Raw genomic sequence first — 143,247 nt, 5'->3', positions numbered from 1 at the left:
TTTTCTTAGAATTAATATGTTTTTTATGTTTTTTAAATCATTTTGATGTGTTGATCTCAAAAATAATTTTTAAAAAATAAAATAATATTATTAACATATTTTTTTAAATAAAAAATATTTTAAAAATAACTATAATCAACTTTCTAACACCTCTAAAAACAGTCCATATTTGCTGGTGAATTGATTGGAAAAGGTGCGGTGGGCTCAAAGACCTATCGTACCGTACCTCACTGTATCTGCTACCCAACAGCCAACCCTAACCCCACGAGGCATGCTACACTTAATATTGTTTTTGTTCTTTTCTGCGTGGTGGTTATCTCCAGATGCATCTGGGTGCTAATTAAGTAGATCATGCATTATACGGTATGATCTTGAGCCTTAGATTTGTCTTCCATGGCTAGCTAGCTGTAAATAATAATATTGTAGGGTTTTGTTTTGTTGCTCGAGGTTAAACTCTATACACGAGTCTTGTGGCTTTAATTGCTTCTGATTCAGTGCATCTACCCCATTGTTCTATAGAATCTGTAGCAAGTTCATCTTCTCATCAATTTTGCTGTTGGATCATGGGAGATTTATGTGGGAATTGTAGATTACAATGAAGACAAATTATGATATTTGAGTTGAGATTAATTTGATTCAATGATAAATTAAAGTATTTACTGCTCAAGAAATTGAGAAAAAGATATCGGTGATTATGACTAGTTACTTACTTCTCACGCTGCTATCATCTTAATTAGTTGCTTCGTCTTCTTTGTGATTGTCAAAATTCATGCATGAGAACGTTCATGAGAATGATGGTGCTTTTTTCAATAAATAATAATTAATAACTAATAATTAAGATAGTATTTATTTACTGTTTCAAGAAAAAAAAAACAATAGAGACATAAATTTTATTTTTTTCATTTAACTAACTGCACTTCCATCTTCTTCTTTTTATCATGCAGGAATTGAGATTTCATTGAAAGCAAAAGATCTCAAATACTTAAAGTTTTTATTTTTATATTATATGGATAATGCGATCCGCAAGAATCATGATTGAAAATTGTTTAATTGTTTTTCTCTGATAAAAAAAAAAAAAAAGGAAGTAAAAATTTCCACCTTTCACATTATGTGGATGTGGTTTAGAATTCTTGAATTCGACTTTTGGCACTGAATTAGGATATGATATATGATGATTATGAATGGAAATTCTCTCATTGTTATAAAGGAACTAATTTCACCCAATTTAATTTCACCCAATTTAAAATGCCTGCAGGTAGCAGTTTTGATTGATCAATTAAAGAAAATTTATGTGAAATCTTTATGATCACACCGACAATGGTCGAGTATTTTGAGGAAACTTTCCATAAATCTCAAGTCATTTAGACAAAAGATTTGCCTCTAGGTAGATTGCTTCATTGATAAAAATACATGTTCTCCCCTGAGGTGGTATGTAATTAGTATCCGAAAAAAAGTTAATAATTAATGACATCATCTCAAAAAATACTTAATGACGATCAATTTGAGTAATTAGTTGTGGGCTTGGCTATGCTGGCTATTTAATGATGCCTAATTTTGCTTTCCCTTTCACCTAAAAATACCTACAATCCATTATAATAATGCATTCCACTTCCATGCCTTAACCATTAAATTTAAAGTAATCATTTGGATTTACATGATATGATACTTTTAATTTGCACTGATATTGAATCCAGCTCAAATTATTTGGAACTAATATGGTGTGACCTGATCAAAAACTTGTTGATCTTTTTATTAAAAAATTCATAATATCATCATCATTTTAATTTTTTAAAATATTTTATTGACATTAATTAATTTAAGTTAACCAATCCAATTCATAATTCGATCTTTCCATCGAGTTTATTTCTAAATAGTTTTACTATCTATGCTAATTTAAGATTTGAAAGGATCCCAATCCTTTCTTTCTGCCTCACATTTTACCTTCAAACTAATATGACTCATTAAGACCCATCCATGCCTAAATTTATTGTCTATATAGGTAGTTCACTAGATCATTGTTCTCACTACATTGTGGGTTGGATAAAAAAAATTTTAATATAAAAAAATATTTAGGTGTTTTCATGTGTTTTTTAGCAAAAAAAAAAAAAAAAAAAATTTTATGGAGAATTGTTCTTATATGACCTGATCAACTTGATAGATTCAAAGACAACTAGCAACCGATAAAAATGCAATTTAACTTAAAAAAATCAGGGCAATTTCTTTAGATTGTGAATAACCTCATAGAATGCAAACCAAAAAAAAATTATAAAGTCTAATTTTCAATCAACTCAATATTGAAGAATAAAATTAAAAAAAAAATCAACTAGAAAAGACAAAAAACAAACTGAGTCAACTGTCCTAACCTATAACCTAAATCATAAGACAGTGATAACTATATAGAAAGTAAATAAAAAAATCATAAATTCTAATTTCCAATCAACCTAATGAAGAAAAACAACTTGATACAACTCGAGTTAACTTACAAAACTCGAATTTAATTCATAATCAATCCAATGTTTAGGGATGAAAATTAAAAAAAAAAACTAATTTAAAAATAGATAAAGAAATGATTAAGATTACTCCATAGAAAGTAAATCAAAATAAATTATAAGTTTCAATACCCGATAAATTTAATATTAAAAAATAAATCTAAAAAAAAATAGAAAAACTAGAAAAAAAACCGTCAAAATTTTGAGTAGCAAAATGTAAAAATCCTTATCATTTCACTATTCATTACTTAAATGAAATGACAGGAACTTTAAGTATATGTTAAATATGTTTATTAATGGTTTTGTTTTCTAGTTCTTGTGAAGCAGTACAAGTCACCCTTCACTTAGTTCGATTCCTCTGATAGTGGAAGGCCACTGAAGCTTTTGTCCATGGATCCCGACAAAATTTGGTGAAACGTCAATCTATAACATGTGATCAAGCATTATTTTCTCCACAATGACACATTCTATATATAGATAGGTGGCATAATTAATTGAATATCATCATGGTTTTGGCTTGCTAGGATCCTAATTGTTCTTCATTAATAAAGCTCCCGTGAAGCTAGGATTTTTTCCGGTGTAGCAAGAAAAACTTGGCGTGCCAGCTTCATCAAAAATTCACAAGTTGATTAAACATATATAGCTTGTTCGGCCTTGTTTATCATGTTCTTTATGGCAACAACAAGGCTGAAGCCTGTTTCTCTAGTGCCTGGCTAGACTGCGAGGGGCGATATTGTTTGGAAACGTGATATAAATCGTGTTCTTAAAAATTTATTTTTTTATTTAAAATTTAATATGGTTTGTATGTTTTGGATCGTTTTGATGTACTGATATTAAAAATAATTTTTTAAAAATAAAAAAATATCATTGACATATATTTTAACACGAAAAATTATTTAAAAAATAACCGCTATCACACTACCAAACATATTGATGAAAGAAATAGCTGAAGCCCCGATTGATTTCTAGTGTTAATTTTCTTGGTGTAAAGAATCAAGAGGGGGTCAATTAGGTGAGTGGAGACCATAAAACCAAGCCCACATAAGTCTAATCAGAAGAACAACTTAAACAATAATACAGTGATGTAAAGACATGAAAAAAGGCCAACACAATTCATAGCCATGCATGACCAGCAAATTTGAAGTGGTTATTAGAGCTCCACGGAGTCGTCCTTGCAGATACTTTTCAGATATCTGTTTATTTGGGCCATGGAATTGCAATTATGCATTGGAGATCATGAGAGAAATTAATTTTAATATAAAGTATCAAACTTGAGCTAGGATTTCATGTCAGCATCTATGTTTCAAGAACAGAACTCATGACACTTCTTGTTCAGATATATAGTTCTCAGGATCTGCCACGACTAATCTATATGAATTGTCTAACAAGATGATCGATGGGATAGGGTGGGTAAACCCTAGAAGACGCTTGGGTTGCGTACAATGACCAAGTTATAAAAATATTTATAATTTTTTATTTAATTTTTGGATAGAAGAGTTAAATTGAATATATATAATAACCATTTAAGGCTTGAAATGCCTCTAAATTTGATTTAGAAAGTGTTGTTAGTGCTAGTTTGTTAAGAACAGTTTTTTAAATTTATTTAAGTAATTGTAAATTTTTTTAAGAGATAAATTACTTGAATAGAAAATAAATATTGAATAATAAATATTTAAATTGAAGTTTATGTGATGTGATTCTATTATTAGGAAGAACTTTACGCTTATTATTTTTATTGTGTTGTTGTGGTTTTTAACTTTGTATTTATTTAAAACAAAATTAGCCCAATTCATTGACCATGACATTTTTTTAATGGTTAAGGAATTTTCAAAGTAATTTTGTTCCTCATTATTTTTATGTTTTAAAAATAGTTTTGAAAAAAATTTAAAAAATTTTATTTTTTGGGTTATTTTAAATTAATATATTTTTAGTGTTTTCAGATCATTTTAATGTGCTAATATCAAAAATAATTTTTAAAAAATTAAAAAAATATATTATTTTGATATATTTCCAAGTAAAAAATACTTTAAAAAAACAACACACACTCTCAAACACATATACCTTTGATTAGGAGTTAAAAGCAAGTCATCCACGTCTAAACTATAGTTATTAAACCCGGACCGAACCAGTGGGTCGACCTGGAAACCGGTCGACCTGGTGGCTGGAACCGGTAAAAACAAACTGGTAAGACCCGGTCGACCCGGTGGCTAGACCGAACCGGAGGGTTTTTATAAGTCATTAAATGATTATTTTAGTTTTTTTATTCAAAAAAATTATAAATGCATAAAGTTTATTTTATAGTTTATAATAATAAGAAATAAACTAAAACAGAAGAGTTTTTTCACACTTTCAATGTAAAAAAATTATGTTTTTTAAATAAGAAATAAAAAAAATTTGATTTAAATATTTCAACTTAAAAATATAACATAGTATTTTTTCAATGTGTGATATGAAGTTCTTGAATAAATATATTTTATGTTCACAAAAAAAAAAGTTATGTTTTTTAATATGGGATAAAATATTTTTTAATTTAAATACTTCAACTTAAAAGCATAACATAGTATTTTTTCAATGTACGATAAAAAAAAATTTTTAAAATATTTTTTTAAACTTCCTTATTTACATGTATAGCATATATTCACAATTTCACATTGATTTTTTTTTTTTAATTTTTTCATATGAAATATAAAATTTTTAATTTTTTTTAATTTTTTAGGTTGACTGGGTTAACCCATAAAACCCGGAATCCGGTCTCTTAGCCGGGTCAACCCCGGGCCGGGTTTGATAACTATAGTCTAAACTACTACATTTATAACAAATTTGATTGCACAGCCTCATCTTGAATTCAGGCATGAAAGGATAACATATAAAATAAATCCACTTACAACCTGAACCAACACTATTTGACCGTATATAGAATATTGGGATATGCATTCATATATATAAATGTCATGAACCATTTTTCTTAAAGACCATTGAATTGATGAACTACCACGACGCTTTTTTTTTTTTTTTTTTAATTTTCCCCTTATTGCATGATCGTAGGAGATGCAATCCTCCGATGGTATGATTTCCACCGAGCTTCCCGGGCCAGCACACATTTGATATTATTTTGAATGTTATGGAATTAATCCCTTGAAATTCTTATTTAAATCATCACTCTGTTAATTATTTTTATTTTTTAAAAAAAATAATCTCAACAAGAAAATATTTGATCATTTATCAAACAAACCTTAAATGATTTTTGTCACAGACAAAAGGATCAGTCTCCAGATCCTTGCTTTCAATAACAAAGACAATGTTGTTTTCGCTGTGTGTTGGAGAGGAAGGCTTTCTGGTCAGATCAAAGAGAAACAATAGCTGAATTTATTAGACTAATTTTTGGCTTTTTGCCTAAAAAGGCAAAATTCACGTCAGCGCATTGATATAAAGTAATTATTTTTTAAAATATTTTTTATTTAAAAATATATTTAAATAAATTTATTTTATTTTTAAAATTTATTTTTATATCAGCTCATTAAATTAATTTGAAAACATTAAAAAAAAATTAATTTTTTACAAAAATACTTTTCAACTGCAAAAATAATCGGTACCTTCCCTCTATTTATTAGATTTCTTTCTTTGTAGGCTGATGCATGACATTCTTTACAAGCAAAAATAACATTAATTTAGCTTCTTATATTTCATAGAGTATTTCTGATAAATAAGTGTTATTGTTTGTTCCGTAGAATGGAAGTGTTTTCCATTTCTCAATACTTTTATAAACTTAGTTCGGATTGTAACTAGGTTTTTTTTACACATTATCATTCTAATTTTGAACCTTAAGAGAAGTTGTAAGAGAGAGATTTCTCATGAATAATAGTATGAAAATAGTCGTGGTGTCTGCGCCTCATTGTGGGGTTGGATTATTTTTCTTTTTATGCAAAAAATGATGTTTAGGTACCACAAACATGTCTTAAAAATAAATATGTAACTCGGGTTATATATCTAATTGGATCGAATAAACTAACTTTATTTTAATTAGATGAAAAAAAAATAGAAATGATATTAGATGGATCAAATTTAAAAAGAAAAATTATTATGATAACTTGTTAAAAAAATATTTTTTTTCAAAAAAGAATAGATGATCTATCTCATTTTACAACCCATAAAATATGGAAGAATGAAATGGGGTAAAAAAAATTACATGATCAACCTGAATTACTATGATAAACATATAACCTCAATAATCAGGGTCGGGCCAACTCAGGATATCATGCTAAACTCAAAACCTGGATTATGAGATTGGAATAACTTGATAAAAAAATAAAGAGAATTATAAAATCATTTTAAAAAAAACTTGTGTTAACTTTTCTGAAGCACCCTATTCAAAAAAATTATAAAATTCAATTTTCAATTAATCAAATATTAAAGGATGAAATTGAAAAAAGAATTTCAATAATACTAAAGGATTAAGAAAATAGCAATTAAAAGAATGAGAATCAAAATTGAAAAAACAAAATAAATTTTTTATATGATTGAAGGGTAAAATTGAAAAGAAAAATTAATTTAGCAAAATGATTAAAAAATCAAAAGAATGAAGATAAAAAATGACATAAAGAAACAAATTTTTGATTGAATAGTAAAATAAAAAAAAATAATAACTTTTACAAGAAAAACCCGAGATAAAAAAAATTAGAAATAAAAAGAATGAAGATCAAATTAGAAAAAAAAAATATAGCAAACTAGGATGGAATGATGAAATTGAAAAAAAAAATCCTTCTATAAAATGATCAAAAACAAAAATTATAAGTCAAAAGAATAAAGTCTGAAGTTGAAATATCAACAATAAAAAGAGTCAAGTTATAATTTTCTGGGGAGAAAAGAGAAAAGAAGGGATGTAAAAAGTTTCACTAGAGATAAACCATACTATCAACACTGACTCGTGCCTCTCCAAAAAAAAAAAAAAAAGAGCACGACAATGTTTTCAATTACACAATAAAATGGTGTTTTTGGATATTGGGAGGTGTCGCACACGTCGTTCAAAGAGTGTAAGTGCCTCCCACTCACTAGGGAGCGCGGGTCTCTCCAAAAAACAAAAACACGGCAATGCTTCCAATTACACGATAAAATAGTGTTTTTAGATATTGAAAGGTGTCACACGAGTGATTCAAAAAGTGTAAGTGCCTCCCACTCACCAGGGAGTATGGTCAAGCACCCCATATTTTTATTTTTTTTAATTTTTTTTATAATTAGTCAAACACCAAATGGCCTTTGAGCTAACTTAATAATAATGAAAAAATCGTTGTGAAAAGACAAAAACACACCTTGACTCCAGTTTAATTTTTTTGCTTTTAAAGGTATTTTGATCATTTTGTTGTGCTTTTAATTATTTATTATTTTTTATATTTGTTTAAATATCAAATTGCTCCTCAATTGACATTATAATAATAAAAAGATCATTGTGAAAATAAAAACGTGCCACTCTGATGTCAGTTTTTATTTTTTTGCTTCCAATGTCATTTTGGTCGTTTCATTATGTGATTAAAATAAAAAAAGAATTATATATCCATGTTTATTTTAGCAATGACTAATTAATCATGTAAAAAGATTTTAATACCTTTAGAAACTAGTATTAATTTTTTTATATATATAAAATAGCAAAACCATCATTACATTCTTCTAATAGATGTATTTGGCGTGGAGCTACATTGCTTTTCCAAGTCCAAATAGATTCTTTTAATATGAATTGCTTGCTTAAAACTTGATTTGAAAAGGACAAAAAAAAAAGGACTTAAATTTCAGTAAATATAATAAACAAGCCAACTCGAGGATACATTGATCGCTAAAGCAAGTGTAATTGTACCTGGATATAACCCAACAGTTTCACACAGAAATAGATCTACAAGTCAAATTAATTGACCGAAAAAGGATGCTGGCTTTATCTCTTCTTTAATTCTCTTTAATATTACATGGCAAGGTAGCTGGGGAGAGTTTAATTTCAGCCATTTTCTTCACAAGTAAAAAGGGCATGCAAGCTGGAGGCTTACATGATCGTTAATTTCAGGGCCCGTGAGATTAGTCGAGGTACGCGCAAGCTGGGTCGGACACCCACATTAAACTAAAAAAAAAATAAGGCATGCAACTACTAAAGACAACAGTACTCTTATTCTCTATAAGTACAAAGCAATCTCACCATGTTAATCAATCAACAATGGCACCAGCCCTCCTCTTCCTCACTTTAGCGACCATATGCAACCTCAGCGGGGCTGCAACCTTGCCCAAATTCTCCAGCATTCTTATCTTCGGCGATTCGACGGTTGATACTGGTAACAACAACTACGTGAAGACAGTATTCAGAAGTGACCATCCACCATATGGCCGAGACTTTCCAGGCCACGTTCCTACAGGGAGGTTTTCTAACGGAAAACTCATTCCTGACTTTGCAGCCACCATCCTAGGGATGGAAGAAACTGTTCCGCCTGTCCTCAGTCCAAGCCTAACCAATGACGATATTCGCACCGGCGTGTGTTTTGCTTCGGCAGGATCAGGATACGACGACATGACGACAGAAGCAACCGGAGTCATCCCAATGTACGAGCAACTTGAGTTATTCAAGAACTATATTACAAGGCTCAAGGGAATTGTTGGAGAAGAAGAGGCCAAGAAGATACTTGGCAGAGCTTTCATCATTGTTAGTTCAGGCACTAATGACTTGATTTACAACTATTATGATATACCCACAAGACGGTATCAGTTCAACAGTATCAGTGGTTATCATGATTTTCTGCTGAGTTCCTTACAAAATTTTGTGCAGGTATGCATGAATGCAGGCATCTATCTAGCTTTGCACAATCAATTTCTAGTATTTTCAAGCATAAAACTGCCGGCATTTTCTCAGGTAACTTCTGATGGTAATGTTCACAGGAACTGTACAATCTTGGAGGCCGTTTAATGGTGGTTGCTGGCCTTCCTCCAATTGGGTGTTTGCCTCTTCAGATGGTCACAAGATATGGGAGTTCAGGGAATCTAGCATGTCTAGAAGATCAAAATTCAGATTGTCAAGCCTATAATAAAAAACTTAAAAGGTTACTACCTCCATTGCAGTCATCACTTCCAGGAAGCAGAATTATCTATGCAGACATTTACGACCCATTATCTGACATGGTTTCCCAGCCACAAAAATACGGTAAGCTGTCTTCTCAAAAAAAGGGCGGGGGGGAGAAAGGGGATTAGCTGTTTTGACAAAATATAACATGTATTATGGAAAAAACTAAATTACTAGGCTGGACTAATTAATGCTTTGGTTGCACCAAACAACAAACGCGGTTGGTCCACTTCATTTAAACACTGAGCAATGCCAATGCTGATGTATGTTCAGAAAATTTTAGCCATCAGGACACTAGAAATTAAAGATCAGACTCAAGGACTCGACTGACTTACAAAGAGACCGTACAAGTCGTATATAGAGCTAGTAGAACTGTGTCCAGTCTGCTATACATTGATGTAATTAAGCATGGTCTAGCCAATGAAAATGAGCCTGTAGCTCAAACGGCATCTACATAAGGGGTCCTAGGTTCGAGCCTCTCTCTTGCATTAAGCCTAGTTTACTAATATTTGAAGTTACACAACAGGTTTTGTCGAGACACATAAAGGGTGCTGCGGAACAGGGGTTGTTGAAACAGGATCAACCTGTAACAAAGCGACACCAACATGTGGAAATGCTTCTCAGTTCATGTTTTGGGATGCTATCCATCCAAGTGAATCAGCCTACAAGTTCCTAACCGAATATCTAGTGAAAGATCTCATTTCCCGATTCAATCCCATATGATCACAGCTTCTCTCAGCTTGTACTGTAACTTTTTAAACACTTCATAGTCCACAAAGAAGGGGGCAATTTTAAAAAGAGAAACAAGTGATGATATTCTATGTTTCTTTGCACTATCAATCAGATCTCATTGTAATGCTTTGCTATCGCTGATAAAGTATTAGACTTGCAACAGCTTAAAGAGTCAAATGGGTAATCCAACGATAGGTGAGCTAATAATTCGGTTTTAATGGTAAGAGTACGACTAAGGGCTGTGCCTATTTAAAAACTCTGAACCTATTTCCTTTGACTTGGGGGGAACCTACAGATTAAGACCATTTTCCATCATGGAAAGGTTTATGACCACTTCTAGATCTCGGCCACTAGGTTAAAGAAAATTGCCTATCACTCGATTCTGGAAGGAGCCGAATTGCATAGTGAGTTTTTGCAAAATTCAGTAAAAAATTTATCAAAAGATATGCATCAATTCCGTAATAAGCATTACAATTGGTAAAAGGAGAGATCACATTCAGTGCTGGTGGTAGGCTATGGCAAAGGAATACACTCATTTAATCACTCTGAACATAGAAACTTTTGGCATGGAGACCAACAGATTAAAGGGAATTGACTGTCAAAGAGAGGTTTCTGACCACTTTTACTGCTAGGTTGCAGGAGAGATAATCAAATGCTATTATATGATCATTGTTTTCTGTTGTTAACACCTCCATTAATTTAACTTCTCACCCAGAAGGGGCATAAAACAAGAAATTTCTATTTGAATCATTGGCAAAGATTATCCTTCATTCACGAATTAATAATCAATTTCAAATATTTGCTATCATGAATCAAAAGTCGAACCTCACTACTACTCTGGAAAGGAATGGGCTTGCATAAATAGCGTCAGCTCTCAGCAAGCTCTCGATTCATCATCCCCAGAAGTGGGAACAAACTAATAACACTGCCTCTCTAAAATGCCAGTTTTCAACTCATCACAAGGATGCTACTTCAAGCTTGGAAGAAGAGTAAAATATGAACTTGCAGCCATCATATTGTGGTAATAATTGTAATGCTTAACCCTGACAAGTGACAAGTGTATTTTGACAATTTATACGAGATCATATACCTAAACTTAACCCATATTTATTTAAAAAGTAGTTTACTTTTCAATTGGATATTCCACTATTTACAAGTTACCAGTGTGTACAAGTGAGGTTATGCAAGGCCGGAATAGATAGCTGACAGCATACAACGATTGGGTTTAGGTATAAGATTAACAGCAAAAAGCTGGTTTCCATGTAATAGCTATAATCAAATGTATAATAGCCTTGATCATAGAAAGAGAAAAACAAAAATACAATTCATATGGGAATCAGAACACCATCTTGATTGATCATAGCATGCATCCATAATTTTCATTGACAAAGGTAAAGGCAAAATAAAATGTGATGAACACATTCAAATATCTAGTTAAGGGCTACAATCATTAATTACATCCATACAACACCAAAATTCACAAACTTTCCTCTAGTTCATACAGAATAGTACAACAAGCAGTGGCTTACCTTCATTTCCTGCCACCTGCAGATCCATTCACTCCCTCAAACAACTCGTTAATCTGGGTACCAATATCCTCCAGAGTGTACTTAATATACCTATCGGCATGCCTCCCAACATCCGGAGCATTTTGAAACCTTGCAATGAAGTTTCTATAAGCTGGCATCACTAGATTGTATAAAGAGTTCCTCAGCTCATTTCTTAGCTGCTCATCAAATATGATCCACTGGGAGTGAGATTTATAAATTTCCTCAAACTGAGAATTAAATGCCTTAATCCTGTCTTTCATAGACATGGACTTTCCTCCAACATTAGCAGCCACAGGGCTACTATCTGCCCTCAATACCCCCAAAAGTTTATTCCAGGAACTTCTCTGATAACTCGAAAGGTATTGCTTGATTTTTGCAGTGTGTTTCCTTATCCAATCATCCCCAAGCAGCAAACCCAATTCACTATCCTTCACTTTTTGCACGATGTACCTCTCATTATTCATCAAGAAAACAGAACACAAGGCAGTATCCCCATAAATCTTTGCCTTCACTTCCAAATTACTCTCCAACAACTCCATAATCCATGTCATTTGAACCGACAATGAAGACAAAGTAGAATCCTTTGATGGAACAACATTCACACTCTCCTCGAAGACCAGCTCTAACGACTCTCTTGACCTACACGCAGCACGTAAATAATTCATCACATATCGTGTGATTGGATGAAGCCCTCCACGAGGCACGGGAGCTTTAGCTGGATCCCGCCTAATCAAATTCTCCAACTCCATAAAAATCCCCCTTATCGCCTCCCCTAACCTCTTCCATATCCCCAACGCATCATTCCTGAGAACCAAACAATACTGATCACTAAAATTAAACTCAAACTCCGGCATCAAATCCCTCATCGTTTCAAACAAATCCAAAACCTTAAACAACCTCTCAGGCGACCTACTCCCTATCGCAATCGCATCCGCAAAATTCAAAATCTGAACCACAGCCCCCCTACAAACCTCCATAAATGATAAGTCACTCCCCGAACCCAACCCATAAAACACCCGATCACACAACCTCCTCTCACTTGGAAACAAAATCCGAAGGGAAACATTTGCCGCTTTTATCCACTTATCAATTTCATCCTCCAATTCTTGCCATTGCATCTTTTGCACTTCTTCATTGCTCAATTTCCCTAAACCTAACCTCGACAGGCTTTCTTCCAAGAACTCCCTACGGAAACTACTATACACGTGTGAACACTCTTTACCAGACCCCGAAACCACCATCCTCTTCGCTATCTCATGCAAATCGTTAATAATCCCCGACGGCAATGCATCAATTATGACGTCATAATTACTTAACCGTTGCGCTACCGGAATTTCACTATCACTATAGTCATGATCATCTTCGTCAGAATCATCAAACAATAAATTACTATTATCCTCCGTTAACTCTCCGTTACCGTTATTATAAGATCTAGTAGTTTCAAAAGACTCACCACCACGTTCAATTAAGAGACGGAACTCTTCTTCCAGCCGAAACATAGTCTGCTGAAGAAGATCCTCAGCTCGTGCCAAATACGTTCCGGCGGAACTGGAGGCGGAGAGTCCACGCACAGTTGAAATTAACTCGTCGACGCAGTCAAGGAAGGCGGAGGAGTCAGCAGAGTCAGACCAGATCGGGTGGTCGGCGGCGACGTACTGCGAGATCTGACGCTCTAAGGACTTGATAGTATGATCAAGAGCTCTAGGGTCTTCTTCTTGTCCTGCTGTTGTCAGTTTATCGGCCAATTTCTCTCTAGAAAAACGACCGTCGAACTTTGAGAAGATTTGCAAAATATCGTCAGCCATTGACTCGTTGTTGCCTAGCGTTTTCGCTATGTGACGTGCTACAGCGATCAGCTTCTCCTCTCCGTTCTCTGCCGCCATTTTTTAAGGTTGTGTTTGACTGTTTAGGGTTCGCAAGCGCATTAAACGGCTGCGTTCTGGAGGTTTGAAGGGAGCGGTGGTTGCAGTTTTGAAGAAGAACAACAAGAAGAAGGGAATAAAGGAGGGAGGGTGGGTGGTGCAATGACGGGAATGTCCTTGGAAAACGCGGTTTGTACTTTCAAGTTTTAAAGGGAGGAGAGAGAGTAGAGAATGAGAGTGACGGGACGGCAGACGTGGATAAAAAGAAAAGAAAAGAGATTCTTGAGTGGCAATTTTGGTAATTAAATAATTTGTTTTTTTTATTATTTTTTGCCCTTTTATTCTTTCGGCAAAACTCAATTAAGATCCTTTAATTATAATATGGGTTTCAATTTGGACTCTCATCTTTGGAAGTTTTAATTTCAGCTCACGGTGATAAATCCTTGAATCTTTGGTTTAGAAGGGAATCAAGTTTTGTATTTATAAATATACGCCTTTGGCCGTGTGTAGTCTATATAGAATCAAAATGAGAAAAGACTTTGATTTCAGCATATAAAAGTTGGTTTAAATTTTTTTCAATATTAAAAGAAAAAAAACCTTTAACACATGATGTATTAAAAATAATTTATTATTTCCATAAAAATGAGCTAAATATTTTAGTAATTATTTTATAAAAATATATCACTTTAAGTTATTAGCATAGAGTTACTAGAGTTTATGATTTTCGAGATACCTAATTTAAAATTTTCTTTATATATATATATTCTTTGGTTATTTGAGTGAATATTTGAGAATTTTTAAAAAATCTCAAATTACTATATTTTTTAGGAAAATATGATGCACATGATATGAACATTTATAAGGTAATGGAATGTTGGCATTGCATCAATTATGATATATGGGTGATGTAATTGAAATTTCCAGTAGAAAAAGTACTTAATAAAAACGTATACCAAAATTGGAAGGTTTGAGTGTAATTTTCCCTGGTCAGAACTTCTTTTTAGAGTTTTTTTTCTTTTATTTATCTGAAAGCAAGTGGGTCTCGTGACTTGTGGAGATGGGTCAAGAGGAAGTACCGAAAGGAAGGTTCGATGGACCCGACAGCGAGGAGGCCAGGGGTGGGGAAGTGGAGGGAGAGTCGTTTGAAAATGAGGAAGCTGTCTCTCTCTATGGACTGGTCAATTGCGTCTAGGAAAACCACTTGATGCTCCAAAAAAAATATTTCGAACAGCTCGCTTGTTTATTTTTCATATTGTCAAACCAACGCATTTATTCATGGTGGTTGTCAATGATCATGGTGGTATATGGCAGTCATGCTTGAGCACATCATCTTATAAATAATAATAACTGGTAAGGTGAGTAAATTAAACGGTGTGGGATCCTCTTTTGGAGGTCCAACTTCATTTGAGTTATGCCTCCATCCACTCCAGAGGAGGAGTGTTTAATGTTATGATAAAAATTATTTTTTAAATTATTTTTATTTAAGTATATATTGTTATATTTTATTTTAGAGTTATTTTTTAAATTTAATTTTTTTCCCAACCTCCAAAAAAAATTGAAACAGTATCGTTTTAAACAACACTATTCTCCTCCTTCCCCTGCACACCCAGAGGCAAGGGAAGAAGATATTTTGTTCCCCTGCAACGCCTATTTCATTGTCTTCCCCTCCAACTTGCACAAATCCTGACAAGCAACATCAAATATACTGCCACCATTAATGCAACTCATGTCTCCTTACCCTATCACCACATCAAAAGAAAAGGAAAACCATGCTCTGTAAAGGCAGGAGCCGCCCCATGCCACCCTACCCTGCACCATGACAGGATAGGGCAGGGTGATCCTCTCTCCCACTACCTATAAATGCCAAGAGGCAAAGAAGAAAAAAAGGGAGGAAAGTATAGAGAGAAGAGACAAATATGGACAATTTAGAGAAAAAAAAAAAAAACAAAGCACAACAAAAAACAAAGAGGGAACGAACAGACGAAGAAAAAAAATAAAGGGAACTGGGGAATTGTTTATGGGAAACAAAGAGGAACAAAGGAGAGGTTTTGGGGAGAAAAATAGAGAAGAAACCGAAACAAAACAAAGAAAATGAGAGGGGGCATAAATAGAGGTCATTGAAAACATAGAAAAAAGAACTACCAGCCACCCTCAGCTTCCCAGTCCGCCACTACTAGCACTAGCAGCACCGCCATCAACAGCAACACCGCCATCAATAGAGACCGAAGAAGAAACGTAGAAGCAAGAGAACAAAAACAAGGAGAAGAAGAAAACATAGGAAAATAGAGTGAGAAACGAAGAAGAACCACGGTCTGGAATTCCTCGTCCGCCACGTGATTCTTCCTCTACACCTCCACCGCCTGCCGCTGCAACACCAACACCGCCATTATTGTTAGGTCAACTTCTTCTCTTTCGTCGTCCCTGGCTCTTCCACTGTTCATGTTGCATGTGAACAGGGGAGAGTGCTCCACTGTTCACTGAGCAGGACAAGTCCGCCCCAGCCCAAAATGAGCAGGCCAAGTCCAGCCAATTCAAAAAAAATTCAAAAGTTTTTTAAAAAAATGTATGATTTTCCCGCGTATTTTTCCACTAAATTTTGCTTAATATTGGTTTGTATTTTTATATCGTAAAGATACAAATTCGATATTAAAATGTTAGCTTTCTCTAAAATGTTGCGAAAAAGAAAATTATAAAAACAAAAAAAAAAAAATCTTTCTTTTTTGCATACGACCAAGTCTCTAAAAAAAAATCATATCATATTTTCATACAACAAAAATTCAAAATATGTTCTAACATGCATTTTGACTTTAATAACCAGTTTATTAAAGCCATGAGAACTAGACCAATATTTCAAAAAAAACTAAAAAAATATTTTGTTTTGTTTAGTACCAGGGATAACGAATTTATACATAAAACATATTTCTGGTATTAAAAAGGTAGTTCTTTTATAGATATTACAACAATTAGAATTTTTGCCCAATAATATAAGGATCTTTTTACTGATGATGATTTTTCTTAATTAGCATATATTAGATAATTAAACAATGTAGCTTACCTTAGGTAAGGCGCATTTGGAGTATTAATACTTTTCATTTACGTAACCAGTGCTCGATCTCTAAGATCAGTTAAGATTTCTAGTGATCAAAATACTAAGTGGCGTCTCTTATTCCCGCTTTCAACTAATAAAAGACAAGAATTTTTTATCTTCCATATTTGCCAGACTAGTACAATATCGAGAGTAGAAGATTCGTCACGACGCCGCACACGTGCCACATAATTAAAATAGTAATTTAAAAAAAAAATTTGTTTTTGATATTAGTACAATGACACAATTTAAAAATATTAAAAAAATTAATTGAAAATAAAAAAATTAAATTTTAACAAAAAAACATGTTCAACCTCAACAACAAGAGGACACTAAATCTCCATTATCAATCTTTATCAATTAAACACTCTTTAAAATATCTATTTCCTCTTAAAATAATACAAGCATGTAAGTGTAAGGATGTCATATAATGATGACTAGTTTATTGGTCCGCATTCCGTTGCGAGTTAGACAAATTGTCTAAATTTTAAAATGTAAGAAAATAATAAGATTGTGAATAATTTTTTTATTATGTTATTAAACCTGGCTTTATGGGTTAATCTTGAAATCTTATAACTTAATTCTTTACATAACTCGAGTTTTAAACTAAATTATGCTGGAGTTGACCCAAATTAAATTGATTGATTTCATAATTAAAATACAATTTTAATAGCTGGTAAAAACATGGCTTAGTTTTTAACAAAACTTCAAGATGAAATTTTTTTTTCACAAAAACTATCGAGACAATGACAAATTAGATTAATATCGTTCTCCAAGCAAAATTGTGTCGTGGACTCCATTGAATTTAATAATTTATTTTTTTATAATATATATATATATATATTTAATTATATGATAAAAATATATGATTATAAAATTGAGAACCAACCTAAAAATAAAAACTTATTTGAGACAATAATAACCCTAAAGAAAGCAAAGAATAAATAAACCATGTAATTTATTTCTTAACCAATCAAATATTGAAGGATAAAATCAAGAAAAAAAAACTATTAAAAACAATTAATGAACTAAAAACCAAAAATACGTATTTGGCCAGTGGGTGAACTCGTCAAGCCTATGCATTAGGGTAACCTGGGCTAGTACGCTAAATTTGTGAACCAGGGTATGGACTCTAGTGGGGTTATAAATTTTTTTCCCTAAAACTAGATTTTATTTAACTTAATGATAAAAAAATAGACATGATTGCAAAACAAAACATCAACCTAATACTAAGATGCTGTAAAAAAATTAAATGACAAATGAAGATTACAATATTTAACATCGCAACACAGATAATTTACCTTGCTGTGTTTAATGATTTCTCTATCAAAATAAATTTTTAATAGAAAAATACATAAAATTTGTAATAGAAACCAATATAATAGAAAAATACATGAAATTTGCAATAAAAACCAACACGCATATAAAAAAAAATCATAGATAAATTATACACTACTCTTAAAAAACTAAACATATTCAATATCATTACAAAAAAAAAAAAAACATTACAAACAAATTAAAATATAAAAATTATCACAAAAATATCAACTAATACATTATTTTTTAAATAAAAAAATAAATAATAAAATAATAAGACCAAACATTGTAGCCTCAGCCTAATCAAGCAACGACATGCATTAAGAAAAAAAATGACATGGTGTATTCGAATGACTTGTTTGTTTTTGTATTTTAAAAGTGTTTTTGAAAAAAATTAAATTTTTTTTATTAATTTTAAATTAATATATTTTTAGTATTTTCAAATCATTTTGATGTGTTGCTGTTAAAAATAATTTTTTAAAAATAAAAAAATATTATTAAAATATATTTTAATATAAAAAATTATTTAAAAAGCAATTATAATCATAACCACACTGTAAAGTAATTCCAAAGCATATTCTGAGCCTTTGATTTAAAATACTATGGTCCATAAAATTTGTTAGTTGATCAACGAAAGCCCAGCCAAACCAGGCGTAAGACCATCACATACCAGTCCAGTCCCCTTCCAGTCCCGTATCCAAACACCCCCATTCATTGGCTAGGTTTCCTTCCATTTGAAAAACAACCATATCCTCCAAACAGAAACCAAAAAAGTCAGTCAGCTGATCTCTTACACACAGAGAAATAAATTTTTGAAACCCTAGCTAATAAACCCTATTTTTTTTCGAGAAAAGAGAAAAAGCTTCAATGGCATCGAAGTTTGGGTTAGCCGGAGGGATACCGGAACGGCGAGTGAGACCGATTTGGGATGCAATCGATTCTCGTCAGTTCAAGAATGCGCTTAAACACTCCACTTCACTCCTCGCTAAATGCCCTAATTCACCTTACGCACTCGTAAGACTTCAAATATTTCTTAGACTGACTCAGCTCTTGATTGCTAATTACTGTAAAGTGAAGTGATTTTGCGTGTTTACTTTTGCTAATTGGATTCTGCTTGGGGTGTTAGCTTTGAGTTTTTTTTTCTCTTGTAACTGACATAATTAGCTGTAGTTTTTTCAGTTATTTGTTGTCTGAGCAAATTTGCAAGGTGTACTTGTGCCTGCGCGTGTATGTATGTGCAGACATTTGGTCATTTTTTTATCCGGGGATTAAGTGGCGAATGCTTGTCGTGCTGCCATCCCAGTTGTTTATAATGTTTATAAATCTTGCTTCTTTAGTGTTTGGTTTTGAGCATGTGGTTTTTATGATAGAGGGATTAGTTGGGGAATAGTTAGAGTTAATTACTTTTAGAGTTATGGTGTATGTTGTTTATTGTATTAGAATTGAAATGGTGGGTTATTTGGAGTAATTGATGTGTTCTGGTGATGCAGGCGCTAAAATCACTCATCTTGGAAAGGATGGGTAAATCTGATGAGGCATTATCAGTTTGCTTAAATGCAAAGGAGCTTTTATACAAGAATGATTCCTTGTTAATGGATGATCTAACTCTCAGTACATTGCAGATTGTTTTTCAACGGCTTGATCGCTGTTAGTATATCTTTACTGCTCCGAGATTCTCTGTTTTTATACATTATATCGGAAGACTCTAATTTTTTTTTACCCTTGAAATATAATCAGTGGATTTGGCTACTGGATGCTATGAGTATGCTTGCAGTAAATTTCCAAGCAATTTGGAACTAATGATGGGACTTTTCAATTGTTATGTTCGTGAGTATTTATTTGTGAAGCAGCAGCAGGTTAGTGTTCTTTTTCTTGTATGATATATGTGAACTTCATTGCTATGTCTTGACATCTGCTTGATGCAGATTGTGGGACAATTAGGCTAATGCTTTCTAACTATGATGTCATCATCTGGCAGACAGCCATCAAAATGTATAAGCTTGTTGGTGAAGAGAGGTTTTTGCTCTGGGCAGTTTGTAGCATCCAATTACAGGTCATAGCAGCCTTCCCTTCTTGTATATTGTTAAGCATGTGCTTGTTATTTTATAGTATTTATTTTTGAAGCTACTATCATTTCTTGTCACATTGTGTGTGCATAGTGCATATATTATTATAAGCTATTGGTTTTATATATGGAAATTGGCTTTTATCGGTGTTATGGTGAAAGGCTCATTGATTTAACTGATGAATATCACCCTCGCTTCATGTCTTGCAACCTTAGAATTTGGAAAATTTGTATGCTCAAAATCTTGATATTGAGGTGGATTGGCATCAAAGGATCCTTATAGCTGGCTCCGTACAATTTGTGATTAATGCTTTGTTGCTGTTGTTGGCATGCTCTTAGTTAAGTTTTGAACGTCTGCAATCATGCCTGATTAGATTACTGCTAACACAGAACATTCAAAATTGAGAAAAGGAATGAACAGATGAGGTTACTTGCTGGACGAATGTAACCATAAATCTTTTAACAATGCAATATAATTGAAGACACGTGTGTTGAACAAGATATTTTTTAAGCAAAACAAATTCTTAAGAAAATCCTTGCATGCAGTTTAGATTGCTCCAAAAACCTGCAGTATGCAAAGCCAAGATCGAATCTGTTAAAGGTTGCAGTGGTTCAACAGTCTGATCTGGTTTCAGATTCGAAGCACTGCAATCCCTTTTTTTTAAAAAAAAGGATATAAAATTGGGAGCTCATGCATGCATCTCACATTTTCACTTAAAGACTTTGAGAACTGTAAATGGTACAAAATGTGACTGTTGGCTAACTTGGCTTTGCCATTTACAAATAACATATTGGTGTGCATGGGGTAGTTTGTAGGGAGATTGTAGGGAGATTATGATCTATGCTGTGAGCAACTTGTCCTTCATTGCCTCTTGCAAGTTATTTATGGACACCCAACTGCTTCACTGGGAACATGAACACCTAAGCAATCTTGATGTTGACAAATTAAGGGCTTGGAGTATTAGATTTTCCTTCTTTTTATTTTTTTAGCGAGTTAATATCTGAAACTAAGGCCATTATGATCTGATCTCTGTCCTCCGATTTAACACTTGTCAAAGCCAAATTACATTCTCATTCTTTTGGTCATCCATCTCACAATGTACTTATTGTGGATGTCAGCTTTACAGTGGAGTTACCTGAACTTTTGCTGGATGTACATGAAAAAACTTTTTCGGTTAAATCATCATCATGGTACTCTGTTTCTTTACCTAGTGGATCAATTTTAGATGTCAAGATGCCAGTTCCTGGTACTTTATCCATGGACTCAATGTAATCTAAGTTTGTAATTGAACACTTAGTTATCTGAAGCAATAATTAAGGTGATATCTCCATTCTTGTCCCTCATTCCTTTGCTCTCTTTTCTTCTTGTTTTTTTTTCCATCCCAACAGAAAAAGGTTGATGCTGCCCAGGTGGGGTTGCACTTGTAACCTTTTTTCTCTTGGTGTTCTGGATTGTGTTGCCTAGTAACCTAATTCATTGTTTATCTAGCATTTGTTTTATCTGTTCTACTTCTGTGAATTGATCTCCATAGAATGGGTCCTGGCATAGTGTATAATTTATGTATTTGGTTATTGTCCATTTCTGTCATGAAAGGGTAAAAAACTAAACAGCATTTCTCTTAAGAAGCTTCTTGCTGTCTTTCCACATGCAACCCATGTGCAGCCCTTAGAATGCTTGTTTATTGAAAACACTTCTTGCCTGGGTGGAATGTCTTGTTTTGCTGCTTATTTTGTTTGCTATGATCTTCTTGCAGGTATTTTGTGGCAATGGAGGAGAGAAACTAGCAATGCTAGCTGAAGGTTTACTTAAGAAGCATGTAGCTTCCCACAGCTTGCATGAGCCTGAAGGTGAGTTCCATATCTGTTGCCAAAATTTGAACAACTAGCATTCATTAATGATCTCCTCTCTGATTGTGTAAAAACTCTGTTGCAGCTCTTATGGTCTATATTTCCATATTAGAACAACAAGAAAAGTATGGTGATGCATTGGAAATTCTCTCGGGGCAATTGGGATCACTATTAATGATTGAAGTTGATAAGCTACGTATACAGGTATTTTCTGAAACATTATGTCTTGGTTTTTTTATCTTAAAAGTACTTCTGTTGACAATAGAGTACTATTTTACATTTTTGAATTTATACTTAAGATAATGCACATCTTATGGATTTTCTGTGTAGCTATTATATTTCTTCATTGTTTTTGGGATGAGAAACTGAACTTGGCTAGTAAATTAAAGGTGAGTTATTATGGGCAAGACTAAAGAGGTATTATAAAAGAAAGTTAGAATGGAAAATGAGATTTGTTAAAATGGAACTAGGTGCAAACAAACTAGATGACCTGTGACTTACATTCCACTACAGAGTTGAAGTGGAACTTCCACACAACTTTATGAGGATTATTATGCCATGTAAACTTGAATTCTTAGCATAATGACTATCAAGTTTTGGATACTGAAAGGGGCATGCCTGTATAATACTATAGGCCACATATGCTTTTCTGCTGATAAATAACACCTGCTCATTCAAATGAATCCTAATGAAGGCTTAATCATTTATGCTCATGGTTTTGGTTGCACTTTCACCTTGTCCTACTTTTCTATATATATATAAACAGTTTCCTTTGATCATTTTGTTTCCAACATTTAAGTTTTCATGCAACTTCGTTGCTATAGAAATTTAGAACACATTATCTCTTGCTGTCTTGCATGCATTTTCTTGGAACTTCTTTCTTTTTACTTGTTGGTTTCCTTATCAACCTGGTACTCTTTGACTTTAAGTTGACAGGGGAGGCTTCTTGCTCGGTCAGGTGACTATGCTACAAGTGCCAACATATATCAGAAGATTTTAGAACTATGGTATGCGCGTGACAGTTTTCTTTCAAGAATTCAGTTTTGAGATCTTTATCACCAACTGAGGCAGCTAAGATCACACAACTTAGATAATATAGTGTTACGTCATGTGTTGTAAATTGTAATAAAAGAACCAGGAAAATTCTCTCTCTCTCTCTTCTTTTCATTTTCAGCTGTTTATTTCTTCTCTAGCTGCATTATTAGCCTCTGTTAATTTTCTTTCTTTATTTTTAGGTGTTATGGTTAGATTTGGGTTTGATTGATTTGTTTAGGATGTTCTGAATAGGACAGCTGTGACGTATAAGTCGTGGATTAGTGAACCATGATATCAAACAGGCTGCAGTTGCATTATGCAGGAAAAATGAATAGCCTCTTGTAATCGTAGAGGGAAAACAAGCTGTTTGCTTTAGCAGATGGGATAGTTTGTGAAAACAGCCAGTTATTGGAAACCCACATTTCGAAGCTCATAGCAAGTTTTTAGAAGTCATGGAATTATTATTCTGATACTCCTATTGTGGAGATTTTACATTTTTTCAATGAAAATAGCCTTTTCATAGCTTCAGATAACTAATTTCTAGGTCCTTTAGGAATAGAATTTGCAACTAGGAGCCTGACACCTTATTTTGAATTCTGCCCTAGTGTCGATGAGGCTGAAAGTTTGCTGTTGCCCTTATATGGATCACCTGACTGTTTTTAAAGCATTCCCATATGATAGATAATCCATACTCCCCCCCTTGCTGCTTGTTAGCCACCTTTTATTTTCTTTCGGGATTACTATGAATTTGCTTGCTCACCTGCATGTTCAAATTACACACACCAGCATGGCATTTGCTAAAGTTTGACTGCTGTAGAACATTGAGTAGTTGAAACTCGTTGCTAGAGATTGTGATGCATCTAATTGTTTCCTGTTTCCAATCCAGAAATTTTCTATTTTGGTCATTTCATTTGAGGACGTATATTTTTTTAGCTGTTAATCTTGTTTGATTTGTCTGGCAGCCCTGATGATTGGGAGTGTTTCCTACATTATCTAGGCTGTTTGCTGGAGGATGGCAGCAGCTGGAGCAAGGGAACCAACAATGATCCAATTAATCCCCCAAAACCCGAGGATTGCAAAGTCTCTCAATTGGCAGATGAAGTGGTGCATATTTACTACCCTTCAATTTTATATGTAGTTTGTATTTTCTGTCGTATCTGCGTACTTGCAGATCTTTTTATAACTTTTTATGCAGATTTTGATTTTTGCAAATTGGATTTGCAGTTTCATTCTCGAATATCGACTTCATTAGCTTTTGTGAAAAAATTACAAGTAGACACCAGTAATGATTTTATTAGGTGTCCATACTTGGCAACTCTTGAAATTGAGAGGAGGAAGCGATTACATGGAAAGGGCAATGATGATGATATTGTGGAGGCTCTAATGCTATATTTCCTCAAGTATGTAACTCTTTCTTTTCTTCCCAACTTGTGTGGAACTAGCTGCTGAGTGTAATTGTGCACGAAGCCTGTAATCATCCAAAATATTTTTGTTTCTGTGTTTGGCAAATAATGGATATGAAGTCAAGACTAGATGAACAATTTATCTCATCCTCACAACCATTTGTCAGTCATTTGTATGCTTCAAAGAAATTCTCAGTTCTTACAAAAAGTTTCTGGTATTCCTTTATGTTGGTGGTCTTTTTTGTAAGAATTATAGGCAAAATCATTGAAAGTTTTGGACCATCTAAGCTGAAGTCCTTTTTTTTAATGCAGGTTTGGTCACTTAGCAAGCTTCAGTTCTGATGTTGAGGCATTTCTGCAAGTCTTAACTCCAGATAAAAAGACGGAGTTTCTTGCAAAGTTGATAAAAACTTTGGACTCCTCTGCGACTGCACCAACTAAAGTGCTTGGAAAGTCAATCACGATTTTCAAAATTCAGGAGTTGGCTGGGAACATGTATAAGCTCCCTGTGCTTGGTGCGCGTTTCTTTTGTTTCTTTTGCACACATACACTTGCTCACCCTACACACAATGTTTTGCACATCCAAACTGCACAACCCCTGGGTGTAGCTCTATACACTTGTATTTTGTATTTTGTAGCCATGCATCGGATTTAAATGCCTCATAATGGCATAAGAGTGATCAGAAACATAAATCTCCATCATGTTTTTCTCTTTTAAATTGTGGTGTTCAGCAATGCATCCTCTTTATTTTCTGAGTCTCCTGCAAACTCTTTTTTGGTAGAAGGTTCCCAGTTATGTAGTCTACTTCATTTTCTTTGTTCCTTGTAATGTGTTTCATTCTAATTAAATTGGCTTTTTATTCAATGCTATTATTTTTTTTTTATTCAATGATATTAACTTCATCCATGCTTCTTCAGAACTTGAAGGCTGTGCTGTACAAATGGTGGAGATGTATTGTAAAAGTCTTCCACTTTCAAAGGATTTGGATCCACAAGAGAGCATGCATGGTGAAGAGCTGCTATCTATGGTGTGCAATGTGTTGGTTCAGGTATCTCAATTCATACTTTCATTTTTTGGGATCAGATGTGTGGACACATATGTACTGGTAGATGCCTGGATATGAGGATCGGTTTTATGATTTCTTAAGAAGGACTTTACCCTAGATGGTGCAACAAGTCTCCTTTAGTCCATGAAATATTGGTTATTTGACTTAAGAAAATTTTTGTTGTGGGATATTTTGACATGATCCTATCTTGTTCTTAAGAAGTGTATACTCTGATGCTCATTACCTCGTTGTTGCCTAATTATGGAGGTGACACTGCTAAAAGTTGATGTCTAGGTTAGTGTGTGTGCGGGCGTGCTCTTGCATTATTCCAGAACTTGTTTCATGAATTGGTTTGCTAGTTACAAGATTTTCTTTATTTAACTGACTACTGTATTGTTCTCTTTGAGGTTATGCTCATATATATATTCATTGCATTTTTTTTTTTGTTTTTTCTTTCCCTTTCTTTTTAAATAGCTATTCTGGCGTACAAGACATCTTGGCTACTTCATAGAGGCAATTATGGTTTTGGAGTTTGGCCTGACTATTCGAAGGTAAGATATTTTTTCACTGCTGATATTGTATTGTAATTTCAAACATGGCATTTTAAGAGTTCCAAATCTTTATAATGATTTAGGCTTTGGTGGGGGTGGGTTATATTACATCTGTGCCACCTTGAACACATTTAATTGGCACTAGAAATTCTGCTTGATGAATGAGAAGAAAGCATGTATTGAGTGTTTTGGAGGAAAACAAATAAAGGATTAGTGGATACAAGTGCTATGCATGCGAAACCATTTGTTTTCTTCTGGAAACTGTTTGCTGTGTTGGGAACTTCACATTCTTGAAACTAATTTTTGTGTTTGGTCGTATTTGGCAGATATATATGGCAGTACAAGATCTTGTTGCTACACTTGTATTCACACCTGGGTGCAATTTCATTAGCTTATGAGTGGTAACATACGTTAATATATATTTCACATTGTTAGTTGATGAAATTAAGTTACCTTTTGGTTTGTATTTCAAATTCTGTCTAGCCACTTGGTTATTCTTCCCCCCTTTTATACTCATCAAATCACTTTGGTTTTCCTAAGGTCTAAAGCAGCTCTCTAAATCTCTGTGTAGGTATAAATCTTTGGACGTGAAGAATATTCTGATGGAAACTGTTTCTCATCACATCTTGCCGCAGATGTTGGTATCTCCTCTTTGGGGGGATTTAAATAATCTGCTGAAAGATTATCTCAGGTTTATGGATGACCACTTCAGGGAATCTGCAGATCTGACATTCCTTGCTTATCGCCACAGAAACTATTCTAAAGTATGCCACATTATCAATATAATTATTTTTGTTCTGTGTTAAAAATTTAAGGCGAGTTTCTTTTTTAAAATGAATCTTAGATGTTCCTGGAATTGTTAGCCAGTTCATTGCGTGTGGCTATCTTTCCAATTACTTGATTCTATTGTCTACCTGTGGATGACTGCTTTCTGCACTTTTTGGTCATTGCCTTTATCCTTCTAAAACATTTGTTCTGTACCTTTCTTTCTCCCAATAAATCTGGTAACATGCCCTTATATTGAAGGGGATATGGTATTGAAATAGATTTGTGTAATCAAGATTCAAGACAATCCTGTTTCTTTGTATTTCAGGTAATAGAGTTTGTTCAATTCAAGGAGCGATTGCAACGATCTAATCAGTATTTAGTAGCAAGGGTTGAGACACCCATTCTACAGCTAAAACAAAAGGCAGATAACATTGAAGAAGAAGAGGTATGTACCACTTTTATCTGTTTCAATACCATACCTTTGTGTCTGATGAATATGCTGTCTTTCAGGTTGTTCTTGAAAACTTGAATGGCGGGGTTCACTTTGTTGAGCTCTCCAATGAGATTGGATCCAAAACCTTGACATTCAATGAAGATTTCCAATCACGGCCTTGGTGGACACCAACTACAGAGAAAAATTATCTCTTAGGTTAGTCATGTGGTCTTTGTTTCTTAATAACTACATCTCTAAAACCACATTATGTTCAGTGGCATTGAAGAAGCTATGATGGTTTGGGTAACAGTGGTGTTTTCTTATTTCCTGTCTCTCTATGAATTCTCTTGTATGTTGAAACAATTGATTTCCCAGGTCCATTTGAAGGAGTATCATATTGTCCCAAGGAAAACTTGGTAAGGAACTTCATTCATTGATTTGCTTTTGTATGTAATATTTGGCAATAGCAATCCATATACTTAATGGACTTTCTGTGTGTTCCTAATGCCCTTTATGTTTTTTTTTTTTTTTACTTGAATATAGACAAAGGAAAGGGAAGAAAATGTGCGTGGAGTTATTGAAAAGAAATCCCTTCTCCCTCGGATGATTTATCTGTCTATTCACAGTGCTTCAGCATCACTTAAGGAGAGTGTTGAAGAAAATGGGTCCATATCTGGGTCAAAAATCTCCTCAGAGTTTAAGTTTTTGCTTGAGCGCCATGCAAAGATGTTAGGCTTTTCTTTAAGTGATGCAGTTGAAGTGGTTATGGGTGTTTCCAGTGGTGTAAAATCCTTTGAGGTATACTTGTGCTGTCAATCTTATTCCTTGCCTTTTCTTACTGCTCTCTATTATTTTTCATGATATTCTTGTTGATGTGGTTGGTATAATTCTGATTCACATTCAGATGAGGTGCTATAGGTATGAGACACATTGTTGTAAGTGTGAAAGCATTTCTGTGTTAGGCAGGTTGTCTTTATCGTTTTTCCATTCCTTTAGATGCACACCAAGTTAATATATCTTATAAAGCATGTGCTTTTTGTTAAAATTGTCATCTTTAAAAAAGATTAGTTACTGGTGATCACTAGCTTGCTTTTATTCAAGTCGCCCAATATGGATCACTTAAATACCACAAGAACTTGGATGCATTTTAATTTTTGGATTTGACACAGGCTTTTGGTTCAGACGAGATTGACTGGATAAACTTTGCTGTCTTTTTGAATGCTTGGAATTTGAATTCCCACGAGCCCTTACAGCCTAACGGTGATCAGCATGGTCGTGGTATTTGGTATGTAGTGGATACTTTGCTGGTGAAATATATTTCAGAGAAGATCAAATCCATGGAGTCTCTTATTTGCTCGCCAAGGGTTGATCTTCCAATTTTAGTGCAATTGGTTACAGAGCCATTGGCCTGGCATGGTCTTGTGATTCAATCTTGTGTTCGATCATCTCTTCCATCTGGAAAGAAAAAGAAGAAAGGTGGGCCTGTGGACCAGCATTCATCTCTGGTGTTTAATGACATTAGGGATTCAATCCAGTCTTTATGTGATATAGTTAAGGAGGTTGCAAAATGGATCAGAGGTCAGATTGACAGACCAGAGAATGAGAGTGTGGAAATTATACTTTCCTCTCTTAGGAAAAAGGAACAAGATGAAGGGCCTGGGCGTGTTTTCCATGTTCTGGAAAGTTTAATTCCATCAATAAATGAGGCTGAACTTGGTGATCGGATCTCCCAAGAATTGAAGACATGGAGTCCCCTTGATGTTGCAAGGAAGATTGTGACCGGGGACTCTGCATTATTGTCCCAGTTTCTTAATATTTGCGAGTCAAAAATCAAGTCATTTCAGGCGTTGAATCAGCAGATAGCTCAAATATAAAGTGTGTTTTGCTTTATGTGTTTCCCCTGATCAGCAGGTATTTTGCTTCAGCTTTGGGAGCTGCATCTGATCTGGAATTTCTGCGCTACTTGTCAACAACGAAAGAGTTGAATGGATTGTTCAAGCTCTGCACTGATGCTCTCTTTGGACTCGTAGTTTACCATGAGATTTCCCTGCCAGATTGTTGTCAGCCTCCATCGTGGCCAGCCAGTTCTGTTTGAGCGGTTTTGGAAATTTTGTGCCAGATTTTCACAATTTATTTGGATATTCTTTCAATTTTTACACAGAACAGGTTTGTGTCTTTGTTCTCTTTATGTATTCTTTTTTGCAATGTATCTTTTGTTACTTTTTACTTAATGTTGCGTGCACATCGGTGAACCTGAAAAGTCCTGTCTGGAAGTCAAAATTTGATGTATTCTACTTTAATTTGGCTCTATTTGTTTTTGAATTTTAAAAGTATTTTTGAAAAAAATTGCTTCTTTTTATTTGCTTCAAATTAATTTTCTTTTGGTGTACTCATGCTGTTGATTCAGGCAGGTGTCAATTGTCTTCTTAGATTTGAATTTAAGGTGTCATTTTTTCTATATTGGAATCCAATGATTTAACCGATATCGGTAGTATGACGTGAGTATCACCACCCTGGTATCATCTGGGTAGATGATATCTCGGAAAGTTGCTGTCAGATTACTATGGAAACTGTCTCAATTGAACGGGCAAAGAACATTGTTATGAGGGAACACTTATCTATGTGTATAAAGTTTCCACTTCGGGTGCAAGATCATGCTATTGCAAATCAGTTGTCGGCCTACCTAATTCATTAAGATCTATGGGATTCTGGGTTTACAGGTGTCCCTGATGATGTATTTTCCAAAGAAATTTTTGGGGAGGGAGTTAAGGAAGACGACAAGAAGTTGCTTGAGCAGACTGGTCTGGCCTCCTATTTCAATTTCATCACCTAATTTAGTGGAAAAGGTGCTTTATGAATTGATCGGTGCCTTGATTGATGTTTATATATATATATATATATATATATATATAGTTAATCTGTTTGACAAACAAGTAAGAACTACCGTAGGTAGGATGTTTAAAAATTGAATGCTACTCCTTGACAATCCATGCTTTTTTCACCAAAGCCCTATATCTATAGAGTACGTGATAGTCTTACAAAATCCCTTCATTGAAAGCAAATTTAGTTGGATGTGTATCTCATGTATTACGTAAGTGGGGTTTAATTAATGAATTTTAATTAATTTAATTGTTAATATTTTTTGGTATTTGAATTTTATAAGATTATTATGTAATTCCCTCTTCGTTTTCAAGTATCACTTCAAATCCAAATCCACACCAATGGTAGATATTCAAGTTCAAACCCTTTGATTAAAGAAAGAAGTTAAATCCATAGTTGTAAATCCCAGTTTGGCCTACAACTCATTGGTTTTTTTTTTTTTTTTTTTTTTTAATAATTTGATCAAAAAACTTTGTTTTGATCCTTTTAGCAAAAAATCTAGACTTTATCTTGTTGGATCTTCCTAACCTATCACCCCAGCTTTTATCTTGGGTTGAATTTTATAACTAGACAAAATTTAAATTTTATAAAAATCAACTAGTTTGTTACAAGTTTTCCACAGCGAGTGAAATTTTAAACTAATTTTTAGTATAAGAAAAGAATGCATTGTTTTTAGAATATCATAAATTTTTTTAATTAAAAAACAAAGACATTGTTTGAATATAAATATTGGAGAAAGCCTAATTGTTACAAACTAGTTAAAAAAAAATTGTTACCAATCCTAATGACTAACGTACGTCACACGTAAATATTGCAGAAATCCAATCCTGATAACTAACGTACGACACACAGAAAACATAGGGTTATAATTAAAAATTGTCAAGCCCATGGACTTTAGGGTTAAAACTATTTTCTAACATTTTTAATAACTGGACCAATAACAGAAAACATAACATCATAACCTCTCCTCATTTCACCAAACCCTAAACCAAATTTCAACCTTACCCTAGCTTTCCTGAGATTTTCTACACCGTGAGATTTAATCATATGCTGGGAAATGAATATTTGATCTTGTATTTTATTTTCTACCACGAAGAATTGATTGGTCCCCATGGGCTGACCGGTGGTGTATAATGGTTGAGCTAACAATTGATTCTGTACTTTATTAATTGTCTAATCATGACCAGGCTAGAACGTATTAGGTTTTGTTTCATTTATTATATTGATGTTAAAAAAACCATTTCAACCTAATAATTTAAGTTTATATAAAATTTTAATATATAATTTATATTATTTTTTAATACATCTCTTTAAGTAAAAATATTTTGGATTTGAAACTTGCATAAACTTATTTTACCTTGTTTTTAATTTTTTTTATCAAATAAATAAGACTAGTGAGATTTAAACTCGTGACCACTTGGTTATTAAAGCTCTGATATCATATCATAAAACATTTTAATCCAATAGCTCAAACTGTTAGGTGAGATCTTAAGATATAATTTATATTATTCTCTAACAATTATTAGATTTTCTAGGTTAGTTTAATAATTTTAATCTTATGAAATAATACTATTTTTCTCAAGTCTCATAATTTTTTAGTTTTCTATTAATCATAAATAATTATTTTTCTCAAGTCATTTCATTTCTCAGCATAATCTTAAGTAAAAACTTTTATGGTACTAACTAGCCACGTCCTGCTAATTAATTTATGAATACACATTGAAGAAAGAATTTATGGGTCCATAATAAAAAAAAAAAAATTCATTATAATAAGAATACTTCCATCTAAAATTTTTTCTCTTTTATTTGCATCTATTTTTTTAAAGTACATTCAAAGAGTAATTAATTAATAAAATATCTTTAATTAGACTCTAAGCTCCATAACTAAACCACTTCGCAAAATTTCAATATATATGAACTAACGATATGATAATTCAATACATATACATCGGATTTAATATTAAAAGCATGATTTTCCAACCAGAGCCTGGAGCTTACATATGATCACCTTGTGTGAAGCAAGTGGGGAAGAGGACTCCTTTTACATAAAGAGTCAATCAAGTGAAAAACAAGAAGAATTATGATACCTACCTCCCAACTGAAGAACTCAGACCTGCTTTTAGCACGTATAGCCCACAGAAAGAAGAGTAGATTTTAACTCGCTGCGGTGCTAAAAACAAATCAAGGTATCGAGCCTTTAAGGCAAGCCTCCAAATACCATGGCAAAATGAGTTGAACTGCTCAGCAGCATGATCATGTGATTGGTCCCTCGTCTGTGCCCTAGTCCTTTTAGCGCAGGATCTTCATTAGGTTGATCAAAATATTGATGGGGGCAAGTGGGTGCACCAAATCCCTTGATGGTTGGACTAAACTGTCCTCAAACTCCTGAGTGTCATTGTTGACTCGTATAATCTCATCTGCCCAAAACATCCCTTTCAGAGAGGAAGAAAAGAGAAAGAAATTGAAGTCCTGTCCTTTCCCGCTTTATCTTACTATAAATAGACAGTCATTCTAGGTTATATCTCACACATCATCTATAACGAGCTTACACAGCAATGGAGACTCGTAACTTGACGGTCAAGCAAGTTTCCTACTGCTTTTTTCTTAGCATTTTTGTAATCATCGGTTTCCAAGCTCATTTCTCTGAAGCAGAAACTCACTACCGAGAGTTTGTTGTATGTGTTCTCTTCGTCACTATCTTCTTATCTTTTGCTTGTGATAGAATATAAAGCTGTGAAGTAAATTCTTTTTTTTTCCTTTTCGTGTGGATGGAAACAGATTCAAGCTAAACCAGTGAAGAGGCTGTGCAGAACCCATAACACAATTACAGTGAATGGACTTTTTCCAGGACCAACGTTGGAAGTGCGCGATGGAGATTCTCTTGTGATCAAAGCAGTCAATAATGCTAGATACAATGTTACCCTCCACTGGTAATTGTCAAACATATTATGCAAGTAGATGAGAAAAAAGAAGAGAGAATTGCATATACATACATGGATGTTTTAACTCATGATCAATTGTTGTTGTCTGGATTAATCAGGCATGGAGTCCGACAGCTGCGAAATCCGTGGGCGGATGGACCTGATCGTGTCACTCAATGCCCCATCCGACCAGGAAGGAGTTATACATACCGGTTCACGATTGAAAATCAAGAGGGGACTTTGTGGTGGCATGCTCATAGCAGATGGCTTAGAGCCACCGTTTATGGTGCTCTAATCATTCATCCTAAATTGGGCTTTCCATATCCATTCCCTATGCCCAGGGCAGAAATTCCCGTTCTTCTCGGTAACCCGTCTTTCATTTTCAATCCGAGGTCTTCAAACCATTAGATGGTGGCATAACTGGAAGCTGATTATGTTGTTGATTAACAGGGGAGTGGTGGGATAGGAACCCTATGGATGTCTTGAGGATAGCAGATTTCACAGGTGCAGCACCAAATATATCCGATGCTTATACCATCAATGGCCAACCTGGCGATCTCTATAGATGCTCAAAGCAAGGTTCGCCAGTTATTCTTTTTTTTTTTTTTTTGCTTTCAGATTTATTTAGCTCTAATTTTAATCTGTAACGTTAACTTCCACTAACCATTGATCATAATATCACTTCTGTTGTGGTTTTGACAATGTAGAAACTGTGAGATTTCCTGTGGGTTCTGGGGAAACAATCCTCCTAAGGGTCATAAATTCTGCCCTGAACCAAGAACTCTTCTTTGGAGTGGCCAACCATAGACTGACAGTAGTTGCTGTTGATGCTGCCTACACCAAACCTTTCACAACCTCAGTCATCATGATAGCTCCTGGTCAGACAACTGATGTCCTCCTCACTGCTGATCAAACCCCAGGTCACTACTACATGGCAGCTCGTGCCTATAACTCAGCCAACGCACCTTTTGACAATACCACCACAACTGCAATCCTTGAATACAAGACAGCTCCTGGCAATGCCAAGAAAGGAAAGCAGTCAACACCCATCTTCCCACGACTCCCAGGCTTCAACGACACAAACAGTGCGATTGCATTCACTTCCCGTCTAAGGAGCCCTTCCAAGGTTAAAGTCCCACTTCAGATCGATGAAAACCTATTTTTTACAGTGGGGTTAGGACTCATCAACTGCACCAATCCTAATAGCCCTCGCTGCCAAGGTCCAAATGGAACTCGTTTCGCAGCTAGCGTAAACAATATGTCTTTTGTACTCCCAAAAAGAAACTCACTAATGCAGGCCTACTACCAAGGCCAACCTGGAATCTTTACCACAGACTTTCCACCTGTCCCCCCTGTAAAATTTGATTACACTGGCAACGTCAGCCGAGGACTATGGCAGCCTGTTAAAGCAACTAAGCTTTACAAATTGAAATTTGGTGCAAGGGTACAGATAGTGTTTCAGGATACCAGTATAGTCACAGTTGAGGACCACCCAATGCATCTCCATGGATACCATTTCGCAGTTATAGGGTCAGGCTTTGGTAACTTCAACCCTCAAAAAGATCCAGCAAGGTTCAACCTCATCGATCCACCATATAGGAATACCATTGGAACCCCTCCTGGTGGATGGGTAGCCATCCGGTTCGAGGCCGATAATCCAGGTAACACGGAGAATATGCATATACATTTAATATATTTAGTTTGGTTTCAATATTGAACAGATTGACTGATATGATACCTCGCTTTGGCTTACCTGGTTTGAAACAGGAATTTGGCTCATGCACTGTCATTTAGATTCACATCTCAATTGGGGTTTGGCTATGGCTTTTCTAGTTGAGAATGGAGTTGGCATGTTGCAGTCTGTACAGCCCCCCCCACTTGATCTGCCTCGGTGTTAAAGATCACGCCATTAAGAGGCTCACCAACAATTGCATCTAGTCTTCTCAGTTGATGATCAATTTACAGTTTCTCAAGTCAGTCCTAAGTCAGTCCTAAGATATATAAATGTATTTGTTTGTCTGAATCCAGAGATGATTGTATTCTAAGCTAGCTTATTTTCTACTTGTTATCTAGTTATTTCCCTACAAGGACTATGTTCCATTAAGCAATTGATTTGGTACGTGTCTGGGTTGAGTGTATTTGTTTTAAAATCAAGAAAATTTTCTGAATCATGAGAAGTTGGAATATCACTTCCATTTCATTTTACTGTCAGTAAGTAATATGTAGTTCGCAAATGTTAACTTGTCTGTCCCATGAAATGGATTTAGCTCGTAGGATACGATAATGACTCTGTTCGTGTCCTAAATGATCTACTAACATGGGAAAACCTAGCAACACATTTGCTAAAAATGTGTAAGAGCAACCTGGGACACAGCCAATAATCCTGGGATTCATTAAAAACTCAGTCTGAAAGAAAAAAAAAATAAAAAAAACAAGTCAACTGAGTGAATCAAACCAACTATATTTTTACCAGCTACATTAAAATCAAATCTGTAGACAGAGAAGCAAAGCCCTACTTCCTACAGACTAAATGCGCAAATTGACAATCAAAATGCACCCTAGGTCACCTGACTGAATCAAACCATATAGATGTAAATCTACAAAGACCAATGGAAAAACAGCCTCCCTTTTCTTATATCCAATGTACATATTGAAAATCAGAGTGGCACAATCCAAAAATAGCTCCAGTATATCAAAGTGAGCTCATGGAGGTGAAGTGTTGTTATATCTACAAAAAACAGCCTGGCTCAAGTCTTACCAATCAGGCCACGAATTTCTGGCAACGGGTATCATCATGTATTTTCTGGCACCGGATTGAACAAAAGCGCATTCCACACTTCGCACATGTATAATTGGAAGTGAACCCACAAACAGTGCAGAAATGCCTGCGGCAGGTAGAGCTTGGAGGTCCCACTGCTGCCCTCAAATAGGATGGAATATGCGGAGGCAAAGCTTCCAGGTTCGCCTGTTTTCATAGGTTGAACACTTAAAACCAACTATTCATACAATTAATACAAGTCAGACAATGAACGTTTCCATCCATACCTCATGTAAGAGTTCCAAAAAATTTCTTGGGGCTTTCCTAGCATTCTCAAGCGCTTTTGCTTGCCGAGTTTTACGCTTTGTGCCTTTCTGCTTCTTTTGTATATAGACTGCAATGGAGATCAAAGAATGTTTGAAAACAATATTGAGAAAAAACATACACAATTTGATCAGCTTTCACTTTGCTAAGGAATCCCGTTAAACTACCACTACTGGTGATTAAAAAAACTTGGAAGGAATTTCAAGAAGGCTTATCATTCTCCCTATTCAAAAGATCACATAACCCCCATTCAAAGAATCAAATACTGGGTATGGATTGATGATCAAATTACCAAGTTCGAAACCTTTTTAAATAAATGTATGCTGAGCCCTTAGAGAACATTTTAAAATAAAGGTAAATAAACATAAATACGGGACATAGCCTTGCATAACATTATTGAAAATCAAATTCACAAAAAGTGACATGTTTCAATCCAAATAGTAAAGCACCAGAAGCTTGTCTTGCCAAAACAGAAGATGCATTAGCATAGATAACTGGCACCCTGAAAAAAATAGAAGAAAAAAGATGCATACAAGAATACTTCTTCGTGAATGCTAGTAAACAAAACCCGCTGGCTACATAGAATTCTTACAAAAGATAAAACGACAGTGGCAGACATAAACATATCACACACACACAAAACACTTCCACGCCTTCAATGTATCGAAGGACATTCTCTTCAACTTGAAACCATACAAAGCAAAGCATATAAACGGAAAATGTAACAAGTTATTCTCCAGACAGAAAAAAACACAAGAATGAAATGAATGAGAGACTCTAATACCATCATCGTCATCATCAAGAGAAGCCTCGTCATCATCAACAGCTTCTACTGTTTCCATCCCTGTATAATCATTCTCCAATGCTTCAAGTCTAGCAATTGCTGCCTTAAGAAAAAAATCCAAAACCATCTTCTTTAAATCAACCAAACATAAGTAAAACAACAAAAAGCTTCGATCTTTGCAAAGAAAAACAAGGCCCCATTTACAACTATCTTTCTCAAGTCAGCCAAACATCAATAAAACAATAAAATTTTTCAATCTTCTCATTTAAAAACAGAACCCCATTTCACTACTCTCTTCTTTAAGTGATCAAACAATTGCAAAACAATTATTTTTTTTCAATCTTTTCAATAAAAAACAGAAACCTGAGTTCTGTTATCATTGCTGGCAAGCGCAGCTGCCATTTTTGGAGCAATCTTTCGAGTTCGCATTGACATTCTACGAAACGGGTTTGAAACGTCATCTTCCATTAGCCTTCAAAAAATCCAAAAAAGAATCAAACTATAGTTACAAAAAAGAAAAAAAACACAAACTTTGAACGAAAACAGAGATATTAAAGAGAAAGAGAGCGAACCCGGATGAAGAAAGCGGCGGCTTTGTTAAAAATATGAACGATAAGTCGTTCTTTCACTATGCGCAGAGTACTGGTGTGTGGACAGTCACAGAGAAGCTGATTTGGTGAAGGGAGAAGAAGGGGTACTTCAAATTTGGAGGACCTGTCGTTTGTAATAAGCAAATGACATGTCATTTATTTTATGAGCTAAGCCACAAGCATCTCTGTTGAGTTTTAAATGGCCCAGCAGATCATAGCTCGAGTGAGGTAAACTTAAGGTCAAGGGAAAAAACTTTTTTTTTCAAAAATCCATATTATTTCGAGTTTTTTCTATCAAAAAAAAAAAAAAGAGTTGCTTGACCAGTAATTTAGAACTTAATCGGGTGGTTTTAAACTCAACCAGCATCTAAATTCCCCTATATTTCTTAAAATGTTAAGTTTAAACCTCTACTTTGTAATAATAATAATAAACCTTACGTCGTGGCATTCATACTAGCTTATTGTTCAAAAACTTCCTGCTAGAATTTGATATTTTTATTGTTTTTCCTTCGAATTTACGATTTGCTATCCAATGTTTGTTGCTTTGTGTATTTTTTTTACCCCAGGAGGATGCATAAAAAATATATGAGATGTTTGAACCATAGTTATTAGACCTAATTTAAAAATTAATCTAGCTAAGAAGTTAGGTCAACCCAAATCAATTTATATAAATATAGATTTTACATATTATAAATTATTAATTTTTATTCCATGTATACCTTCTTCTTTTTTTTTAAATAAAGGGCATTGTGAAAATACAATCAAATACAAGTTATTTTTTTGTCTTAATAAAAATTTTTAATTTATTATGCAATATATAGGTCCATACACGCATGCATGCATGCGCGCGTGTCTATATATATATATATATTTTTTTTTTTTTTTTTTTTTTCTATAAATTATTAGGAGATAACAGTTTGAGGTCTAAACCCAATTCAAAATAAAGCCCTAAATGAGCCATCTGTCAAGGCTAAGCCCAGAAATTCAGCAAGAAAACCAAGACCCAAAGAGGGACCCAATGCTAAAAGTCCGGCCTCCAGGGGTTGCTGGTCTCTGACAACTGAACTACCAAGAAATCCAAGAATTCTGGGATTGGAACTTTGATTAGTTTCACATTGAACACGTCGATTACCAAGGATCATAACAACAGGCCAATAACCAGATAACCACCTTTTATCTCCCTTGAACTACATTGTTTTGGTCTTTACAGTCATGCTGATTCTGTTTTTAGCTGTTTTTGTTTTCTGGGTTTTCCTTATTTTTGCTGTTTAAGCAAATATTTGAATAATCTAGCATAAAAAACTGCACAGATGGAGCTTGGTGTAATGTTTAAAATGATTGTGCATGGTTAAAAGTTTGAGACCTGGTGCAAATTTACCATACATGCTTAGTTTAATACGGGCGATCTTGTCATACTGATGTGAAAATTGTTTTCTTTTTTTGATGAATGTGAAGAACATTGAAAGAGCCCAACACGAATCTGGTTTTTAAACATTGACTCAATTTTAAGGATTTTCTTTTTATTTTTAATTTGTGTACAAAACATTTTTGGTTCTTAAGAAAATAATAAAACAATGTTGTCTTGAGATTCATGAGAAGCCATCGATCCTGCTTATGCTTTGCCTGTTAACGTTGTGCAGAGGATTTTTCTTTAGCAGATAATAGTTTAGCTATTCGAAGTGAAAAGACTTGTTTATTCCTTCCATAAACCGAAGTCCATTGAAGATCCAAACACTTCGGCATCTTTCGACATTCGATGGAACAAGTTTTTCGAGCAATGTTTTTGCAGACTATATAAGTAATAAACATGGTAAGAAATTCCCCGTTTTTTGTCTTCTATCCCTCTGTAGATGGGAGCCATCGTATTTGTAGCGTGAAGTATGAACAAACAAGGAATAAATCGATTATATGAAGTGGAGGCTGCTGGTTCTTGGAAGTTGGTTTTTGTACGAGTTGCTGTCGTTTGTTCTTGTGTTCCTCAAAACTCTTTCTGGGTTCAATCCACAGTTTCATGATTGCTTGGAGTGAATAAAAACATGCCCATGGGCAATTGGAATCTGCTATTTCTTGTGTTTAGCCATACCTGACAATATTGTCTTCAACATTTACAAGGAACAATAATTTCAGGATTTCTTAGTACCATTTTCGTTTTATTTTTCTATTTGAAAAACAAAATTATAAATATAAAAATTGTTTTTCTAAGAAATCCACAGTTGATTTTCAAAACGAAACAAAATGGTTTTCAAAAACTATGATGGTGGTGAACTATTTGTAGGTTCTTTCTATCTTCACTAAAACAATTCTATAAACCTCTCTGTTTCAGAAAGAATCATGTTCGGTCCATGAGAGGTTAAAATAATATCATATTTAAAAAAAAAAAAAAAAAACACGGAAAAGTCAATCATGCTCTACGTAAAAGGCAACAAGAAATGCCAAATCCATTAATTGTTTCCAGGTTGTATCAATACCCAACAAGAATGAACAGAACAATACAGTAAAATTTACTTTGTCCTCAAGTAAGTGAGTGACTCTTGTAAGAGAAGCCATGTCGCCTCAAATTCCACAACTTGGAAACTGCAAAATTGCTCCCAAATGTCTCCTCCTTGCCGTCACCTAATCCCACCACCATATTTTAAACACATTTTCTCTGCCCAAATGGCCCACCTTTCCACTTGCTCCGCCCTGCTCTGCAGCCATCAGCCTGAGCTCAAACACGAGTCCCCAATCAAAGAATAGAAAGTGTCCTAATAATCCTTACGATGTTCACTCGCTTGTTTATTACGCTACATTGTTCATTTTTAGATATCTTCAAAGAAGCAAAATAAAGGTAATGAGATGGTATAAAAAAAATAAATACATTTTAAATGTATAAATACAATTGAATTCAAAATTAATATTATAATTAAACTGTAATTGAAGACAGCAGCACCGTAGCAATTCTGGAATGATATGTAGCGGATTAAACTCGCCTAAGGGATTTTTTATTTACAGGCTTTGAGAGTTGCGAGAGAGAGAGAGAGAGAGAGAGAGAGAGAGGATCGGAGGCCATGTTGGATAGGACATGTATACGTCAACATGCGTGCAGTCCACTGCATGCTGTCCGTGCATCCACAGTCTTGCCCGTGTAAGATTCTGACACGTGACAATAGCTAGGCCTCATCAAAAGTGGTATCATTAATTATTAAGTTTTCGGGATTTGCTTAATCTCTCTTCGTATTAGCTGGCTTTTGCCCATGACTGCAAGAACCCTATGCAGCCCTCTGCTATTCTATTAGGACCTTTTTTTAATCACTATAATCGATGTATCTGGCTTTCTCAGGTCATCATCTCCTTGGATTCTCACGAAATCTTTAGTGATTCGTACTAGATTGATGGCACGCCGGATACCCAGACAGAAAATAAATAAATTATGAGATGATTGTGTGTTTTTTAAAAAGTAATAGAGATTTAGAGGGTGACTGGGAGTGTGGTAGCAGTTGCTTTTTAAATAGTTTTTTGTGCTGAAAAGTATGTTAATAATATTTTTTTATTTTTTAAAAATTATTTTTGATATCAGCACATTAAAACGATCTAAAAAATACAAACCGTACTCAATTTTAACAAAAAAATAAAATTTGAAATTTTTCAAAAAACATGTTGAATCTCAATGCCAAACAACCTATTAATAATTAAGTTACTATTTCCGATTTGATTTTCTATATTTGATTGTGTGTGGTTTTAAATTATTTTGATGTATTAATATTAAAAATAACTTTTAAAAAATAAAAAAATATTATTTTAATATATTTTAAAATAAAAAATAATTTAAAAAAACAATCACAATAATTCAAAAAAAAAAATAGAGATTTGATGAAGTGGATACGGCCGCCAAAATAGTTAGTCGATTTAACAATTGAATTAAAATCCGTGTTCGATTTTTTCTGAAAAAGAGGATGAGAAAGTCCCCAGCCGTGAACTCACAGTAGATCATAAAAATTCAATGCTCAACCAGAATGTTAAATGCATTGAATCCATGATTAAGGCATGCATTTAAAATCTTTGTTGTGTTTTTTTTAAAAGTATCTTTTACTTAAAAATATTTTTAATTTTTCATATAAAAACTATTAGAAAATATTAAAACATAATTTAATGTGTTTTAAATCAAAAACAATTTTAAATCGCAGTTTGAAACACGCAAAAGAAACAAATTGTGCTTAATCAACCATAGAAAGAAATCTGGGTTAACTCCCAGCATTAATGGCAAAACCTTGTTACTGAGACAAAATTACATCATTAATTATTTAAATTAATTTGGTTTTACGACAACGTTTTGTTACGGAATTTTTATATCTAGATTATTATTTTTCACTACCGAATTATTGAAATTAATTTGGTTTTATGACAAGTTTTACTGATTAATATATTATTTAATCTGATTAAAAAATCCAAGTAGATATCTAATATTTAAAATCATATCATTAACCTACAACTATTGAAACAAGTGTTATAAATTTTGGATTTTAAAGTATTTTTTATTTTAAAATATATTAAAATAATATTTTTTAAAAAATATTTTTTATATAAGTACATAAAAATAATAAAAAATATTAATTTGAAATAAAAAAATTTAATTTTTTAAAAAATATTTTTAATAAAAAAAAAAAACAAACAGGAGAGGATTGTGTATAGCTGGAAATCAAAAGAAGAACCCATCCCTAATATTATAGCTAACGTACTGAGCTGTCAATGCAATTAGTGTTGTGAAACTGATCCATTAGGTGGATTAAAGAGGTCCATAACTACAACCACTGCTAATTATTGTTTTTAGGACACCAATTAAGAGTCCTTGCCCCTAGTTCGTGGATATAGACGAGCTCTCGCTAGGTTTTGTTTTTTATATGTGTTTTAAAAATATATAAAATTCTTTTTTTATTGTTTTTTATATAATTTTAATACAATAATATAAACATCTAAAAAGATACTTTTAAATAAAAAAATATTTTTTAAAAAAATCGTGCGGTATAATAACATCACATGCTAAAATATATAGTTCATTCGAAGGTGTGGTGTGATTAATAATACAATTTATTTTAATTGTAATTTGAAAGGTATTTAACTAATTAATATATATCCATGTCACAAGTCATGATTTCTTTTATAAAAAAATTATAATTTATATATTTTATTTTCAAAACTATAATGACAAAACTTATTGTAATAATAAAGTAGTGTTTTTAAAAAAATTATTTTTTTAATTTAAATTAATATTTTAAATTATTTTGATGTTTTGATATTAAAAACAATTTTATAAAAATAAAAAAATATTTTAAAAAATAACTATTATTAATTTTTAAAACACCTTATCCACCGTGAAAATCCCCATCTCGTGTGGGAAAACAATCTTGTAATTTACAGCAGCAACCAATGGCAATCAAGCACCAAAAAATGCCAGCTGGATGCAATAAAGACTGGCTGGCTGGGAAGTTTTCACCCACGAAAATAAATTTAAACTATATATGCAGTAGGGTGTTGTACTACTCTTAGATATTTCTAAGGCAAGAAATATCTCTTGCCACTTGGGAAAGTTTCATTGGATTGTCAGAGATTCTCCTAACACAGCAGAGTGAAGTGGACATGATTTTCTGGATATGTGTGAACCTTTCTTTCTTCGTGCATGGTAAAGGTGACACCAGTTCTGTGAGGGCCTCCCTGTCATTTTCTCTAACCATTTTAGAATCATAGTTGCCCGTTAAGAGCGCGTCTCGTACTTTCTTTTTTCATTTAAAAATAATATTTTTTGAAAAAAAAAAAGAAATATTATCAGCACATTAAAAATACTTAAAAACATTGAAAAAATTAATTTAAAATAAAAAAAAAACAAAATTAATTAAAAAAAGAGAATTATGCATGACATTAAAAACCGGACCTGTCCCAACAAGTCGATCCTGGATTTAGTCGACCAATGGTTGAAATCGAGACAAATTAAAGAAAAAACTCGGTGTGATCTGGTTGAAATACGTTGATTTTTGTATATTTTTTACTAAAACGATGTTATTTTGATTTTTTAAAAAAAAAATTAATCTAAACAACTCAATAATCCAGTTAACATTTGAAATCTGAGCCTTAGATCAGATCAAGTCTAAAAATTATATATTAGAAAGATTAAGAATGTGAAATAAATAACAACTTGATTAGGTAACTTTCCGATAAGAAATTAAGAAATGTAGAATCATTGGTGATGGAGCTCTCCATCAAGATAGAGAAAGGATGGCAATGGAGAATTATTGCTCCATAATCATTGAAACTAAAGCCAAATCCATCATACTTTTAAGTGGAATAAAGGAATGGAGTGGAAATAAACTACAATATTATATACTACACGTTGAACCTTATTCCATACCATGAAGCTTCTAAATAATGATGGCAAGTACCATTACACAGAATTTCTCCATCTTAATCTTTGATTTACGGTGACAAAACAATATTAATTAATAAATAAAATATAAAGACACGATGACAAGGGAGTTGATCATTGCATTATTTTACCCCCCTTAAATCTTGGACCCTCACTTGCCCGTCTCATAACATCAACATACAGTGGTACAACTATATTATAAAAGAAATTCTCCATGATTAGGCACACATCTCAAAGGTCATGAAATTAAAAAAAAAATAAAATAAAAAACTACTAGTATTTTCCTTTGGAATTAATTCCCACCAAAAACTTTAATTAAAACAAGATGTGGCTTTGTATAGTGCCCCAGCTGGCTATGTCATCATCAAAGTAAACACAAAAAACAAAGAAGATAAAGTGACTCACCCCGCTTCACCTCCCCCACCTTGTCAACTCCACTGCACTCTCCTCTCCAAGCCAGAAGTTAAGAAGTCAAGTTTAACATGAAAAAATTGAATATTTTAGTAGATTTGATGAATGATAGATATTTTTTATTAAAAGAACTGTGAAACTATACTCTAATTAAAATGTATAAATATAGTTGTTATTATTTATAGTATTCTTCTTCCATTAAAGATATCATAGATGATTATGATCTTAATCTAGATGAGGTTAGACATGTATTTAAAATATATTTATTTTAAGTGATATTTTTATAAGATTATATTAATTTAAATATAAAACATTCACAATTTTAAAAACTTGTGAGAAATAAATATTAAAATTAAACAAGTAAGATTACTGAAAAACAATTTTCAAACTACAAAATGCTAAGTTTTTAAACACCATAGTTATGACGTGTCATTCCCACAGAGCGAGTGGGGTTTAGTAACACAGCCATGAGAGTGTTCTCATTTCTTGTCCGAAGGAGAGACATCAAATGCAAGGAGAGTAAAAGAGGGAAACTTTTTTTTTTTAACTCAATTCTGGCAGTGACAACTGGACAGGACAATGAAACAGCTGTACTGTACCACGTGACATGGGCTTATTGGCTTATACCTGCAGCTGATCCTTTTGAATAGGAGACAACCTCCATCACACAGTGACCAGCTTTATCCAGCTAAGCAAAGCAACACAGTAACGGCTACATTTTTTATTTTTCAGATTTCTTGGGAATTCTTGTCACATTCTTCTTCCGACGTGGCAAATGACATGGCGTGGGGTGCAAGCTTCCCGTCCCGGGAAAACATAAAAAAAAACCCCGAATTTTACCCAATTCAATAATAAACAACATAATTTATTATTATTATTATTATTATTATTATTATTATTATTATTATTATTATTAATACCCAAACCTTGATATTATTAAACTCGGCTAACAATTGAATTTTAAATTGAATTAACACTTTAAAAATAATACAAAAAAATAAAAATTTAATCCATCTGATTTACTTTAATAAAAAGAAAAAATTAATGTTAAAACTAATCCTTTTAAAATATTTATTTACCTATTTTTTAAAAATATATTTAAACAAATAAAATGAAAATAATGGGGTAATATATAAAATAAAACGGATTTAATTATATATTTTAACAATTTTAAATTAAATTTATTGATCAATTAAATTAAATTTAGATATTATAATTAATTTTAATTAAGTAAAGAAACTGTCCCAAACAGTGTCTTAATGCTGAATTGAGCGGGAGTTGATGCATAAAATTTGCTGACGTGGTATAACATTTGCTGAAGTGGCTAATGGTACAGTAAAATTAAATCGTTAATTTTAAAAAATCATTTAAACGGGGACTTATAGAGGAAGCCAATAGAGGGGAGTTTGGGGCTATAAAAAGGCTGTGTGTTTCGTTTATAGAGCATTACAGAGTAGATAGAGAGCTTCACTCTTCACACTCTCTCTCGAGCTTCTTTCTCTCATTTCAATGGCCGTTTTAGCATTTAAAATGTTGGGTTTCTTTGTTGGTTTCTCTTTAATGGTGGGTTTGGTTAGTCCAGCCAAGTTTGATGAGCTCTTTCAACCAAGTTGGGCTCAAGATCACTTGGCTTATGAAGGAGAGCTTCTTAGGCTCAAACTTGATAGTTATTCTGGTAAATAAGCTTCGTTTTCTCTGCAAATACTGAAACTTTGAACCAATACTGCTAGCTTCATTGCTGACTAAGTTTTTGTGCTTCTTAAGCCCATTTCTGTATGAAGAGATTGCTTCTGGCTTTAAATGTTCCACTGATTCTGTTTGTAAACAGCAGCTTTCTTGCAGTGTTTTCATGTGTCTAGCGAATACATTTTAGCCACAAATGTGTGTTCTTGTGTTTGGTTTCTCTGAGCTTTATTCTTGTTGGTATTGATAGACTAATGGGATTTTTTTTACCAGGTGCTGGATTTCAATCTAAAAGCAAGTATATGTTTGGGAAAGTCACAGTACAAATTAAGCTTGTAGAGGGTGACTCTGCCGGAACTGTTACTGCTTTCTATGTAAGTACATTCAATTCAATCAAAGCTAAAAAAAAAAAGAAAAAGTTTTTACCCTTCATCCCAGCCTCTTGAAATAGAATTGATTGTTGCTTAGCTGGATTATCCCATGATCCAGACCTTTGTTTTGTCCCCTTTCAAGAAAAATGTACTGAGTTGCAAACAATTTTTAATCTTGAATTCATTGGCTTTGATGAGTAGGCTAGTACTAGTATCTCTACCCGCTAATTTTAAGTCTCCTAATTTCTTTGAAGTCCACATTTATCTTGCATTTATTAGTTAAGTCCCCACACAACAATTATTTATCATCACGTCAGTAAAGTCAAAAACATGTATGTTTTTAGTGTGTGTATCTTTTTATTTAATTATGCTTATGTTGATAGTGACATTTTATTTGCGGGTTCTGTCTAAAGTTTTGATCTTTTGACGAAACAGATGGCATCCGAAGGGACAAATCACAATGAGTTTGATTTTGAGTTCCTCGGCAACACCACAGGTGAACCTTACCTGGTTCAAACCAATGTGTATGTTAATGGTGTGGGTAATAGAGAACAAAGATTGAGCCTTTGGTTTGACCCTACTAAGGATTTCCACTCTTACTCCATCTTTTGGAACCAGCGCCATGTTGTGTAAGCCTCGTCACTTTCTCTCAAAAAGATGCTCCTCTCTACTCGTGTGCAATATATTGTATATTAGATTCATGTTCGCTACACACACACACACACGCATAGCTCGCTAATATCATTATGTGCATTATGCATGCTGACATAGACATGGGGGTCTGTGCATGAACCCGGGGGAGTTGCTTCATAATTTCACATGCATGCTAGGCAAAGCCTGTTGCCATGGCACTGGAAATGGTATATTTCAGTGCTGTTCAGTTCTGTATGTCTTACTCTTAGGTCATGCTCGTGGTGCATGAAAGTCGTGTGCGTGGTGTATGTCATTGGTCTCTTTATAGAACAAAATTACACATTAAAACCAAACCCATAAAAAAAGTGGGACCTGATCTTGGAATATATATGCCAAATGGGCAAATGGGGTCCCATACGATTAACAAAGATAATGACAGATTGGCGTCCTGTAATGGTGTTTCAATGGTTCTTGGCTTATAGTTGTTTCCGTACGTAAAATACAATCGGTGCTTGTTGGATTCTTCTACCTACCTAGCTGTATGATGATGCCTGCTATTCTGTCATTTGATTGTTAGCTCCTGTATTGTGTGTTATCTGATGGTGCTCTTCTTGGCTTTATTGCAACTAAACCTGTGTTTGGTTGTTTTAAATAATTCACTGTGGTTTTGAACAATTGGGAAGGTATGCGACAAATTTGGGGAAAGTGGATAAGATTACTTAATTGGAAAGAAATTTGTTTTGTTAGGTTAATCTAGTATTTGGTGGATGATATGCTACCACTATATTTAGTATAAGCTCTAATCTTTGTGTTCAGGTTTCTAGTGGATGATACCCCAATTAGATTGCACACCAATATGGAAAACAAAGGGATTCCCTTCCCAAGGACCCAACCTATGGGCGTATACAGCTCAATATGGAATGCAGACGATTGGGCTACACAAGGTGGCCGTGTCAAGACTGATTGGAGCCACGCACCCTTCGTTGCCTCCTACAAAGGATTTGAAATCAATGCATGCGAGTGTCCAGCATCGATAGCAGCAGATGATAACGCTAAGAAATGTAGCAGTAGTGGCGAGAAGAGGTATTGGTGGGATGAGCCAACGTTGTCTGCGCTCAATGTGCACCAGAGCCATCAGCTTCTGTGGGTTAGGGCTAACCACATGACATATGACTACTGCAGTGACACTGCTAGGTTCCCAACCACTCCTTTGGAGTGTCTGCACCATCGCCACTAGTAATGTTAAAAAGGGTTTATGGTCATGGAGGAAAGGGGAGGGCTTGGGGGGGTACTATTGTAAAAAAGGAATGGGAGAAGAATGGAATCAAAGTCGCGTCAACATGCACTCCATGTTTGATGTTTTGTTCATGTATTCCTCTTTAAGGTTGTAAGATAGTGTGAAAGATAAATATGATTTGTTCTTTGTTTCCTCTGTAACAATGGCCTCACTGAGCAAAATGGGTGATCATGATTCATGCATGTATTCAAATGGGTCCAACAGAAGATGACATTTCCATTGGGGCCATGGACATGAAAGTTATGGTTGATGGTGTGATGAAGCAGAAAAGATAAGGTTGTGCAAGAAATGGTACGAGAGAGCCATGCATCATAGCTTGAAGAGAAACAAAAGAAAAGGTTGGCATTGTGGACCCTAAACCCTTGGAGAAGATGAGAGGTCGAATTCAACTTTAGGGTTGTCTTTTAGTGGCCTGTGAGGATTATATCTGCGTGGCCAAGAAGAGAGAATACTGCTATCACCATGGTTTTAGAAGAAGGGCAAAACCATGGGTGTGATTTGATTTATAGAAAGAGACAGAAGGTGGGGTTGCAGGGAGAGCGTTTAGGCAGACAACTAGTCTGAAGTTTCAATTTCAGAAACAAATGGAACTTGACGACGAAAACGTTTTATCTAATAAGAAATTATAGAATAGCAAAGAACAGAGAAGGAGCACACAAGCAAAAGATGGAATGCCATCACTGGGCCTTGATATAACATTAGAAAAATAATAAAGGAAATAGAAGGAAAAGAGAATAGATACCGAGAACACACTGAGATTTTGATTTTTACACTCTAAATATTGTTAACAAAACCTTGATAAGATAATTTTAAATATATCATAAAAGATTATCAAATAAAATTGTAATTAGTTAATAATTTTTATTTAAAATTAATTTTGAATTTAGATAATTTAAAGTCTAATTATATCTCCCATTAAAATAATAAAAAAAATATCAATTCAATTATTTTTTATTTTTCGGAAGAAATATTCATTAAAGAAAGCATCATTGAACAAAATAATTGCACCTAAAACGGTACGAAAAGCAAAAACAAAGAATTAGGTGTATGATAGTACCTTGAAATTTTGGAACTATGCAAACTTTCTTGTTTCATGTTTGATTCTTCATCATACACTATATATCCTGTAGCCATGAGTGTGATGAGACCTTAGCCGAAAGCAACCAAACAGAACCGTGTATCGTCAAACACACATTTCAAGATTAATTCGTGTTGACTTTCTCAATTATATGTTGTTTTAACCGACATTTCTATATATTTTTATGATTTCAACTCTTAATTTATAATTTCTTGATCGCCACATGTAAGACTAATTTTCACTAGTTTTATTATAAAATGATAAGAAATATATTTATTCTTGATCAATTTTATAATGATTAATATGCTATATAAAAAAGATTTTAATACCTAGAAACGTGACATGCTCTAGCATTTCTCATTTGTTTTTTTAGCTTTTACAATACATTTAACCTATCATATTTACTATTCTGATAGCAAATTACTTGACTCAATGAATAGTGGGAGAGATCTCGAACTCAAGCACGAAATCAATATTGAGTCAACAATCATCGAGAGCCAAGCAAGATTTTGAGACCTATCATATAGGTTGGGGAAAAGCATTTATTAATATAATTTAATAAAAGTATAGATACAAATTAAATGGATAGAATCAGATAAAAAAAAAACACAATTTAAGATTGCATATATTAAAAATATTATTTGAAAAGATTTTTTTATTTTTAAAAATAAATTTCCTCTATACAAAAGAAAAAAAAAAATAGAGATGAATTAGAAAAACTCTTCAAAAATTAAATGCATGACCAAAAAAATATTTGTTATTTAAAATAAGCTCTTTAAACAAAATGAAAGAGAGAATGAGTATTAATCTACTTATAAACAAATATAAAAAAAACATTAATTTTAAAAAAAAATTAGAAAAAAAAAAAAATCAAAGGCCAAGAGTTATTGAGCCTGGAATGCCAGGCTAGCCGTGTGACTGAGCCCTTACTTACTTATTTATTTATTTTGTATTTAGTGTAGATAATATGTTGTCCGCCTCAATGTTTGTTTTTTTTTAAATACAGACAATACATCGTTTGATTTGTCCAAATTTTAACCACTATGGTGGCCAGAAATCGAGGGCTTAAAGTTTTTTTTTTTTTTTTACTAAAAATCATGTTTTTCAATCTATTTTTGACCAAAAAACATTTTAAGAACCGTAATAAATCCATCTATGACCTCAAAAAAAACAAAAAAAAATCAACCACAAGACTAAATATAAACCTAAAACAAAAAATTTACCCGAATTCAAATATTGTTTTCACGAGCTTTCAAGATAATAAAACACCTAATATAAACTCCCTTTATCAAATTGAATAATTTAACATAAATATCGATCATTTTGGTATCCACAATGTTTCTCTTTCTTTAGTGTCAAAATATGTCGACCTCTCTCTTTCCTCTTTCAATTAGGGATTTTTAAATCAAAATAACAAAAATAAATTTTATATCAAAATTGAATTAGAAAAAAATTGAGGTACTAAAATTTAAAATTTTAAGTAATTTTTAAAGTTAAAGGATGAAGGTGTATCTTTTCCAAACCTTTTAACACATAGCTAGTATTTGTTGTCATTTTCATTCTAGTCCCTCTTTTTTTAATCTCATCAATGATTAAGAAATCAGAAGTAATTGGCCTCAATTAGAATTAAATTCCATAAAATAAAACATCAAGGAACAAAATGAAATTGCAAGAAATGCACATAGTGTTTTATACATACAGTAAAATTACCACGCATTTTAGATATTTAGTTAATTAATTCAATCACGAGAGACATATGCCACCGAAAATAATTCTGACTCTGAAAAAATATGTGAAAACCATGTGGTAATCAGTTCATAACATTATTAAAATGACGATGATGGAGATAAAAACACAATTGATCTACCGTGGACCCATAAACTTGATGAACCACAAAGATTTCTGGGGCCATAATTTCTTTTTGAGCTTTGAGTTCCCTTCCTGCATGGGATGGCCATCTGCTTTAAAAATGTGCCTTTCTCAGGTCAGTAATGTCAAGGCACCAAGAGAGAGAGGGAGCTGGGAGGTGACGAATATCAACGACAATAGAATATGGTGGAGGGAGAGAGGGGGAGAGAGAGAGAGAGAGAGAGAGAGAGAGAGAGAGAGAGAGGGGTCACTTTTCAGAATCAAATGATTGACTAAGGGGCCCTTTGAATAAAGAGGTCACCGGAAGTTGAACTGTGGAGTAAATGTAAGAGAGGCAAACACCTACAAGCAACAATAGCTTGTTTCTTCGGTATCGTTTGCCGGCCCGTCACTCCAATCTTTCCCTACAGAGATCATGTGTGCTGCATCACATAAACTCATCAAGCATGGCTATGGATGCATCCAAGGGCTCGAGGGACACTCTCACCATTCATCATCTTGACATCATGACCCGGCTCAAGACTCAGGTTTTGAGTCGGCCGAGTCATCTTTCAAGTAGACAGATCAATTCAATTTTTGTAATGAAAAAACAATGTCATTTTGTTATTTTAATAAAATAATATACCAAAATAAAATAATGTCATTTTAATAAACGATATCAGTTTATTCAGTTTAAAAGAACTCGATTCAAGTTAGGTTTTGTATTAACACGGAAATTTTATAACCATGCTTAAGATACTTGAAAGAATCAAAGTTTTTCAAAAATAAATCACTTACAATGAAAAGATGTCGCAATGGCTTCACATAGAGATATATAAGAAGAGGATGATAAGGTATTGTCAAGCTCAATGACTGTAAATTGATGAAATTACCATGGTTCAGGTCTTATCTATGGATAATTCATGAGTACACAACAAAAAATGGAACCAACGACCTGACATGACGAGTTCTTGACAGCATGCCTGGCTACAAGCGTTTGAGATTACAGGTGTGGAATCTCTTTGAACCGATCCCAGTTTTTAGGTCAAAGGGCTCTCTCAGCTACACCATGACTCTGACAGGAAAAGAATCAAGACACAATGATGCAGTTTACAATGGTTTTGTCACAATTTAAACACCTTTAGTCATTTGAAGATTAATGTCCAAATAAAACAAGTGATGCATCAACATCTAGATAAAACATGGATTTTTATGAAGTAAAGTTGAGTTATCTTTGAGTAAAGAATCTGGCTAAGATGGATGGACAAAATGTGAGTGACATGAACAATTTCGAGCCAACTAGAAGAGGCCGCCTTGATCAGTGAAAGACAAGCAATTCCGTAGTGTTTGTGTGATTGATATATGGTTTTGGCAAAGATAAACAGGGATGTTCTTGCTTATTAGCATGTTTTTTTTTTTTTTAAAAAAATAAAATGTTAATAAAATAACTTAAGGGATACATATCGCGAAAAAATACGACATTCATGACTTGTTGCACATTTAAAAATAATTGTGAAATTGGCTGCATAATTGGAGAGAGGAAAGAGAGATGAAAAAAGTAAATCTCAATAAAATGAATCAAATGATATCAAAAAATCAGCAACTATAATCCTAGTACTGTTCCACATTTTTCGTGCATTCTTCTGTACAGCTCATGATAATTATGTTGAAAGCAAGATTTTTTTTTTTATTTATTAATATGGAAGTGTTTAGGTTAATTTGTACGAACCTGGATTAATCTTCATAAATTTTAAATTTAATGATTAGATAAATTTTTAATGGCTATTAATATTAGTAATTTTAAAACTCAAACTTGAAACCATAATTTTTTTTTTAATTTAATCTTAAGTTTTTACCACTAAATTACTGTTTAGATATTTAAAAGCAAGTTTTTATTGATCGTGAATCGTAATCATGTGAGGAGACAATAATACAATCATCACGAAAAAACCTTTAAAGGGAAAAACTTTAAAGCATAATTCAAGTCTTTCTAACCAGCTTTTCCTGTATACAAGCTTTCTTCCGTAGCCTGCTGGCATTGGTCTTTGCACTGATTAAAGCCATTGTGCAAGTGGTTCTAGTCTGGTGAAGGGTGAAGAGAGAAGATTAAAAAAAAAAAATCTTGAATTTCTTTTGTGTTAGCAATGCCCCTTTTTTTTTTAATTTTTCTAGATGTATAACACCATAATGATAAAATAGTCAAGACTTAGATTTCAAATGTTAAAAGATCTTGAATTTAAATCTTTGGATATCTTGTAAATAATTTTTTATTTTGTAAAACTTTATATATAATGTTTTTTTTTTAAATAAGTTATTTAAATCAGACCAAGATTATGATAAATGATAGTTGAGATATAAAAAGATATATCATTTATGTTATTGGAAAAAAAAGATTCACTTTAAAATTATCTCAAAAATTTTTATTTTTATATATTCATCTTTATTTTTTTCAATTAAACACATTTCTATCTCTTTTTACAAGGAAATCTAAAAAAACATATAACATTACTTATAAATATTAATAAATAAATAAAGGGATTATTAATGTTTTATAAAATATCATTACATTAAGATACTATATTTTTTATTTTTTAAAATTTATTTTTGATATAATACATCTAAAACAATTTAAAAATATATAAAAAATATATATATTTTTTTTTTGTAAACCACGTTTTCGGCTGCCTTGACAAACACTTTTTACAGGGGCCTTCGAGCTACTCCATGTGGGCCTTTCTGGATGATGCTAAACCTCAACAGAACTCAAATGAAAGCCCAAAACAATCTTAGAGCCTGTCATAATTTTCTACACGGTCAGTATGGAAGCCCAATACTATCTTGCAAATTACAAATTGCATTGTATATATATGAAAAACAAAAAAAACAAAGCTATCTTGGTGATTCGCTGTTCATTCTATTGTACATGTAGAGACAAATGCAGTATGGGTTCGAACAGTGACAGTTGATCCCTTCTTCTCATCTTCTGCTACGAGACGCCTTTGCTGTTGAGAAAATGGGCCGGGGGCTTATGTGTTATTAGACCTGTTTCTTGGCGAGGATGCCGAGAGAGAGGCTCGCCGTCGTTGTGGAGATCGGTGGGGCATTCTCCGACTGTTTTCGTTTGGGATTTGATTGTTCTCTCCTATGAGGTATAGCAGGAAACAAAGAGAAAGCAAAAGAAACAAGATTGTCCAATGTACCAATGACCAAACAGCAACACATTACATGGTCTTGTTCCGAAGGATCCTAACAAGAGAGACGACAGTACGGTAAGCAAAATATATCAAGACAACATCCAATAAATGCAGAGCTTCCAGTTTTTGTGCTGTAATAAATGATGCTGTTTTGGTCACTACCAGCACCAGCAGCAATACAGAAGGGGCCATCAGGTTGTTCTGTAGCTTCCTAGTTCTGATATTGTGTTCTTACATGCAAGTTGTAACTCACACAGGACAGGAGCTTGAAGCTTTTGTTGCCCACTAAACATTATTGGGGGATTGTGTGCCTAACCAGAAACACCATTCCTTTTTTTTTTTTGGATTTTACGTGGGTGTCCGGGGCCAGCTTGTGCATACCACAACTAATTCCATGGCTCACTGAACATCCTGTAAACTCAGTAAACATATAAGGCACCACGGGGGTGAGAGACTTGCACGGTGAGGTTTGAACCCAGAATATAGAGAAAAGAAACAAGTCCCTTCAACTGCTGAGTCAAGACCTCAAGTGCAAAATAGATACAATCATGCCCTATTTTCTCAATAAAATCAATAGCCATACAATACTCGTAAATTGTTCATTGGATGTTAAATGTTATTGCTTTGAATTGCTAATGTATATATATAATAAAATAGATAAAACATTATTTTCCGTCGTTCTCTCTATAACCAACATGCTTATGTTGGTTATAGAGATAACGATGGAAAATAATGTTTTATCTATTATTGTGATTTTTTATATTTATATTTTTATATTTATTAATATAAAGTATGTAAATGATTTATCCCTTTCTTTAATTGAAACTTGCTTTCACGATCCAAATAAATTTCTATATATTTCAAAAACAATGTTTCTAATAAAAACATATTTTCATAAAAAAAATACAATAATAAGAAAAGAGAGTTTCTAATTAAATTGGTATATTTTTTTTACTTCAATTCATTATAATTTTTACGAATATTTTTTTAACGAGTTAAAATAATTTTAGAAGTGTCATGCTACGATAACGCGATGTCACTATACTAATTTCTGCTGATCCAATGAATATTATCTTTAACTTAAAAAAAAAAAAAACAAAAATTGCCATTGAAATGGGCCGATGAAATGTGAGACATGGAATATGAACCTCGCATGAAGGTGACATATGGGGTCTGGCCGCATAGTGAATTGATATGTTTGTTAAGTAAGAAGATACTCTTTAATAGTATAGCGGTAATTATTTTTTAAAATTATTTATATTTCAAAATATATTAAAATAATACATATCAATTTTGAGATTTTGACACTGTCAGTTTGGTGGGACAGTTGTCCCGCCATACACAATGCCAATTTATTATTTATTATTATTTTTTTAATTTTATTTATTGATATGTGTTTCTCCTTTCAATTCAAGTGATTATAGTTTTTATGAATATATTTTTTAATTATTTTTAATGTTTCTTCAGTAAACTATGATGCTAATAAAAAAAAACATGCTATTTTTTTAAAAATGACTTTGAATAAGAAAATACAATTTTCACTAATATATATATTATTATTTTTTACAAAATTGTATCCATTATGTTTTCAACGAACATCTATTTTAATTATTACATGATTGAATAAAAACAAGTTTTGAAAAAGTGTCATGCTACGATAACACATGGGCACTAGTAATTTATGCTTTAAAGAAAAAACAAAGAAATTGCCATAGAAAGGGCTGATGAAATGTGAGACATGAATTATGAACGTCACATGAAGGTCACATATGTTGTGAATTGGCCTGCTTTTAATTCTTAGCTCCTTTACTAGAGGGCCACTTCGGTGGATGGATGCCATGCTCATCACTTTTGTATTGTATTGTGTTTTTAAAATATATATATTTTTAATTTTTGATATTAATACATTGAAACTATTAAAAAACACTAAAAAAATAATAATAATATAGTATTTTTTATATATCAAATGTATATTTAAAAAAGCACCAAAAAATACAAGTTATAATTAAAAGAGAAAGAAGTTAATCTGGTCACTCTCTAACATAATTGAAAGGAATTAGAAATTAATATAATGAAATTTATCAATAAATAAATAAAATTTGGACCCTATGACTCACAATATATCATAATCAAGGCATTAAACATTAATAATTAATTATTAACCTTACCTCCATGCATGCGAGAACTTCATACGGCATGCCATAATTATAGAACTTGGCCAAAGAGTTAATTTAGATTACAGGTTCATTAGAAGTATTAATTCAAGTTGATTTAATTTTTTAATAACAAATTAATTAAAAATAATATTAGTTTGACTATTTTATATATATAAAAAGTCAAGCTTGACGACCAAATCTTACCCCAGATTAATATAGATTTTTGATGGAATCAAATTAGATGAATGCTTTAATCTTAATTTTTATTCAACTCGGGATTGTTTGGGTTTCAAGTTAATTAAATCCCGAGTTAATTTATCTGGCCGGTCCAGATTTTATAACATACAATGACAGCATCATTAAACAGATGGAAATGAACGGACAACTATACATTGACTTAATATTTTGCAGCCAGGTAATAGAACAACGCATGGGCCCAAATTTTTTTTTGATGGGGGCGGACCACGCCCAATGTTTTTGAAAAAAAAAAAATCTATTATTTAATTGTTTAGTTTTTTCAACCTAAAAACCTATTTTTAGTTTATTTTTAACTTAAAATACCTATGAAACATCCTAAGCAACTTAATAGATTAATTTATGCCCTCCAAAAACCTAAAACACTAATCCTAAAACCTGAATTCAAACCAAAACCAAAAGTCTTGGTGAACTCATATATGTTTTTTGAGGTAATTTTAAGAAAATAAAACTCTTATTGTTAATTTTTCTATTAAATAGAATAATTTAATATCAATATTAATTATTTTTGTGACCAGAATCGAGGCAATAAAAACCTTTTATTTCTAGTGTTAGATTCTAACTGTTTTTCTCATATTTTTTAAATCAAGGATAAAAAATAAAAAATAAAATTTTAGATTAAAATTAACTTTGCTTTTAAATTTTAAAAAACTAAAGATGCAAAATATTTATAATTAAAAAAAAAGAGAGAGAGAAAAAAAAAGGTATCCATAGTACGTTGTGAGAAGATTCAATTATCCTCGTGTTTTAGACTTGAAGTCAATTAATACTAAAGTTTGACCGAAAACAAAAGCTTTCCATCTGAAAGCAACTTTTAGAAATTGCGACGATGGTATCCTCTGGATCATCAAAACCTGTAGGCTGTAGCTGTATCCTGTAAGGGTTGGTGAGCCATGCCCTCATGGCCCATGCGGAATTTTGCTGGATCCCACCATGGCAACCACCTCCGATTTTGACATGATGTTCCTCGTTACCTGCAATCATGCCTGTAATCCACGATATAATTATTTTTATCACCACTAAATCAAATATAATTATAATAATAATAATTAGAAAAAATTATGTCTGTTATTATTTATTAATAAATTAGTTTTCAATTCATTTTCTATAACATAACCAAACATTAAAAAATATTTTTTATTTTATTTTTAATAACATTACCAAATATTAAAAAATAATTCACATTTTAAGGAAACCATATAAAAAAAAATTAACTTTCAAGCAAACAAACGGAGGCTTTTTAAAATTATATTTTGCTTATTAACTTTTAAAAAATTATACTTTATAAAGATATCAAAACACATTAAAATATTTTTTTATTTTTTGAAAAATTATTTTTGACATCAGCACATGAATTGAACCTTCTCAGCCGTTTCAAGCCACACGCAACCCTACATGTCTACACGCTTATAGTGCTAAACAAAAAATCTCTCCATATATAAACCCCACAAATCTCCTTCGTTTCCAACCATTTTTTTTTTTAAAAAAATTATTTTTTTGAATGTTTTGAATTGTTTTGATACGCTGGTATTAAAAATAATTTTTTAAAAATAAAAAAACATCATTTAATGCATTCTAACACTAAAAATACATTAAAAAATAACTACAACCACTTTTAATTAAGAGACCGTTTGTTTACACAACTACGGCGGCTGCTTTTAAAGCAAACCGAATGAACAATATCTTTGGTAATAATAAAACACACATTATTATATATATGGGGCCTATTAAAACCTCTGGTTCGTGAGCAGTGCCCAGGTGAAATTAATTCACCTGGGCACTGTTCACTTCTAGAGTGAACAGTGCCCTTGAAGTGAACAGTGTTAATTCGCTTAGCACTGTTCACGTAAACAATGTTTTAACTATTGATTGAACTGCGTCCGACTCGGTAATGTTTTTTTTAAAATTGTGTTTTACTCGAAAATTAGTATTTAATATTATTTAATAACAATACATAAATTAGAAGGATATCGCATGATTATGTAGTATTTGCGGAATTTTGATCGCAATTTCAATTATGTTCTTGCCGGGTTTGACTTAGTTAAAAAAAATTTAGTTTTTTATTTTTATTTTAATTATGTTTTATTTTGAAAAATTAGAAAGGAGATCGCTTGATGACGCAAATAAAAAATTCAATTTTTTTAAAATTATTTTTTGACATCAGTACATCAAAATGATATGAAAACATAAAAAATATATTAATTTAAAGTAAAAATAAATAATTTTTTTAAAAATATTTTCCAACCACAGCACCACCAAACAAAATTTGTTCATTCATAATATTATTAATGGTGTGAACTAGGTATTTGAGAGTGGGTAACTATTACTTTTCAAAGTGTTTTTTCATTTCAAAACATATTAAAATAATTTTTTTTATTTTTTTTATTTTTTTTACTATTAACATATTAAAATGATTATAAAAATATAAAAAAATATATTAATTTAAATAAAAAAATTAAATTTTTTAAAAAAAATATTTTTCAATTGCAGCACCAAACAAGACCGAGATGTCAGGCTCACTGGGTCATTTAGGTTTTAAATCAATGGAACAAAGTAAAGAAACAAGCCATCCTAGACACAAACAAATTAGAGTAAAAGAAAAAGCAAAAAGATCCCTCAAGAAGACAGTTGTCTTCCCATGTCATTTTCTGGTTAATTGCGAAGAATATTTATTTTTTAAAAATTATTTTTAATATTATTATATTAAAATAATTTAAAAATAAAAAAATAAAAAATTAATGAAACATCGTTTTGTACAGCTGCCTCCAGTCCCCTGCATAAATACTTTCCTATTTTTCACCATAGCCTAGATCGGAGAGCCAACAGAACCTTTGCTGGCTATCTCTCCTCCCAAAAAGCTAGCCCCACACGGTCCCTCAACCCTACAAAGCTTCACGAGTTGAACCTTCTCAGCTATTTCAAGCCACACGCGACCCTACACGCCCACACGCTTACAGTGCCAAACAAAAATCTCTCCATATATAAACCCCACAAATCTCCTTCGCTTCCTCCAAGTGCCCAGAACTAACTCAATCAAGTTCCTGTTCTGATCTTACTTCTCTAGCTAACTAGCTGTATCGCTTAATTGTTTTTGGTGTTGAAGTATGGCTAGGTTTGGTTTCTTTTTCTTGATCTTTCTCGGGATCTTGGCACTTCAAGCTATGGCTGATAAATCCGAAGCTCAACATGAAGGAGTGAAGCCAAAAGGGGTTGAAGCAGAAGAGAAGCCTGCATTAAGTCCTCTGCAGGAAGAGACAGAGTCAAGAGAAGCTGAAGCTGAAGCTCCTGAGATCAGAAGGCTTGGAAAGCATCATTCATCTGATAAGTCTGTTGCTGGTGGTGGTCTTATCCTTGGTGGTCTTGCCACTGCCACTTTTGCTGCTGTTTTTTGCTATATTAAAGTTACTAGAAAAAGACATGGTGATCAAGGTGAAAAGTAATGTAATGGGGTTCAAAATCTGGTGATTCCTGTGGTTTTCTTGAGGCATTTTTGGGTTCTGATTGTTAAAGAGTGTAGAAAAGTAAAAGAGTGCTTGATAGGAAGTGGTGATCTTGATAAAAAAAACACACCATGTAAGGATTAATATACTTTCTTAGTAGCAATCTACATACTGTGAATATAGATTAAGTTTTTCCAAGCATTTTGGTGTTTCTGGTGTGGATCTTTGGCTTGATTTGCCAATTAAGAAAGCTGATAATTAGTTCTTACAGGAGAAATCGAAGGAATTGAGAAATCATATACAACTTTATCATCAAAAGAATTCTTTGCTCATGCCCTTTTGTATTTCTCGAGAGACGAAGGTGATCTGATGCCCTTCAGGCCTCAGCTTTTGTTCCATGCGATCCTCTGATACATGGCATCTGGTGGGTAGCTTGGCTTATCAAATTTCTTGGGAAACCTCAAAAAAGTCCCTCAACTATTTATTTCTGTTGATGATTCCATTCAGATTGTTGGGGGGACTTGATTGAGATTTGGGTTATAGCCTGGGGACTAATTTGAGGTTTGCCCATTATTCTTTTCACTCTTGATCACTTCAAGTCAATGTTGATCCAATATGCTGATCTAAGCGCAAAGATTCTACATGAGATTCATGTTCTGTCAAAAAAAAAAAAAAAAAAAAAAAGGACTGCAGATTTTGTCCTCCAAGATGCATCAGGTGATCCACTTTTTTTTTAATTTGATTAAAAAGCTACAGAACAGTGTGATGTTCCAATGAGGAGGACTGGTTTGGTACTTTTCCAGTTTAGAAGTATTCCAAATGTGTGGGAACAGAACATAGCCGTGTGAAAGCCACTAGTGCTATGGAATTGTTGAGATTTGTCTCCAAGGACAGTTCTCACTGATGAGCTAGCACTGGCATGTCATCTAGTGCATGGGTTTGGTGTTTTTGGATTTTAATAAATGGACTTGCTCCCTTTTTGTAGTAATAAAAGTAGTTGAGAATTAAATAATAGTTATGATTTAAAATATCGTTTAGTTAGAAATATATTAAAATAATATTTTTATTTTTTAAAAATTATTCATGTAAGACAACTTGCTAAGCTGTAATCCCTCTTTCTAGAATGTTAAATCTGGGTTGGCAAAGGCAAAAACTACCCGAATAAATGCCAAGTGGAGTTTAGGTCAAGCTATCAAAGACACCCGAGGCAGGACCAGTCACTGAAAAGCAAGATCTCAACTGATTTTCGAGTCCTAATAAATTATAATTATTTGCTGGGCACAGAAGGATCACTTTTGTCATGTGCCCTAAACTAGAAAATTTGTTGATGTCCCCACCAAGTATTGATTCTCATAAATACAAATTTCCAGAGCTAACCATTGACTATAGCTGAATCTGATGGCAACTGCTAGACAACAAATTCAAGTTTGGAATTTGGTTATGACAGCACATATCAGGTTGAGAGCCTCTAGTAGGGTTGAATCTTGGGTAGCCATTGCATACCAAGATCTTCCTTTTCATGCTAAAAAACTAATCCTCCTCTAAAGTCATGATGGGGGAGTTGACAGTGACTTGGGAGCATAATCCACCATTAAACACGGAGGGTGTTTGTTTTGGTTTGAAAATTAATCGTTTTCCATCTTTTTCCCTTATGATATAGTAATCAAATTTTAACTTACTAAATCTTGATTCAAGCAGGTTGGGTAGATGGATTGATCCTAATTATATCAGGTTTTCTGATTCAACCATGATGGATTATGTCGGATATCCTGTGGGTAGGATCTAATTACCAAACAATGAACTGAAGAGGGAGTGGAATCAAATGCAGTAGGTTTAGTCTCTAAATTAAACGGGCTTACGGTTCAGGCCACATTTACAGTCCCTAGAAATGAAGCACAAATGATAATAAATGTGTCTTCTACCCATATTTGAAAGCGACCACCTTCTTTCCCAGTCTCTTCTTCAATCAAGAACTTCCCTGCAGATCAATGGCTTCTTGCTCCCATTGGTGGCATGCACCAGTCTACTTCATTGCCTCTGCAGTCTTGGCGTTCATAGCAATCTCCACCGCAATGAATTCACCATCCAACAATGCAACAATACCAACCAGACCAACAAGCAATTACCTCTCATTGAATGCATCAAGAACTCTAAGGGAATCCGGGTTCAATATCATGGCTACCCTTCTCTTGGTTTCCCCTGAAATGTTCTTTTTATCTCCTAACACAACCATCTTTGCCATTAAAGACTCTTCCCTCGCTAACACCTCCCTCCCTCCCTGGTTCTTGAAAAATCTCCTTCAATACCACACCTCTCCTTTGAAACTATCCATGGAGGATGTCTTCAAGAAACCTCAAGGCAGTTGCTTCCCAACACTTGTTGATCAAAAGAAACTTGCTGTAACCAAGATTGATGCAAAAGAAAGACTGGCAGAGATCAATCATGTATTGGTATCTCACCCTGACATGGTTCTTGAAAGACGGATTGCAATTCATGGTGTTCTTGCACCATTTTCATCATTGTGGTCTAAAGATGTTTACTTTGGATGGGAGTCTATTCAAGCTCCAATTTGTGACGCCAATTCCAGTTTAGTTTCAGATGCTAATGGCCCCAGGATCATTTTGGAATGGACCAGGATTATCCATTTGCTTAGCTCCCACAGATTCGTGTCATTTGCAATTGGATTGAATTCTGTTCTTGATAGGATTCTTGCCGATCACAAGAACTTGAGTTCTGTAACAATCTTTGCTCCTCCAGAACTTGAGTTTGTGGCATCTTCATCACCAATGCTTGAGAAGATTGTGAGGTTGCACATACTGCCTCAAAGGGCTACGTACATAGAACTTGCTGCGTTGCCAGATAAACAACGGTTGAGGACGCTGCTCCCTGATGAAGATCTTGAGATTACTAAAGGAGCTGGTGTGACACAGGGTTTGACCATTAATGGAGTAGAGATTGTAGCACCAGAAATCTTCTCATCCAAGGAGTTCATAGTTCATGGGATTACTCAAGCTTTCAAGATAGCTAAATTTCCTAATGCATCAAGATAGAGGGTTAGCTTATGGTACCCCTCGATAAGCCTTCTGTTCATCCATGCTTTTGATGCACAGTCCAGATAGAATAGTTCCATTGTAGCTCCACCCCCTAGGTGTAACAAATACCTTTATGCAATTTTTGTTAGCTAAATGAGCTCTGGTGTGTTGAACTCTGATATGAACACTTCGTTGTATTTGTAGCTGTCATTTCAACCATGGTTAGTCAGGTGCTGACAGGTTTACAAACTTTTGAGGTTTCTTAATAGAATGGGTTGGAATAAGGTTATCTTACGCCCAACAAAACTTTTAGCTGGTTGTTTCCACTTAACCCACTTGATTTTCATTTTGGAGATGAATAACTGGTTAGATGCTAATGAAGAAACTTTGGCTCAGTGAAAGGTTTAAAAGGTGCTAAGCGTTGGCGAATAGAGCAGCGAGGATCGTGAAGATGGAATTCTAACAGAACAGAATACAGAAACAAAAATACAGGGTAAAGACACAGATAAACATAATAACTTAGTCTACGAAATACCGTCATTGCAATGATGAAACTAGAAAGAAACACCTTAATCTACAATGAATTACAGGAGACTTACTTTTTCTGTGCAACCTCATACTGAATCTTGAAGAAAACTGGACATGGAAACAAAACTAAATGCCTGCCTTGTATGTACTACAGGAATGGACAGCTGGTGTTAATATTCAAGGACAAACAATATCAGAACTCTGTACGAAAATCTTACTGCACTTTTTAGGAACGCTTGGAGTGAGTGCCATGTCATAAATCTGACACTGAAGTGCCCCATATCTCTGAAAAATTAAATGTCTAATGGCTAATTGTGACTTCCTCCACTGCCAAACTCCATTTGCTAAAGCAGGCAAACAGCTGAGCTTCATTCCAAACATATTGCTGACCATCAATGGAAATATTGTGTACTTGCCAACACTCAATTTGCTCTTTTTCATGGGCAGACAGTAATTATGCCTCTTGAAGCCTTTCTTTGATTGGCACAGAAAACTACAGAAAAACAATTTTGACAGGAAAAAGTTATTTACCAACTCAGGAAATGGATTCAACATAAGACAGTATAATAATCTTCTTCAAAAGGCAATGCTCATCTATTAACCAACAAAATCATATCAATTCATTTATACAATGTTATGATTATATCTAAATTTAGCCATACTAATCATGCACATCCAATTACAAATGTTAATAATTGTTAGTTTCGTTTTCATATATAAAAAACCAGCACAAAAGATGCAAGATAAAGCAGATGGCATAATAAAATCACAGTGCAGTTACTGAACTAAGAAAAGAACCAGCACTGCAGTCTCCTGATTCTCAACTCTGAGGAACAAGGACACAAACTAGAGACACAAATACAATTCATGTATAAAGAAACTCTCTAGTTAGATTCAGAACTGATACCATTTGAGCCACTGCAAGAGTGAAGAAACATGAAACATACAAAAACTAACTTCTCCAATCTTAATTTCTACAAAAGTCATGAACATATTCAGAATTTTAGGAGCTTTAATAATTCTAATGGTCAAACAATGCTTCCTTTTTTCTTCCCAGATGAATTTTCCAAATCCATTGCTATTTGCCAAGATTATTAAGTTTCAGTTTTGGATTAATATCAACAAAGACTACTAATTTTCATTATCAGAAGAAAACCACAGTAATTGTCAAAATCATCAAAACTGATGCAATCAAATCAAATCAAGTAACCAAGTAGCATAATTACCAAAGAAAATCATGAAGAAGAAGAAATGACAACTCTCATAATAATCCTGGTCATCCTCATCCCAATCAATGTAACATTCTCAGCCCCAACAAACATAGACTTCCTAAACAACCTAGCAATTGCATCCACCTCCTCTCCACCACACTCCTTTACAGCAACCACACAAACCCCACCATTCCTCACAGTCCTTTCCATCTCCCCAACAATCCTTAAGGGAAACAAAGCCTCTTCTAAATGAGCACTGAAAGCCAAATCAAAAACCCCATCAAAAAAGGGCAAGTTATTGGGGTCAGCCCTTTTAACTAATGACAAAGAATCCACTATCTCAACACCAGTAACATCACTAACACCCATGTTATTCAATGCCATCACTTCATGTCCAGCACCAGCTGAAACACAAAGTACTTTGGTTTTATTGTTCAAAAGATTCAAACTTTGAAAGAAAATTGTGAAAGAAGAGACTTGTGAAAGCCAAGATTTTGAGGACCAAAGTTTCAGTCTTTTCTTGGTAGGATCAATGTAAGGGTGGTTTAAAGAAGGGTCACATGTAGAAGAAGGAAATTTGAGGTGGGGTTTTGTGATTGGTGTGTTTGGTGGGATGCATGTTTCTGGGGTATGAAGGTAAAGGTAAAGAAGGGTGACTCTGGCTATGGTAATAAAAACCAATTTGGCTCCGTTTGTTTATAAAAAAATTGTTTATTTAAAAAAAAAACAATTTTAAAGAAAATGAATTCTAGAAAAGCATTTTTTTGATATTTGATAGTATTATGAAAAATAAACTAAAAAACACTTTCCAGCATTTGGTTGTGTTATGAAAAAAAAACTGAAAAATAATTTATTAATGAATTAATTTTTTTTTCAAGTTTATCTAATATATATAAAATATTTAATCATTTACAATAAAAAAATAAAATCTAAAAAAGTATAATGATGAATTTTTTTTATTATATCCTAGATTCATACATAGCTTATTTTATAAAATATAACTATATATCTCATATCATATTATAGAGAAATAAACTTGTGAAATATTTTTAAAAGATAAATACATACAAAAAATATTTTTATGGTTTTTTGGATAAATATTTTTTTTTACGAGTAAATATAATTATCCCTTTAATATGCCTTTAATATATATCAAATAAACATCAAGAAATAAATATAAATATCTAACATCAAACAAATATATAACAAATATAATCAAACACTAATCATAAATTAATCAAAGAAAAATAAAACATAAATTTATATTTATTAGAGGGTTCTGTTATAATTTTCATCCCATTCTCCCATTCCCTTTACCCTCTTGGTTTCTATAATATTTCCTCTCTTATATAATTAATTCCCCATTTCCCCTCTTTATTATTCCCCAGTAGCATTACTGAAATGCACTGTTCCCATTCCCTTCTCCTCCCTCTCTCGGTTCAGTTCCCCTCTCTCTATTCCCCAATTCCCCTGTTCCCTCACCCTCTCGGTCTTTCATTCCCCTGCTCCCAGAAATCCTCCCCCCCTGTTTTGGCATATCTCTGTTCATAGAAATGGCGCCCCCCTGTTTTGCCTCTCTGTCACAGTAATCTCCTCCCCTACCGATTTTGTCTCTCTGTGATTGATGAAGAAAAAATGTGTTTTTTATGGGTTGCTTGATTAATTTTCTGTTTTGCCTTTGTCACAGTAATCTCCCCCCCACCGGTTTTGTCTCTCTGCGATTGATGAAGAAAAAATGTGTTTTTTGTGGGTTGCTTGATTAATTTTTGGTTAGTTTTAACTGTGTTATGCGACGAGAATTGATGAAGAGGAAAACTGTTCTGTATAATATTTATAGATCTACGAAGAAGAACAAGATAAAAACATACAGAAAAAACAGAGGAAAATGAATGGAGAAAAAAAAATGCTCTTATTCCTGCTCAGCTTCCAATTGATTTTGATGAAATAAAAGAGAAAGAGAAACTATAGTATTTGAGCAAATGAACGGAAAAAAAAAAAAAAGGAAAGTGTTTTTCTTTTTTTAACAGAAGAAAAACACTTTCCTTTAATAAAGTTGTTTTCTTAAGTTTGACTGAAATTTAGATTCCGTTGACTACTTTTCCAAATTATAACCAAACATGGAAAAACAAGGAAAATGAATTTCAGGAATTCATTTTCTTGCAATCAAACATGCCCTTTGTTTAAGAAGTTTTCTATGTGTTTCTCCATTTGGGTTTGGTTTTGTTAATGGAAGAGAAAAAATGGAAAGATTTGATTTTGATGCACCGTTGACGATGATGGAGAGAAAAGGAAAGAGGGATCCGGACAAGAGAGCTTCGGGCATGACAGTGGAGTTATTGTTTGTTTTGGTACGATGTTGTTTCATGTGACCAAAGTTAATTTTAAAGCAAGTTTGGTAATTGAGTTTTATTTGTTTATGTGTGTTTTAAAGTGTAATAATAATTATTTATAAAATATTTTAAAGTATTATTTTTTAAAATTTATTTTTAATATTAATATATAAAATTTTAAAATATAAAAATTATTTAAATTTTAACCAACTCATGTTTGAAGCTACCTATGCTAAGAGGCAACCACTTTAGTTAATTATTTATCTCCTTGTCAATGTACCAAAAAATAAAGTTAGAATTATGCAAATACTCATAAAAATTAAAAATTTAATAACAAACCTAATCCAAGTTTGAGTTCCACTTGAATATTTTTATCAAATACATGATTTAATTATAAAAATAAATTGAATAAAATTATCAAACAATTCAATACGATATAATTAAAAAATAAATAGGTATTTTTTTAAATAACAAAAAAAATTGAGTCTAATAATTAAAAAAAAAACACAAATATACATTCCTACCCAATAATGAGAAATTAAAATAAAAAAGTATTTTTTTAAAATAAATGTTAAAGTATCTTATTAAGTAACAAATAAAAAAATTAAATGAAAAAACAATAATATTCGAAGCTCAGTATTTTTAAAAAACTATGTATGAAAACTTCGCTTCATCAAAATACAAATAATAATAATAATAAAAATATATATTTGCCTACTTGGTTTGTCACGTGAGAAGTCTTTAGTAGGCAAACACTTTGCTTTGCTAGTTTCTTGTAGCTAATAACAGAGACAGGTATATGGCTAAGTCTCTGCCATTTCTTGCAAGGCCTCCAAACAAAGTCTTCTCTTTTATTGCTCTCTGTCCCCAACCCTTTAAAATCCGACCGTTGGATCCTCCTCCATTTAGATTTCCCGCCTCCACTCTCAAATTCCTCGAAACCCATTATTCTTCATCTCTCAATTTAACAACCCACTTCAACAACAACAAGGGTGACTACATTGAAAGTACCTTCAAACCTGACAAATTCTACGCGTCATTAATCGATGATTCGATACACAAAATCCACTTGAACCAAATCTATGCTAAGTTATTAGTAACGGGGTTGCAATATGGTGGTTTCTTGATAGCAAAATTGGTTAACAAGGCTTCGAATATTGGAGAAGTTAGCTGTGCACGTAAGTTGTTTGATAAATTTCCTGACCCAGACGTGTTTTTGTGGAATGCGATTGTTAGGTGTTATTCTAGGCATGGTTTCTTTGGTCATGCTATTGAAATGTATGCAAGAATGCAAGTCGCGTGTGTTAGTCCTGATGGGTTCAGTTTTCCTTGTGTTCTCAAAGCTTGCAGTGCCTTGCCGGCGCTTGAAATGGGGAGGAGGGTACATGGGCAGATATTTAGACATGGGTTTGAATCGGATGTGTTTGTGCAGAACGGTCTTGTGGCATTGTATGCAAAATGTGGAGAGATTGTGCGAGCTAATGCTGTTTTTGGTAGGCTAGTTGATAGGACTATTGTTTCTTGGACCTCGATTATTTCTGGGTATGCCCAGAATGGACAGCCTATTGAAGCCTTGCGGATTTTTAGTGAAATGAGGAAAACAAATGTGAGACCAGATTGGATAGCGCTTGTGAGCGTTCTTAGAGCATATACAGATGTAGAGGATTTGGAACATGGGAAATCTATTCATGGTTGCGTGATTAAAATGGGACTTGAATATGAATTTGATTTGCTCATTTCTCTTACCTCTTTGTATGCAAAATGTGGGCACGTTATGGTTGCTAGATTATTTTTTAACCAGGTGGAGAACCCAAGTTTGATATTTTGGAATGCAATGATTTCTGGTTATGTGAAAAATGGGTATGCCGAGGAAGCTATTGAACTGTTCCGTCTAATGAAAAAGTAAAAATATAAGACCAGATTCTATTACTGTGACTTCTAGCATTGCAGCTTGTGCACAAATAGGATCTCTTGAATTAGCAAGATGGATGGATGAGTATATCAGCATGAGTGAGTTTAGAAATGATGTGATTGTCAATACTTCCCTCATTGACACGTATGCAAAATGTGGAAGTGTAGATATGGCTCGCTTTGTTTTTGACAGAATACCAGATAAAGATGTTGTTGTGTGGAGTGCGATGATGGTGGGATATGGATTACATGGGCAAGGTCGGGAATCTATCATTCTTTTTCATGCAATGAGGCAAGCTGGGGTGTCCCCAAATGATGTCACCTTTGTTGGGCTCCTCACAGCATGCAAAAATTCAGGTCTTGTAGAAGAAGGTTGGGACCTCTTCCACCGCATGGGAGATTATGGGATTGAACCAAGACACCAACATTATGCATGTGTGGTGGATCTTCTTGGGCGTGCAGGCCATTTAGATCGAGCTTATAATTTTGTCATGAACATGCCAATTGAACCAGGTGTAAGTGTGTGGGGAGCTCTTTTGAGTGCATGCAAGATCCATCGCCATGTGACACTAGGGGAGTATGCAGCTGAACGACTTTTCTCATTAGATCCATACAACACGGGGCATTATGTTCAGCTGTCAAACCTCTATGCTTCTTCTCGCTTATGGGATTGTGTTGCAAAGGTACGGGTGTTAATGAGGGAGAAAGGGCTTACTAAGCACCTTGGTTATAGTGTGATTGAGATCAATGGAAAGCTCCAGGTATTTCAGGCTGGAGATAAGACGCATCCAAGATCCAAAGAGATTTTTGAGGAAGTTGAGGATTTAGAGAGAAGATTAAAGGAAGCTGGATTTGTCCCCCATACAGAATCTGTTCTGCATGATTTGAATTATGAGGAAACAGAGGAGACACTTTGTAATCATAGTGAGAGACTAGCGATTGCTTATGGCCTCATTAGTACTCCCCCTGGAACAACCCTTAGGATAACAAAGAATCTTCGGGCATGCGACAACTGTCATGCTGCAATCAAGCTCATCTCAAAGCTGGTAAGTAGGGAGATAGTTGTCAGGGATGCAAGTCGTTTCCATCATTTTAAGGATGGAGCTTGTTCCTGTGGAGATTATTGGTGACAAGAATGGCTAAATCTTGAGCTTATCCCAGAAGCTTGGTTAGTGATTTCCCCCCTCTTTCTTCTTCTAATTTTTATAATTAGTTCTTACTATTTTTCTTGATAATATTGTCGGAATGAAAGGAAAACTTTGGAGATTTATTAAAATGTAATCCTTCAAATTTCTCAAGCACTGGTGCATGTTGGTTGATGATCATATTTGATCAATGTTAGTTAACAGAATAGAAAAATCATTAAATCTATTAAACTATTTGCGGGCAAATGGCACATTGCATTGCTTGTAAGGTGATCACTTAGTCAGAGTGTACTGGTCAGGCTAATCATCCTTTTTGGGACACGGGGAAGTGGAGCTATGCAATGCTCTTGTGCCAGTGACTGGTGACTTATTTAGTGCTGTATTAACCATGGAATTTCTGTTGTCTATATGACATTATTGGATGTGATAAAAGTGATTCACTGTGCTGCTTGTTCTTCATGGTCATACACCTGAGTGGAAATGGAATATTCGTGTCACTGGCATCTATATTCTGATGCATATGAATTGGTCTTTTTACCCTTTTGCAGAATGCCAAGTCATTATTTTTATTCCAATCTTCACAAGTCAAATGGCATGTTTTTGGCTGACATAGTAACTTACAGATTTTCTCGTTGACATATTTGTTGCGGACTTTAAGAACAAATAGAAGGGCTGCTTTTAGCTTTGCATGGAGTTTGCACTCCCAAATTACTGCACTTGGATGCTGGTTTAATCAGTAGCTGTGCGCTTCATCTGAACAATAACAACCTTCTGTATTTGCAGACTGTCTCGGAAGGTGGTTCCCAGTTATGCTCCATTTGACCGATAATCACAGTATCAAATCCCCAAAATTCAAAGTTGCCACCACTCTCTTCCACCCTATGTGGAACTGTGTTTGTCTGATGCTATGGTTAGTGTTTTTAACACCTGATATATGGTTACTATTTTACGTGTTTTGTATAACTGCCTGTTCACATTTGTTTTTGTCAAACGCTTCAAGTAGCAAAAGAAAGGGCGGCAAGAAATCAATTCAACTCTCTGCCATTAAGAAGTGTTTTCACAAGGTGCAGCCACACGCAGATGAATCAAGCTCCTATATTCAGTATTTGCACGCAGGAAATCCAGTATCTAATGCTAATAAGACCTGGAGGGTTGGTAAATTCTCTGGGTTGGGTGCTCATGGTGGGAGGTTCCGGTACTTGGAAAAGTGGATGACATGATAACAAGAAATAAGGAGCGGCGGCAGGGAAATAAAGTTCCAAAGAGATCTTGTAACTTTGCTTCATTTGGCTTCTATGAGCGTTTCCCTACTCGTATGTTTTAAGTTTTTTTGACTTGGATCTCTAAGAAGTTCAGTGGTGGAGGAAAGAGGAGGGAAATTAAGAGTTTACTGAGGGAGTATAGGCTTGGTTTTCAAAATGTCTGTATGATATGATTCAAAGCTTGTGGTGGTTGTTGCTTAACTTACATGGGGTCGGCAAAATAGAGAGTGGAGGGCTATTCTTGTTTGCGGCTTGCCTGGGGGTGTTACATGCATACACAGAGTTCGTTTGATGTGTGGCGGTGGCGGTGGCGGTTTTAGACCCCGATGGAGAGAAGGGCAGTATGTTATTGTATTGAAGGCTCTCTTTCTTAATTAAGAGGGATTCCTCAATAATGTTTTTCTTTTTATATTTATAACAAAAAAAAGTAGTCATACGGGAATCAGACACATTCATACAAGGGGAAATAACCTTTTTGTGATTATGTGGTTTAATTATTGAAACCACGTTTTCTTTGAGATATCTATTAATAGATTTAGGAGTGATAATTTAACCTTAAATGGATACCAAACCGATTTAAATCATATATATAGCATGCGACTAGTCTAATGCCACTAGCTTCATGATGAAGTGTTTCTCTATTAACTTTTATTTATAAAATTAAAAGCTTATTTGCAATGCTCAGGGTCTCGGCACCATGGCATGGAGCAGAAAGACGAAGCAGCAATTTCCCAGAGAAAACTTTTCAACATACTTCTCTGGCTCCCCACTAAAATCTCTTGCCCAGTGCAAGTGCGTTTGCAGGGAATGGAACTCTATAAATGACAGTAGCTTCTTTGTCAAGAAACACACCGAAAACGTCAACAAAAACTTGACATTAGGTAACAACCACAGACTCATCCTTTCTTATTGGGATTTCTAACTTTCCATCAAGATTACACTGAATTTTTCGCTCCAGTAATCTTTTTACTGAGAATTTTTCCAGCCTCGTCACTAACTTTCCATCAAGATTACTGAAGAGTCCGACTTTAAAGTAAAACAACTTCATTTCCTCTAAAAACTACTGGTTTTTTCAAGGTTTTCGGCTCTGTAATGGGTTGTTGTTTATGGTTCCTCGTTCGGAGTGTTAGGGATTCTTCTCATTTACTTTCCATTAGTTTTTCAAGCTTTAACACGTACTTTCCGACGGGTTCTCGAGCAAGAATGGAGAGGTCATTGATCGGTCAGAATACACTTGATCTGTGCCCTCTGTCCTTGCCCTACCAAACTTAATAGACTGTATCGCAGTAGCATAGTCTTCCAACTCCAACTTGATGATGTCTTAAATGTTTTGGTTTCGAGTTCATATAGCCAGAAATTCCTTCAAGGTCTTACAGATTGGAGGATGTACCTGCATTGCGGTGTAGCTAGTAGGTTGTGGGACTCGAATTTGTGGTGAAAGACCAAAATAAAACCACTGATCTTATTTAATCTGTTCGACTGTCATCCTTTCCTTTTTGCAACTGTTTATTTTCTTCAACAGCAATCATTAAGCTTAATAGGAGAAGGAATAGGAAAATCAAAAGGGTTCTGATGTTGAAACCTAGGCTTAATGCAGTGTTTATTTTTGCGTCGACATGCTTTATCTAATATCTTGATTACTTAAATATTTTTTATAATTTATGATATATTTAATATTTATTCATTTATTATTTATGATTACATAATATATTGTGAAGATTAAATTATAATATTATCTATATAAGATAATTTAGTAATTTTAAATTTAAAATCACTTATACAATTATCATGTAAATCTTTTCATAAACATGATAGATCTCTTCATATGTAACTTATTAAATGTAAATATTATTTGTTAATCATATACATATTAGTGTAAATATATAGGATGGTTACATATAAAATAAGCTACATACATTAAGAAATCATACACTCTGAAATGTTTTTTAATGTGGTCCTTCTATAATTGTTTCCACCTTGTGAAGCCACACGTCAAGACTAATTAAATAGAAAATGTGTAGATAGACCACACTAAACAATCTCAAGACTACAAGGACCAAATAAATACAATTAACCCTTTAAAAGAAGAAGACACGACGTTTGTCACCCAGACTACTGCGGTTAGATGGCCCCTCAATGAGTTTCTTTAGAATCTTGAAAACAACAAAATGGAAGAAAAGCCAGACGCCACCGCCACCGCCACCGCACCGCTACCTCACCGCTATCGCCACCGCCACAACAGTCACGAACATTAACGATCTCCCACAGGACATCCTGATCCGCATCCTCTCTTTCCTCCCCACACTAGACACAATCACAACAAGCCTTATTTCCACAAAATGGAAACCTCTTTGGTCCTTAGTCCCATCTCTAAACTTCTCTTACACTCATTTCCCTCCTTACAACAATTTCTCCACAACCCGCCAATTCTTTTCAGAATTCATTGACCGAACACTAATTCTCAAACCCCAGTTGCCCCTTAAAAAATTCAGGCTTGAATTCATCTATGAGGATAGGTATCGGTACCATGTTGATTCATGGGTACGTTATGCAATCAAGAACCAAGTTTTAGAACTTGATCTTGATTTCTTTATTGATAAAAGTTTTCATATTTTTGAACCAGAAGCAAAACCCAATTATGATTTCCCTTTTTCAGCTCTTAGAAACAGTAAAGTTAGAGTCTTGAAGTTGTGTAGATGTGATTTGACATTGCCTGCTAATATGGAAAGTATGAATCTCTGGTCAATGAATGAGGTTTATTTTGATCAGGTTTATATGACTGATGACACGGTTTTGGATTTGTTCAAAGCTTGTCCTAATATCGAGGTTTTAAAGTTTGAAGATTGTTATGGGATGGAGAATTTGAGGCTTTGTTCAGAGAAGTTGAAAAGGCTGGATCTTTCTAGTTTTTATACTGCTGAGAGAGAATTGCATTTGGAGCTTGATTGTCCTAATCTTGTTTGGTTGAATATTGATTGCTTTGAGATGGGGCAGTTTTGTGTGAAAAATTTGTCTTCTTTGGTTGAGTTTCATACTTTTATTGTGCATGGATTGGAGTACTATGGTCAGTGGTGTAAAGTAGTGAAGCAGCTTCATCAAATTGCACACATCAAGCATCTCGTGGTGCAAAATTGGTGGCTTAAGGTATTGCTCTGCAATTTTTGTGTTTGTGTCATTACTGACTTAATGTGTAATGTTTGCATCGGTAGCAATGTTGATTTTATTTAAAAGGTTAGCGATTCTTTTTTTCTTGTTTTTCGTAAGTTTCAAATGCTTCAGAAGTGAGCCTTTGGTTTTTTCTTAGACGTGATTGTGTGGGAAAATGAATTTTCTAAACGTGGAAGGAGGACTCAAGAATAAGGTCCCCTAGCTTGTCATGAAAGGTTGAGATAGGTGGGATTGGTAAGGCTTGGTTTCATTTGAGATTTTCACGAAATCTTTTGTTCATCATCACTACTGTGTATATACTCAAGGTTTGTTCTCTGCTGGATAGATATTTTGATTACGTGAAAGGAACTGATTAGGGATGGATTTGTGAGGTTTCGTCTGTGGATTAATTTCCCAGCTAAATGAACTCTAAGTTAAAGCTCACTACATGGTTATTAATGCTTAATATGTCCTTTGAGTAACCAGATGTCAAGGATTAGTAATGTGCAGGCTGTGCATTTGAACATTTTAACAACTCTCTTCCATTCTATCATCCTTCTTTGCAAACTTCGGATTCACTGTGTGAAGCAATTGCTTGTTCTTGTGGCCAGTAATCAAGGAAACTGTATGGAATCTGTTTGTATAACATGTTTGGTTATCAGATTCTTTGCACATAGTAGTGAAAAGGGCCTCACTTTGCACATGTTTGCTAAGCAATTTTAGACTGAAGAATTCAAGAAAAGGATTGCTAGGAAAGCCATGTTTGCATATCAAGATAAGCTTGAGTGCCAGTGGTAGTATTGTCAAGCTTTTTTGCGTGTTTAGATAGAAAAAGCACCGTCACAATATTCTGAATTTCAAATATTCTTTTCTTGTGATCAATGTGCTTTACCTCTAGTTTGGAGCAGCTGATTTCCTCTTGATTCAAACATCAAATCATTATTTCCAAGTGGTTTTCTTGAAAGGAAGAAATTCTAACTATTAACAACTTTTACTCTTATGTTATGAGCAACTTGATAGTGGCAGCTCAAAATTATTTTTAAATTGATCATCTTATGAAATGATCATATGATTGCTTTCCTTGCATGATGCTGATTCAAAAAGCTTGCACCCAAGGATGTTTTTCCTAAAGATTTTCTGCTGTACAATCTTAAACATTTAGAGCTACAAACCGGGTATACCACATATGATCTTCTTGGCATGGCTGCATTGCTTGAGCTTTGCCCCAATCTTGAGACAATGCACCTTGATCCCCTATACAAGGTAGTTGAAGATGTAAGTATCCCTACACAACTTTTGCAGTTCCAACAGGCAATATGTTCAATACAGACCATGTTTTGCAATCTTCTTTACTATCTAACGAGTAAATAAACCATGTTTCTCATTTTTCAGGAGAGTTTATCAGAAGAACTCTTAAATAAACCAATTAATCTCTTCATGCCAAAACCTCAAGGAAGTCAGGCTGAAAGCATTCGTGCCGGGACAAAATCAAAATCAATTTAGTCAATTTGTGTCCTCCTGAAAAAGCAAGGAGTTGTCCTAGAAAAGATTGTTCTAGTCTCTTTGTATAATGGAACGTCACTTCCTCCCGTTATTCTGCGTAGAAGGCCTCCAAGGGCTGAAGTTGACGAAGAATCTTCACTGCATGTTGAAGGAAGCCCTGAGCGCTGAGGTTCCCATTTTCATTTCTTCATCTGGTGCCTAGGAATGGGTGGTGGGCAGCATTTGTTTCACTGTAGCACCTTCTCGAATCGGTCCTCCGTTTCTTTGCTATTTGCTCTTAGCTTCTCTGAATATTTTAGGAATTTTTAGTTGAATTTTGTTGACAGTCATAATTCTTTCTAGACAATCATAATCTTCAATTGATTAAAAGCTAGGAATGCTGTGATTCTTGCTTTCCATTTATGCAGGTGTGTGAGTTTGGAACTTTTTTTTTTTTTTTTTGAATAAAGTGAGTGTCCAGGTTAGCTTGTGAATATTTCGACTAGTTTTATGGGTCCTGAAGTTAACGATCATGTAAATTTTTAATGGCCTTGAGATTTTAATAAAACTTGAACTAATAATTTCTAGAAAGCAAACTTAGAATCTAACCAGTTGAATTATATTTCTAGAGTTGGAACTTTTTTTCTTTGCACATGATGCTTCCATGCATGGTTATCAAATCCCCCAACCCTAGCCAATATAATTATAGTATATGATTTAAATTTAAAAGGAGATGGTTACCAATATACAAGAGATTAACATTTTTAAGAGAATTTTGTTTTCCATGGTTCTTAAGAATTTCTTTAATTTTAAGAGAAAAGATTGTCATTCAATTTTATTTTTCACAACTAATACATATAGTTAAACTATAAAAATAAATTTGATGGTAAACAAACCTTGCATCTTCTTTAAAATTCTTCAATTTTAACCTTATAGCCTTAAAATTATTCTTAAAAAAACTAAAATTTGAAGCTGATTTAAAAATACCTTCTAAAAAAAAAATCATAAATCATAAATATTTTTTGAGATATATTTTCTAAGAAATAAAAAATACACTTTGTTGGGCCTTACAGGCCCATGGTTTGATTTGGGCAGTTAAGAAACTGACCAGACAGATCCCTCACAAAAAAAAGCGGCTCTTTCTCCTCTTTTAACTCCACCACCGCTGCCGCTAAACACCTCGAGCATCCACAGTATCGCGAAACAAATGGGAAGCGGAAGAAGAAGAAGCGGCGGTGGTGGCGGGGGAAGCGGAGGAGGAAGAAACCAAAGACTGCTTAAACACCACATAGACACCTGTAACAAAAAATTCACGCACAAACAGACGACATGGTCCACCACTCTCGCAATAGCTACCCCAATTACCGCCGCATGGAACTCAAAACCCTAACTCGCATCGTCCAGCAAACCCTAAAACCAACAAACACCGCAGCCGAAGAAATTCAGAAAAACATGAATTGGAAACAGAATCCGATTCCGACGACGAAGAAGCAAACCTTAGCACGAATGTGAGTAAGAAGCAGAAGCGAATTGATGAGAGTGAAGAGAAATTTGATGCAGATTGAAAATGCGTATTCTAGAAGAAGGAGTCGAAATCGGGGCCCGATTTTGGTTTCGAGTTCGGATACGGAGTCCAGTTCGGAGTCGGATTCGGGTTCGGATTCTTCGACGTCATTAGAGCCACCGAAGTTTGATTTGATGAAATCAATGTTAAGGGAAAGTTATGGGGTTGCGGAGAAAAAAAAAATATGGAAGTTGAGCTTGCTAATGATAGAAAAGAAAGTATTACTAGTAAAGTTGACATGATTGAGAGAAATAGAGGGGTAGGAAAGCAAAAAGGAGAGGACTTGGAGGTTAGTTTGGGGAAACTGAAAGGTGGGCTTGGTGAGGATGCGAAGGGGAAGGAAGGGGGGCCGAGGTTTAAGGATTTAGGGGGTTTGAGTGGGATTTTAGAGGAAGTTGGAAATGGAGGTGTTTTTGCCATTGTATCATCCAAATGTGCCGCTGAGACTTGGGGTTAGTCCTATATAGTGGGATTTTGTTACATGGGCCACCTGGGTGTGGGAAGACTAAGTTGGCTCATGCTATTGCGAATGAGACTGGGGTGCCTTTTTACAAGATTTCTGCTACTGAGGTTGTTTCTGGTGTTTCAGGTATGGAGTTTCATAAGGGAAGTTTTTTGACGTGGGTTTTGAAGGAAATTTGCTGTTTTGGTGTTTTGAATGTGCCCTGTTTCTTGAGTCTCGCTGGATGTCATTCAATTTGTTATCATGTTGCAATTATGACGTTGAGGAGTCTGTGAGTACTCTATTTTATAAATGCAGAATCATGATGGTATTTGTTTGTTTTTCTTTACTGGTAGTTCTAATCTTCTAGATTGCATATGATTTGTAGAAAATGTAGGGTTTTAGCGTCTAAAATGTGGTTATCATGCTGTTTGTTGGGATGTCTTCCACTTTATGAACACTAAATTGTGGTGTTATTTGTTCTTTTTAAATGGTTTGTGTAAATAGAGGCTTTTTTAGTGATTGAAATTTGATTATAATGTTTTGTGATGTGGTGTTGGGTGTTTGAATTAGTTTTGTGGTTGTTGCTCGTGGATGCCATTCGTTTGTTTATTTTCTTGAACTAAAGAAGTCTACCATGACCAGAAATGCAAAAACCAGAGTGTCTTTAATGCCTCTTTTCCCCTTAATGATCTGTTAAGTGAAGTGATTTTTTGTTTGCAGAAATTAGGCTTTTGGCTGGTTATAATTCCATTATCACGCTGTTTGTTATGATCTTGGTTTTTTTTAACTTCCTATGAGTGAGTCCCGCAATGGAAAAGCTTCAAGTGAAGCTACTAACATGACTGACATTGGTTCATTGGGTAATCTCAGGTGCATCGGAAGAAAATATCCGAATCTTTTCTCTAAAGCATACAGGACTGCACCATCCATCATTTTTATTGATGAGATCGATGCAATTGCTTCAAAGAGAGAGAATTTACAGAGAGAGATGGAGAGAAGGATTGTGACACAATTGATGACTTGCATGGATGAACATCACAGGCTAGGAAAAACCATCTGATGACAGTTCAAGTTCAGAAAGCTCCAATCGAATTACCTGGAAATGTTCTTGTTATTGGAGCTACAAATAGGCCTGATGCTGTTGACCCTGCACTAAGGAGGCCTGGGAGATTTGATCGGCGAGATTAATTTAGGTGTTCCGGATGAGAAAAGCTAGGGTTCAAATTCTTTCAGTGCTTACTAAAAATTTGTACTCTTGAGGGTTCTCTTGATATTTTGCAAATAGCTAGGTCCACACCAGGTTTTGTTGGAGCTGATTTGAATGCTTTGGTTAACACCGCTGGTAATCTTGCCATGAGGAGAGTTGCTTCCCAGAGAAAAATCTGAGCTATCAGGACAATTGACAGAGAAGGAAGACAATGAGGATTGGTGGAAGCAACCTTTGGTCGCCTGAGGAGATGGAAAATTGCCATCACAAATGGCTGATTTCGAGGTAATCTGGAACTGCATTATCTGTCATTGTCTCAAGCTCTCTTACTTCAAGATTGGTGTACTTCAACTTCTGTTTATGCTTTAGCCTATGACTTTCCTGTTGATGAAAAGCTTTTAAAAACTCCATTATGTTTTCTTTGGTGTACTTCAACTTCTGTTTATGCTTTAGCCTATGACTTTCCTGTTGATGAAAATTTTTAAAAACTCCATTATGTTTTCTTTGGTGTACTTCAACTTCTGTTTATGCTTTAGCCTATGACTTTCCTGTTGATGAAAAGCTTTTAAAAACTCCATTATGTTTTCTTTATTCCTTGGTTTGTTTGACATTAGGATGACAATTAATCCCCTTTTTTTCACTTGCAGAAAGCAGCCAAGCTAGTTCAGCCCTCATCGAAAAGAGAAGGATTTTCTACTATCCCTAATGTCAAATGGGAAGATGTCGGTGGTCTTGATGATATAAGGGATGAGTTTGACCTCTATATCATTAGTCGTATAAAGTATCCTGATGATTATCAGGTAACTGTTAACACTTTCTCTGCCCTCTCCCTTCCTTTCCTTTTCTGTTTAAGTTTCAAAATGAACCGATTTATATATTTTTGATTTTCTGTTGAATGTAGTTTCTGCAACATAATTGTATCTTTTCAAAGCACTTTATTCCTCTTGATAAGGGATTGCACATTATTGACGTCTAACAAATAGACAGTATTTCTTTGTTTGGTTAATGCTTGATAATTTTCATTTCCTTTGCCTCCTTGCATTTATTCTAAATTGCAGTTTGCACTAGGCTGTAACTTCATATGTATTGTATTTATTATTTTTAAGTTCTGTTAGATTAGCATGACAACATAGTTGTATTGTTCTGGTTGATTCACTTACTAATCACACGCATTATTTGTAAATTCAGAAATTTGGAGTGAATTTAGAGACAGGGATTTTGCTCTATGGACCTCCTGGCTGTGGCAAAACAATGATCGCTAAGGCTGCTGCTAACGAGGCAGGAAGCTAACTTCATTCATGTGAAGGTGAGTCCTTCCATTCATTCTTAACTCATTTTTTTTTTCTCCATTCAATTCTTTTTTTGGTGCCTTGATATCACAGTTTTCTTACTGAATCTGTTCTAAATCTGTCTCAAAACATTAATGATTGTGAATTCCATAATTTATCAGGGTCCTGAACTTCTGAATAAAGTATGTTGGAGAAAGCGAACTGGCAGTTAGGATTGTTATTCAGTCGTGCAAGAACGTGCTCGCCATGCATAATTCTTCTTCGATGAGGTTTGTGGCTCTCCTTTCTTTGTATTTATCGGTATCCAGTTATTTAATTTGACATAATGGAGACCTGGATTGGAAAGATAGATGAAATATTTGGCACTTCTCATACTCTAATGATCTCTGATATTTTTTTTTGTAGTATGTTGGAAATTGTACGATACTCTGTATTTGGATTGTTCTTCCTCTGAGATCTATTTGACTTCACTTTGTGAGATTTCCATCTAATGACCTGTGTCGTTAACAATGGTTTTTTTTCTTGGCTGACGAGGCTTTCTTTACTTGTGCACTTCTATGTTATCTGAAGTCCATTAAATTTTCTGTCCTTTGCAACAATTTATTTTGTTTTTATACAGGTGGATGCTTTGACAACAACGCGTGGAAAAGAAGGGGGGTTGTTGTTGAGAGGCTCTTAAATCAGGTCAATAAGATGCAATGACATAAACTGAATTAAAACATCTGTTTTTTCTCTATGTAATCAATATCATCAACTTGTTCCTAGTATATGTCAATTGAATGCAATGCTTATAATTGCAGCTGCTTATAGAGTTAGATGGTGCAGATCAGCGCCCTGGTATTTTTATCATTGGTGCCACTAACAGGTACGCTAATCTCTCTCTTCTTTCATTTTCCTCTCATCTCCTCTCCACTTCTCTCACTGAAGCTGGTGTCTCTGATGGTAGACCTGAGGTGATGGACCCTGCTGTCCTGCGGCCTGGTAGTTTGGCAAACTTCTTTATGTCCTCTGCCAAGTTCAGAGGACCGTGGATTGATCTTAAAGGCTCTCGCAAAAGGAAAACCTATTGATCCTAGTGTCGACTTGGCTGCCATCGGTCAAATGGAGGCTTGTAAAAATTTTAGCGGGGCTGATCTTAGGAAGCTGGTTTGTCTTTGTTTCTACTAGTCTCGTTTTTTTTATTGACACATGTTAGAGCTGGAACACATTCTAATTCTTGTGATACTTTCAAGAGGTCTGACTTTACTTGACCAGCCTTTGCTTGTTAACTTGGATTGGAATTATTTCCCAGATGGAGGAAGCTGCAATGACTGCTTTGAAGGAGGCCAAGAGACAAAGACGTTCGAATGAGACTTCAGGTACAATCATGGCTGCACAAAACGAGCCAGCAGTTAATATCACAGCCACTCATTTTGAGCAAGCCCTGGGTAAAATTTCACCATCCGTGTCAGAGAAGGTATAGCTCTCTCTTACTGGTGTCTAATAACAGAGAGCAGAAATCCTCGCTTATATTCGTCTAACCCCTTTTTCTTTGTAAGCAGCAAATACAATATTACAAAGCTTGGTCAGAGAGTTTCAAAGCAACATGAGAAGAAGACGCAAAACTAACTTTTGATGATCTATAGAAAGATATTGAGCAAGGAATCCTTGAACACAACTCATTGCTTGCATCGACAATCCGTTGGTGAAAATTTTGCTAGTCCTTTCACCTGAATTTAGTTGCACTAAGTTTATTTTGGAGGTGCGGGAAGCTGTCTCCTGTGTGGAAATTTTGTTTTTGTTTTTGTATTTTTGTGTTGCCATTTTCTTCTCTTCACATGTTTGTTGAGGCAGATGACGAAAGCCCAATCTTACTCTACCAATACATGTGATAAAAAGGTGTGCTCTTGAATGAAATAAAAAAGAGTGCCTCGTCCTTTATCTCTTTTTTGGGTTAAACTTCAGTTTTATCCTTATAGATTCATCACTGTCACTCCTACTCCAATAGTTTGAAACTTCTCAGTGTTACCCCTATAGTTTCCAAATTGATTATGTTTATGAGTTAGTATTATATATATATATATATAATATATATATATATATATATAATGATATTTATGGTTTGGAAAAAAATGAGAAGATATAAACTAGTAAGCGGTAAAATTTGAAACATTTGAAAAACTATAGCGGTAACATTGTTGAAATGTTAACCATGGGGTTGAAGAGGAACATTGATGAATCTATGAGGTTAAAATTATAGCTCACTTTTTTAGGTTCTTGAAAGTATTATTGCACTGAGTGTGTCATTGGATCGATGCAAGCGCCAATTGAAGAACTAGAAAGGCTTCTTGTACTTGTTTATCTAAGCAACCTCGTTGACCCTTTAAACCATCAGTATTGTTGCTCAGGTTCAGGGTGTTCTAGTTTCGAAACTTTTGGAGGTGGTAATTGCCTGAAAAAAGAGTGAGAGAGAGCATTCAGATGCACTCGAAGCTGGAAAGTGGATTCCTATCAGTAAAATTGTCAAAAAATGAGTTTCTTGGTCAACAGAATGTGACTGATGTCTGCCAAAACCGACCCTTCTCTGATTTGCTTCTGGATTTGTTCTTTGCAAGCGTAATCAAGTAAGTTCAAGAAAATCGCAGCAGAGCCAAGAACCACAACCACCACCACCACTCAAAAGCCTAAACAACTTCATCAGAAGAAATTCTCTACAGTCCACACCCTTTTTTATTCCTACCAAAACTGCCATCCAAACCTTCTGAACTTTCCACAAATGGCTCGAAATCTGATACAAAGCTCCGTTGCGTCCACTTCCCTTACCCTTCCTCTGAATTTATCAACAAAACCTGACTCTACAAGCCCCCCCTTTCCCCTCCTCCTCTCCACAAGTTTACTTCCAACTTGGCTTCTAAGACTATCATGATTAATGCATAATGGTATTGACCACCATGTGAAAGACCTCGAGCTCAAGCTTTCCTCGTATTGTTCTGTTGATGCAGAAACTCCAAGATTCCCCTTCTTTTTTCTCAGAAACGGGCGTGTTAAAGATTTGAGGCTTGTAAATGGCAAAATCTTGTGAATATGGTTTCGAAGGGGCTTGAGCAATTAAGGTTAGTGTTTCTTGTGTTAAGTAATGGTGTGGCGTATGATTTGATTTGTGTGTGTAAATCTCGAAAAATCTGTCTATCGATGTGTGTCATGGATTGCAGGACGTTAAGATCTCCTTCGTTGAGAGTTACTGAAATGCAAGTGAATGTTGCTCACTATCTTAAGCTACCATGTCTCTGAAGGCTCTAGCAATCATAAAACTATTCTTCCTGTGGATGCTGACAGCTATAATTTTGACAATCATAGACATCCTTATTTGCTGTCACACCACTGAAATCTTTTCCTGCTTTTCCAAGCAAACTAGTTGCTGCAGCATTGTTAAATTTCCCTCTCCATTGACACCCTCCACCTTTTGAAGTAGGTATAAGGTGCTGGATAATAACCTAGTTTGTAAACTAAAATTGTACACTAAACCTAACTTGATCCTCTGCCCACCACTATAAAAACCTCACTCTATCCCTTCTTTACACATCAAACACTTCAACGATCGATCAATAGAGCTTAATTTGCTTTGGTGTTTTGGTATTATTTCAAGCTTTATATCAGGGACTGTAAAGATGAAGCAACAGTACTCACTCTCCTCTTTTTTATTTTTTCTTCTTTTCCTCCATTGTGCCAATACCTTTTTCGCTCAGTCACCAGCTGCAGCCCCAGCACAGACACAGCAGCAGTTGTAGCACAACCTCCAGCTACAACCCCAACACAGGCAGCCTCAGCCACATGGCATTCAACAAACGTCACCAAAATCCTTGAGAAGGCTGGACATTTCACTATCTTTATCCGCCTTTTGAGATCCACCCAAGAGGAAAGCCACTTATTCTCCGCGCTTAATGATTCAAGCTCTGGAGTAACCATCTTTGCACCAACTGATAGCGCATTCTCGGAACTCAAATCAGGAACTCTCAACACTCTAAGTGACGGAGACAAGTCTGAGTTAGTGAAGTTCCATGTAGTTCCTACTTTCTTATCGACCTCCCAGTTCCAGACCGTAAGTAACCCTCTCGGAACATGGGCTGGAACAGGTAGTAGGTTACCACTTAATGTCACAAGTTATCCAAACTCAGTGAACATAACCACAGGACTTACCAATACAAGTTTATCTGGCACGGTATACACGGACAACCAGCTAGCCATTTATAAGATTGAGAAGGTGCTACTTCCTAAGGACATTTTTGCTTCAAAGGCTCCAGCTCCAGCACCGGTAGCACCCGCACCAGAAAAGCCTACAAAGGCAGTTCCTGCAGCAACCGTTGAGAGTCCCGTGGCTCCTGTGGATATATCTAGTGCACTTATGTTCGCACATAATAATGTTGTGGGATCAGTTGGCATGGTTGCTGCTGCAATGTTTGCTCTGTAATGTATAAGGGTTTGAATCTTGAGATGAAATTTGGTGGGGTTTGGTCTGGTTTTGATGTTATATTTTTCTGAGCTGTATTGAATCTGTTGAGTAATTTCGATCTTACCCTGAATCCAGTTTGTATGCTTTGAGTTTTAAGATTACAATTGAGTTTTGAGATTTTATTTAATTTCTTGGGTACTTGATTAGTTCAAATTTCAATTTTTTTTTTCCCAACTATAATCCGGGTGTCATCTAATCATTTCCTAGTTTTCGGGTAGATAATGGTGGTTGGATTGATGAATCAATTTCTGGGAAGTATACTTACTGGAGAATGAGTAGTAAGTGGAATTTTTGGAGGAGACGAGGGTTGTCAAGCTGAGAAGTCCTATTCAGGGGGTTGCAAAAGCTTGCAAGCTGTTGACATCTTTTTTCGCGGATATTAACTTGCCGAAGGTTCTTAGGTTTATTTCCTCTGGGGATGGTTCTTCTGATCCGATCTTAGGGGGGTGTCGGCTAAGTGGGGTGAATATGGGGCAAACTATCATGATAACAGAGGAGAGAAAGCTTGCAGGAAATCTGAAGCGAAGGGAAAGTGATTACAAGATTGGTGGAGGAATGAAGGAAGGTGAGGTATGAGATAATGGAGGCCGAAAGAGATTGAAGGGGATTGTCACCACTAACCAGGGAGAAAAACAGTAAGAAGGAAGCAGAAGAGAAATGTCAGAGATGATTTATTTCGATCCGAAGAAGTATGATTCATGAACTTATTGAGTTTTATTCAATCGGAAGCTCTCCCCCCCCACCCCCAAGGATTCGACGATCAGGAGCATTAGAGTATACATTCATACTGCTCTTTTCTGGACAAATCCCCCAGCATTTCATGCGAAACTTGATTGAGAGAATACAGTTTCTACATTATAATTCATTGAGAATTGTTTCCTGAAAAGCTCAGCCTTAAAGATTTGATCATGCTTGATCTTTTCTGACTAGCTTATAGCTAGTGCATCCAAATTCCTGTTTACTAGTCTTTATTAATAGTATGATGATGCCTCTCACTACTCCCACCGCATTTCCCTCCCCGTTTGCATCGAATTTGTTGATAATACCCTCCTTCCTCTTCCCGTTTCAAATTCTGTCTTCGCTCTGTTATCCCCGGTGGATTGATTCTGCCATTAAGGGCAATGTACATGAAATTTACTTCAATTTCTCCTTCGGAGACTTTTCTCTTCCTTTATGCTAAGAAATGGATGTGTAAGATTTTGAGGCTTAAATATTACTTTCAGTACAAAATAATGAGTATCGCCTTCATGGGGCTTGACTTCCTGAGGTCAGTGACTCAACGTTTCTTGGAAATTGCTTTTTACCAGATGACTTTGTGGGTGACTTGTTTTCTGGGCGTGTGAGCTCGGAGAGCGTATCTCTTGAAGGTTGTCGGTAAATGAAGAACGTAAGAAATTGCTATTGAAATCTGAAAGAGCTAAAACTTAGTTCCTTCACTAACAAGGATGCATTGCCTGATATTCCGTGTCCAAATCTTGGATCACTAGAGACTGTTCAATTTAAGGTGGGGAAGTTGTATGTTTCATTGAAGCAATATTTCATGCCAAAGCATCTTACTGTACCATGTTGTCGGAATAAGTTAATTCTTTGTTGTTGTTGTTGCAGTCTTAACGTTTCCAGTCAGTATTAAGTCAGTGTGAATTAACAGCTGTTTATTCAATTTTTCACAGGAGATTAAAGTATACAAATTAATACATGTTGTGGGACAATGGTTATTTACTTTCAGAATTGTATTTCTTCATTGTATTGATTGAATAGGAATGATACAATTTATAGGATACAAACCTATATCAAAAACAGGAAACTAAATATACAAGGAAACCTGGAAACTAATTACAGGAATCAATTTTCCTAATTCAAGGAACAAATATAAAATCTTACACCTATACAATCCCTGATTTTACGAGATAAAATCTCAACACTTCCCCTCAAGTTGGTGCATAGATGTCACACATGCCCAACTTGTCTAAAAGCTTTGAGAACACTCGATTTGAGACTGCTTTGGTGAGGATGTCAGCCAATTGATCCTCAGATCGAATCTTAGGCAACTCCACAATTTTTCCATCCAATTTCTCTTTAATGAAGAATCTGTCTACCTCGACATGTTTTGTACGATCATGTTGAACTGGGTTATGGGCAATATCACATGCTGCTTTATTATCACAATATAGTTGAATTGGTTGCGTAGATTGGTAACCAAGGTCTTGTAAGAGAAGTCTTAGCCACAATGCTTCACAAAGTCCAAGGGCCATACCTCTGAATTCAGCTTCTGCGCTAGAGCGAGCAACAACATTCTGTTTCTTGCTTCTCCATGTAACAAGATTACCTCCTACAAAGGTAAAGTAACCAGAAGTAGAACGCCTATCATCTATAGCTCCAGCCCAGTCAGCATCAGTATATGTATCTATGCTTTGGTAATCTGCATTCTTAGTGAATCCCCTTTCCTGGAGCAGCCTTCAGAAACCTCAAAATTCGCATTAGTGCATTCATATGTTGTTCTCCAGGATTATGCATAAACTGGCTAACAATACTCAATGCATATGCCAAATCCGGTCGTGTGTGCGCTAAGTACATTAATCTGCCAACAAGTCTTTGATATCTTCCCTTATCAGTAGGTACCTGGTTAGACTCAACACATAACTTCAGACCTTCTTCCACTGGTGTTTCAGCTGGCTGACATGCTAACATACCAGTCTCTTGTAATAAATCTAGGCATATTTTCTTTGAGATAGAAAGATCCCTTTATTAGATCGAGGGACACTTTCTATCCCAAGAAAATATTTTAAATCACCTAAATCTTTCATTTCAAATTCTATTGGACAAGTAATTTTGTAGAGCCTTCCTTTCTTCAGATCATTTTCCTTGAACCACCATATCATCCACATATATAATGAGTGCAGTGATCTTACCCCGTTGTTTCTTCAAGAACAAAGTGTGATCTGAATTGCTCTGATGATAGCCAAAAGCTATCATGGACTTTGTGAACCTTCCAAACCATGCTCTCGGAGATTGTTTCAACCCATACAACGATTTCTTTAATCTGCACACCTTCTGACTCTGCCTTGTTGATATCATGCACCCCGGTGGGAGATCCATATAAACTTCTTCAGACAATTCTCCATGTAAAAAGGCATTCTTTACATCAAATTGTTGTTAATGGCAATCCAAGTTCGCAGCTAAAGATAACAAGACTCGAACTGTGTTGATTTTAGCTACAGGTGCAAACGTCTCCGTGTAATCGATTCCATAGGTTTGGGTGTAACCTTTTGCCACTAGTCTTGCTTTTGAAGCGTTCAATTGTGCCATCAGCTTTGTACTTCACAGTGTAAATCCATCGACATCCAACTGGTTTTTTTTCTGGTGGAGGATCAACGAGTTCCCAGGTTTCATTTTTTTGTAAGGATTTCATCTCCTCATTCATAGCTGCTTTCCACCTGGGATCAACTAACGCTTCCTGCACACTGTTAGGAATAGATACAGTAGATAATTGATTTACAAATGACATATTTGATTCTGACAACCGATGGTTAGACACATAATGACTCATGGGATATTTAATTTTGCTAGAAAGTTCAGGTTCATATGTGGGTTTAGGAATACCTCTGGTGTGACGCTGTGGTAATTGTTTTAGAAATGGTTCTGAAACCATACCAGGAACATCCGCAGCAGAAGATTGGTTTGGTATTATACAAGGGTTTGACTCGGATAAAGGAGCAACGTCTTCAGCTTCTAAACTTTCATCCTCACTTGTATCTAAAGACATACCACTTAAATCCAATTCACCCACTTCATGATTGACTGGTCCAGCTTGTGAGACGTCACCACTTGAATCCAAGGTTATACCACTTTGATCCAAGTTGCCCACATCCAAGTTACTAGATTCAAGAGATTCGTTTTCCTCATAATTATGAGTATAGTTTAGACCATCATAATCTAGAGTCTGAATTTCCTTTTGGTTCTCCCCTTGAAGTTCAGGCTCAGGGGAAAAATACATTGAGTCCTCATTGAAAACAACATCCATTGTGATAAACATTCGCCGAGTTGGAGGATGATAACATCTGTATCCCTTTTGATGATTAGCATATCCAAGAAAAACACATCGTAACGCTCGAGGAGTCAACTTGTTGCACTGATGTTTGTGAAGGTGCACAAATGCTACACACCCAAAGATATGAGGAGGCAAATTCGGGACTGTTGGGGCTACAACTGCATCATTAAGAGCTTGGAATGGTGTCTGAAAATTAATAGGGCTAGAGGGCACCCGATTGATTAAATATGCTGCAGAGTTAAGTGCTTCTCCCCAATAGGATAAAGGCATATGAGCTTCTATTAGTGAAGCTCGAACAACCTCTAATAAGTGTCGATTTTTTCGCTCTGCAACTCCGTTCTGCTGAGGTGTATTGGAACAAGTAGTTTGATTAATAATTCCGTATGTTTCCAAATACTGCTGAAGTTCAGAACTCTGATATTCTCCTCCATTATCACTGCGGAGAACCTGAATCTGTGCATTGTATTGAGTTTCAATCATTTTATGAAACTTCTGAAATAACAAATTCACTTCACCTTTGGATGTCATTAAGTATAACCATGTCATTCTGGTACAGTCATCAATAAAAGTAACAAACCAACGTGATCCACCAAAAGTAGTAACTTTGGATGGACCCCAGACATCAGAATGTATAACCATAAAAGGGAGTGGACTTTTATTCAAGCATAACTGAAAGGAAGCACGATGACTTTTTGCTAGTTCACAGACATCACAATGGAAACTAGAAATATCAAATTTTGCAAATAAACTAGGAAATAATTTCTTTAGATACCCAAAGGAAGCATGCCCTAAACGCCGATGCCATAGCCAGATTTCACTTTTTTTTTTCTCCCCCTCAGAGCCATCCACTGTTAAGGCTTTTCGTAACTCGCTTGAACTCGTTGGCACCAGGTCCAAGTAATACAGCTTCCCTTGCCTAATACCATACCCAATCGTCTGCTTTGTTCGAATGTCCTTAAACACACAAAATTCAGGCCAAAAAAATTACAACACAAGATAAAAGTTTTGGTTATTTGAGAAACTGATAACAGGTGTAATCTAATGATGGAACAACTAAAAACAGAGTCTAAATTTCAAAGTACTAGTGAGAGTCACGGATCCTTCCCAATAACTGGGGTCGAAGCACCATTGGCAGTAGAAACAAATTTTTGTAAGGATGAATTTAGAGTTGAGACCTGTCTAGAATCAAATGTCATATGATCTGTAGCACCAGAATCAATTATCCATGCACTATTGAAAACAGGTGTAGAAATATTTAAAACCTTACCACCGTTATTTGCAGTTAAGACCAGTGCAGAGGCCTTTTCAGCAACATCATCCTCAGTTTTTGTTTCTACCATTGCTGCTGTGGAGGGCCTTTTTGAATTCTTCTTCCTTGTATCACGACTATGATTCCACCATTCAGGATACCCTACAAGTTTAAAACACCGACTTTTGGTATGACCAGTCTGATTGCATTGGGTGCATTTATAGGTAGACTTGTCGGTGCCATTGTTGGTCTTAGGATGGTTCTGCCAGTTTTGATTAGATCGATGTCTAGCCACCATAGCAGAAGCTTCTGGATTTCCAGATTCTCCTTTCAAAGTTGCATGACGAACTGCCTCTCGTTGGACCAAAAAATAGCATCCTTCTAAATCTGGAACTGGTTCCTTGCGTAGTATTTCCCCACGAACTTGTTCAAATTCACCATTCAATCCAGCAAGAAAGATGTGTACCCTAAGTCGCTCGATGGATTTTTGGTATGCAACAATGTCTTCAGGATCTGTCATGACTACTTTGTCACGGTGGTCCAATTCTCGGAAAACCTCAGTTAGTTCTCCATAATATTCAGATAGAGATTTGCTACTTTGTTTGGCGGTGAAGGCCTTTTGGTTTAAGGCAAAAACTTGCAACTCATCACTTCCATCATAGAAGGCCTTTGATAGAGAACTCCAGATTTCGTGGGCAGTTGGTAAGCGTAGGTAACGCTTCATAATCTCTGGAGTCATGGACATCAACAACCACCTCTTCACTTTCTGATTTTCAGCATACCACTTTTCATATCCATCTTCTGTCTCTGCTGGTGGCTTCGTCTTGCCACGAATATAGAAGAGTTTCTCCCTTTCAGCAATATGCATCTCCATCAGTTGGGACCAAACATCATAGTTTGATTCAGTGAGAATGATTCCTGCATTCAAAACACCATCTGATTGAACAATAACAGGAACTGATTTCATCCCAGAAGATTCAATATTTTTGTCACTCATCTTTATTCACTGGAAGGAAGAAAATAATAGTAGGTAGAAGGAAGAAAATAATAATTACGTAAGGCAGGGGTTCCTATATCAATGACAGAGGTTTAAGAGTAAAAAAAAAAAAAAAAAAAAATTGCAGAGGCAGTGATATTTCAAACCATGCTCTGATACCATATTTACTTTCAGAATTGTATTTCTTCATTGTATTGATTGAATAGGAATGATACAATTTATAGGATACAAACCTATATCAAAAACAGGAAACTAAATATACAAGGAAACCTGGAAACTAATTACAGGAATCAATTTTCCTAATTCAAGGAACAAATATAAAATCTTACACCTATACAATCCCTGATTTGACGAGATAAAAATCTCAACAGAAAACATATATTTTTCATTGTGATTTTCGAATTCTTACAAGTATGGTTTAAATCAGAATGCAATTATCTTGGATCCGCGTAACTTTTACAATCCTGTAACTGCATTTGAATATGATACCTATTAATATAAATTATATATTGATGCTTCAACTCATAATTTTAGTTTTTAGAATTAAAATTTTTATTTCATAAAATTTAATGATAAAACACTTATGAGTTCGAATCTCAATATATATATTTTTTTAAATCTTAAGTTTTTGAGTTAAAAAATAGTTTTTTTTGATGGAGTTTTAGTTTCGACATGTTTTAAGGACCCAAGTTTTAACAGTTTTAGATATAGAGATGGGTCAGGAGAGATTGGTTGTCCAAATCTTCTGTCATTACAGATTATTTGTTTTGATGTTAACATTTATGCTCAAATGTTCTGCCATTGATAATTCAGATGGAGCAGCAATGTTAAATTTCCTTCTCCATTGTTGACCTTCCACCTTTTGGAGCAAGATAAGGTACTAGATAGCAACCTAGTAGTAGTATAACTAAAATTGTACATTGCACCTAACTTGATCTTCTGCCTACTACTATAAAACCTCACTCTGTCTCTTCTTTAGATATCAAACACTTCTAAATAAGATCGAGCTCAATTTACATAAGCATTTTTTTTATAGTTTCTAGCAGAATAGCCTGGAAACTTAAAGATGAAGCAACAGTACTCAATCTCCTCCATTTCAGTTTTCCTTCTTTTCCTCCACTATACCAATACCTTTGCCCAGTCACCAGCAGCAGCCCCAGCACAGGCACCAGCAGTAGTCGTAGCACAACCCCCAGCCGCAACTCCAACACAGGCAGCTGCTCCACACGGCATCACCAACGTCACCAAAATCCTTGAGAAGGCTGGCCACTTCACGATCTTTATCCGCCTTTTGAGATCCACCCAAGAGGAAAACCACTTGTTCTCCGCGCTTAATGATTCAAGCTCTGGTGTAACCATCTTTGCACCGACAGATGGTGCCTTTTCGGAACTCAAATCAGGAACTCTCAATACTCTAAGCGATGGTGACAAGTCTGAGTTGGTGAAATTCCACGTGGTTCCAACATTCCTATCCACTTCCCAGTTTCAGACTGTAAGTAATCCTCTTGGAACATGGGCTGGAACAGGTAGCAGGTTACCACTTAACGTCACAAGTTATCCAAACTCGGTGAACATAACCACAGGACTTACCAATACAAGTTTATCTGGCACGGTATACACGGACAACCAGCTAGCCATTTATAAGATTGAGAAGGTGCTACTTCCCAAGGACATTTTTGCTTCTAAGGCCCCAGCTCCAGCACCAGTAGCACTCGCACCGGAAAAGCCTACGAAGGCAGTTCCTGCAGCTAATGTTGAGAGTCCTGTTGCTCCAGTGGATATATCTAGCGCAGTCATGTTCACGCGTAATAACGTGGTTGGATTAGTTGGTATAGTTGCTGCTGCAATCTTTGCTTTATAATGTAGAAGGGTTTGAATCTCGAGATGGGATAAGCTGGGTTGGGTCCGGCAGCGTCTAATTTTTCTGAGTTGGATTGAAAGCTTGGCGTGTTGAATAATTCTGATTTTACTTTGAATCCAGTTTGTATGATTTTAGGCTATGATTAAAATTGAGTTTCGAGGTTTTATTAATTTCTTTGAGCAAATTGCTATATATGTACTTGATTAGTCAAACTTCATTTGTTGTTTTTTTGTGATCACCCTGGTGTCATCGAATCATGCCCTAACTTTTTCTCAGATAATAGTTGTTTGGTGGTTCTATTTCTTGGAAGTCTAGTTATCGGAGGAGGTAGATGGAGTGAGATTTTTGGAGGTTTCGGAGATTTTTCGGCTGAGATGTCATATTAAGAGGTTGTAGTTTTTGCTTGCTAGTTGTTGCCATGTTTTTTTATTGAACATTAGCTCACCGGATCTGGAGGAAGGTTTATAGGATTACTTTCTCCGAGGAAGACTTTTTCTGATGCAGAGACAGGGGGTGTCGGCTAATAAGGGTGAGCATGGGGCAAAACTATCACGAGATTAGGGAGACAAAACATGCATTAGGGAGGGTAGAGAGAAAGAAAAAAGAGGTTGCAGGACAATGGTGAAAGCAGATATTTCATTACAAGTTTTTGAAGTGGTTGGAATCAAAATGTTGTCCTCTTTTAAATCTGTAAGATTATACATGGTTCTGCTGACAGCATTTGAATGCGAGGGTGAACATAATGCAAAAGAGTAGAAAATGCTAATGATCAAGAAATCAGGCTTCTGAAACAGAACTACCTTTACTAGGTTATCTCTTGAACTTCTACTGAACTTAATGTAAACAAATCTGCTGTATTGCTCTCACACATGAACCTTTTAAGATTCCTCAGAATGATTTTTTCTCTAGTTTAAGCAATCCCACATCAGGTTAAGCTCTTTTCTCCTGTTTCAAAACTGCTGGTGTTGATAATTAGAGAAAAGAGAGTGTTGGAGAGCATAGGATTGTTACTTTAAGCTTGAGGAAGTGGATTCCAATCAGTAAAATTGTCGAAGTTATTTCACAATTTTCATAAACTGAATGTGACAGACGACTGCCAGAAAGACCCTTCTATGATTTGCTGCATTATGGAGGAAAATCATGGTATTGGTGGAAGTATGATCCAATCATGGTATTGGTGGGCAATTTAAGTTCAATAGAGCGGCAGCAGCCAGCAAGGCAAAGAAAAAAACAACCACAAGCAGTTCCCACCCAAAGCGTAAATGAACAACCTACCAGAAGAGATCCTCCTCCAAATCCTCTGGTCAGTCCTTCCAACCATGACTGCAATCTAAACAGACTTAATATCCCACAAATGGCTTGAGCTCTGGTATAGAATCCCTTGCCTCAACTCCCTCATCCTTCCTCCTCTGCGTTCATCTACTAAACCCTCCTCCACCGCCTTTTCTTTCATCCTCTCCATGAATAAAAGAAGATTATGCCATTCAAAATCATGTAAAGGAGCACAATTCCTTTTACTTCGAAATGGCTATCTTAAAGTTTCAAGACTTGCGTTTGCATGCTGCAAAAATCACTTTTATCAATAGCATGATCTCTACGGGCTCATGTACATAAGGTAAGTGTTTCTTCATTAAGTTGTGTTAAGTGATGGCTCTGGTGTGAGATTTGATTTCTGAGCGTGCGAATCTAAGAAAATTAGTTGATCTATCAATGTCTGTCAAGGATCAAGGATGTAAATATTCATTCTTTTAAGCTAAAAGAGCAAATGATTGACTATTACGATACAGGGGTCAGTTTAGATAGCTTGTCTAAATCTTCTGTCATTGTAGATGAATTGTTTTTGATGTTAAGAAGCATATTGCTCAAGCTGTTCTGCTAGTGATGATTCAGACAATCATGGACATCTCTTATTTGTTGTCCACAGCCACTTGAAATGTACTTTTTTAGAACCTTTTTTTTTTTTAGCCTGCTTTTCCTAAGCCAAAGTAGTTGGCTGCAGGTATGTTAAATTTCCCCTCCATTGATGACCCTAAAGCTTTTGGAGTGAGTATAAGGTACTAGTAACCTAGTTGTAAACTAAAATTGTATATTTGCTACCTAAACTTGATCCTCTGTCCACATACTATAAAAACCTCACTCTATATCTCATCTTTACACATCAAACACTTTATGATTGAGATCAATTTGCATTAGTATATTTGAATTGTTTCGAGCATATTTAATCCCCAAAAAACTTAAGGATGAAGCAACAGCACTCACATCTTCTCATTTTCAATGCTCCTTCTTTCTCCATTTGTTATATCAATACCTTTGCCCAGTCACCAAACAGCAGCCCCCAGCACAGGCCACCAGCAGTAATCGTTAGCACAACCGCCAGTCGCAACCCCAACACAGGGCCAGCGTGCACCACACCACGGCATCACCAACGCTCACAAAAAATAATACTTGAGAAAGGCTGGCCACTTCACGATCTTTATCCGCCTTTTGAGATCCACCCCAAGAGGAAAAACCACTTGTTCTCCGCGCTCAATGATTCAAGCTCTGGTTGTAACCCATCTTTGCACCGACAGATGGTGCCTTTTCGGAACTCAAATCAGGAACTCTCAATACTCTAAGCGATGGTGACAAGTCTGAGTTTGGTGAAGTTCCACGTGGTTCCAACATTCCTATCCACTTCCAGTTTCAGACTGTAAGCAAATCCTCTTGGAACATGGGCTGGAACAGGTAGCAGAGTTTACCACTTAACGTCACAAGTTATCCAAACTCGGTGAACATAAACCACAGGACTTACCAATACAAGCTTTATTCTGGCACGGTATACACGGACAAACCAGCTAGCTATTCTATAAGATTGAGAAGGTGCTACTTCCTAAGGACATTTTTGCTTCGAAGGCCCCAGCTCCAGCTCCAGCAAGCACCCGCACCAGAAAAAGCCTACTAAGGCAGTCTTCCTGCAGCTAATTGCTGAGAGTCCTATTGCTTCATGTGGATATATCAAGCGCAGTTACGTTATATGCATGATAAGTGTGGTTGGATCACTCGTTATAGTTGCTGCTGCAATGTTTTGCTTGTCATGTAGAAGGGTTTTGAAACTTGAGAGAGAGATATGTTGGCTTGGTTCCGGTTTTTGTTTTAATGATTTTTGTTGACTTTGGAAGTCCTGTTGAAATTTGAATAATTCTGATTTTTGCTTTGAATCCAGTTTGTATGATTTGAGCTTGTTGGTTTAGATGGAATTTCGAGATTTTATTTATTTTCTTGTTCAAGTTGCAATATATTATACTTGATCTGTCAAATTTCATTTTTTTCCCCTCACTGTAACCCTGGTGTCGTCTACTTATTTCCTAGCTTTTGGTTAGATAAAACCATTGCCTCTTTGGGGTTTGAGTCCCTGAGGTCAGTGTTTCTTGAATAATGTTTTCTTCAAGTTTTAGGGTGATTTGATTTCTGTGTTTGTATATTTGGAAAGATTATCTGTTGAAGGTTGTAAGGAATGAAGAATGTAAAGTTCTGTTCTTTAAAGTTTCAGGAGCTAAAGCTTAGTTCCTTCACTAAAAAGAATGCATCACTTGAGGTTGAGGTTAGATGATTCAATTTGAGGTAGGTAGTATTTCAAGGATTTATCAGGTTTTATTGAAACAAGTATTCATTCTTGGACAGAAAAGACCATATTAAGCATTGGAGATTATGTTCTGGGTTACTTGCTCATGCGAAGCACCTTACTGCTCTGCCCTGCAGGATTAAGATAATCCTTTTCTTTTCGTTCCTTCTTCTTGAAGTATTGATGCTTTGAAGCTAGAGAAAAGTTAGTGCTACACATTAATTCATACATGCAGTAGAACAACGGTGAAAACAGATATTTCGTTGTGAATTTTGTATAACTAGTGAGCTATTTGTCTTATTATATGCAGATGACATTGCTTGTGCAAGTGTAGGATAATACTTATTTTGTTCTTAATGACAGCTTTTCATGAAAGTTTGTTTATACGCAGATGCTTGCATTGAGTGGTGTTTATTTTTGGAAGTTCTCTCAGCAATCTCAAGGATTTTGAGTTGCCAAAATGATTGCTCGAAGTTGGATCTGCAATGGTACAGCTAATTTACTTTGAAGTTTTGCCAATCTGTATGTGAAATAACCTGCACATTGCCCTTACAATGGAGCCTTTAAAGTTTAATCTGAATGAATCTTTCTCCAGTTTAAGCCAACATCAGGTTCAGGTTCTTTCCAATTTCAAAACTGCTGGTTTTGTGACCAACAAGAATGTTTGCAGCAGAGAAATTACAGATAGCAAGACTGATAGTGCTTTGCTGATTTTGTAAACCGGTTTGTTTTTTCGCTCCACCACATCTGACATTATCATTTATATATCCGCAGAAGTACTTGATTACTATAACTTTCTTTCGAGAAAAACTCCACCTAATGCCATCCAAGGATCACAACACCACCCCTTGACTACTGGGACCTGCCCTGACATGATTTTCAGCAGGTTTACTTCAGCAATACTTTTTACAAAATATCAGTAGATTGCTACAGAACATGCACCAAGTATGTAGCAAAAGTATCAAAATTGGTATGACATTCCTCCTTGAGACGACTTCTTGATAATCCAAGCTTGTTCCTGAGAAATTCAAATCTGGCTTGAGAAAGAGCTTTTACGAATACATCTTCAAGTTGATTTTCTGTTTCACAGTAGATTAAGGTCGCCTCATTAGCTTTGTATACATGATGAACTAAATGGAACTTCACTTAGATATGTTTGGTTTTGACATGTCTTGTATGATTTTTCTGCTGCAGCTATGTACTCTGCTTCTGCATTGGTTTGTGCCATTGCTTTTGCTTGTTGGTCATCCAATAAAAAGCACCTGAACCGAAATTGAACTCATAACATGTTGTGCTGTACATATCATCAACTGAACGAGCCAATCACCATCTGTGTAGGCTGTCAATTCTGTATCTGCAGTAGCTTCAAACCATACTCCAAAATCAGTGTTCCCCTAACATGTATTAGGACGTATTTGCTGCCCTCAAATGCATCTCCCCTGGAGATTGCATAAACCTTGAAAGAAGGCTTGCCACGAACATCAAATCAAGTACATAAGGTAGGTGATGCTTGATTATGTTGTTTTAAGTGATGGTCTAGTTGAGATTTGATTTCTGTGTAATTTTGGAAAGTTAGTCTATCGATGTCTGTCATGGATTCAAGGAAGTAAAGATTCATTCTATTAAGCTGAAAGCGCCATAGCTGTTTTAGATATAGAAAGATGGTTCCGTTAAGATTACTTGTCCAAATCTTCTGCCATGACAGGAATTTTTTTTTTTTTTTTTAAAGTTAAGAAGTATCTTTCAATGTTCTGACAGTGATGATTCTAAAATATAATTTCGACAATCATGGATATCTTTATTTACTGTCACACCACTGAGAATCTGCTTTTAGAAATTTTTTCCTTCTTTTCCAAGCCAAGTAGTTGCTGCAGCATTGTTAAAAAACCCATCCATTGATGACCCTCCACCTTTCAGAGCAAGATAGGTACTAGCAACCAAGTTGTATAACTAAACTCGTACCTTGCACCTAGCTTGATCCTCTGTCTACTTCTATAAAAGCTCACTCTGTCTCTTCTTCAGACATCAAACACTTCCAACTAAGATCGAGCTCAATTTGCGCTAGCATTTTTGCGCATTATCTCTAGCATTATAGCGTGGAAACTTAAAGATGAAGCAACAGTACTCAATCTTCTCATTTTCAATGCTCCTTCTTTCCCTTTGTTATATCAATACCTTTGCCCAGTCACAAACAGCAGCCCCAGCACAGGCACCAGCAGTAGTCGTAGCACAACCTCCAGTCGCAACCCCAACACAGGCTGCTGCACCACACGGAATCACCAACGTCACCAAAATACTTGAGAAGGCTGGCCACTTCACGATCTTTATCCGCCTTTTGAGATCCACCCAAGAGGAAAACCACTTGTTCTCCGCGCTCAATGATTCAAGCTCTGGTGTAACCATCTTTGCACCGACAGATGGTGCCTTTTCGGAACTCAAATCAGGAACTCTCAATACTCTAAGTGATGGTGACAAGTCTGAGTTGGTGAAGTTCCACGTGGTTCCAACATTCCTTTCCACTTCCCAGTTTCAGACTGTAAGCAATCCTCTTGGAACATGGGCTGGAACAGGTAGCAGGTTACCACTTAACGTCACAAGTTATCCAAACTCGGTGAACATAACCACAGGACTTACCAATACAAGTTTATCTGGCACGGTATACACGGACAACCAGCTAGCCATTTATAAGATTGAGAAGGTGCTGCTTCCCAAGGACATTTTTGCTTCTAAGGCCCCAGCTCCAGCTCCAGCAGCCCCCGCTCCAGAAAAGCCTACTAAGGCAGTTCCTGCAGCTAATGTTGAGAGTCCCGTAGCTCCAGTGGATATATCTAGCGCAGTTACGTTTATGCATAATAATGTGGTTGGATCACTCGTTATAGTTGCTGCTGCAATGTTTGCTTGTCATGTAGAAGGGTTTTGAAACTTGAGAGGAGATATGTTGGGCTTGGTTCCGGTTTTGTTTTATGATTTTGTTGACTTTCGATTCCTGTTGAAATTTGAATAATTCTGATCTTGCTTTGAATCCAGGTTGTATGATTTGAGCCTGTGGTTAAGATGGAATTTTGAGATTTTGTTTAATTTCTTGTTCAAATTGCAATATATATACTTGATCGGTCAAATTTCATTTTTTTTCTAACCGAAACAATTTAACCTCCAAATTTATTTCTCTATGTTGCGTCAAAGTATTACTTTATAGCTGAAGATTGATTCCAGCTCTTTGGAGCTTAATATAAAAAATGTTTAGCTTGGAGAAGCTGGTTTCTTATGTTTTTTTTGTTCCCTCTAATTGCTGTGCTCCCCTGTTTCATGCAGCAATTATGCATAGCAAAAATGTAACTATTGGTGATAGAATACAATATCTATCATGTAAACCTTGTGTGTGCAAGATAAATAAAATGTTACACATAAAATTATCAAATAGTAACTCATAAAATAGTTCATAAAAGCATGTGCCATATAGCTTTATTTGTTTTAAAAAGATGAGATCAACTAAACATAAAAAATAGAGAAAAATGAATTGGTTGCTGGATGGGCAACCCATGAGATTGGATTGTTGGCCAAGCAACCCACAAAGTCAGGTCACCACTATGAGGTGACCGCTGGTGGAGACTTCGTTGATCACCTAGGTGACCAATAAGACTCAATTTATTTTATTTAATTTTTAATTTGTTAATGTATTTATAAGTTTATTTTAAGGTTTTAAATCTTGAAAAAAAAAATGAGTGAAAAAGACTCTGATATTCACATTGTACAAGCATTATGTTCCTTAATACTTTTTTTTGTGTTTTGCAAGTTTGGTCATTTAAACAAGGAAAGCAAACCACCACCACTCAAACCCTAAACAACCCATGCAAACCTCCTTAATATCCCACAAATGGCATAACCTCTGGTCCAAACTTCCTTCCCTTAAATTCCCTCATGCTCTTCTCCTCCAAATTCATCAACAAAACCCTCCTTCACCGGTCCCTTTCCTCTCCTCTCACTAAATTCTACCTCCAACTCAGTTACGACTACAGTACACAGCATTACGGATTCTTTACACCATTCAGAACCATTTAAAAGAACTCAGCTTGATATTTACTATTTTGCAGATAGTTGGTTGTCTTTCTTTTTTCTTAGAGATGGGGATGTTAAAATTTCGGAGCTTAAAAATAATTGTTGTTTAAATTTATGTAGAATTATAGTTTTGCCTCCTTATTAGGGTCCAAGTTCCTTAATTAGCTATCGTTTCTTGAACAAGCAAGTTTGCTACTGAATAGCTTGGTGCGCGATTTGATTACTCTTTGTCTGAATTTGGAATGCTTGTCGATTGATAAATGTGGTGGAATAAAGGATGCATGTCAAGATTTCTAATTTCTTCAAAGCTTAAAGAGTTTTGTCACAATAATGGATCGCTTTAGATTAGCTGGCCAAATCTTTTATCACTGGAGATGATTAATTTTAGGATGTGGAAGTGTGATTTCAAAGACTTATCTGGTTTGATTGAAACAAACATTTTCTCCATTTTCCAGTTCAACTTAAGGAAGATAGTTGTATGAGTTTGTAGAAACATAAATTTTCTACCAATCAAATTTTACCATGTGTTATTTTATTCTTTAAAAGAAAGGATAAAATAAAATTGAAATAAATGACATGGAAAATAAATGAACTTTCATATATTTCTTGGCCAAAGAAAAGTTGACACTTGGAATGAGATATTCAAGATATCTTGTCATAAATACAAAATCCCATCAGATATCTTGTCATAAATGCAAGATTCTGTTAATAAAAACCAACCAATAAATAAAGGCCTCAATCTAAAGGGATTTTTTTCAAGTGCACAAAATTATGTCTACAGAGTTGTGCGATGTTTTCTAATTGTTTTCTGTAATAACAATATTTCCGTCATTTCTCCATTTTTCATCTATTAATGGTCTTGCTCACTGTTTATTTTTCAGGAGATGGAGAACACTTCAGGATTTGGGATGTGAAAAGGGAGAAACATGTTAGCTAAACCAATCATCCGCAGCCAAAATTATGAGATATAGGTGGCTTGTGTTCTTTGGTTTTCTGCTGCGAGATGCTCTCTTCTGTTTCAATTTGTTCTCTTAAATCTTCAGTTTTAGATTTCTCTTCAAACTTCGATTCTGGATTTTGTTTTTGCCTCGTTTAATTTTTGGGGCTCTTTACTTCTGTTTGTGTCGTTCATGTCGATGCTCCTTGGCAGTGCTGCTATCATTTTTTTCTCTCCTCCGGCTTCCATTTTTGTGTCTTAGTAACGTGATCTTGGTTTATCCAAAAAAAGAACAACGTTTCCCGTACAACATTATTTGAGCAGTTTATGCATTTAATTTTCTCTTAAAGAATTATTAGATGTGGTTGGATAGAACCAAATATGTATACCTTCCAATTTCTCAGGCCTCAATGTTTTGACCATTTATCACTACAGCGCAGACCAATGCATCAATGGCAATGCCAATCCATGCAAACTCAAAGTAAATAAAAGAAAAAAAAAACGAGAAGGTTATAACATGTGGCAGAACATCTTTTCTATGCTGCAACTTGCAACCACAACAATTATTTTCATTTGATGTTCTAAGTCAAAATGATCTTGTATTCAAGGAGTTATTTCAAGTTTGGGTAAAAGAAATTGATCCATTACATCTTTCAATCTTATAAAAAAATAATTACAAATGTAATGGGCTCCTGTGTAAAGAATGCATTTGGGTAATTGAACTCGGAAAATAAAATATTTATTTGAAAATATAATAAATGTATTTTAAAATGTTTTTATTCTGAAAATATATTAAAATAATATATATTTTTTATTTTTTAAAAATTTATTTTTAATGTTATCATATCAAAACATTCAAAAATAAAAATTAATTTTAAATTTTAAATAAATAACATTTTGATCACAAAAAAAAAATAAAAAAAATTCTATCTTATATTATAATTAAGGCCTGTTGGGCCTCACGAAAAAACAAAATCCATGGAGTTAGCTAACAAGAAAGATGAGAGATCCCGAAAGGGAGAGACTTCCACACTTGCTTGGAGATGTCAAACCTAGACGCAAGCTTTGCCAAGAAATCTGCTAAAAAATTCCTAACTTCACTCGTTTGAAACTTTCAAACTCAAACGTGAATTATTCAAAAAATAATAATAAAAAAAGAAATTAAAAGTTGAAGGAAAGTGGAAACAAACTCAAGCACTCTTTCATCATCTTACTTCACACTTTCGAAACTTTCAAACCCTAATCTAAATCGATAGCAGCTTACAATACAGAGAGATATATTCAACACAACTATCACCATCATGGTAATGGAAACAAGATCCACCAAGAGAAAAAAGTTGTGGTTAGCATCAAATAATGAAGGTGATAATGACATTGACAGGATCAGCGATCTCCCTGATGCTATCCTCCATCACATTCTCTTGCTTCTTCCCCTTAAATCCATTGCTCAAACCAGTGTCTTATCTCAAAGATGGAGATCTCTCTGGTCCTCGTTTCCTGACCTTGATTTCACCACAATGAACCCTAGTAAGGCCATTTGTTCTACACCAAAGTTTAAATCGAAAAGATGGTGGTCATCGATGGACTTCATCGCGAATGTTCTAGCTCTCCGTGACAAGCATTCTGATCTAAGAGCCCTTCGCTTTCGTGCACATTTGAGTTTCTCCCATCTAAATGGTTTGATCCGAAGAGCAATTAGGTGTAATGTGCAAGAACTTGATGTGGAAGTCGCCACCGGTGACTACTTCAATTTCCCTCGAGGAGTCATAACGAGTGAATCTTTGCGGGTTCTCAAACTGAGATCTCGGTATCCCGGTTTTAGATTGCTTCCATCTTCGGTAATGACTATTGGGTTTCCTTTACTCCACACATTGTCACTATCACTTGTCATTTTATATGAACAATCCTCCCTCTTGGACTTGTTTACAGAATCATCTTTTCCTTGTCTAAAGAATCTTAATCTCGATGCTTGTTTTGGGATGAAACATCTCAAGGTTTGTTGTCGAGCCCTTGAAGATTTAACAATAGAGAAATGTTTTCAGCTACATAGTTTGGACATTTGTTCTGCAAAATTGGAGAATTTAAGAGTTGCAAGCTGTTTTGATGCATACAGTGATAAGACATGGTTTAAGGTCAATGCACCAAGGCTCAGGAGCATTTCGTGGGAATATAATTCTATTACTGCTAGCAGTTCTCTAGTGAACTTGACCTCTCTGCATGAGGCCTCAGTTGGTTTCTCTCTACTTCATGAAAATTTGAGCGTGGACAAGCTTCAGAGTGTGTGCAATTTTTTATCTGGACTCTCTCATGTCCATAGTTTAACTCTTGATAGCCAATGTGTTGAGGTAAAAGCCTTTCTCCCTGCCTGAAATATTGCTTAATTATCACAATCTTTTTTATTTTTCCGGCAATATGTTATTCAGTGCATGAGAATAGACTCTCACTATTTTGGCAGATTCTATCAAACAAGAGTGATATTATAAACCTTCTCCATCCATTTAACAACCTTAAGGTTCTGGAGTTGCATACCGGTTTCGAGAAAAATAATATACCAGGATTAGCATTCCTATTCAGGAGCTCTCCCACGTTGCACACACTCATCCTCAAGATCATCAATGACTTCAAGACTGAAAGAAGAGTGAGTACCATAAATGTTCCTTTTGATTTACGGCCTTATATATACACGAACACTTAGCGTTCGCTTGGTTTCATATTTTTGTTCTTTCAGCAATGGAATAGGGACTTGTGGGACCTGTCTACCTCTGCAGAGGAGCAATATTGGGAATCCCAACTCCAAGCTTTAAGGCCTTTCCTAGACCACCTCAAGGTAGTAAAGATACATGGATTCTTAGAGTGTGAAAACGAAGTTAGCCTAGCAAAGTTTTTGCTCAAGCATGGGAAGGACTTGCAAGAAATGACACTTTGCACATCAAAGTATTGCAACTTTAAGGATTCTCTTCGGCGACAAAAAGTTCGGTCACAAATAATGGGGTTCTCTTGGGCTTCTTCTAATGCTAAAATTGTATTCTTACTGTCCTCTTCATAGAGTATAATTATTTTTTCCTGTTAATTGTACTCTTCTAAAATGTGCTGTGCAATGAATATTTTTTGCTATTCCCTTCCGTACTTGTGTAAAACTTTTGTTATAATAACTTAATTCTCACATTCTTAACTCCATGAATCTTTTCTACCTTGAGGTTGTTTGGGAAAGGCTTCAAAATATTGCTCTTCTGCAAAGATATCTCCGGACAAGTCCTTTTCGAGAACTGAATGGGGACTTCTGGGACATGTCTACCTCCTTGGAAGATCAATACTAGGTGTTCAAATCCGAAGTTTGAAGTCTTTCTTAAACAACCCGAGGTAGTGAAAATTCATGGATGTTTAGAATGTTAGATGATGTTATTCAGGCAGAGTATTTTCCCAAGCAAGGAAAGGACTTTCAAGAATGACTAGAATTTTCTATCATCATATGTAAAGCTTAAAGCCTTTGTCCTAGAACTCTCCTCCTTATATTATATCTTCTATCAACAGAGTTTTTGCTTTGTGTATCCCACATCCTTCAACCATTTCCAAACTATAAACTAAGTCCTTCTTTTACTAAATTACTACAACTAAAACCCTTAACTATCAAACTACTTTCATTTCAATTTCTAATCACTAAAACCTCTAAACTACCTCTTAAACTACCATCATCTTCTAAAAGTGGTATCGGAGCCCAATTAATTGTAAGTGGGCATTAGGGTCTTTATGGCCACCTTAAATTCATCATAATCTATCTCTATACATTTTCCCATTTTTTATGGGAGCAACTATGATTTGTGGAAAATAAAAATGATGACACTTCTAGGTCTCAAAAGCTTTGAGACACTGTTATGGAGAGACTTGACATCCCAGAAAATATCTCTACTCTAAAAGAAGCATAACAAAAGGAGTTAAATGTGAAAGAGCAAAAGAATACTAATGCCTTTTATTTGATTCAACAACACTAGCTAATACAATTTTTTCCTAGGATTGTTGGAGCTTTGACAGGAAAGCAAGCATGGAATATGTTGCAGGAGGAGTTTCTTGACGATTCTAAGATACGCACCATTATAATCTAAACACGACAAATAGAGTTAGAAAATATTAAAAATAAAAGATTCTAAGACCGTTAAAGATTATCATGGAAGAATTAAAGTAGTGGTAAATCAAATGAGATCTTTAGAAGAAAGTATTACTGATCAAAGAGTTGTTGAAAAATTCCTAGTAAGTCTTAAAAGAAAATATGACTATATAGTTACTGCTATAGAACAATCAAAATATTTAACAACCATGTCAGTAGCTGAACTAATAGGCTTTTTAGAAACACATGATAAAAGACTCAATAGCTATGAAGAAGACTCCATTCAAAATGCTTTTCAGTCTAAGCTTAATATAAGGTCTTAAAAATCTAGACATAATACTAAGAAATTTACAGATAATTCTAGAAGAGAATTAGAAAAAAAAAGATTTTAGAAGAAAAAGTAGTCAGCCAAGGAGAAAATATCCTTCTTGCAATATTTTTAAAATACAAATCATTTGGAGAAAGATTGTTGGAACCGTGGCAAACCACAATATCACTTTTGTGGATGGTTCAGACATCTATAAAAGGATTGTTGCATACAAAATAATCACCAAGCAAATTTTTATGAAAAGAAGGATGATAAAGAATTGTTATTCTACTGCTATCATGCTACAATTGAAGACAATATATGTGGTACATTGATAGCATGTGAAATAACCACATGAAAACCAAGGATATATTTGCCAATCTAGACTCATTAGTCAATTCCAAAGTCAAATTTGAAAATAATACAAAGGTTAAGGCTAAAGGAAAAGGCAATATCATTATGGAGACAAAGGAATATACCCAATTTATCAACGATGTATTGCTTGTTTTGAATTTAAAAAAATAATTTATTTAGCATAGGCTTGATGTAGGAGAAAGGTTAAGCTTTTTATTTTGATAGAGATTGTTGCACCATATATATAGATGGGAAAAAGAATAATGGGAGAAAGATTGCCATAGTAAGGATGAAAAATAGATGTTTTCCTATCAGATGACAATATATCTAAAATACTGTAACGAAGGCACAAGTTGATGATCCCTGGCTATGGCACCAAAGATTTGGCCACTTTAATTCCAAAGTGCTGAAGGACTTATATTAGAAGAATATGATGAGAGATCTTTCAAAAATAATAGAAGTAAATGATGTCTGTGAAAGTTGCCTACTTGGTAAGCAACCAAGACAGTCATTTCCTTCTGGAGGAGCTTGGAGAGCGAAAAAACTATTAGAGTATGGACCGATGAGGACATTATCACTATGTTGCTACCCAATTTTTGACCCATGTTTTGATATATTTTCAAAAAATCCAAAAAAATTGAGAAAAACAAAGAAAATCCAAAAAATATGTTTTTTTAATATATTTTCGTCATTTTAGCATTTTCAACGTCGTCTAAAAAAGAATTTAAATTGTTAAAAGATTTTCAAACGCGTTCGACTTTTCACGCGTCATTTTTAAATCATTGATTTTTCGCATTTGAGTCGACGTTGATATTGCTCGTTTTCAAAAAATACAAAAAAATAAGAAAAATCAAAATTTACAAAAAAAAAGAAGTTGAGGGACTAAGTTGAAAAACCTAGCAAATGTTTTCCTATAAATACCATGCTAAACTGATTTTTGGGAGGGGGGCAATTTTGTAAAGGGGAAGAAACCACAAAAAACCCTAAACCTAAACTTAACTCTACCAAAAAAAAACACAGCAGCCCCCCACCCCTTTTTTTTTCTCCTTCACCCGGAGCCAAGCAGCGGCGACCCCTCGGATCCAAAGGAAAAACCAATACTCTCTCTTTGCCAAAGAACCGAACCCGCTCCCTTTCAAAACTGGCCGGCCCTTAAAAATCCACCGGAGCCTCATCTCCTTTTTTTTCTCCATGCCGCCGCTCACCATCCCCCCACTGTTTTTGAGTTTTTCTTCTTCCCCCTCAGCTGGTTGATTCATCTTCCCCACACAGCCCTCTCTATCTCTTTTCCTCTTCACTTTTCCAGTCCTCTCCACCGGCATCACCACAGCTCCTTCTTCGTCTCAGTCCGGCCAAGACCCCCTCCTGGCCGACCCACACCAGCAGCAGCACAGCCGCCGCCAGACCTGTCCTCTTCACCCAACACAGCGGCGCCGACAGATCTCAATCCTGTCTGCCTCCGGCGACCAGCCACTTCCCCGACCTCTTCCTCTCCGCCGCCCGATCTGCCACCGGTTGAAGAAGGAACGAACAGACGCCATGAAGAAAGATGACAGAAAGTAGATCTAAAAAACGAAAAATCAGAATAGATCTGGACAAAAAAATCAAACTAAAATCGACTGGTGTGCGTTTCTTTTCTTGTTCTGCAGGTCCCCGGCGGTTTAGGAAGACACCGGAGAAGAAGCCGCTCCAGGCGCCCCTGCTGTTTGAGGTTTTCCAGCGCCAGTGCGTGTACCCACGCGCCGCCAGTGGCGGTGGCGCGTGGGACCCACGTGCCGCCACTGTTCCTGCACACTTTTTGACTTGCAGAAGGGTTTCTTGTAATTTCATATTGTTTTGGGGCTATTATTGTAATTTTAATGTAATGTTTGTTTATTTATTTATTTTTTTTTTGAATTTTTTGTATTTTGTAAATAGAGATGTAAAAGAAAAGAAAAAAGAAAAGAAAAGAAAAGAAACAAAAATAGTGGAAGTGTATGTGTGTGTGTTTGTATTTTGTTTTATTTATTTGTATATATTTTTTAAGGATAAAATTGCAAATATATTAAAGAAGAATTTAATATTTTGATCGGATCACGGTTAAGAATTATTAACTTATACGTAAGTGATATTTCTAATTTTCCGATGAAAAGACAATTATTAAAACTTCTTTAACACATCAAACTTGCGAAGCAGCTTACCTCAGGTAGGGTGCGTTAGGGGTGCTAATACCTTCCCTAACCACAACCAGTCCCTTACCCGCGAATCTCTGACAAGACCAGTGCATCCGGTTTCCTAGTAGCCTTCAATAAATTACTAGGTGGCGACTCCAACGAACTAAATTCAAGCAAACAACAATGAGAGAAAAATCGCCAGCCGATGCCGCGCTTCTGATTTTTTTTGGGGTGCGACAGAATGGCGACTCCACTGGGGAAGGTACTGTTTCTGACATTATTGGACTAAGCTTTGTATATTTTATGTGTTTAAGATTTTGCATTTTTATCTTTTTTGTTAATATTTATTTCCATGCATTTTATAGAATTGTCTCATGCATCACCTGTATTTATTTTTGAAAGCACACACAAACTTCTAGGTTAGGTGGGGAACTAGCGATCTGCCCTAAGACTATTGGTCAGGGTTCAGATGCGTGAAACACCCAACTCATATCTGAGTGCCTGCTTGGTAATGGTGGGTATACGTGCCTTAACCATTCCTTGCAACGCCCCCATACTGTCTTTACGAAGAACGTCACTGGGCAGATATGAGATCCTTTTGAGACCAGATAGAAAACCTACCCATGTTCACATAATGAATAGAACCTGTCCTTAGGTTGTATGTGCTATCGTTTTTGCATAAGGGCAAACTTTTCTTGAAGCATCTTGAACTCAAGACTTATGGGTGACACATTGGCCGTTGCTCCGAAAATTTTCATTGTAGAGTTTGGGCAAAAATCACGATTCTTGTCCATCATACAAGAGTTACGACCATATTGTCACCTCTCGAAGGGCGAGTTCGTCATATAGATTACATGTTCATACATTTTTCATGCATGCGCCAGAATGAAAAGTAGGTCCCCTACGAGTCTACAACATGCGATTTTGAATGAAGAAAAACACGGAAGATGAAGAGTATACTCGTTGTAATTTCTGAAGACAGGTGTGATTTGCTTCTAGCTTACTCGAGTAGATACTGAAAAATAACTCTAGGAAAGTTCCTTCCAACCGACCTATCATCTTTGTTCAAAACCCAACAATGACTTTGCCCGAAGAAATTGGGGGCAAACATTGGTCAAGAGCCTCGGCGCAACATGTATTTTCGCAAAAGCTTTGGTGGGAAGGCTAACCAAAGGGAATTGCGCTACCGGTGCATAATGGAGCCTATTTTTGTTCTACAAAAAAAAAAAAAAAAAAACTTAGTTTGATCATGCCTGCAAAATTTCTTGATTTTCATTTCAACCTATTCCAGTTTTTGTTGGTAACTTGGCTCAAAATTCCGCAATATTTTCCTTGTCAAATGAGCCTTTCTTGTTAATAAGATCATGTGTTTTTCTGTGTTCATAACATACCTTCATTTTTGTTGTTGTTTCATACAAATAACACTTTGAGCCTAACCGTTAAGCATGAAACCATCACACCAAGAATCTTTGGGTGTGTTTCCTTTCTTTCAAAACTATGCATGATCGCACATGTTCACAAGGATTTTTGAAAATTCAAAGTTTAGTACAAAAACTGAAATCATGTTGATGTTTGTCCAAAGCAAACGAGTTCTGGAAATTCAGGTGATTCCTTAGAAAGGTAACCATACACCTAGAAAAAACCAAAAAAAAAAAAAAAAAAAAAAAAAAAAAAAACAGCAAGAACCCATGAAGTGACTTCAAAATCTGAGTTTTTATTTGAATGAATAATGAGAAATCACATTGTATACTCGCATGAAAGCAAGGCTTGCCGATCCTAAATGCATGAGTTTGAAATGAAAAAAGGCCATCTTTGATAATCTTTTCACGAGGCTAAAATATATCCTTTGTAGTCCCCTTTTGAGCCTTATGCTTTTCTTGAGAAAAATAACCTTGGCTAGGATCACACCCCACACTGGGGGCAAGTGCGATGACATGGAGAAAACCCCAATGATTGAAAGTGCCCAAGCAATACTAGGGGGCATAAAAGAAAATTCTCAATCATCAAAGGTGCCCAAACAAAGCTAGGGGGCATGAAGAAAATCCAAAGGATCCAAAAGTTTTGAGCAAAAAAAAAAAAAAAAAAACAATATGATGATGCTCAAAACCATATGAAGAAAACAAAAGCAAAGAGAAAAAGCCCAAGCCCAATACAAGGGGGCACGATAGACAATTTTTGAAACACAGTCAAATGACAAAAGGTCAAGAAACAAGCACAAGTGATCCTTAGTCTTCAAATCCCTTAAACACCTTTTGAGCCTACAAATATCATTTTCTTCATAACCAAGAGCCCAAGCCTACATTACGTGCCGAATCAAGCCCTTTCTGATCAAAGGCAAGCAATCTGGATCGGTAGGCAATGCTTTCTCATGTGAACCAATTCATTATTCGTGCAAATAAAATAAATGCTTTGAACCTCGGTTCTCAATAACCCTCAAATTGAGATTTAAACCTTTTCTAACAAACCAGAGGTCACTTCATATTTTTTACCAAAAGCCAAAACAAGAAGTTTTCATCACTTCTGATAACCTCTCCATAGGAATCACTTGAATGTTTTAGAACGAGCTTGCTTTGAATCGATGTCAAAATGATTTCTGTGTTTGGAATAACGTTGGAATTTCAAAAATTCTGCATGAAAACAACTCCTTGTCAAACCTTCCTTCACATAGCCTCGTCCACAAACCCGAATTGAATACTTGGGGGCATGATCAAGCTAGGGAGCAATAAAGAAACATATGATAGGGCATGGCTCCATGATTCCCATTCTAAGAAAATGTCGAGCAAAGTTGGCAACCCTTGAGATAAAGGGGCGGAGGACAAAGAAGTACGATGATATCAAGTCTTTCCTAGAGGTAAAAATCACAAGAGATGACTCGAGTAAGCAAGAGCGAAGAAGCCATCGAAGTTCACTGCCAACACTCCAACTTTTGAGAAAAGAAACACACCATGAAGAAAGGGGGACCTATTTTTCTCAGGTAAGTATACATGCATATTGATCATAATGCATTGCTTTTAACATTGTCAGGTCGGTGTTTCATCATCATCTTTTGGGTAGTGTGTTTTCTAACCCTACCTCATTTCGAGTGCGCCTTTGAGCCCTCGCCAACATTTTTCTTGGGTAGGTCACCCATTACAATGAGACCACACTTCATATTCTTTCCATCTGGGTAGGTCACCCATCATAATGAGACCATTTTTTTTCACATTCTTTCCACCTGGGTTGGTCACCCATGACAATGAGACCGCGTTCTTCATATTTTTTCCATCTGGGTTGGTCACCCATTACAATGAGACCACACTTCATATTTTTTCCATTTTTGGGTAGGTCACCCATTACAATGAGACCGCACTTCATATTCTTTCTATTTGGGTAGGTCGCCCATCACAACGAGACCGTTCATCATATTTTTTCCAGCTGGGTTGGTCACCCATTACAATGAGACCACATTTCATATTTTTTCCATTTTTGGGTAGGTCACCCATTACAATGAGACCGCACTTCATATTCTTTCTATTTGGGTAGGTCGCCCATCACAACGAGACCGTTCATCATATTTTTTCCATCTGGGTAGGTCACCCATTACAATGAGACCCCACTTCATATTTTTTCCATTTTCGGGTAGGTCACCCATGACAATGAGACCGCACTTCATCATATTTTTTCCATCTGGGTAGGTCACCCATTATAATGAGACCGCACATCATATTCTTTCTATTTGGGTAGGTCGCCCATCACAACGAGACCACCTTTTCATATTCTTTCCACGTGGGTAGGTCACCCATTACAATGAGACCACACTTCTTCACATTTTTTTCCATTTTTGGGTCGGTCACCCATACAATGAGACCAGCATTTTTCCAGGGTTAGTCACCCGTACAATGAGACCAGCATTTTTCTAGGGTTCGTCACCCGTACAATGAGACCAGCTTTTTTCTAGGGTTCGTCACCCGTACAATGAGACCAGCAGCAGGGTTCGTCACCCGTACAATGAGACCAGCAGCACCAGGGTTCGTCACCCGTACAATGAGACCAGCACTAGGGTTAGTCACCGGTACAATGAGACCAGAATGAGGTCGCCAGATGGGATCTTATGTAGCTTTGGTTAAAGGGAATCGCCAGATGGGATTTCAGGTTAACCGAGTTACGCATATTTCGTTCCAGAATGAGGTCGCCAGATGGGATCTCATGTAGCTTTGGTTAAAGGGAATCGCCAGATGGGATTTCAGGTTAACCGAGTTACGCATATTTCGTTCCAGTTGAATGAGGTCGCCAGATGGGATCTCATGTAACTTTGGTTAAAGGGAATCGCCAGATGGGATTTCAGGTTAACCGAGTTACACATATTTTCGTTCCAGTTGAATGAGGTCGCCAGATGGGATCTCAGGTAAACCCAATGTGTGGGCAGGTCGCCCGTGAAAATAGACTATTGGGAGAGTGTGGGTCATTCGCCCGTGAAAATAGACTAGGGTGAGTATGTGTGGGCAGGTCGCCCGTGAAAATAGATCAGTGTGAGTGTGTGGGCAGGTCGCCCAAGATAATGAAATCATTTTCCTTTTGTTTTCTTTACAAAGCTTACTATGCAAAATTTTGAGGACTTTTCCTTCGTAAGCATTGTAAAGAGGGGGCATCTGTTGCTACCCAATTTTTGACCCATGTTTTGATATATTTTCAAAAAATCCAAAAAAATTGAGAAAAACAAAGAAAATCCAAAAAATATGTTTTTTTAATATATTTTCGTCATTTTAGCATTTTCAACGTCGTCTAAAAAAGAATTTAAATTGTTAAAAGATTTTCAAACGCGTTCGACTTTTCACGCGTCATTTTTAAATCATTGATTTTTTCGCATTTGAGTCGACGTTGATATTGCTCGTTTTTCAAAAAAATACAAAAAAATAAGAAAAATCAAAATTTACAAAAAAAAAGAAGTTGAGGGACTAAGTTGAAAAACCTAGCAAATGTTTTCCTATAAATACCATGCTAAACTGATTTTTGGGAGGGGGGGCAATTTTGTAAAGGGGAAGAAACCACAAAAAACCCTAAACCTAAACTTAACTCTACCCAAAAAAAACACAGCAGCCCCCCACCCCTTTTTTTTTCTCCTTCACCCGGAGCCAAGCAGCGGCGACCCCTCGGATCCAAAGGAAAAACCAATACTCTCTCTTTGCCAAAGAACCGAACCCGCTCCCTTTCAAAACTGGTCGGCCCTTAAAAATCCACCGGAGCCTCATCTCCTTTTTTTTCTCCATGCCGCCGCTCACCATCCCCCCACTGTTTTTGAGTTTTTCTTCTTCCCCCTCAGCCGGTTGATTCATCTTCCCCACACAGCCCTCTCTATCTCTTTTCCTCTTCACTTTTCCAGTCCTCTCCACCGGCATCACCACAGCTCCTTCTTCATCTCAGTCCGGCCAAGACCCCCTCCTGGCCGACCCACACCAGCAGCAGCACAGCCGCCGCCAGACCTGTCCTCTTCACCCAACACAGCGGCGCCGACAGATCTCAATCCTGTCTGCCTCCGGCGACCAGCCACTTCCCCGACCTCTTCCTCTCCGCCGCCCGATCTGCCACCGGTTGAAGAAGGAACGAACAGACGCCATGAAGAAAGATGACAGAAAGTAGATCTAAAAAACGAAAAATCAGAATAGATCTGGACAAAAAAATCAAACTAAAATCGACTGGTGTGCGTTTCTTTTCTTGTTCTGCAGGTCCCCGGCGGTTTAGGAAGACACCGGAGAAGAAGCCGCTCCAGGCGCCCCTGCTGTTTGAGGTTTTCCAGCGCCAGTGCGTGTACCCACGCGCCGCCAGTGGCGGTGGCGCGTGGGACCCACGTGCCGCCACTGTTCCTGCACACTTTTTGACTTGCAGAAGGGTTTCTTGTAATTTCATATTGTTTTGGGGCTATTATTGTAATTTTAATGTAATGTTTGTTTATTTATTTATTTTTTTTTTTGAATTTTTGTATTTTGTAAATAGAGATGTAAAAGAAAAGAAAAAGAAAAGAAAAGAAAAGAAACAAAAATAGTGGAAGTGTATGTGTGTGTGTTTGTATTTTGTTTTATTTATTTGTATATATTTTTTAAGGATAAAATTGCAAATATATTAAAGAAGAATTTAATATTTTGATCGGATCACGGTTAAGAATTATTAACTTATACGTAAGTGATATTTCTAATTTTCCGATGAAAAGACAATTATTAAAACTTCTTTAACACATCAAACTTGCGAAACAGCTTACCTCAGGTAGGGTGCGTTAGGGGTGCTAATACCTCCCCTAACCACAACCAGTCCCTTACCCGCGAATCTCTGACAAGACCAGTGCATCCGGTTTCCTAGTAGCCTTCAATAAATTACTAGGTGGCGACTCCAACGAACTAAATTCAAGCAAACAACAATGAGAGAAAAATCGCCAGCCGATGCCGCGCTTCTGATTTTTTTGGGGTGCGACACACTAAATCAAAACAAGTACTTCATTCTCTTCATTAATGATTATATTAGAATGACATGAGTCTACTTCATAGGAAATAAATCAGAAGTTTTTCACATATTCAAAAAATTCAAAAACTATATTGAAAAGCAAGGTGGCCTATATATCAAGATGCTAGTGAGTGATTGAGGTACAAAATACAACTTAAAAGATTTTGCAAAACTTCACGAAGAATAAGGTGTTGAGCAACAGCTTACCATCGAATATGCTCCTAAACAAAATGAAGTATCAAAAAGAAATAATAAGACAATAATGGACATGACAAGATCAATGCTGAAGGACAAAGGTCTTCAAAATAAGTTTTGGGCATAGGCAATATCCACTACTGTATATTTACTAAATAGATGTTAAATAGTGGCAAATAAAACACTAGTTGAAGCATGGTCAAGAAGGAAGCTTTTAGTAAAGCATCTCAAAGTTTTCAGCAGTATATGTTACACTCATATTCTAGATTAAAAAATGAGTAAGTTCAATGATAAAACCGAGCAAGGAATATCTCTTAGATATAGTTCAACATCAAAAAGCTATTGGGTATATAATCTATAGACCAAGAAGGTAATTATCAGTTGAGATATTGAGTTCGATGAGAATGTTAAATGGAATTGGAATGAAGAAAAAAATTGAAAAAAGAATAATCAATTTTCACTAAACTCAAGCTGATGAAGGAGATGTTGAAGAAAGTATAAATCCACCATTATCACCATGATCTTCTTCATCAACAAGCCAATCATCAACCCCTCCAAGTTCACCTAGATCATCATCAATTATAAGGCAAGAAAGAATTTATTCAAGTCCACCAATTAGTAAAATGAGGTTACTAATTGACATTTATAAAAGCTGCAACTTCATAGTTGTGGAGCTTGAAAGCTAAAAAAGAAGTTTGGGCGAAGGCAATGAAGGAAGAAATTAAAATGATCGAGAAAAATAAGACATAGAAGATAGTGGATCAACCAAAAGATAAATAGGTTATTGGAGTTAAGTAGGTCTATAAAACAAAGCTTAACTTTAATGACTTAATACAAAAGTATAAAGCAAGGTTAGTAGCAAAAGGTTACTCTAAACTACCTGCCATTGACTATAATGAAACATTTGCTCCTGTTGGTCAGCTAGATACTATTCGAGCATTAATTGCTTTAAATGCTCAAAAAGAGATGGATAGTTTATCAACTTGATGTGAAGTCCGCTTTCTTGAATGGATTTTTAGAATAAAAAATCTATATTAGGAGCAACCGCTCGACTTTTTAGTAAAAAGTAACAAAGATAAAGTATTAAAATTAAAGAAAGCATTGTATGAGCTCAAGCAAGAACCAAGGGTCTAGTATAACATAATCAACATCTACTTCAATGAACAAGGATTCAGAAGGAGTAAGAGTAAGTCAACATTCTACATTAAGACCCAAGGTAACTCTAACACCATCATTGTCTCTTTGTATGTTGATGATCTTATCTATATGGGAAACAACAAGGAGATGATTCAATAGTTCAAAAAAGATATGATGAAGACTTTTGAAAAGATAAATTTGAGTTTGATGCATCATTTTTTACGAATAAAAATAAGTCAAGAAAATGAAGAAATATTTATCTTACAAAAGAAATACACTGAGAGCCTTCTAAAGAAATTCATGATGATAGGATGCAAAGTAGTTGCTACTCCACTCATGACTAATGGGAAATTACAGAATGCAGATGAATATAAAAAAGAGGACACATCAGCATTCAAAAGTTTAATAAAAAGATTACTATATCTAACAACAATAAGACCAGATATAATATATGCAACAAGTCAATTATCGAGGTTTATGCAAAGTCCAAGCCAAATCCACTTTAGAGCTATTAAAAGAAGACTTAGATAGTTGTAAGGAACAAAGGAGTATGACATATGGTATATACCAATTATAGAAGCAAGACTACACGGATAAACATACAATGATTGGCCTGGATCAGTTGATGATATAAAAAGCACTTCAGGCTATATATTTTCACTTGAATCTAAAATATTCTCTTGAACATCTAAAAAGCAAGAGTTTGTAGCAAAATCATCAGATGAAGCAGAGTATGTGGTAGTCGTAGGAGCAACAAGTCAAGCTATATGGCTTAAAAGAATACTAAAAGATATGAGAGAATGTCAATAAGGATCTACAATGATATTATGTGATAATAAATCGAGGATTACTATGAAGGAAAATCCTATATTCAATAGCAAGACTAAACACGCATCAATCAAATATCATTTTCTACGAGAAGTAGTTGGCAACAAAGAAATTAAGTTCGAGTATTGCAGGACTAAAGAACAATTAGCAGATATCTTCACGAAAGCGCATCCACGATTCAAGTTCAAGGCACTATGAGATCAACTTGGAGTATCAGTTAAGTGCATTAATGAGAAGTGTTAAATTATTAATGCACTTAAAGAAGATTCTAGAGATGAATTCTATAAAATACTACAAACTACAAGTTAGTTCTACAATAAGTTAGGAAAGTTAGCGAAATCAAACAAACACTAGGAATTAGGAAAAAAAGAATGCTTCTATATAATTCAAAGAACTTTAGAATTTTCTAGTGTATTGGCTAAATTTCCATCAAGTTCTATCGTTGGAAAGTTTGTTTAGATTGTATAATTTAGATTGATTAGGAAGGCTATAAATACCCATGCAACCATCATTTGTAAATCAAGCCAAAAACTATGCTAAGCTTAAAGCCTTTGTCCTAAAACTATCAACAAAGTTTTTGCTTTTTGTATTCCACATCCTTCAACAATTTCCAAATTATAAACTAAGTCTTTTTTTTTACTAAACTACTACAACTAAAAATCTTAACTATCAAACTACTTTTATTTCAATTTCTAATCACTAAAACCTCTAAACTACCATCATCTTTTAACAGCAGCACGTTTCCTTTTTTAATTAGTACTCCTTTACATGGAAGCCAGAACTTTTTTGCTATTAATTCTTCTCGTCTAACTACTTGTAATCAGTCTTTTTAGATCCGTTGGCTACTAAATTTCCACAAACTCTAATTAACAGCAGGAAATTTTTACAAAAGAGATAGAAAAGTGGACTGCCATTAGTGTTGAAGAATTCCAAGATGTTTCCTTGTCTTTAGGATCAGTTTCAGTTATGTTGAATAATTCCTCCTGTGTTTGAGGAACAAGTTTCTATTCTTCTGTTAGAATTAGTTAACCACGATTGCATGCAAGTATATCGTGAGTTCGTTATTTCATTAGTTTCCAGTGTAAGGCTATTTATAAGCCATTGACAGCAACTTAATAAATATACTCTTCAACTATCCCTTTGTGAATTTCAACATTTGGTATCAGAGCAATCTAAAGCCTGATTACAGTCTTCATTACAGGGATAGACTATAAACACAGAGAGGAGGGAAACACGGTGAGGGTGAGAAAAGTGAGGAAAATATAGTGAAAGAGAGGATTATAGTTAGAGTTTGATATCACGGTTAGAGCTTGATATCAATGGCATCAAAGAACAGTTTCGTCCAACCTGCTATTCCACGATTTGATGGTCACTATGACCATTGGAGTATGCTAATGGAAAACTTTCTACGTTTCAAAGAATATTGGAACCTCATTGAGGTGGGAATCACTGCTGCAGCAGAAGACAATAGTCTCGGGGAGAAGGCCATTGAAGATCTAAGATTGAAAGATCTAAAGGCCAAGAATTATCTGTTTCAAGCTATTGATCGTTCAATATTGGAAACCATTTTGAAAAAGGATACTGCAAAGGACATATGGGATTCTTTGAAGCGAAAGTATCAAGGCACAGCACGTGTAAAACGTGCTCAACTGCAAGCACTCCGCAAAGAATTTGAAGTGTTGCACATGAAAACTGGAGAATCAGTTGATGATTACTTTGGCAGAACTCTCATCATTGCTAACAAAATGAGAATTCATGGGGAGAAAATGGATGATGTGGTCATTATTGAAAAAATTCTGAGATCTATGACATCCAAATATGACTATGTCGTATGCTCTATTGAAGAATCAAATGATCTTGATACTTTGTCCATAGATGAGCTCCAAAGCAGTCTTCTGGTACATGAACAAAGAATCAGCAGGCATGGGGTTGAAGAACAAGCTCTTCATATCAGTCATGAATCTCAGCAAGGAGGCAGAAGTGGAGGCAGAAACGTTTATCGTGGACGAGGAAGGGGAAGAGGTAGATTTGAGTTTGACAAATCTGCCATAGAGTGCTATCACTGTCATGATTTCGGGCATTTTCAATGGGAATGTTCCAAAAGAGCCAAAGAACATACAACTAAGTATATAGAAACAAAAGAAGAAATGCTACTGATGGCTCTTGTAGATTCCAAGGAGACTGAATCTGAGCACATTTGGTTTCTTGACTCTGGCTGTAGTAATCATATGTGCGGGGAGAAAAACATATTCTGTGAATTGGATAATAACTTCAGAGAATTTGTGAAGCTTGGAAACAACTCAAGGCTTGCAGTACAAGGCAAGGGCAATATTCGACTGGAAGTAAAAGGCATTGTGTTTATAATCACAGATGTGTTTTATGTACCAGATCTGAAGAACAACTTATTGAGCATCGGTCAGCTGCAGGAAAAAGGAATGGCAATATTTATTCAACATGGAAAATGCAAAATCTTTCACTCTGAGAAAGGTTTAATAATTGAAACTGGGATAACACATAACAGGATGTTTACAGTCATTGCTCATTGCTCACCAAAGGAACAACAATGCTTTTCTTCATTAACTACAGATCAAGCAAATCTTTGGCATTGTCGGTATGGGCACCTCAGTTGGAATGGACTCCGAATACTTCAACAGAAGAGCATGGTGAGAGGGCTACCTCAGTTTAAAGAATCTCAAACGGTGTGTGAAGATTGTTTGGTAGGAAGGCAGCACCGTGATCCATTTCCCAGCAAAAGCACATGGAGAGCTTCTAATATCCTTCAACTGGTACATGCAGACATATGTGGGCCAATCAATCCAAGTTCAAACAACAACAAAAGGTATCTACTTACTTTTATTGATGATTTGAGTAGAAAAATTTGGGTCTATTTTCTGGCTGCAAAGTCAGAAGCCTTTGATAACTTCAGGCTTTATAAAGCCAGAGTAGAGAAGAAAACAAGAACATTCATCCGGAGTTTCAGAACAGACCGTGGGGGAGAATTCACATCACAGGAGTTCACCACTTTCTGCCATGAGAATGGCATCCATAGACAATTGACAGCTGCTTTCACTCCTCAACAAAACGGCGTTGCAGAAAGGAAAAATCGTACTATAATGAATATGGTGCGAAGTATTTTGCATGCAAAACAAATTCCCAAGACATTCTGGCCTGAAGCTGTCAATTGGACTGTACATGTGCTGAATAGATGTCCAACTTTTGCCGTGAAGAACAGAACACCTGAGGAGGCATGGAGTGGCATTAAACCATCAGTAGATCATTTTCGAATTTTTGGTTGTGTTTCTCATGTCCATGTCCCAGACAGTAAACGAGTGAAGCTTGATGCAAAAAGCTTAAAATGCGTCTTGCTTGGAGTAAGTGAAGAATCTAAAGCTTATAGATTGTTTAATCCTGCTTCTAACAAAATCATTATCAGTCGGGATGTTGTGTTTGAAGAAGATCAACAATGGTGCTGGGATGATACTTACAAACAAAATATATTGACTGATCTTGAGTGGGAAGCTAATGAAGTGGGAGAACAACCTGCAGATGAGAATTGTACAGAAGGTTTTGGAGCTGATGCAGAGCTTAGAGAAATTATCAATGCAGACCAACCTGAAGATACAACACAACCTGGAGATACAGAACAACCTGGAGATACAGAACAACCTGAAGATACAGCTCAACCTGAAGATGCTCCTAATGAAAGCCATATTTCAAACAGAAACATTTTGTCCTCACAAGGACGAAATAGAAGGCCACCAGTTTGGATGCAGGACTATACATCTGGTCAACATTTCTCTGATGAAGAAACTGCAAACATGACATTCTTAGCTTTGTTAAATGACAGTGACCCTATGACGTATGAAGAAGCAGTAAAATCAGAAACATGGAGGCAAGCTATGGATCAAGAAATGCTAGCCATAGAAAGAAATGATACATGGGAACTCACTGTGTTGCCACCAGGAAGCAAAACTATAGGAGTGAAGTGGGTGTTTAAAACAAAGGTGAATGAAAATGGGGAAGTAGACAAATACAAGGCAAGGTTAGTTGCTAAAGGATACTGCCAGCAATATGGAATTGATTATGCTGAGGTATTCGCACCAGTGGCTCGTTTGGACACCATCCGAATTGTTATCTCTCTTGCTGCACAGAACAGTTGGGTGATTTATCAACTTGACGTCAAGTCAGCTTTCTTACATGGGGAAATTAATGAAGAAGTCTTTGTTGATCAGCCACCAGGTTATGAACAGAAAGGACACGAATCCAAAGTCTATCGACTCAAGAAGGCTCTATATGGACTCAAGCAGGCTCCCAGAGCCTGGTACAGTAGAATTGAAGCATATTTCATCAAAGAAGGGTTCATCAAATGCCCATATGAGCACACGTTGTTCATCAGAACTATTGATGGAGGTAAAACTTTAATTGTGTGTCTTTACGTTGATGATCTCATTTTTACCGGCAATGATCCTATGTTGTTCGAACAACTTAAGACTTCCATGATGACTGAATTCGACATGACAGACCTTGGTAGAATGAGATTTTTTCTAGGCATTGAAGTATTACAGAGAACAGATGGTATCTTCATCAGTCAACGTAAATATGCTCAAGAGCTTCTACAGAGGTTCAACATGAATCAATGCAATTCAGTCCACAATCCGGCAGTTCCTGGTTTTAAACTCACAAAAGATGAAGAAGGCAATGCAGTTGACAGTACATTCTACAAACAAATAGTGGGAAGCCTCATGTATCTCACGGCTACACGTCCAGATTTAATGTTCATTGTCAGCTTAATTAGCAGATACATGGAAAGACCTACTGAATCTCACTTGCAAGCAGCAAAACAAGTTTTAAGGTATGTTAAAGGCACGACCAGCTTTGGAATATTTTACAAGAAGGGAGGAAGTGCAGAGTTCTTTGGCTACACTGACAGTGATTTTGCTGGAGATCAAGACGACAGAAAAAGCACCTCAGGTTACGTTTTTATGTTGAGCTCTGGAGCAATTTCCTGGTCTTCTAAAAAACAACCTGTTGTCTCCTTATCCACCACTGAAGCAGAGTTTATAGCAGCAGCATCCAGTGCATGCCAAGTCGTGTGGATAAACAGAATTCTGAAAAGCCTCCATCAGGCACAAAGCACTCCAACGAAGGTGTATTGTGACAATATTTCAGCAATCAAACTCTCAAAGAACCCTGTAATGCATGGGCGCAGTAAACACATAGATATCAGATTTCATTTTCTCCGAGAGCTTGTCAAGGATGGATTAGTTGAATTAATTACGTGTTCTACACAGGAGCAAGTTGCTGATATATTAACAAAACCATTGAAGCTTGATGTTTTTCTGAAGATGCGAAGGCTAATGGGTGTGTGTGAATCTCCAAGTGTAAACTGATAGAACTCAGTTTAAGGGAGGATGATAAACTGTTGAAGAATTCCAAGATGTTTCCTTGTCTTTAGGATCAGTTTCAGTTATGTTGAATAATTCCTCCTGTGTTTGAGGAACAAGTTTCTATTCTTCTGTTAGAATCAGTTAACCACGATTGCATGCAAGTATATCGTGAGTTCGTTATTTCATTAGTTTCCAGTGTAAGGCTATTTATAAGCCATTGACAGCAACTTAATAAATATACTCTTCAACTATCCCTTTGTGAATTTCAACAATTAGTAATGGATGGAAAGCTAATTATTTTTCTTTCATGGAAGTACACGAGGCATCTGTGAAACATGGTGGGGAAGTTGATGAAACATGAAAATGATACAATCAACAATATTTTGTGTATCAACTTATTCTCCCAAGTTGGATATCTAGACCAGACAACGAATTCTCTAGAGCTCGCATGCACGCATGTGTGTGTCTGCACATAAGCGTATTTTCAGGTCAATTTCAAGTGCTCAATTATGAACATCTTGGTGACTCAATTAACATGAGGAACAACATCAATCTCTTACAGCTCACATGTGTACTTTGTAAGCTTTAAATGCAAGGTCACCATTGTAGGGTCACTCCATTTCAATATCAAGCTAGGCAGGGGGGCAACGATGGGGCAGAATTTATTTGCAAGCGTGTTTACGTCCAAGTACTTTTTGTCTCAGTTATTCATATTTCAAAGCTAACTTTTCAAGAAGGTGGAATTTATCTTGTCTGTGAAAAACAGAACTTCAACGTGCTATCTTGTCCAAAAATCTAGACTTAGACTCGTTGTTCTTTCGCCAATGTAATAGAATCTCTTGAGAATTAATCCTTGGTTAATCATTAATGTAGCTAGAGTACTTGGTGAATGTTCCTGATTTGTTTGTACAGATCATCAGAGACAATTATCAGCAATATCAGTAAGCAACGAGCATTTGTAAGTGTTGCAGTGCAATAACACATGACCTTTTAAGACAATGGGCTAGAATGCCGGAAAAGAGTTGCAACATCAGTGCCTTCTAAGTCATTGAAAAAGCACAGAGCGGCAGATGTTTGAAACATCTGTTTCAATCTCCATGTTTCAAATATCTAGCCACGGAGGAGGACATAAAACTAGATGTTTCAAACACTCGCAGCTCTATTCCCTTAGCTAGATTTTCGAAGATATTAATTGAAGAATTTATCAGATGCAGTCGGGCTACAAAAACTTGTTTTATGTAGTAAAAAAGAATTTTTCACACAGCTCGTAGATCATAACCACAAACAAATCATACAAATAGCCTAACATACGTTTTCATAAATTATTAGAATAGCACCAAGTCTAAAAGCAGATTGATCATGCTAGACCTGATTAAAAGAAGCTATAATTTTTTACTTTACTATATTAAATTCAACTTAAATTTTCTTAGGAGATTCTCGATATCTATTTTAATAGAAATCACCTTATAGGTCGAGATTTCATGTTTAATTATATATTTTTTATTTTCTAAAATTCTTAATTTTTTTTACCCTAAAGATCGGTTTTATGACCTATTAAAAGAAATTATAAACCTCTTAAAAAGAAAACTTCATTAAACTTTATTGGAGAGAATAGAATTATAAATTTAAATTGCATGACTGCAATCCTTTTGGTTCATCAAATTCTGTCTTTTCTCTGCATATTTGTTGACTTTCGTATTTCCATTTGGAAGGTAATTGAATGTTATATAATAATTACTGTCCTTTCATCCGTTAAGTTGGCACATTAATGCGTAGCCAAACATAATAGTTGTGTGCTTGATCATTTTCTGGTTTACTTTTGATGCTTGGAATTGGCAGAAGTATATAAGCAAATTACGAGGTCATCATCAAGAAACCTGTGTACAAGCAAACGATTTAGATAAATATTAAACAGCTTAAACAAGAAACCCTAGACTGGGATTATTCTACTACATATCTTGGTTCCAAGACATTCCTATTCTATTCCTTCTACTTCCACTGAAACCTGAAGTCCCTATATATATGTTAGAAAGAAGTACTCATCCTTCAGTTTGGAGTGCACCATTGCTTATGACCAGGAGCCCATTTCGGGCATTTTGGACTGATGTAACTCGACACAACCCTTGAGTTGAGAAGCTCGATAATCGGTGCGTATTTAACACACCTTGGAGCCTTGTACTGATTTATTGATGCACCTTGGCTTAAAGCGAAGTCCATGAGCTTGTCAAATGTCCCCTTCTCAGTTATCCTTATCTCTAGAGGGCCAATGGACTTATCTGAGACTCGGCCTTGGCGATAAACACTGTTGAGTGATTCTTCAATAGCAAGGCAACAGTCTTCAAAAACTGAAGGAGGAATAGGAGTTGTTCCACTAAGGCAGATCTCCCAGAATACTACATAGTGGCCAGGTATCTTTGATGTATCAGCATAGCTTGTATATTCTGTGAGAGATGCACCGAATGGTAAGAGATGGTTAGCTGCATTCTGCACTGCATTTTGCAGCTCAACTTCATCAGTCTTGTCAGAATCAATGCTGAGAACAACATTCTTTCTACATACAAAGTTGAATTGAGGAGCCTTGTTCTTGAATCCAGCCACGCGAAGTATGTCCCCCACTCGATACCGATAAAGACCTGAAAAAAAAGATTGTTATCAATTTCATTCAAGGCCAAAACGGTGCAATTTAATATTCTGTCAAGAAGTTAGCAATTTATGTATTGTGGAAAGGGTTTCGCTGCTTACCTGCATAGGTGGTGACAACAAGCTCATATTCTTCACCTAGTTTGACATCAACAAGATCAACCAATTCCTGGTCTTTCTTCTGATCAAGGGATGTCGGTGCAGTGATTGAATTTATAAGTCCATTCTTTCGGTTCGCGGGCAAGAACTCAAAGTAGGCCATGGTTGGGATGAGGGTGTAAGAAACTTCACTTGGCTTAGACAAAGGATTCAGGTTAAGGCCAAAGTAACATTCAGAAGAAGCATACATGGTGCAAACTAGGGGGAGGCCATCACAGTAATAGTCAAGTGTAGGAATATACTGTGACATTGTCCCTGTGACAATAACATCAATATACTTGGTGTTAGGCCACAACCTAGTTATGATCCCTTTCCATGACTCTCTGGTGCATTCAGCCTCAATAAAATCAGCTAGTTTCTGGCTGGGTTTGAGAATTTTCAAAACAGCCTCTCTTACTGAAGGGTCACTTATTTTGGGGTCAATTGTTCCATTCCGGATATCATTGCAAAGCAAAATCCAATGTTTTTCAAGGAACTTAATTGCCCTAATGAACCCAGAAGCAAAGACTGCACCGACTCGAAGAACATCATAGTTTTGATAAAGGCCACAAAGCAATTGAGAGTACATACTCTGGTAAGAATCCTGGCAGAGAATGGTTTCATTTGGGCTAGTATAGTTGGTGCATGGATCATATGGCCTATCTCTGAAGTATGAACTTTTGTAATAGCTAGTTAAAACTGGACGTGCCAATAGTCCTCCTGGAGTCTTAGCTTCTGATTTTATGAACAAAAAGTACATCCCTTTTCCTCTATCCAGACCTGGAACAAATTGATTCATCACTGGCATCAATAGGCTATATAGCAATGATCTTCTTCCCAGCTCTTCCTCAATTGTTGGCATCAGTTTCCTTTCTCCAGCAGATGTACCAGAACTACACATCAAATAGCACCAGGTCATTATATATATATTTTGATAAACACATATACCATTATATATATATAAACACTTCTGAAGCTAAGTTGATGGAATCATCACCTTGTCAAGAACTCTGAAATGGGCTGGGAACATATGATTTGAGAAGTATCTCCATTAGCAATACGATCAATATCTGGCTTCAGATCCTCATAACTGACAACAGGCATCACTTTCTTGAAAGTTTCTCTTTCTGCTTTGTTCCCATTCAGGCCATATCTCTGCAAATACTCAACATTTGCATTCCTAGAGAGGATTTCAGCAAGAACCTTTCTTTGCACCTCATCAGCATTACGTGTAACATCCTCAATAAACTGTAAAGCCTTTCTACTTTTTTTCACAAACCAAGTTTTTCATAGGAGCTTCTCCAGGCATGGTTTTAATATATAGAAAAACAAAGTGAAAGAAAGGAAATTTAGGAGGAGACAAGGAGAAGGAAGAAACTATAGCAATTGTAGCAAGTAGGGCTATATTGTTTTGGTGTGAAATGAAGGGGAGGGAGTATGGGGTTTATATAGAACAAAAAAATAAAATAAAAAATCTAAGTGACTGCCTGTAACCCACTACACATACAAAAACACGCAACATGTTCAAGCAAAATAGTGTAAACAAAAGGATAAATTGTATGTCTCTATAAAATTATCTTTCGTTATTATTCCTAGGTATACCTCAATTAAGAAACTCTTTTTAAACTCTTCCCTGCTTTACTTGGGTTTCTAATTCTACTCTTCTTTTGAGCCAAGTTAAAAGTGGTAATGTAGAAATAATCATAGTGTAAAGCATAGTGTTATATCTTACTGGAGGACTGACTCAAAATAGAGTCTAGATTAATAGGTTATTTAATATTTTATCTGGTTTAATTAAAAGCTCGACTTGAATTAAGCTCTAGATTCTGATTTTTTTTCTTGATCAACACTATGGTGTAAAGTAAAATAAGTAATATTTTTTATGTTTTCTCATATTAAAGAAAATGACATAACCGAAGAGATGAACATAGTTTTGGCTAGAAATGTTGATGACTCAAAAATACTATCGGGCCTACACTCAAATCAAAGGAGGATAAAAACTTATTTTACTGAAAATGGCTTCGCAATTTCATAATTATCCTAAAAATCTCCATCTATTGGATCATGAGTGAGTCATTATTACAATAAATGGGATTTTTTTATAGTAAATTGAAGAAAAAAATTCAGTGAAATTAGTAGTAGTTGAAAAAATAATATGGAAAAATAATCATCACATCATCGTTATACATGTGCTTGGCTAGCAAGGAAAACAAGAATAATCTTCAAACCGACACTTTAATTCTAAGTAAACTAACAAAGCTTGGTGTCCGAGTTTATACTAATTGTTTTAAGAGATAAATTGGTGGTGGTGGTGAAGTATTTGTGATTAAAAATTGATTACTTCTAACTAAATATATAATAAAGCTTGGTTTTCAAGTTCTATTTATTTATTTATTAAAATCTTGTTCACAAGTTAAAGGCGTTGTTGGACCAGCTTTTTAATTTATAACAAGAAAAGTTAATTCTTTTTTATAGATTTTCCATAATCAAATTTTAAATAAATTCTTTGACGTATTAAAAAGACAGCAAAAATAGTTAATATAAAATTCTGCCGAGTAAAATAGTAGTATACCTAGAGAAAATATTTGTATTGAGAGAGAAAATGTTGTGGGAAAAATTGTGTTTACCAATATAAAACACCCAAGTTCATTATAAAAGCATCTCGGAACTTTCTCATTTATTTTGAATCAATTCTAATTCATGACTAATTCCACCTAAAGTGAGAAATCATGACTTAAAACAATTATATTGAGCAAAAATAATTTAATAAGATTGAGTCGAAATGAAAATTAATTGGTATCCATAATCTTCAAGAAAATGGATTGTACCTTAGAGTTCAATTAAGGGAAATATATATATATATATATATATATATATATATATATATATATATATATATATATATATATATATATATATATATAACTTCTTTGAGAAGATTTATGGAGTAAAGTGCACTTGTTTAGCACATGCATGTACGTATACCTTTAAGCAAATATTTTTCATAATATCTATGGAAATTGTAGCAGCAACACCGCAAGACAAGTTGCCGGCGCCGGCTAGGACATTCATGCATGCACGCATCCAGATTTCTACTTTAAGATGATCATTAATTGTACAGATTCCTCCTACATGATTGTGATCAGATTTACGATTAATCATTAATTAAGGAGGGTCCATCAACAACTATGAAAGGAAAATAATGCAAGTTACAAAATCCATACAAGCAATGACAGTCACTTTTTAGGCTAATCCACTATGAGTTTAGTAAATAAATTAGGCTATGCAACACTCGAGCCTTTTCGTTTCAACATGCTTTTGTATAATTGAAAAACTTGGGGCAAAATATATGTGGGGTTGTGTGTTGTGTGAGAAATGATGTGGGCCAAAGAATTAACATATAGTATAATATTAGTATGTGGGATTGATTCATGGCCATGCCTCAACAAAAATACAATAAGATATGATCAGCAACTGTTTGATTTCTGGTCCCATCCCCGGCCTCTTCTCTTGGTGTTCCCTATATGGCCATTCACAGTCACTTTCACTAGCCAATTGCTTTGAGCCCATTAATGGCTGTCTCAGTGATAAAAAAATTTCCTGTTCATTTAATTTATTAATCTAGTCAACCCCATGGAAAATGACCCGTTGCTTAAGGAGGAGAAATGCAAAGTGAAAGAGCTCCCACCAAGGTAGGGATGCTTTGTGCTTGGTGAGATTACGATAAACTGGAGATTTTGGGGAATGTTTATGTGGGATTATTGTCTTATTGTTTTCGCTTGGATGCACAGTTTTGTTCTGTACGTTAGTTCTCATTGACCTTTACATATTTTTATCTTTATGAAGATTCTGAGCGTAGCTGTCGTGTATCTGTAATAATTTCTTTGATTATCTAATTAATTGTAATTTATTTGATTACAATAGTATAAAAGGGAGGGTTATCTCCTGTTAGATCTTCCAATGAATCAAAGAAAAAAAAAGTTTTAGCTTGCTATGTGAAACTATCATTTATTTTGAGAAAGGAAAATGTCAGCCTCACCTAAAATCTAAACTCTTTAAACTAGTTATAGTTTTAGCATATTAACTCGGGTTAATCAACTTCAAGTTAATATTTTTTAAAATTAGATTTAATATCTACGCTAAAATCTTTCAAAAATTAGTTTGTAAGAAATTATAATTATTAGTTTTTGGAATCCATTAATTAGTGAAATCGATTAATTAATGTGATATTTTTTAAAAAAAATCTGTAACACCTCTTAAATTGAGAAATTAATCTTCCATTATGGTATCCTAATCCTCAACAATTAATCGAGTTTGAGGCAATTAATTAGGCTAATTATTTAAGAAATTTGAGTTCAAAATATTCCATTCCCACTCAAATATAAAGAGAGGTCATGAAGTGGATAAGCCTGTGTAAAATAATTAACTTTACATTAAAGTTTTCTTTCTTGTTATATACATACTGGACAAAATTGAATTGAAATGAACATTACTAAACATGAAATGATCAAGGAAATTAGTCTTTGCCCTAGCTAAATTCTTCACTCATTGTTTGTGGTAAGGAACAGTGAACTGAGAAGAGCCTTCACCTTCACTGCATGCAATGAGAGGACTTGAATTAATTTACAAGAACTGACGACTTTTGTGAGTGAAAAGTGTGCTCATTAAGAAATCCTTGGAAATAGCACAAATCAAACCCCCTTAGTGGACTAACATAACACTTTGACATTGATCGTTTTGCCTACTAAGAGGAAACATACTCTTTTTTTTGGGGGGCTTAGTACAGCTTTTAACACATTTTCAACCCAATCAAATCACTCTCATGTACCCTAATCCCATGGACAAAGTAACCTTGAAATGATAATAAGAATGTGTATCATATAATTAATGCTACTATCTAACAACCTAGCTAGCGTCAATCTCGTGTTTTTTAGGTGGCACATGCTCAAAACGAAGATCTAATTAGGTTGCAGTGAAGTTTTTTTCTTTCTTTCTTTATGCTCTTGAAATTCAGGTCAGCTCTTTTAAAAAACAATAGTATCTTCTCATTTGTAATTTTATCGATTTTAATCCTTATTCTTTTAATTATCATTTATTTTGCTTTTTATGCTTCTTGAAATTTAGTTTTTTTTTAATTTTATCATTGAGTATTTTATTCCATTTGATTTATCCGATTTTGGTCCTCCTATTGTTAATTGTTTTTTTTCTATGTTTAACATACTTTTCTTGATTTTTTTTTTTTTTGTCCCTTATCATTTTATTGCATATGTTTTTTTAATTCGATTTTGGTTCTTTTTTATTTTGATTTCTATTTTTTTTTTTTATCTTTTTCTTGATTTATCTTTTTATTTTTATTTTTTCCCTCAACATTTTATTTCATTTTGTTTGTTTGTCTTTTTTTAAATTTAGCTTTTTTTCAATTCTATCCCTGAATATTTTATTCCATTTGATTTATATGAATTGATCTTCCTACTTTTGATTGCTTTTTTTTCTTTGTTTCATATACTTTTCTTGACTAATTTGTTTTTCAATTTTTTCCCTTACCATTTTATTGCATATTTTTTTTTAATTTGATTTTGGTTCTCTTTCTTTCAATTTCTATTTTCTTATCCTTTTCTTGACTTATCTTTTTATTTTTATTTTTTCCCTCAACATTTTATTTTATTTTGTTTGTTTTTCAATTTTGGTCCTCATTCTTTCAATTATGTTTTTTTTTTCTTTTCTTAATTTATTTTGTTTTTAAATTTAGCCTCTAATTATTTTTCTTTATTTTGTTTTTATACCATATTATTTGAGTTTAAAATTGTTTTACAATTCAAAATTTTACTTTATATTTTTTCATGATTACCTTCTTACAGGGTAATCATTATCTCATGACTAGGGCTCGATTAAGTTTGGCATTTTTGGGGTTGTATATTAAAATTAATTTTTTTTTTCAAATTCATCATTTGATAGTTTTGTTACACTTTTTTTTTGTTAATTTATCTTGATTTTATATTCCAAATAACAGATTACTCAGGCTGACTCGGTTTTTTTCCTTTAATTTCATTCTTTTATTATTGGCCTTTGAGTTTTGTGATTTTTTTTTTTTGTTTTCTTTCTGTTGGGTTATCTTGAGTAGGAGTTAGTCAGGTTAGCTTAGGCTAACTCATGTTTTCTTTATCAACATTTTTTTACTTAAATTTGATTTTTTTTTTTTTGCTAGGACCTTCTTTTAGAAATCTATTTTTTTTATCTTAATTTCATGTCGTATATGGCGGGTTAGTCGAGTTAACCCATTGACTCGAATTTATTCCCCTCGACTTTTTTTATGACATTGATTTTTTTTTTAATTTTATCATTTGACATTAAATTATTGGCCCTTGACCTTTATTATTTGTTGCTTTTTTTTTTTTTTTCCTATTAGGTTATCCTAAGAGTGATTAAGTAAAGTTAGCTCATGTTAGCTCGGATTTTTATTGAACTTTGGTCTTTTTTGTACTAGTTCTTCTTTAGAAATTCTTTTTTTTTTTTTTTATAATTCTAACCTCATATTGTGAGGTATGAGTTAGTCAAGTTACCCGGGTTAAATCGAGTTTTCTTCTTTGATGTTATATTTTTTTAATTTCATCTTTTGGCATAGATAGTTATTAGGACTCGAGTTCTTGAAATATCACCTTATATTTTAAGTTCTTAAATTAAAATAATTCGTTGAAAATAATGCTTTATAAACTATGAAAATAAACCATATAAAAATTAATCGAATGAAACTTATGTTTTTAACTTGGGCAAAAATATCATACCCCAACCATTTTGCTACAAAGCTAGCTCCATCCACTTGTGGGAAACCAAAAATTTTAACAGTATGATGAGAAAGACTTTCATAACGAATGGCACTATTCAATTCTTTTTTTCACTGATGAAGATGTTCTCAACCTACTTTCGCATGCATACCATGTACAGTAGCTTCTTTCCTAAACAAACAAAACTCTCTTGTTGATTAACGTTTGACAAAGATATATCTCAACTGTCGGCATTTTAATAGAATGGAAAGAGATTACCAGCACAGAAATGGAGTTCTTCGAAGAAATGGGAGTGATTTGAAAGATATAAGAAATGTGTATATTTCTATAAATTTCTCACCATAATAAAATATACTTCATAAGTTTTTTTTTTTTTAATGTGTTTGCACTAAAATAATATTTTTTATAAGTTGGTTATAATATATATCATTATTATTAGAGAATAATATAAATTATATGTTGAAATATCATTTAACAGTTTAAGCTATTGCATTAAGATGATTATTTGACATGATATCTCACTATTTTTATTTATTTAATAAAAATTTAGTATAAGATAATGTGAATTTGTGCAAGTTTCAAGTTTAAAAAACTTTTATTTAATAAAATATATTAAAAAATAATATAAATTATATATTAGAATCTTGTTTAATAATTTAAATTAGTGAAATGAGATGAGTTTTTTTTTTTTTTTTTATCATCATGCTGATATTTAATGCATGGTAGTAGAATTTTGTAGTTCGATTATTTTCACTGTGTGATTACCCAAACTTGTGTAAAGGAACAATATGGATCATTGATATCGCACACAATCGTGCTCGTACACAAATGCAAAGGACTTGTGAATTTGACCTCTCAACAACTGATCAGTTCAGTACTTGAGCTTTTACCATTTTCTATGCATAGCCATGCTTCATTTTAATACGCAGCAACTAGATTAGACAATTTACCAAACTTTTTTGGATCGATTTGATACCGACATGCCCAAGAAAAAAACCATGAATGTTGAACATTTCTATGAGAGGATTGCGAAGCCAAATTAATGACAAGTATTAAAGTGGTAGCTTTTTATGGTTGTAATTTAAAAAATTAAATTTTTTTTAAATTTAGTTTTTTAATAAAAATTTCAAAACAGGATTTTCAATAAAATAATATAAAATAAAATACTTTCAAAACTATGATCAAAGCAAAATATAATTTTAACCGTATCAAATCATATTCCCAAGTAAATCCTAACATACTTAAAAATCACTACTATCATATCAAGATCTCTAGTTTAAAAATCTTCCTCTTCCTTCTCTTCTTTTAATTTCCACGGTTGGATGGTTGGATATTTAGGTTTCAAGAATCTTTTTATAAACAATGACATAATCAATCTTTTTTAAAATTGATCCAGATAATGAACTAATCAAAGTATTAAATTATGAGTTAGTGATTAAACTGATGGGTTATATATGAGATCATAACATTATTTAACTATAATATACAATATTTTTTTTTTAAATGAAGGTACCAAAACAAAACCCACAAGATATAATTTCATTTTAAAAAAAACAAAAACTAATAGGTCCAACTAGCTTAGGTTCCATCAGATTTGGTCAAGTTTTCACATGTTTAAGCTTGATTTGATGAGTTATTTGATTAGATGGTCAAGTCACTAGATTTTCAGTTGAATTGAATCTAGGCTTCATAACACTACTCATACACGAGAAAGAAGTGATTTTAGTTATTATTTTTTTAATTCAAGTGGTATATGATTAACTAGAAATACATTTAAATTTTACATGCAAGCTAAATTTGAACTCAATAAATAATAATATCAATATCAGTAAAATTAGCACTAGTTATCTAAGCACCTTCCTAAATATAATAATACTTAATTAGGACTAAACTTAGGACTAATTAACTAATGGAGAAACCTCAATCCTTAACCTATAACCCAATTGTCATTTAGCCCTTAAATAAAAACCTTTTATCGAATGAGTCCTTCATGTTTCAAATTTAATTTCTCCATTGGGTACTTGTGTCCACATCTTTTAATCTTTATGAAATAAGAAAAAAATGCCATTTTGAAAACTATTCTACGAGAAATATTAATGGAGATGGAGAAAAGGACACAATTGAGAAACACTTGAAACATTAAGTACCCAATTGATAAATGTTTTGGCTGATAATGAAATTAAGAATTTCTCAATATATTAGTGACTAATTTAAGATTTCCTTCAACAAATCTATCCAGCACGCCACCCATAATTAAGGGATCTTCAAAGATTTGATTTATGTTTTTATATGGCGTGGCTTGTACTTCATTTTTTTTTTACCAAGTTCATCGATCCTTTCCATGATTACAAAAAACTTGTCTTTCTTACCAGGATAATTATAAATTGTTCAATGGCTTCAATTTTAACATGCATGATGACAATAATCATGCAATGCCTTCCTCTCTTTGATTCTCCTGTAAGTTGATTCAACATTTTGGATGATAATTATGGAGTTAATGATCATTACTTTCTTGATATTGCAATACCTTTTCTTCCTGGTGGGTTGAATGGGTATGTGTTGGTACCTGTCTATGTCTAGTAACTGTTCTTGCACACTCTTGCCTGTCATATAGTCAACCGCTATAGAACCCTAGTTCGAATAACAAATCAGAATTACTCTTATGCGTATGATATTGGTAAGTTTTCTAGAGTACACCGCCGGACAAATATTTAAGTAACGATAACCCGAGTTAGATGAGATTAATTTGATTAACTTATAATCTAGATAATAAATTTGGATAATCCCATAAAAAATAATAAAATTTAAGGTTCAAGAATCTAATTTTCAATGATAAAATTAAAAAAATAATAATAATAATAAAAAAAAACACTTAGAATCAACTCAAGTTTACTCGACAACCTATTACCCACAATATGTAATTGGGCTAAAAAAAATATTTGTTTAGTAAAGTATGTGGAATAAAAAATAAAGTTAAATCAATAAAAAAATAGAAGAAACTTGGATTAATTTGATTAAACCACAATCCATGTTAACCATGCAAAAAAAGGGAGGGATAACAAAGTTTAGGGCCCGTTAATCTAATGTCAAAGAATGAAAATTAAAAAAAAAAAAAGCAATATAAAAAAAACATTGAAAAAAAATACACTAAGTCAACCCGGATTAACTCAATTATCTCACGATCCGTGATATAAGATCAGAATAAAAAAAATTAAATTTAAAAATAACAGCCTATAAAAAAAGACCAAAGTAAAATAAAAAAAAATTAATATAAAAAAAAATCATCTAGATAGTTAACCAAACATTTGTCTATTTAGTAAAATGAAGATATAAAAATAAATTTGCCTATAAAATAATTTTAAAATGAATTTTTATTATTTTAAAATAGTAAAGATACGAGGACATGTCCTCTCTATCACAATTATTTTTATCTCTACTATTACAACACAGTAACCAAACATTGTATGTCAACGGTTTTTAGGTTCTTTGAGCCACCCCAAAGATTTTTACCCCGGTTTGCCTGTGGTCATGAACTTTCGTTCAGGCATCGTGGTGGAGGAGGAGGAGGACTTCTCGAGACTCCCATGGACAAGAATTATTATCTCTCGTCATTATCAATGGGAGCATTGAAAAAGAATGGAGGTTTTGAAGCAGACAGATTAAGCATGATGATTAGCCATACAAGAAGCACTTTCCAGCAACATTTAAGACTGTCGGCACACATATTGGTGACCCGAACTTGGAACAAAATTAGTGATTAGCATCAAATTAAGGAGCAAAAGATGGATTAAGTATTCATGCTGAATGGGGTAATACTTATCCAGAATTTGAAATCAGGCATGACTGGATTCGTCCATGTACAAGAGATGAAATAATGACTCTTTTGGATCTTTTTAGGCACAGAGCTATTTAGTTCTAATTCCTGGATTCTTTTGCTGCTTTACTTTGTTTTTGTCATATTAGGGAATAATATAAATCATATAAATATGATCTCATTTAAAAGTTTTAACTATTGGGTTGAGATTGTTCCTTAATATGGTTTCAGAACTTTGATGATCAAGCGGTTACGAGTTTGAATATCACTATTTTTATTTATTTAACAAAAATTAAACATAAGGTAATGTGAACATGTGCAAGTTTCAAGTTTAAAAGACTTTTACTTGAAATTATGTATTAAAAAATAATATAAATTATATTTTAAAATCTATCTAAAAACTTAAATTATTTGATTGAGATTGTTTATTGAGAGATAACCCAACTGAAAATTCCTCAACAACTTTAAACTTTCGATGATTTAGACTAAAGAAGTTTATGGCCAAATTCACCCTGTCGTGTGAGATGTGCCTTTCTGCCCATCTTTTCATGTAGCAAGTTTGGCGAGCACGAGGGACCGAAGATAGCCAACAATGGCTTGACAAAAAAGTAAGCACAAGCCATCGTTGTCTTTTAAGATATCATTGTAGACATGTGGAGGTGACATTTTCGTTTTTGAGCGAGCTTATTGCGAGGAATTTTCCATGCCCTTTAGCCTTTATTTTCCAGAGATGAAAGACAGCTAGCTAGTGAGACAAAACAATGGTGGGGAGCACATTTATCAAGGAGGTGAGAAGGTAGCATACCCTAACATAGTAGAAAATTGTAACAATAGTGTAGACTATGGATGACCCAAAGTTCCAATACAAATAGTACTAATTAAAAGGGCAATGATCGATTAGATCAAGAATTTTCAGGGTAGAATAGCTTGCTTTTCTAGATACTGCTGAGTGTTACAAAATATCTTGGTGATTTTAAAAATAAAAATAAAACATCATATTCTAATTTTATAATACCTATAAATTCTAATTGATTTTCAAAGATTTTTGATTAAGAAGTTAGTTATACTAAAAAAAAAAAACATCATATCAAAAGTAAACTGTATTATTATTTAATTTAATTTAATAAAAATATATATTATACATATATGCTAATATTTCGCCTAAACTAAATACTTGTATTTCTTAGAAGTAAAAACTCTTAGGATAGTGATTTGGAATTTAAGCTTCATAACAAAGTCTAATCCTCACACCTAGGTTTTGTCTTGATTATTTTTGTTATACAATTCAGATTAATCCATCATAAATTAATTATTTAACAAAATATATCGACCATAAATAATAACTAATGTTTCAACTAATTCAATTAATATGAACAAGCATAATCAAATATAGAAAAAATCACATGCACATCTTAAATTTATCCAAAACAACATACAAATCATCGTGTATCTAAATCAATAAACAAATCAAAAATTAATCTTAAGAAAATAAATCACATATTAAGGTTTAAAATTGAACTTTACAAGTTGTTGGAGTCAGTTGGGAATGAGAAAAAACTACTAGAAAAAAAAAAAAAAAACAATATTGATGCATGTACTTCACAAATTGTTAGGGAAAGAGTCACATGGATTACTCCATGATGAGCACGACTCTTTTTTTCCTGTTGGTTCGAGTGATGTCATCCACCTCCATCGGAAATGAGATATTGGAGGCTAGAAAGACTGTTATGCTGTTGATTTTCTAGGTTGTCCACAACAACAACTTTGGGAGGCTAGGTTTTTTTGTGTTCTTGTTCTCTCTTTACTAGATCTTTGTTTGGCTAAATTTTTTGCAAGAGTCCCTCATTTAATCTTGATGTGTGTGTCCCTTCTTTGTTTGAATGTCTCATATTCATATTGATTAAGATCCTCTATAAATTAGGAAAAAACTACCAGAGAAAATTAATGTTGGACTGTTATATTGTTTCCTTCTTGATTATGAATTTCTAATTAATTAAATTTACTCTTCTTAATGTGTAGGATCTCTTTTAATAAAAAAATTTAATTTTGGCTGATCCTTTAATTTATTTTTCTTTTTTCTCTTTTACATATTTTCCCTATTATTTTTTAGTCTCTTGTTCTCTCTTTCTTTTTATTTCACTTCCTAAACTATTTTTTTTTATCATAATAAAAATTAAATTAAATACCAAAAATTAAATTAGATATATGAAAAGATTGGGGATAAAAACAGGTTATGACATTGAATGACATGAGAATATTGGGATGAATTCATGTAGTCTAAAAATTTCTTAGTTTAGTTCTCAACATAATAAAGGCCTTAATAAGGATGTGATAATGATTAGAGTATTTTTATTACTGACCTTTAATGCACCATAACCCAAATTCTTTCACTTATAACAACATCTTAAGATTGCATAGGTATGAATTGTCAAGATGAAATTGTAGAGGCATGAATTTCTTATTTAAAAAATTCTAGTCAATTATAAACCTTGATTCTAGCTTAAAAATCAATATGTAATTAAAATCTAGATACTACTTTATATCTATATATGTATTACCTTGTATTAATAAAAAGTAAGCCTTCACACAAAATTTTTAAAATAGTATCAGAGCATGATTCTGATCTAGTAATCTGTGGGTTATGGGCCTACCACACTTTCATTGCAATTGGATAATTAATTTGATCATATACATAATTTATATATGTATTATCAACCACAAAGACTATAATAAAGATAATTAATTCAGGATTCATAGACCACATGACATTCAATGCAAAAGATTATAATGACACCATACTATCAAAGCGATCTAGTATTGTTAATTCCAATGGTGTGACTTACACAATTACAGAAGCTAAAACAATTGTCATCTCATCATCTCTATCATTATCCAACTTTTTACTTGTTCCTTTTTCCTTGAACAAATTAATGTTTATTGGACATGTTGTTAAGGAATTACAATGTTGTGTCCTAGTGTATCATAAAAACTGCAGAAATTGGACATGTTATTTTCACCAAGGAGATCATTGGTTATGATACTAAAAGCAAAGACTATATTATATGGATGGTCTTTGTACTAGAAAAGCAAATAATGTACAAGGCTCATTACATGTCCAGCAAAAAAAAATCTGGTTATGATATTTTATATGAGGAAATCCATCATTTAGCTATTTAAAGCATTTATTTCTTAGTTTATCTTCCAATTTGAATAAGCCAAATTTCAAATATGATACATTTATCTTAGCTAAAAGTCACCAGGTATGATATTAGTAAGCTCTTATACTATGTTGTTTACTCTAATCCACTTGAATGTTTAGGGATTTTCATAAATCCCTACCTTTTCTAATGTTTCTTGGTTTATCACTTTCATGGATGAATGCACTCGGTGACTTGACTCTATTTGATGCCCGTTTGGCACTGCGGTTGAACCTGCTTTTCGGAAAATTTAAAAATTTTTTTTTTTGCTAAAATTGAGTGCGGTTTGTACTTTTTGGATCGTTTTGATGTGTTGATATCAAAAATAATTTTTAAAAAATAATAAAAAAAAATTATTGGCATGCTTTTTCAGCACGAAAAGTTTTTTGAAAAGCAACCGCTACCACACTCCAAACGCCCACTTAATGAAAAATAAAAATGAGGTATCAAGTTTTTTCAAGATATTTCATACCATGATTTAGAATCCATTTTCATCTAATATTCAAATTATCAATAATTATAATTGTAGAGAGTATGATAATCATGAATTTTATAAATACTTCCATACATACTGTTTTCTTCATAAAACATCTTGTGTTTAAACACCCTAGCAAAATGGTATTGTGAAAATAAAGAATAAACATATCGTAGAGACAGTTAAGGCACTATTTATTAGAGCCTATTTTTCATAATATGACTAGAATAAGGTATTTATCACGACAATATACCTAATAAATTGAATGCCTTCAAATATGTTTGATTTTTAGACTTCAACCCATATTAATGCAACTCTTTTAATCTTTAATCATGTTACCTTTATTTATATCCATAAAAAACCAACACACAAAGCTTGATCCATTTGTTGTTCGTTGTATTTTTCTAGCATATAAAACATATAAAAAAGGATATCATTGATACCATCCTCCTACCCAATGTATGTCATTATGAATATAATCTTCTTGGAATTAGAATAATATTTCTCATCTTTCTCATTCTATATATCCTCTTTAGAAGGAGATACATAACAAAAAAAAAAGGATGAACTTATACTTTAACGGTGTATGAAATAAAGGTATCAGCTTGGGACTAACCCAACAATAGGTTACTAATACAAGAGAAAAGGAACCTCCCCTTTTTATAAGTGCTTGAAGACCAATTTTCTAAGAATAATTCTAGGGAAATACACTCAACATCATCTCCTAATATAATAGATAATTATATTGGATATAAACTACCTTTCAGTTATAATCATGAGAAACTACTAAATCAATATTCTTTAGAATATACAGTAAATCCAAGTACCCAATAACCAACCATATATCTTTCTATAAGCTACCATAACCATTACAAACTTATGTACACTAGTTGTTATCTTATATGTTCCTAGCAATTTGCAATAAGCCCATTCTTTCAAGAGTGGACTTGGACAATAATGATAGAAATGGAGGCATTACAAAAAAAAAATTCAAATTTGGAGTATGGTTCCTCTTGTAGGATGCAAATAGGTGTTATTTTACCAAACATAGGGCAAATTGGACTAGTAAAAGGTTTAAAACAAGACTCGTGACAAAAATATACATTTAAACATATGGTATAGGTTGTTATGAGACATTCTCTCTAATAGCAAAGTTGAATATAGTTTAGGTTCTAATGTCTCTAATAGCAAATCTAGATTGTCCATTACATCATTTTGATGTAAAAAATGTTTTGATAATATATGTTGATGATATGACATCTCACTTGGATACACTATAGACTCAACAATTAAAGTAGTATGTAAGTTGCAAAAAGCCACATATAGGTTAAACAATCATCTCGTGCATAGTTTAGACAATTTAGTTCAATTATGAAAAAATTTGGATCCAAAAGAAAATAATATACATCATACAATGTTTCTTAAACATAAATGGAAGAAGGTAATAGCCTTTATAATATATGTCAATGATATAATAATTACAAGCAATGATGTAGAAGAGATTTTAAGAATTAAAAAAAAAAAACCATAACAGCTAAATTTGAAATTAAAAACCTTGAGGGATTAAAATATTTCCTAAGCTTTGAAATGGCCAAATCAGTAAAAGAAATATTAGTATCATAAACGAAGTATATAATGGACTTGCTTTCAAAGATAATCATGCTAAATAGTAAACTAGCTGACACTTTAATAATACAAAATCATGATCTTAGAGAATATCCCGATCAAATTCTCGTTAATAAAAAGAGATGTCAACGGCTAGTTAGAAAATTGATCTACTTGTCCCATACACGTCCAAATATATCTTATATTGTACACTTGATAAGCTAGTTTATGCATATTTTTAATGAAGAACATATGAATCTAGTAAACTGGATTCTTAGGTATTTGAAACCAGCTATTAGGAAAGGACTAATGTTCTAAAAAAATAAGCACCTAAAAGTTAATGGGTATACAAATTTAAGTTGGGCAAGAAGCATTACAGATAGGAAATCCACATTAAGAAATTTTACTCTTATGAAGGTAACCTTATTTCATAAGAAGTAAGAAGCAAAAGCAAAGTTTAGATGAATGATCAAAGGGTTGTGTGAGATGTCATGGCTAAAAATGCTACTCATTGAAATTGGCTTCATATTAAGTGGTAAATAGTATTATTTTATGAAAAAAAAAGAGCCATAGAGTTAGCTCATAATCCAATTCAACATAATCGGATAATTATGTTAACATGTAGATCAAAACTTTATTAAGAAAAAACTCGAAGTAAAGATAATTCAATTCTCATTTGTAAAATCTAAAGATTAGTTAGTAGATATATCTTTAGTAAAAAAAATTTATAGCTCACTTTACAAGTTAGACATTAATAAATATGTAGGCACGGAGTGTTAGAAAGAAATGTCAAGATTGTAAGGTTTGAATTTTTTATTTAGAAGATATTAATCAATTTAAAGATCAATATGTAAAAACTATGTAAAACCTAGATAGTACTTAATTTATAATCTCTCTCTCTCTCTCTCTCTCTCTCTACATATATATATATTGGGAGACAACATGGGTTGACTGTATTTGACAAGTAAATCTAAAAAGAGAGATGTTGTGTGTCTTTTTATAATTGATTCCGATAGGATAAATGTAAAAGGGTAACATAATTATGTTCGTTTGTGTAGCCTCCTTTATTTTGTCCACAAATTGGATGTCCTAACATTCATAGATTTTTCTTTTCTTTTGGGTAATGATGTGATAATATCTTTGAATTAATTTCAAAATTTTAAATACATTATTTCATATAATTTCTCCATTTAATACAAAATGATAAAATAAAATAAAAATGCCACCAACATTATAAATATTATCCACAACTCTGTTTATCCTGTAGAAAGGAGTTGGATTTTATTGCTATGAATATTCTTTTGACTAGCAACCCCATGCACAAAAGGTAAGGGGAGAAAAAATGGCAGGCAAATCCCATCGATAAGATCATCCGATGCCATATCCAAGATATCTTCCAGAAGTTGCTGTGGCTTTGAAACGACTAGACGAGGCCTTCGTCGTGCCCCTCTCCCAATTGGCTACATTGCCATATATCCGGTAAGATAGAAGTTGTCATTCATCATTTTCTTTAATTTTCATTTTCTTTCTTTATTTATTACGATAATTAAAAAAAATATTATTTCATTTTCAACCATCAAAAA

At 34.6% G+C, this 143,247-nt stretch overlaps 14 protein-coding genes and 3 pseudogenes across 15 annotated transcripts; 13 read left to right on the top strand and 4 right to left on the bottom strand.

Moving 5' to 3' along the window:
- Positions 1–8,673: 8,673 nt before the first annotated feature.
- LOC118039494 (GDSL esterase/lipase At2g31550) lies at positions 8,674–10,472 on the top strand. The gene is made up of 3 exons (XM_035046201.2): positions 8,674–9,285; positions 9,396–9,657; positions 10,103–10,472. Exons 1-3 carry the CDS (start codon positions 8,683–8,685, stop codon positions 10,297–10,299), a joined length of 1,062 nt encoding a protein of 353 aa, XP_034902092.1. The 5' UTR covers positions 8,674–8,682; the 3' UTR covers positions 10,300–10,472.
- Positions 10,473–11,661: 1,189 nt separating this feature from the next.
- On the bottom strand, positions 11,662–13,902 carry LOC118039493 (exocyst complex component EXO70B1). The gene has a single exon (XM_035046199.2). The coding sequence runs from the start codon at positions 13,739–13,741 to the stop codon at positions 11,840–11,842; it is 1,902 nt and encodes a 633-aa protein (XP_034902090.1). The 5' UTR covers positions 13,742–13,902; the 3' UTR covers positions 11,662–11,839.
- A 4,950-nt stretch (positions 13,903–18,852) lies between these two features.
- Positions 18,853–29,581, top strand: LOC118039495 (N-terminal acetyltransferase B complex auxiliary subunit NAA25). The gene is made up of 19 exons (XM_035046202.2): positions 18,853–19,136; positions 19,613–19,769; positions 19,860–19,978; positions 20,101–20,175; positions 21,942–22,035; positions 22,121–22,239; positions 22,972–23,042; positions 24,033–24,174; positions 24,295–24,470; positions 24,786–24,988; positions 25,392–25,522; positions 25,994–26,070; positions 26,397–26,471; positions 26,642–26,834; positions 27,164–27,283; positions 27,349–27,487; positions 27,647–27,687; positions 27,815–28,069; positions 28,441–29,581. The coding sequence occupies exons 1-19, from the start codon at positions 18,990–18,992 to the stop codon at positions 29,143–29,145; spliced, it is 3,039 nt and encodes a 1,012-aa protein (XP_034902093.1). The 5' UTR covers positions 18,853–18,989; the 3' UTR covers positions 29,146–29,581.
- Positions 29,582–32,665: 3,084 nt separating this feature from the next.
- LOC118039496 (laccase-3) lies at positions 32,666–35,270 on the top strand. Its single transcript, XM_035046203.2, has 6 exons — positions 32,666–32,826; positions 32,930–33,081; positions 33,192–33,436; positions 33,523–33,651; positions 33,780–34,733; positions 34,840–35,270. The coding sequence occupies exons 1-6, from the start codon at positions 32,707–32,709 to the stop codon at positions 34,968–34,970; spliced, it is 1,731 nt and encodes a 576-aa protein (XP_034902094.1). The 5' UTR covers positions 32,666–32,706; the 3' UTR covers positions 34,971–35,270.
- Positions 35,271–35,513: 243 nt separating this feature from the next.
- On the bottom strand, positions 35,514–37,669 carry LOC118039497 (SWR1 complex subunit 6). Its single transcript, XM_035046204.2, has 5 exons — positions 37,511–37,669; positions 37,302–37,410; positions 36,939–37,041; positions 36,118–36,224; positions 35,514–36,037 (listed from the first exon to the last, which is right to left on the bottom strand). The coding sequence occupies exons 2-5, from the start codon at positions 37,404–37,406 to the stop codon at positions 35,834–35,836; spliced, it is 519 nt and encodes a 172-aa protein (XP_034902095.1). The 5' UTR covers positions 37,407–37,410; positions 37,511–37,669; the 3' UTR covers positions 35,514–35,833.
- An 8,103-nt stretch (positions 37,670–45,772) lies between these two features.
- On the top strand, positions 45,773–48,460 carry LOC118039498 (xyloglucan endotransglucosylase protein 6). 2 transcript variants are annotated; one of them, XM_073404115.1, is made up of 4 exons: positions 45,773–46,005; positions 46,287–46,390; positions 46,823–47,016; positions 47,837–48,460. In XM_073404115.1, the coding sequence occupies exons 1-4, from the start codon at positions 45,843–45,845 to the stop codon at positions 48,255–48,257; spliced, it is 882 nt and encodes a 293-aa protein (XP_073260216.1). In that variant the 5' UTR covers positions 45,773–45,842; the 3' UTR covers positions 48,258–48,460. The 2 variants fall into 2 exon arrangements, with proteins under 2 accessions (XP_073260216.1, XP_034902096.1); XM_035046205.2 differs by having other exon boundaries at positions 45,774–46,008; positions 46,290–46,390.
- Positions 48,461–62,276: 13,816 nt separating this feature from the next.
- Positions 62,277–63,338, top strand: LOC118039478 (fasciclin-like arabinogalactan protein 21). Its single transcript, XM_035046184.1, has one exon. The coding sequence runs from the start codon at positions 62,277–62,279 to the stop codon at positions 63,336–63,338; it is 1,062 nt and encodes a 353-aa protein (XP_034902075.1).
- Positions 63,339–63,818: 480 nt separating this feature from the next.
- Positions 63,819–66,596, bottom strand: LOC118039479 (uncharacterized). The gene is made up of 3 exons (XM_035046185.2): positions 66,467–66,596; positions 65,075–65,745; positions 63,819–64,341 (listed from the first exon to the last, which is right to left on the bottom strand). Exons 1-2 carry the CDS (start codon positions 66,594–66,596, stop codon positions 65,084–65,086), a joined length of 792 nt encoding a protein of 263 aa, XP_034902076.1. The 3' UTR covers positions 63,819–64,341; positions 65,075–65,083.
- A 1,548-nt stretch (positions 66,597–68,144) lies between these two features.
- LOC118039500 (pentatricopeptide repeat-containing protein At3g12770-like) lies at positions 68,145–71,516 on the top strand. The gene is given in 4 exon segments (XM_035046206.2): positions 68,145–69,286; positions 69,288–70,468; positions 71,229–71,355; positions 71,449–71,516. Coding segments are annotated over 2 exon segments (2,241 nt in total). The 5' UTR covers positions 68,145–68,188; the 3' UTR covers positions 70,431–70,468; positions 71,229–71,355; positions 71,449–71,516.
- A 2,327-nt stretch (positions 71,517–73,843) lies between these two features.
- Positions 73,844–76,787, top strand: LOC118039502 (F-box/LRR-repeat protein At3g26922). The gene is made up of 3 exons (XM_035046208.2): positions 73,844–74,851; positions 75,959–76,129; positions 76,247–76,787. Exons 1-3 carry the CDS (start codon positions 73,844–73,846, stop codon positions 76,355–76,357), a joined length of 1,290 nt encoding a protein of 429 aa, XP_034902099.2. The 3' UTR covers positions 76,358–76,787.
- A 695-nt stretch (positions 76,788–77,482) lies between these two features.
- LOC118039503 (cell division control protein 48 homolog C-like) lies at positions 77,483–82,438 on the top strand (annotated as a pseudogene).
- A 2,003-nt stretch (positions 82,439–84,441) lies between these two features.
- On the top strand, positions 84,442–85,426 carry LOC118039504 (fasciclin-like arabinogalactan protein 11; annotated as a pseudogene).
- Positions 85,427–92,600: 7,174 nt separating this feature from the next.
- On the top strand, positions 92,601–93,723 carry LOC118039505 (fasciclin-like arabinogalactan protein 12). Its single transcript, XM_035046209.2, has one exon. It carries the CDS (start codon positions 92,691–92,693, stop codon positions 93,483–93,485), a length of 795 nt encoding a protein of 264 aa, XP_034902100.1. The 5' UTR covers positions 92,601–92,690; the 3' UTR covers positions 93,486–93,723.
- Positions 93,724–95,725: 2,002 nt separating this feature from the next.
- On the top strand, positions 95,726–96,575 carry LOC118039506 (fasciclin-like arabinogalactan protein 11; annotated as a pseudogene).
- Positions 96,576–99,095: 2,520 nt separating this feature from the next.
- LOC118039507 (fasciclin-like arabinogalactan protein 12) lies at positions 99,096–100,164 on the top strand. Its single transcript, XM_035046210.2, has one exon. The coding sequence runs from the start codon at positions 99,197–99,199 to the stop codon at positions 100,004–100,006; it is 810 nt and encodes a 269-aa protein (XP_034902101.1). The 5' UTR covers positions 99,096–99,196; the 3' UTR covers positions 100,007–100,164.
- A 3,222-nt stretch (positions 100,165–103,386) lies between these two features.
- On the top strand, positions 103,387–105,125 carry LOC118039480 (putative F-box/FBD/LRR-repeat protein At4g03220). The gene is made up of 3 exons (XM_035046186.1): positions 103,387–104,424; positions 104,535–104,717; positions 104,808–105,125. The coding sequence occupies exons 1-3, from the start codon at positions 103,387–103,389 to the stop codon at positions 105,123–105,125; spliced, it is 1,539 nt and encodes a 512-aa protein (XP_034902077.1).
- A 19,770-nt stretch (positions 105,126–124,895) lies between these two features.
- On the bottom strand, positions 124,896–127,162 carry LOC118039509 (indole-3-acetic acid-amido synthetase GH3.5). Its single transcript, XM_035046213.2, has 3 exons — positions 126,789–127,162; positions 125,756–126,684; positions 124,896–125,646 (listed from the first exon to the last, which is right to left on the bottom strand). The coding sequence occupies exons 1-3, from the start codon at positions 126,893–126,895 to the stop codon at positions 125,060–125,062; spliced, it is 1,623 nt and encodes a 540-aa protein (XP_034902104.1). The 5' UTR covers positions 126,896–127,162; the 3' UTR covers positions 124,896–125,059.
- Positions 127,163–143,247: the final 16,085 nt, after the last annotated feature.

Source organism: Populus alba, chromosome 13, assembly GCF_005239225.2.
Source record: "Populus alba chromosome 13, ASM523922v2, whole genome shotgun sequence".
NCBI lineage: Eukaryota > Viridiplantae > Streptophyta > Magnoliopsida > Malpighiales > Salicaceae > Populus > Populus alba.
The sequence above is the reverse complement of the archived record's forward strand: the minus strand, read 5'-3'. Positions and strand labels throughout refer to the sequence as shown.

Excerpts from the sequence above, each read along its gene's own strand:
- LOC118039495 (XM_035046202.2), top strand. The coding sequence starts at position 18,990 with ATGGCATCGAAGTTTGGGTTAGCCGGAGGGATACCGGAACGGCGAGTG. Across the intron at positions 24,989-25,391 it reads GTATAAGCTCCCTGTGCTTG|AACTTGAAGGCTGTGCTGTA; the intron begins GTGCGCGTTTCT and ends ATGCTTCTTCAG. Across the intron at positions 27,688-27,814 it reads ATTGTCCCAAGGAAAACTTG|ACAAAGGAAAGGGAAGAAAA; the intron begins GTAAGGAACTTC and ends ACTTGAATATAG.
- LOC118039505 (XM_035046209.2), top strand. The coding sequence starts at position 92,691 with ATGAAGCAACAGTACTCAATCTCCTCCATTTCAGTTTTCCTTCTTTTC.
- LOC118039502 (XM_035046208.2), top strand. The coding sequence starts at position 73,844 with ATGAGTTTCTTTAGAATCTTGAAAACAACAAAATGGAAGAAAAGCCAG. Across the intron at positions 74,852-75,958 it reads TGCAAAATTGGTGGCTTAAG|CTTGCACCCAAGGATGTTTT; the intron begins GTATTGCTCTGC and ends TGATTCAAAAAG. Across the intron at positions 76,130-76,246 it reads TATACAAGGTAGTTGAAGAT|GAGAGTTTATCAGAAGAACT; the intron begins GTAAGTATCCCT and ends CTCATTTTTCAG.
- LOC118039480 (XM_035046186.1), top strand. The coding sequence starts at position 103,387 with ATGGAAACAAGATCCACCAAGAGAAAAAAGTTGTGGTTAGCATCAAAT. Across the intron at positions 104,425-104,534 it reads TTGATAGCCAATGTGTTGAG|ATTCTATCAAACAAGAGTGA; the intron begins GTAAAAGCCTTT and ends CTATTTTGGCAG. Across the intron at positions 104,718-104,807 it reads ACTTCAAGACTGAAAGAAGA|CAATGGAATAGGGACTTGTG; the intron begins GTGAGTACCATA and ends TTGTTCTTTCAG.
- LOC118039507 (XM_035046210.2), top strand. The coding sequence starts at position 99,197 with ATGAAGCAACAGTACTCAATCTTCTCATTTTCAATGCTCCTTCTTTCC.
- LOC118039497 (XM_035046204.2), bottom strand. The coding sequence starts at position 37,406 with ATGGAAGATGACGTTTCAAACCCGTTTCGTAGAATGTCAATGCGAACT. Across the intron at positions 37,042-37,301 it reads GCAATGATAACAGAACTCAG|GCAGCAATTGCTAGACTTGA; the intron begins GTTTCTGTTTTT and ends TTTTTTCTTAAG. Across the intron at positions 36,225-36,938 it reads TCTTGATGATGACGATGATG|TCTATATACAAAAGAAGCAG; the intron begins GTATTAGAGTCT and ends TCTCCATTGCAG.
- LOC118039479 (XM_035046185.2), bottom strand. The coding sequence starts at position 66,596 with ATGCCAAAACAGGGGGGGAGGATTTCTGGGAGCAGGGGAATGAAAGAC. Across the intron at positions 65,746-66,466 it reads AGGAGAAGGGAATGGGAACA|CCAAATTGGTTTTTATTACC; the intron begins GTGCATTTCAGT and ends AAACAAACGGAG.
- LOC118039498 (XM_073404115.1), top strand. The coding sequence starts at position 45,843 with ATGGCCGTTTTAGCATTTAAAATGTTGGGTTTCTTTGTTGGTTTCTCT. Across the intron at positions 46,006-46,286 it reads GCTCAAACTTGATAGTTATT|CAGGTGCTGGATTTCAATCT; the intron begins CTGGTAAATAAG and ends GATTTTTTTTAC. Across the intron at positions 47,017-47,836 it reads TGGAACCAGCGCCATGTTGT|GTTTCTAGTGGATGATACCC; the intron begins GTAAGCCTCGTC and ends CTTTGTGTTCAG.
- LOC118039478 (XM_035046184.1), top strand. The coding sequence starts at position 62,277 with ATGGCTTCTTGCTCCCATTGGTGGCATGCACCAGTCTACTTCATTGCC.
- LOC118039493 (XM_035046199.2), bottom strand. The coding sequence starts at position 13,741 with ATGGCGGCAGAGAACGGAGAGGAGAAGCTGATCGCTGTAGCACGTCAC.
- LOC118039496 (XM_035046203.2), top strand. The coding sequence starts at position 32,707 with ATGGAGACTCGTAACTTGACGGTCAAGCAAGTTTCCTACTGCTTTTTT. Across the intron at positions 33,437-33,522 it reads AGAAATTCCCGTTCTTCTCG|GGGAGTGGTGGGATAGGAAC; the intron begins GTAACCCGTCTT and ends GTTGATTAACAG. Across the intron at positions 34,734-34,839 it reads GTTCGAGGCCGATAATCCAG|GAATTTGGCTCATGCACTGT; the intron begins GTAACACGGAGA and ends GGTTTGAAACAG.
- LOC118039494 (XM_035046201.2), top strand. The coding sequence starts at position 8,683 with ATGGCACCAGCCCTCCTCTTCCTCACTTTAGCGACCATATGCAACCTC. Across the intron at positions 9,286-9,395 it reads CCTTACAAAATTTTGTGCAG|GAACTGTACAATCTTGGAGG; the intron begins GTATGCATGAAT and ends TAATGTTCACAG. Across the intron at positions 9,658-10,102 it reads TTCCCAGCCACAAAAATACG|GTTTTGTCGAGACACATAAA; the intron begins GTAAGCTGTCTT and ends GTTACACAACAG.
- LOC118039509 (XM_035046213.2), bottom strand. The coding sequence starts at position 126,895 with ATGCCTGTTGTCAGTTATGAGGATCTGAAGCCAGATATTGATCGTATT. Across the intron at positions 126,685-126,788 it reads ATTTCAGAGTTCTTGACAAG|TTCTGGTACATCTGCTGGAG; the intron begins GTGATGATTCCA and ends TTTGATGTGTAG. Across the intron at positions 125,647-125,755 it reads TGTTGTCACCACCTATGCAG|GTCTTTATCGGTATCGAGTG; the intron begins GTAAGCAGCGAA and ends CTTTTTTTTCAG.